General features: G+C 42.8%; 1 protein-coding gene across 6 annotated transcripts; it reads left to right on the forward strand.

The window, feature by feature from the left end:
• The first annotated feature begins 52726 nt into the window (after nucleotides 1–52726).
• On the forward strand, nucleotides 52727–121250 carry SNRK (SNF related kinase). Of its 6 annotated transcripts, XM_068981823.1 has the most exons (8): nucleotides 52733–52793; nucleotides 66334–66395; nucleotides 69962–70081; nucleotides 70177–70650; nucleotides 107303–107444; nucleotides 110986–111198; nucleotides 113934–114068; nucleotides 117514–121250. In XM_068981823.1, the coding sequence occupies exons 3-8, from the start codon at nucleotides 70009–70011 to the stop codon at nucleotides 118736–118738; spliced, it is 2262 nt and encodes a 753-aa protein (XP_068837924.1). In that variant the 5' UTR covers nucleotides 52733–52793; nucleotides 66334–66395; nucleotides 69962–70008; the 3' UTR covers nucleotides 118739–121250. The 6 variants fall into 6 exon arrangements, with proteins under 6 accessions (XP_068837921.1, XP_068837924.1, XP_068837925.1 ...); XM_068981820.1 differs by having other exon boundaries at nucleotides 52727–52793; nucleotides 69962–70650; XM_068981824.1 differs by lacking the exon at nucleotides 66334–66395 and having other exon boundaries at nucleotides 52735–52793.
• The last annotated feature ends 4106 nt before the right edge of the window (nucleotides 121251–125356 follow it).

Here is a 125356-nt window from a genome sequence, read left to right on the forward strand (position 1 = left end):
AAATCGGGAAAGGAGTATGTCAAGGCTGTATATTGTCACCCTGCTTATTTAACTTACATGCAGAGTACATCATGAGAAATACTGAACTAGATTTATTCCTTCTTCCTAGTATTTCCCCTTTGGTCACAGAGACGTTACTTTGCCGACTAAGGTCCGTCTAGTCAAGGCTATGGTTTTTCCAGTGGTCATGTATGGATGTGAGAGTTGGACTGTGAAGAAGGCTGAGCGCCGAAGAATTGATGCGTTTGAACTGTGGTGCTGGAGAAGACTCTTGAGGGTCCCTTGGACTGCAAGGAGATCCAACCAGTCCATTCTGAAGGAGATCAACCCTGGGATTTCTTTGGAAGGAATGATGCTGAAGCTGAAACTCCAGTACTTTGGCCACCTCATGCGAAGAGTTGACTCATTGGAAAAGACTCTGATGCTGGGAGAGATTGGGGGCAGGAGGAGAAGGGGACGACCGAGGATGAGATGGCTGGTGGTATCACTGACTTGATGGACGTGAGTCTGAGTGAACTCCGGGAGCTGGTGATGGACAGGGAGGCCTGGCGTGCTGCGATTCATGGGGTCGCAAAGAGTCAGACATGACTGAGCGACTGCACTGAACTGAACTGTAAGTTTATTTTTGAAATCTGTAATACGTTTATTTTTGATATCTCGTAAGTCTGTTTCTATTTTATAAATAAGTTTATTTGTGTAATTTAAAAAATTAGATTCCACCTGTAAGTGATATACTATGATGTTTGTCTTTGTCTGACTTAGTTCACCTAGTATGATCATCTCTAGGTCTGTCCATGTTGCCACAGATGGCATTATTTCACTCTTTTTATGGCTGAGTAATATTCCATCATATATATATGCACCACATCTTTATTCATCTGTTGATGGACTAGGTAGCTTCCATGTCTTGGCTATTATAAATAGTTGAAACTCTTAACTTTAAAAAAATCCACGTTTCTATATTCACAGATAAAAGCAACTGTGGACTTGTATAGTACTATAGTACTTAGTTATTGAAAAAAATCCACATATAAATGGATTCATGCAGTTCATACCATGTTGTTCAAGGGTCAACTGTATTTAGGTATAAACCTTAAAAATATATACAAGATCTCTATATGAGGAAAACGACAAAATTCTGATGAAAGAAATCAAAGAACTAAACAAATGGAGAGACATTACATATCCATGGATATGAAGACTCAGTATTGCCAAGATGTCAGTTTTTCCCACCTTGGTCTGTAGATTCACAGCAATCCCAATCAAAATTTCATCCAGCTAGTTATTTTGTGGATATCAACAAACTAATTCTAAAATTCAAACAGAGAGGCAAAAGATCCGGAATAACTAACACAATATTGAAGAACAGCAAAATCAGAGGAACTGTCAATACCTGACTCTAAGCCTTACTGTAAAGCTACAGTAGTCAAGATAGTGTAGTATTCACAGAAGAATAGACAAATAGACCAATAACAGCCCAGAAATAGACCCCCATAAATACAGTCAAGTGATCTTTGACCAAGGAGTTAAGGTAATAGAATGGAGGAATGATAGTCCTTTTAACAAACAGAACTGGAGCAACTGGACATCCACATGCAAAAAAATAAACCTAGACACAGAGCTTACACCCTTCACAAAAATTAACTTAAAATGGTTCACAGTCCTAAATATAAAAGGCAAAACTATAAAACTCTTGGAAAATAACATAAAAAATCTAAAATGACCAAGGGTATGGCAATGACTTTTTAGATAAAACACCAAAGACGTGATCTAGGAAATAAATAGTTAATAAGCTGGATTTCATTAAAATTGCAGCACTATGCTCTGCAAAAGACAGTGTCAAGAGAATGAGAACAAACCATGGGATAGGAGAAGATATCTGCCAAAGACGTGTCTGATGAAGGACCTCTATCCAAAAGAAACAGTTCTTAAGCTCAGCAATAAGAAAGCAAACATTTAAAAAATGATTTTTAAAATAAGCAAATGACCTGAATGAACATTCTATCCAAGAAGATGGCAAGTGAGCATATGAAAAGATGCTCAGCATCATATGTCATTAGGTAATTGCAAATTAAACCAACAATGAGATACCACTGCATACTATTCAGTTCAGTTCAGTTCATACTATTCAGTCGCGTCCGACTGTATTAGAATGGCCCAAACCCAGAACACTGACAATACCAAATGTTGTCAAGGATGTGGAGCCACAGGAACTCTCAGTTATTGTGGAGTTGCAAAATGATAATAGCCACTTTGGATGACAGCTCAGCGATTTCTTTCCAAACTAAACATATTCTTAGCATACAATCCAGCAGTCCTGCTCAGCAGTCATTTACTCAAGTCGATTGAAACCTTGTGTCCACACAAAAACCTGCACACGCATGTTTATAGTAGCTTTATTCATAATTGCGCAGATTTGGAAGTAACCAAATGGTTGCTAGGAAAATGAGTAAATAAACTGGCACATCCAAATAATGGAGTATGATTCACAGCTAAGAAGAATGAGCTCTCCAGCCATGAAAAGACAGAGAAGAAGCTTAAATGCTTATCACTAAATGATTAAGTCCATCTAAAAAGATCATATACCCATACGATTGCAGCTACATGACATCCTGGAAGAGGTAGAACCATGGAGACAATAAAAAGGTCAGTGGTTTCCAAGAGTTAGCGGATTAGGTGAAGAGGTTCCCTGGTAGACCTGATGGTAAAGAATCTGCCTGCAATGCAGGAGACCCAGGTTCAAGCCCTGGGTTGGGAAGATCCCCTGTAGAAAGGAATGGCAACCCACTCCAGTTTTCTTGCCTGGAGAATTCTGTGGAGAGACCATGGGGTTGCAAAGGGTTGGACACGACTGAGCGACTTATACGCACAGAGGATTTTTAGGGCAGTGGTATGATACTATCATGATGGGTACATGTCATTATACATTTGTCAAAACCTGTAGGATGTACAACACCAAGAGCAAACTCCATTATAAACTATGGACTTGGGGTGATGATGGGGTGTAGGTTCATCGCCTGTCACACAGGTACTGTCCTAGTTGGGGGCATTGGTCATGAGGAGGCCATGCATGTGTGGGGGCAGGCAGTCTATGGGAAATCATTGTATTTTCCTCTCAATTTTTCTGTAAATCTCAAGCTGCTCTACAAAATAGTCTTTTTTTAAAAATTGGATTATGGTTATATGGGAAATTGTTTCTGTAGTTTAAAGAAGTATTTAGAGATGAAATGTCATAACGTCTGTAATTTTTCTTTAAAAATACTTCAGAAGAAAATGAAACAAATGTGGGAAAATGTTAACAACTGTTAAAGCTGAAGGATGGCTATGTGGAGGCTATGATTCTCTGCTCCTATCTATATGTTTGAATTTTTTCATCACAGTCATTTCAAAAGCACTTCTACTCAGGAATCTATAAACGTGGTCAATCTCAAGCTCATCTGAGTCCCCTGAAATCTGGGCCTGTATGACTCAAGGTTGTCAACTGGTCAGATTGTTTCAATCACAGTAAAAGCCTGCGACAGAGCATACTGTAGAATTGGCCCTGGGTTGAAAAGATCCAGGGGAAAGGAGGGGGAAATGGCAACCCACTCCAGTATTCTTGCCTGGAGAATCCCCATGGACAAAGGAGCCTGGGAGGCTACAGTTCATGTCCATGGGGTTGCAGAGAGTCGGACATGGCTGAGAGACAGCCCCGAGTGTCTGTGTTCCCATGGGCTTAGCTCAGGCTCTTGCATCTGCGGCGGGCAGGACGAGGAGTGACTGACCGGCAGGCTTTTCCCAGTTCAGCTGGAGGGAGTTCAGTGCAGTACACATTTCATTATCTTACTTTGTTGCTTTTTGTGATTGTACAGACTGACTGAAAATAATTTTTTCACTAACCCTCCTAAGCATGACCCCGCTCATGTAATCAGAATATTATTTTAAAATGCACAAAAATATTTTTTTCTTGTAGTGACACCTCCCTCTTGAATGTAACAGGGAATTCTTTGCTTTTAGAGATCTTTCCTTTCATTCTATCCAGTTATATGGAGATCTTCCTTGTTCTTTCAGAAGGTTCTCAACCTAGCATCTTTTGTCTGGCTTCAGGAATCTCCACAGAACATGCCCATGGCCTCCTTGCCTTCTCAGCCCTCCCTGCCCAACCTTGTTCTGTACTTGCCCCTCAGACTATGAGACTCCAGCAACCCTGGATTGCACTGGGTGTTTCTTGCCCTTGCTGTGGGACCTCAAAGGAACCGAAATCCCAACTCTCATCCTCATCCCCTTGGCCAGATCTCTTGATTCCAAGTTCCCTCCTGCTGAGGCTTGAAGACTTGAAGAGAACCACAAAGTTGAGACAGGACAGTCTGTGGTCTTGGACAGCCCATGGAATCTTGGTGTCATCTCATAAAGAGATTAATAAAAGCCATTTTTTATCTGCCTCACAGGGCTGTTATGAGGATCAAAAGAAGGAAAGTCTACCCAAGTCTAAGCTTTATGTTAGAGCCCAGTACAAATGTTTCCTGTTACCTATTTCTATATAATTTGTTTTTTAATGTTACATAGTATCTTTAGTGACTCTCCCCATAGTCAATGTTGTTATTAATATCTGTTTACATCTGGAATCAAAAAGGTTTAATGCAATATTTTCTACCTGGAGAAGTTGTGAATAAGGAACGAGGGGGTCAGTGTCCTCAGCAACAGCCTGTGAAATGCCCCTGTAAAGAGGATGCCTGGGCCTACCCAGGTGTACATCTCTAAGACAGGTTTCTGCTCTGGTCACTGGCTACAGATCTGGCTCCTGTTTGTTTGGGAACCGCTGATGTTGAATTTTCACCAGTTTTGATTTTCCATCAACCTTCATTTCTTCCTCCCTCCCTCCCTGGCTTCACAAGCTTCTGTGCTATTCAGACCTTTGACACACAGGACTGCTGACATGCCTTTTGTACAGCAAGTTGTTGTGTTCTACTCTTAGAAGTAGACAGAATCAAATTTTTTTTTATATAAAATTTTTTGAAAATTTATTTTTCATATTCTTTTCCATGGTGGTTTATCCCAGGATATTGAATTGAGTTCCCTGTGCTATACAGTGGGACTTTGTTGTTTATCCATTCTGTGTATAACTGCATCTGCTAACCCCAGATCTCCATCCACCCCTCCCTCTCCCTCAACAACCACAAGTCTGGTCTCTGTACCTGTGACTCTGTTTCTGTTTCATAGAGAACTTGATTTGTGTCATAGTTTAGTTTCCACATGTAAGTGATATCATATGGCATTTGTTCTCTTTTTGATTTGTTTCACTTAGTATGATAGTCTCTGGGTCCATCCATGTTGCTGGAAATGGCATTATTTCATTCTTTATGATGGCTGAGTGGTAGTCCATTGTATCACCTTGTACCACGTCTTTATCCATTCATCTGTTGGTGGGCATTTAGGTGGTTTCCATATCATGGCTGTTGTAAATAGTGCTGCTGTGAACATAGGAGTTCATGTCTCTCTTTTTTTTTGAATATTTATGTGTTTGGCTGCGCTGGATCTTAATTTCGGCATGTGGGATCTTTAGTTGTGGCATACAAGTTCTTAGTTGCAGCATGGGGGATCTAGTTCCCTGATCAGGGGTTGAATCCAGGGCCCCTGGACTGGGAGCATGGAGTCTTAGCCACCGGACCACCAGCAAAGTCCTTGTATCTTATTTATTTATGGTTTTCTTTGGATATATGCCCAGGAATGGGATTGCTGGATCATATAGCAACTCTATCTTTAGTCTTTTGAGGAACCTCTATACTGTTTTCCATAGTGGTTGCATCAGTTTACGTTTCAACCAGCAATTGTTTAAGAGGGTTCCTGTTTTTCCACACACTCTCCAGCATTCGTTCTTTGTATAGTCCTGTTTTAGAGTTAAGCAGAGTGAGGTCTGGAGAGTTTGAAGGGACCCCCAAGGTCCTACCATTGGTAAATGACAGAATTCTTTCTCAGCCCACATGTATCCACATCTTATGCCGTTGCTGTGCATCCAGCAGGTTCTTAACCCAGCACCTTTTTTTTTTTTTTCTTAATTAAAAAAAAAATCTTTTTCAAAGTTTATTTTCAATTGGAGGAAAACTGCTTTACAGTGTTGTGTTGGTTTCTGCCATACAACATCACAAATCAGCTATAATTATACATATATCACCTCTCTCATGGGCCTCCCTCACCTCCCCAGCCCCACCCCTCTAGGTCATCACAGAGCGCCAGGCTGGGCTCCCTGTGTTACGTAGTGACTTCTCACCAGTTATCTGTTTTACACATGGTAGTATATACATGTTGATGCCACCTTCTCCGTTCATCCCACTCTCTCCTTCCCCACACTCTGTCCACTGTGTTTCTCTTTATCTGAGTCTCCATTCCTCCCTACAAAGAAGTTATCAATACATATCAGTTTTCTAATTCCATATATATATGTGTTAATATACGATAATTTGTTTTTCTCTTTCTCACTTACTTCACTCTGTATAACAGGCTCTAGGTTCATCCACCTCACTAGAACAGACTCAAACTTGTTCTTTTTTATGGCTGAGTAATATTCCATTGTGTATATGTATGACATCTTCTTTATTCATTCATCTGCTGATGGATATCTAGGTTGCTTCTGTGTCCTGGCTATGGTAAATAGTGCTGCTGTGAACATCGTCTTTTTCAGTTATGGCTTTCTCAGGGTATATGCCCAGTAGTGATATTGCTGGGACATATGGTAGTTTTTTTCCTCCATACTGTTCTCCATAGTGGCTATTATTAATTTGCATTCCCACCATCAGTGCAGGAGTGTTCCCTTTTCTCCACACCCTCTCCAGCATTTATTTTTGTAGTTCAGTTCAGTTGAATTGCTCAGTCATGTCCGACTCTTTGCTACCCCATGAATCGCAGCACACCAGGCCTCCCTGTTCATCACCATCTGCCGGAGTTCACCCAGACTCACGTCCATCAAGTCCGTGATGCCATCCAGCCATCTCATCCTCTGTCGTCCCCTTCTCCTCCTGCCCCCAAACCCTACCAGCATCAGAGTCTTCCAATGAGTCAGCTCTTCTCATGAGGTGGCCAGAGTACTGGAGCTTCAGCTTTAGCATCATTCCTTCCAAAGAAATCCCAGGGTTGATCTTCAGAATGGACTGGTTGGATCTCCTTGCAGTCCAAGGGACTCTCAAGAGTCTTTTCCAACACCACAGTTCAAAAGCATCAATTCTTCGGCGCTCAGCCTTCTTCACAGTCCAACTCTCACATCTATACATGACCACAGGAAAAACCATAGCCTTGACTAGATGGACCTTAGTCGGCAAAGTAATGTCTCTGCTTCTGAATATACTATCTAGGTTGGTCATAACTTTTCTTCCAAGGAGTAAGCATCTTTTAATTTCATGGCTGCAGTCACCATCTGCAGTGATTTTGGAGCCCCCCCAAAAAAAGTCTGACACTGTTTCCACTGTTTCCCCATCTATTTCCCATGAAGTGATGGGACTGGATGCCATGATCTTTGTTTTCTGAATGTTGAGCTTTAAGCCAACTTTTTCACTCTCCTCTTTCACTTTCATCAAGAGGCTTTTTAGTTCCTCTTCACTTTCTGCCATAAGGGTGGTGTCATCTGCATATCTGAGGTTATTGATATTTCTCCCAGCAATCTTGACTCCAGCTTGTGTTTCTTCCAGTCCAGCGTTTCTCATGATGTACTCTGCATATAAGTTAAATAAGCAGGCTGACAATATACGGCCTTGATGTATTCCTTTTCCTATTTGGAACCAGTCTGTTGTTCCATGTCCAGTTCTAACTCTTGCTTCCTGACCTGCATACAGATTTCTCAAGAGGCAGGTCGGGTGGTCTGGTATTCCCATCTCTTTCAGAATTTTCCACAGTTGATTGTGATCCACACAGTCAAAGGCTTTGGCATAGTCAATAAAGCAGAAGTAGATGTTTTTCTGGAACTCTCTTGCTTTTTCCATGATTCAGCGGATGTTGGCAATTTGATCTCTGGTGCCTCTGCCTTTTCTAAAACCAGCTTGAACATCAGGGAGTTCACGGTTCACGTATTGCTGAAGCCTCGCTTAGAGAATTTTGAACATTACTTTACTAGCATATGAGATGAGTGTTGTAGATTTTTTGATAATGGCCATCCTGACTGGTGTGATATAATACCTTGTTATAGTTTTGATTTGCATTTCTCTAACAAATAGTGATGCTAAGCATCTTTTCACGTGTTTATTGGCCATCTGAACTTCGCATCTTTTGTCTGATTTCAGGAGATCACCTACAAAAACTTATATATATGTACATTTTTCTAGATAGAGAGTCCACATTTGCCAAGGGGTCTTCAAGAGATGCAAGACTTAAAAATAAAGAACACGCTGCCCATTTTGCCTGGCATAGACCCAGTGTTCAACATTTGTGTGCTGGATTGAACTGAGGCCAAGTAGGGGGTGGGGAGGCAGGTCTCAGAGGGATAGCACTCTGTTTATCCTGAAGAGCACCCTGTGGGGAATGACCCCCCTGTTGTAACAGCTGCGGTCTCAGCTATGGTGACTCAGAGAACATACATAGAGGTTGGGGAGGAGGCCAGGAAAATTTCATGATGGCTAGATAGCCTGTGAACATTTCATACCATGAACAGTATGAAAAGGCAAAAAGATATGACACTGAAAGATGAACTCACCAGGTCGGTAGGTGTCCAATATGCTACTAGAGAAGAGTAGAGAATAGCTCAGGAAAGAATGAAGAGGCTGAGCCAAAGCAAAAACAACACCCAGTTGTAGATATGACTGGTGATGGAAGTAAAGTCTGATGCTTTAAAGAACAATATTGCATAGGAACCTGGAATGTTAGGTCCATGAATCAAGGTAAATTGGAAGTGGTCAAGCAGGAGATGGCAAGAGTGAACATTAACATTTTAGGAATCAGTGAACTAAAATGGACTGGAATGGGTGAATTTAATTTAGATGACCATTATATCTACTACTATGGGCAAGAATCCTGTAGAAGAAATGGAGTAGCCAAGTCAACAAAAGAGTTTGAAATGCAGTAGTACTTGGGTAAAATCTCAAAAATGACAGAATGATCTCTGTTTCCAAGGCAAACCTTTCCAGTATCAGTAATCTAAGTCTGTGCCCCAGCCACTAATGCTGAAGAAGCTGAAGTTGAACAGTTCTGTGAAGACCTACAAGGCCTTCTAGAACTAACACCAAAAAAAGATATCCTTTTCATCATAGGGGACTGGAATGCAAAAGTAGCAAGTCAGAAGATACCTAGAGTAACAGGCAAGTTTGGCCTTGGAGTGCAAAATGAAGCAGGGCAAAGGCCAACAGAGTTTTACCAAGAGAACACATTGGTCAGAGCAAGCACTCTCTTCCAGCAGCACAAGAGACAACTCTGCACGTGGACATCGCCAGATCGTCAATACCAAAACCAAATTGATTGCATTCTTTGCAGGCGAAGATGGAGAAGCTCTCTATAGTCAGCAGAAACAAGACCAGGAGCTGACTGTGGCTCAGATCATGAACTCCTTATTGGTAAATTCAGACTTATTGAAGAAAATAGGGGAAACTACCAGACCATTCAGGTATGACCTAAGTCAAATCCCTTAAGATTATCCAGTGGAAGTGACAAATAGATTCAAGGGATTAGATCCAATAGACAGAGTGTCTGAAGAACTATGGACGGAAGTCCGTAACATTGTACAGGAGGTTGTAATCAAAACCATCCCCAAGTAAAAGAAATGCCAAAAGGCAAAAGGCAAAATGGTTGTCCAAGGAGGGCTTTCAAATAGCTGAGAAAAGAAGAGAAACAAAAGGCAAAGGAGAAAAGGAAAGATACATCCATCTGAATGCAGAGTTCCAAAGAATAGCAAGGAGAGATAAGAAACCCTTCCTCAGTGATCAGTGCAAAGAAATAGAGGAAAACAGTAGACTGGGAAAAACTAGAAATCTCTTCAAGAAAATTAGAGATACCAGGGGAGCATTTCATGCAAAGATGGGCACAAAAAAAACAGAAATTGTATGGAGCTAACAGAAGCAGAAGATATTAAGAAGAGGTGGCAAGAATACACAGAAGAGCTATACAAAAAAGATCTTTAAGACTCAGATAACCATGATGGTGTGATCACTCACCTAGAGCCAGCGTCTTGGAGTGTGAGGTCAGGTGGGCCTTTGGAAGCATCACTACGAACAAACCTAGTGGAGGTGATGGAATTCTAGCTGAGCTATTTCAAATCCTAAAAGATGATGCTGTTAAATTGCTGCACTCAATAAACCAGCAATTTCAGAAAACTCAGCAGTGGCCCTAGGATGGAAAAGGTCAGTTTTCATTCCAATCCCAAAGAAGGGCAGTGCTAAAGATTATTCAAATTACTCCACAATTGCACTTATCTCACATACTAGCAAAGTAATGCTAAATTCTTCAAGCCAGGCTTCAACAGTATGTGAACTGAGAACTTTCATATGTTCAAGCTGGATTTATAAAAGGCAGAGGAACCAGAGATCAAATTGCCAACATTCACTGGATCATAGAAAAAGCAAGAGAGTTCAGAAAAACATCTCCTTCTGCTTCACTGACTATGCCAAAGCCTTTGAATGTGTAGATTACTACAAACTGTGGAAAATTCTTAAAGAGATGGGAACACCAGACCACCTTACCTGCCTCCTGAGAAATCTGTGTACAGGTCAAGAAGCAACAATTAGAACCAGACATGGAACAACAGACTGGTTCCAAATTGGGAAAGGAGTACATCAAGGCTGTATATTGTCACCTTACTTATTTAACTTTTATGCAGAATACATCATGTGAAATGCCAGGCTGGCTGAAGCACAAGCTGGAATCAAGATTTCTGGGAGAAATATCAATAACCTCAGATATGCAGATGACACCACCCTTATGGCAGAAAGCAAAGAGGAACTTAAGAGACTTTTGAAAGTGAAAGAGGAGAGTGAAAAAACTGGCTTAAAACTCAGCATTCAAAAAACTAATACCATGGCATCTGGTCCCATCACTTCATGGCAAATAGATGGGGAAACAGTGACAGACTTTATTTTTGGGGGCTCCAAAATCACTGCAGATGGTGACTGCAGCCTTGAAATTGAAAGACGCTTACTCCTTGGAAGAAAAGTTATGACCAACCTAGACAGCATATTAAAAAGCAGAGACATTGCTTTGCCAACAGAAGTCCATCTAGTCAAAGCTATGGTTTTTCCAGTAGTCATGTATGGATGTGAGAGTTGGACCATAAAGAAAGCTGAGCATAGAAGAATTGATGCTTTTGAACTGTGTTGGAGAAGACTCTTGAAAGTCCCTTGGACTGCAAGGAGATCCAACCAGTCCATCCTAAAGGAAATCAGTCCTGAATATTCATTGGAAGGACTGATGCTGAAGCTGAAACTGAAACTCCAATACTTTGGCCACCTGATGCAAAGAACTGACTCCTTAGAAAAGACCCAGATGCTAGGAAAAATTGAAGGCAGGAGGAGAAGGGGATGACAGAGGATGGGATGGCTGGATGGCATCACCAACTTGATGGACATGAGTTTGAGCAAGCTCTGGGATTTGATGATGGGACAGGGAAGCCTGGCGTGCTTCGGTCCATGGGGTTCCAAAGAGTCAGACATGACTCAGCGACTGAACTGAACTGAACTGAACTGAGATAGCCTGTAACCCAGGACCAACTCAGCTCACCTGGAGAAGGCTGATCCTTGATGAAGTCTATGGAGAGAGAAGTGTTGAAAGAGAAATGTCCTTCCCCTCTTCTAGACTTGTAGTGTGGTTGCCAGCTGAGGGGTTCCTGCATCTTCTCTGGGTGAACGGACCCTCTAGAACTTTCCTAGAAGGAAAGAAATGAAACCTTCTTGAGGAGACTGCCTTCATCAGCCAGCCCAAGGCTCATTACAGAGTGAGACAAAGTGGAGAGTTGAGCTTCCCAACCTTAAGCAGAGAAGGAAAATGAATAGGAGGCTCTGGCAAAGGAACTGCCACAAATGTGGAGATCAAGGAACATCACTGTCAAGCCAGTTGTCATCCTGGCAACTGGACCAACCTCCAGCACTCTCATTTGGCATCTTAAAGAACTGGACATGGATCACAGTTTGGCATCCATTCAGAGACATGAAGTAAAATGAGGACATTTTAATTTTAACAACAGAATATTACAGAACACATGCTATTAGAATGCATAAAATCTGACTAACATGGGCAGTAAGAAATAAGCATGAACATCCCCCCTGCCCCCTGCCCAAGTCAGGCCTCCATTATGGGATGTTTTTGGTCTTTTGTGTTTCACAGGATGTGTTTAGAGGAGAGATTTCCGTGGCCACTGAAACACAGAGAAACTCGGTGCCCAAAAAAAGAATGAGGGGAAATAAGAGCCTGCGTGTGTGTCCCGTGGTAAACAATGAGGCCGGAAGCATCCATCTGGAATGCATTCAAAAACACAACTGCCTGCTGAAATGCTGGGGGACCAGTGCTCTGAAAACAGAGCAAGCCCTTACGCAGACTTTGCTGGAGAGCAGTATAAAAGAGTCGGGGTGCGGGAGTGCGTTGAATGAGGAAAAGTTGGGAGCGAGAATCCTTAGCAGCCAAAGTGTGTGTGTGTGCGCGCATCAGGCAGAGAGAGAGTGGGGAGACAAGCTTTGGAAATGGCTCTGAGTTTAAAATTCCACCCACAACCCATCTCGGTTCCTTTCAGTGGAGTCCTGGCTCTAGACTCGGGTTATGGCAGTTTCTTGAAGGGACCCTGAATGTGAAAGCATAAGGAGAAATACAGGATACGTTTCAAGAGCTTTTAATGCTTCTTAACCAGGTTACAGTGAAGAGGAGAGGTTTGTGCAGCAAGCTGGCGTTATTTCAATTCACCTAGTGGAAGATTTTTGAAGCATTTATCATACAATTAGGGTCAAGAATGAATCTGGCATCATTTAAGGCGAATACCCCAAACACAAAAGTGATTCAGTTGGCATGATTTCTGGTCTTTAGAACAGCAAGTCTGGCAGCGATTAACCAGGCAGAGGGAAACAGCAGAGAGCCCACTGTGTGGCCATCCGCTGCACAGAGCAGGACAAGGAATTGTGGGAAGCCAGCAACAACCAGCATGTGGACCCACTGGAACACAGCACACTGTTGTGGGTAATGGCTGGTGCCTGCAACGTCTCAGGAAGTTTTATGAATGTTAATGTGACTCTGTGATGGAGAGTAAATGGTGCCTGTTCTGTAAACACGAGGTATGCCAGGAGCTGGGCCTCCTGGAGGAGGCTCACCCAGTGTCCTGGGGTGAATTGACTCTAGATTCTAATGCTGCAGAATGAAAAAAGAGAGAAAAACACAAAGGAAAGGAAAGAAGTACACTGACAATATCGTCAACACAGCTGATGAACAGAAATGATATTTGAAAGAAAACTTTGAGCTTCTTACAGATGCTTCCATTCAGAACCAAAAATTTGTTCAGAGCCTTAAAGCTGTCACGCTGTGGCAAGAAAGGGTGGCTATGAAGCCCCCTAGTCCCCAAATGTCAGGGCATTCTTCAACTATGAGCCTCCAGTGAGCCTGTCTCCCATTGTGTGGGAGTCTGGAGTTCAAGCATGGCAACATCTTGGCTTGCTGGTGGCTGCTATGAAGCCTGAGCCAAAAGATACATATGTTGGCAAGGCTTCCTTTTTTTTTTTTTTTTTTTAATGTCTATTTGTTTGCCTGTGCTGGGACTTAGTTGCAGCTTTCGAGATTTTGATCTTTGTTTCATCACCCAGGATCTTTAGTTGTGGCTTGTGAACTCTTAGTTGCAGCATGTGGGGTCTAGTTCCCTAACCAGGGATAGAACTCAGGCCCCCTGCATTGGGAGCATGGAGTCTTAGCCACTGGACCACCAGGGAGGTGCCCACATGTGGCATCCTTGTGATGGCTTTGCTTCAAAATTCTCCAAGCCAGGGCAGCAATACATGAACCATGAACTTCCTGATGTTCAAGCTGGTTTTAGAAAAGGCAGAGGAACCAGAGATCAAATTGCCACCCGCTGAATCATGGAAAAAGCAAGAGAGTTCCAGAAAAACATCTACTTCTGCTTTATTGACTATGCCAAAGCCTTTGACTGTGTGGATCACAATCAACTGTGGAAAATTCTGAAAGAGATGGGAATACCAGACCACCTAACCTGCCTCTTGAGAAATCTGTATATAGGTCAGGAAGCAACAGTTCGAACTGGACATGGAACAACAGACTGGTTCCAAATAGGAAAAGGAGTACGTCAAGGCTGTATATTGTCAGCCTGTTTATTTAACTTATATGCAGAGTACATCATGAGAAACGCTGGACTGGAAGAAACACAAGCTGGAATCAAGATTGCTGGGAGAAATATCAATAACCTCAGATATGCAGATGACACCACCCTTATGGCAGAAAGTGAAGAGGAACTAAAAAGCCTCTTGATGAAAGTGAAAGAGGAGAGTGAAAAAGCTGGCTTAAAGCTTAACATTCAGAAAACGAAGATCATGGCATCTGGTCCCATCACTTCATGGGAAATAGATGGGGAAACAGTGGAAACAGTGTCAGACTTTTTTGGGGGGGGCTCCAAAATCACTGCAGATGGTGACTGCAGCCATGAAATTAAAAGACGCTTACTCCTTGGAAGAAAAGTTATTATCAACCTAGACAGCATATTCAAAGCAGAGACATTACTTTGCCGACTAAGGTCTGTCTAGTCAAGGCTATGGTTTTTCCTGTGGTCATGTATGGATGTGAGAGTTGGACTATGAAGAAGGCTGAGTGCCGAAGAATTGATGCTTTTGAACTGTGGTGTTGGAAAAGACTCTTGAGAGTCCCTTGGACTGCAAGGAGATCCACCCAGTCCATTCTGAAGGAGATCAGCCCTGGGATTTCTTTGGAAGGAATGATGCTAAAGCTGAAACTCCAGTACTCTGACCACTCATGCAAAGAGTTGACTCATCGGAAAAGACTCTGATGCTAGGAGGGTTTAGGGGCAGGAGGAGAAGGGGATGACAGAGGATGAGATGGCTGGATGGCATCGCTGACTCGATGGACGTAAGTCTGAGTGAACTCCAGGAGTTGGTGATGGACAGGGAGGCCTGGCGTGCTGCGATTCATGGGGTCGCAAAGAGTCGGACACGACTGAGCGACTGAACTGAACTGAACTAGGCTATTCCCTGTAGATGCTTTGGGGTTAAGACTGGCAGACTTGTCTCCAGGCACATACCATGGGGACTATTAGAAAGCAAAGTACCAAAATCTGTTCTGGACAGCAGAGCACAAAGTGAGTGGATGGAAAAATGGAAACCTCACAGGCAAGAGGTGACATAACGTAAGAGGGACCCAAATGACACTGGTTTAAACAAGATGGAAGTTACTTCTCTCTCCTGTAACAACCTGGCCATAAGCTGACAAGGCTACTAGGATGGTTTATGATGGAGGAAAGACCCAGTTTCTTTCCATCTTGTTCTCTATTCTCCCTAGGGTGTTGGTCTCATCTAAATGGCTCCAAATGCCTCATTATCTCCATGTGCACATTCCAGCAGCAAAGAAGAAGGGGAGGGTACTCCTCTACCCAGCAAGGGATCGTTCTGGATGCTTTGCACATCTCGTTGGTCAGGAGGTAGTCATGTGACCACACCTAGCTGCAGGGGAGACTGGGAAATTTTTTTCTTCCCTGGGTGGCTGTGCACCCAGCTGAGCACTGTATTTCTATGGCAGCAGGAGAGAGGCAGTCTGCAGGAGCTGGATGTGATAGTTCAGTCTTAGAAGTCTCCCAACTCCACCCTCCTCCTCAGGTCACGCTTCTGTTCCTCTCTCTGACCCCCCACACCTCCTCTCTCTGTCCCACACAGCACTTCCAGACTTTGTCACAGCTTCTTTCCCCAGAGTCCATGGCCCCACTCAGAATTTTCTGCTTGTTCTCCTCTTTTCACAGCCTCTTCTGCCATCAGATCAGAGACATTTTAACACAAGGGAAGGAAAACTGCATTTTGGCTGTATCTCCTTGTATTATGTTGACCACATTCCACCATCATCTCCCTAATATAATGGGGGCTTCCTGTAAATAAGAAGTGCCTCTAACAAGTATGGTGCTATGGGTGCTCAAAAACACTAACTAAATTATCTCAAACACACTGTCAAGATTCACTCTGTTCTGGAGGGTAGTGACATGCATGTATACACGTGTAGGAGGATAGATATGCCAACGGATGACGATTGGATCATGACAGCAGGATTTCGACCCACATTAGAAACCCAGGTACCAGACCACAACCTCCAAAGCAAATGGCCCAGAACACAGTAGGACTTGGTCAACATATGCTTGCTTCCATATTTTTTTGCCACTCCCCCTTCCCACTGCCCCGACTCTTGCTTCCAATTCATTCCCAACCAGGGAAAGCCAGATATCATATATGCTTCCCTGGGACTTCCCTGGCGGTCCAGTGGTTAAGACTCGGTGCTTCTAATGCAGAGGGTGTGGGTTTGATCCCTGGTTAAGGGACCTAAGATCCTATGTGCTGTGCAGCACAGCCAAAAAATTAATAATAATTTTTAAAATAAATCTTAAAAAAATATACTCTCCTAACCAATAATGTAGGATGATCCACTTCTAGTTATTCACGTCCAGCACCTCCATGCTAGTAAACTCCAATCAGAGCATACCCGAAGCCTTCCCTTTTCTCACTTATGAAGCTTTTCTCACCATAAATGCAAATTAAACCAAGACAATTAGAGAATGAAGAACTCCTTCCCCACCCCCCGCCCCAATAAACCAGTTGTATGGGGAGGAAGAATTTCATTCAGTGTAGTTCTAGGAACAGAATGGAACTTCCCCCACTCAGCATTTTGGCTGAGTTTCTGACAAGTTTTAAGGCACTAAATATTCAAAGAAATCAAATATTAAAAATTAAACAGGTTTATATTTAGGATTAGAGTTGAGGCACTGCTCAAAGTCGAAGGATTCACAGTGCTATTTGTAACAGTAACACTGGGCTGCCCTTCCAGGTTCCGAAGTTGAATTTCAAACGTAAAGACTAAGCCCTTCAGTTTATACTCTGGTGGGGGTGAAGTCTGGCAGATTGTAACATGTATCGGTGACCTGACACCAAGCAGGGCATCGCTGGGGCTCCAAGCACCAAAAGTTCACAGGCATCACCAGGGCCATAAAGAGATGAAGGATGCCTGGGAAGATGGCTCCTCACAGGCAGTGGGCTCGAGAGTCAATTCGATGAAGTTAATCAGTTGCAAAGTAGAAGACAAGACATTAAATATCAATGCTGGGAGCAAACTAATTATATACAAGTCCTAGGTGCAGCATGGACTGCTCACCTGCCAGGCGTCAGTGAGCCCTTCTAGGCTTCCTTAATTCATCCTTGGGAGCTCTGGGTCTGTAAACTTTTCCTGTTTACATCCTCAGCCTTATTGTGGCACCAAATGTGGTATCAGTGTCACCCATCAGCCATCCCCTCCTGATGGACAGCATCTTGGTCAGCTGCCCACACCACCCCGACTCTGGACACCTTTTGACTCTTATCATAGAGGCCCTTTCCCTTCCTCTCCATCGGCCATAAAGGCTCACATTTCTCCCTTTCTTTCCCATTTCTCTCATCCTCTACTAGTCAGGCCTTTGTGTGGCTCAGCTGGGCTCTTACCCTAGCCCCTGTGGGCGGCTCTGTGCCCTGGCCTCTCTCCTCTCCTGTTTTTTTCTTTTAAAAAAAAAAATATTTATTCATTTGGCTGCACCAGTTCTCAGTTGCAGCATGTGGGATCTTCAGTCTTCACGACAGCATGTGACATGGAGTTCCCTGACCAGGGATGGAACCTGGGCCCCCTGCAATGGGAGCTCCGAGTCTTAGCCACTGGGCCACCAGGGAAGTCCCCTGAATAAATTACTAAAGAATAAACACCTAGATAATCACCAGCCAGTTCAACAGACAGGTCACAATGCTGTCTCCCCTCCTAGGAAGAATAACTGCTGGCACTAAATCTGAGTCTCACGGTTCAGTTTGCCTTTTTAAAAACTTTATGAAACGCAGTCCTGCAGCAGATGATCCCCAGCAGCCTGGCCCCCTCCTCATCGTTGGGTGCGCAAGATTCTACCATGTGGCCTGTTGCTACACATCTTTCCTCCTGACTCCTCCCACCTAGAATGTCTGTCCTCAACTGATCCAACCATCCTCTGTATCCACTCACCAAATTATCATCCATTCTTAGAATTTAATACAAAAGCCCCTTCCTCCTCAAAGAAACGCCCCCGCATAACCCCATAAACAGCTGTCGTTCCTGCCTGGAACTCCTCCGACAGTTTGACCTCCTCTTCAGCTCTTGCACCTATATTGCCTCACACCATGGTTTCTCGTGCTGCTGTTTCAACCTGCTGTAGAGGATGGCCCCCAAAACCAAACAGCTGGATCATTTTACTTTCAGGGGGACCCCATAGAATGCTTAGCATTCAGCCAGAAACATGGTAGGTGTCCAGTGAATTCAATCACCGGATGGATCTCCTAACCATACTCTGCATGCATGAAACAGAAGTATCATGGACTCGTCATTGGGCCGCAGCCTGGCAGTGCCTGGAAGCTGTCCTTATCGTGTGATTGTTTTGCCTGGTGCTGTAGATAAACGAGCTTCAGGAACTCAGCGTGAGGCTGCGGTTTTTTCTGGGAGCTGCTTTGAGGACTAGATCCACCCTTAAACTGTTTCCATTGTGTCTGCCTCTAGAGAAGTGACGTGAGAATATCATCTGGCTCTTTGAGCTTCCTTTTTATTTGGATTCAGAGTAAACAGTAGTTTCCTTTCTGGTTCTCCAGGATTAAACAAGTTGGTATATTCCTTCAGTTTGAAGGAAAACAGCAACATCTCTGACATTGCATTTGAGACATGGAAACGGGACATGATCTTGGTGCAACTTTGATGATCCATGGCAGAGAAAGGAGTGGGTGGGAAGCTTTAGAAAACCTGTCTGTTTGCTCTGGAAATGGGTGTGAACTGAACCCAGGGGAGAAGTAGAAGCTGAACAGGCGCCCAAACCCCCATTTGGTCCCTTGACAGTGGCCGTGAGGACCGGGTCTCTCTCCTGAGGCTGGAGCAAAGCCCTCCAGGGGCCCCGTTGCCTAGTAGGGACGCTCTGCTTGGGTCTTGGGTCCTATTATTTGCCCTCCATGGAGTCCAGAAGCCGGAAAAACACCTTTAAGCTAGTGGGAGGAGAAGGAACAACTTAATTCCCTCCAAAAGCTGAGCAACTGGCAGCAACATGGACGAACCTAGAGATGATCGTACTAAGTGAAGTGAGTCAGAGACAAATACAAATACCACAAAGAGAAATATTACGTAACACAGTCTGAAACAGTGATGCAAATGAACGGATTTACAAAACAGAAACAGACTCACTGACAGACAAACAAACGGTTGCCAAAGGGAACAGGAGGAGGCAGGCAGCAGTTAGGAGTTTGGGATTAAAATATACACACTACTATATATAAAATAATCGACACGGACCTACCATATAGCACAGGAAATGATACTCAATATCTTTTTTTTCTTTTAAATATTTATTTGGCTGTGCTGGGTCTTAGTTGTGGCTACAGGATTTTTAGCTGTGACATGGGAACTCTTAGTTGCAGCCTATGGGATCTTGGTTCCCTGAGCAGGGATCGAACCCCATCCCCCTGCATTGGAGGTGCACAGTCTTAGCCACTTGGACCACCAGGGAAGTCCCTGTACTCAAAATCTTATAATAACCTATAATGGAAAAGAATCTAAAATACATACATATTTAACTGAATCACTCTGCTGTACACCTGAAACTAACACAACACTGTAAAACAACTGTATTTCAATAAAAAAAAAAGTTTAAAAGCCAAGAGAAAGAAACAAAAACCCAGTTATTATGATCAAACTACTAACAGCAGTTACTGGTGGGAGATAGGCTTATGGTGGGGAATGGAAGAGGGTGAGTTTCTGTATTATATCTTTCTGAATTGCTTCAGTTACTTTATAGCAATGAAAATATGTGAAAAAGGAAACTCAGGAACACTATACAGGTATAACATTGGTTGCCTAGCGAGCATGAGGACACCCCCAGGCTCTCCCTCAGTCCTGTTCAGTGTCATATGCCCATCACAGGCAAGCACCCACTGCCTTCGCCCCACCAGTGACCTACCCCCTTGCTACATTTTCCCACCCACCCCTACCCTCTTTGCAAGAAACCGTTGGCTTGCCAGGCCTGAGAGAGAATGCTCTTCTACCGAAACCCACCCACAGCATATTCTCCTTCATCAGCTGAGGGACCAGCCTCAGTGGACTGTCCCATTTGATAGATGATCTCACAAAAAAGTGTTGGGTTGGTGCAAATGAAATTTCAGTTTCAGACTGTGAATTTTAAATCATTTTAACTAGGCTCACACACACCTTTATTAATCAAAATAGGAACTATTACAATTTTTGCCAGTGAGAAATAAGTTTATTCCTGTAATGTAAAAATCTATGCTTTGGGATTCGATGAACTTTTGGAAAGCATTTTCTGCATCCTACAGGTTAGGGAAGCTTTTTTCCTGCAGAAAGGTGTTGAGATGCTTGAAGAAGTGGTAGTTGGTTGGCAGGAGGTCAGGTGAATATAGTGGATGAAGCAAAACTTTGTAGCCCAATTGTTTCAACTTTTGAAGTGTTGGTTGTGTAAAGGCAGCCAGGTGTGGTCATGGAAGAGGAATTGGGCCCTTTCTGTTGACCAATGCCGGCTGCAGGCATTGCAGTTTTTGGTATATCTGATTAGTTTTCTGAGCATATGTCTCAAATATAATGGTTTCACTGGGGTTCAGAATGCTGTAGTGGATCAGACTGGCAGCGAACCACCAAACAGTGACCTTGACCTTTTTTTGGTGCAGCTTTGGCTTTGGGAAGTGCTTTGGAGTGTCATCTTGGTCCAGCCACTGAGCTGGTAGTTGCCTGTGGTTGTATACAATCCACTTCTCTGGAGAAGGAAATGGCAACCCACTCCAGTGTTCTTGCCTGGAGAATCCCAGGGACGAGGGAGCCTGGTGGGCTACCATCTATGGGGTCGCACAGAGTCAGGCACAACTGAAGCGACTTAGCAGCAGCAGCAACAGGGGACTAAACCACCACCACCAGGGGGATTCTCTATATGCTATCCTGAGGCTTAGTGTTACACATCAGATATTACTTGGTTATGAAAGAAGAGACGTCACCAATAAACTTGATCTTTTGAGGATTGTTCATCTTAGGGTAAAGACTGCTAACATCTTTGTAAGCAATTAACAATAGGAGTTGAGACAACCATACATTTTTTACCATTGAGGTTATTCTAGAAAGACATAGATCACAATGCATTTACTCACACATTCTGGGAATAGGAAGAGTAATAAAATTACCAATCTAGTTTTTGATCTCATATAGCCTATCATACATTGCCTATCCACTGATGCATTAACACCTTTCCACACCACATGTTGGTATTCACTATGTATGCAGTAAATCTATTCTGAAATCTTAATATTTGCCATGCACTGTGTTAATGTTTTGGAGATACAGTGAAGAAGAGATATCCCCAAACTTGGAGTGCTTTGAAATTCAGTGTGAGATTTCCTTATCAACTACTATAAAGGCAAATAATTGAGAACCAAAAACAAAAACAAAACAGAACTACCATCTTAGAAACTTGCCTAGTTTGGACTTTAGGGGAAAAATCCAGCATCTGCTTTTCCATGCACATCCCTAAATGTCAAATCTGTAATATGTTTCTGATGTCAGTACTTTCAGCAGAGGAAAATAAACATTTGTGTGTGAAAAAAAAAAAACAAAACGATCCACTTTTCATCAGACTTCATAATCCCATCAAGAAATGTTTCATTGTTGTTGTGCAGAATAAGAGAAGATGATACTTCAGACCAATGATTTTTTTGACTTGTGGTCAGCTCACAGGTACCCACTTACTGAACTTTTTCATCTTTCCAGTTTGCTTCAAATTCCAAATGACGGTAAAATGGTCAATATTGAGTCATTTGGCAACTTCTCATGTTGTAAGAGGATCAACTTCAATGATGCTCTCAGTTGGTTGTCAATTTCAGATGGCCGGCCACTGTGCTCCTCATCTTCAAGGCTCTCATCTCCTTTGCAAAACTTCTGACCTACCACTGCACTGTATGTTTATCAGGAGTTCCTGGGCCAAATCCGTTGTTGATGTTGTGAGTTGTCTCTGCTGCTTTACAACCCATTTTGACCTAAAATAAGAAGATTGTTCAAATTTGCTTTTTGTCTAATGTCATTTCCACAGTCTAAAATAAATATAAACAGCAGGTTTATCAGGGCTTCCTTGATAGCTCAGTTGGTAAAGAATCTGCCTGCAGCACGGGAGACCCCAGTTCGATTCCTGGATGGGGAAGATCCACTGGAGAAGGAATAGGCTACCCTCTCCAGTATTCTGGCCTGGAGAATTCCATGCACTGTATAGTCCATGGGGTGGCAAAGAGTCAGACACCACTGAGCAACTTTCACACACATATAACATAACTACATTTATTGAGAATGTATTCTAATATCAAACAGCAAAGTTCAACAATGCAAAAATCCGTTACTTTTGCACCAGCCTAATAGTAATGACTGGGCTAATGCCCACATTGCTTGCACGGTGGAACAGGTTTTAAGGGTTAATGCCTGCTTCACCATTTTTTTCTAATGGTCCCACTTCTCAGAATATGTTCCAAACAGAGTGGAGTGGATATTGCTGGTTCCTCACCCCAGGTCCCTCCACAATTCCAGAGCCCTGTCCTCACACCTGGAGGAGTTTCTGACCTCTTGCCCAGAGCTGACTTGCTGGATAAGTAATGCGCCCTTCTCCACCACCCAGGACAGCCCTGCAGCCCATGACTAACTGGAGTTCCTATGCCTCAACGGGGATCAGGGGTTGGGCTCTGTGATGCAGCGCGTGCTCCAGAGTGCCCCGTGGGATCAGGCAGACCCAAGTCTGGCAGAGACCCTGTCTTTGCTCAGCCTCTTCCCTGCCCCATCCTGTGCCCCTTGCTCCTGTTCGCAGGTCTGCCGTCAGGGAATCGTGGTCACCAGAATCCCACCTCAGGCTCTGCTTTGAGGAGACCTGATCTGAGCCAAAGGGATCCCCAAGGACAGTCTCTGCACGTACACTACATGGTGAGCCATCTGGGTCGCCCGTTGACATGTTTGCCCCAGTTGAGACACCCAGAGTTGGTGAGGTCACTTGTATGGAGTAGATTTTAAGGACAGAAGGGGCTAGGTTTAGGACCTCCCCCTCTACTGCTTCCTTGCTGTGTGGTCCTGCAGGCCTCCCTTCACCGCTCCAGGTTTCACTACGGCAGATTTCTCCACCTACCTGTGCTGGACATCCATCTGTGGCTTGAATACTCAGCATATGTTGCCCTTGGTTTAGTAAGACCTCTGATCTTTGTTTGAGGATCTGTCCTGTCTTCATTCTCCAGAAGTGGAGCCCTTTCTCAGTCCCCTACCTGACAATAATGATTGGTTAAAGGATAGGCACACATCCTAAGCCAGTCAGATCAGAGTGAACCAGAGCTGCGAGACCAATAGAAAGCAAACCATAATGACCCTCTTTTAGCACCTAGATCAAGCTTGACCTAAAGCCAGAGATACTCTTGGAGTTTTATTATGTGTGATTGCTAGTCATGTTGCCTGTTTCACCCCACAGGAAAACAGAAACAGATAAGACCTGCAGATGTTCTCAAATCACTACCTTGACTCTAGGGCTGGAGTTTGGTTGGTGATGTCTTTCAGGTGAGCGTGGTCCTCTGTAGCAGTCACCCCCTGGGCATGTTCAGCCTGTCTCAGACACACCCATGCTGGCCCACCATGAGGACACAGGCAGGCCTAGTTGGGCTGCAGGGGCGCTGGGCCCACAGGCGTGCATTGCCACCTCCATACCAACATCCCCTGACACTGTGACTGCTTCTCAAAGAGGCGTTTCTCCCCAGGACGTGCTGTGGACATCTGTGGTGCCACCTGGGAGGGAATGGGAGGGGCCAGGGTGGGAGTCTCATCGCAGAGGCCTCCAGGTGGGGGGTGTAGCTAGATCTCCTTGTGTGGGTTAGTAATAAAGGTGGTGGGCTTGGGGTGCTTGTGCCCACCCCTCCCCAAAGGAGCTCGTGGCCCCTACAGGATCAGTATCATCGTGGCAGTCATAGCTCTAAGCACCTGGCACTTCATTTGGTGGTGGCAGGTTCTTTAGGACTTTGGTTCACCTCAAGCTGTCAGTAGTGCCCAGCGCACAGGCACTGGGGGCTGGGCAGAATATGAGTAGCTCTGTGAGCTTGGCTTAACTTCCATGCCTTGATTTCCCAATCCATCAAGTACAGATAATAACAGCACTGGCTTTGTGAGTTGTGAGGATTAAATGAATTAATACCTCTGGGGCTTTAGGACAGGACCTGGCTTGTAGTGTGGGCTTGTGGATCATGTGGGAGAAGCATTTTTAATGAGCCTGTTTTTGAACTGACTGGCAAGGCCAGGCCCTGGACCAGGTCTTCTGATTACAGATCTGCCTGTGACTCAGCCTGGAACATGAGGGTGATATTCACATACTCGAGTGATGTTCAGGCAGGTGCATCCACGCCCTCGGAACACAGAAGCCTCCAGCCGAGTCTTGGTCAGGTGCCCTGTCTGAGTCAGTGGTACATGGGGGGCACATTAATTACAGTCACAGCGAGGCCATGTCCGCAGTCACATACTCACCTTGGCAGCCGCAAACAGCTGGGGACACCGAACAGAGCTCCCTGTGTGTGTCTGTCGGGTTCACAGACTGTTCTACCTTCTTAACATACCAGCTTTTGGCTGCTTTGATGTGAAAGGGATTTGGTTCACAGCTGACCTGGCTTTCATGGTGACAGAACTGTGGAGTCTCCCCCATCTGGTTGGTGTGAGTGAGTGAGGGTCTTGGGTGTGTGACTCCTAGATCGAGGGTCCTTGAGTCTTGTGGATACACCCTAGGATTACGTAACAAGCCCCGCAACCTACTGGACACTAAATGAGATCCATTTGCGCTGGGTCCACTGCCCCAGTTAGCCATTTGAGGGACTCTTGTCTCTGAAGTTGGGGTGGGAGGGCTGAGGTAAAACATTAGTCACCCTGAATAACTCCCCACTCAGCTCTGGATAAGAACGAGTTCCGGGCAGAAGGGCCACTTCCTCGGGTGTGAAGGCAGCCCTGTTAGGCTGTTGGAATGGTCTTCTGACTGATCTCACGTTTTCTGTCATGCTCCCATTTTTTCTTTTTTGGTTGGCTCCCTGCCTGGCATGCGAAATCTTAGTTCCCCAAGCAGGAATCGAACTGTTGCCTCCTGCAGTGGAAGCTCGGAGTCCTCACCCCTGGCCTGCCAGGGCAGTCTCACGTTATGCTCTCTTCTGATCCATCCCCAGGTGGCCACAGGGAGGGCTCCATGAAATACGACAATGGCGTTGACTTGCTTAAAGTTCCCGTGTGCTTCCCACAGCCCAGAGCAGTGCTGTTCAACAGAGTGTTCTGTGACGATGGCTGTGTTTTGTGTCTGTGCTGTCCAGTGTGGTAACCCCTAACCACATGTGGCAATTGAGCACTTGAAATGTGGGGAGTGTGTCTGAGGAAATAAATTCTTAATTGCATTTTATTTCAACCAATTGAAACTGAAATTGCCACACGTGGTTAGTGGCTACATATTAGACGTCGCGTCAGCCTGGAGAATGAAATCCAAAGCCTTAGGCGTGTCCCAGCGCTATCTGAGCAGCCTTCATTTTTTTTTTGCCAAAATTCATTCAAACTGGGGATTCCAGCAATAGCGAATGACTTACAGCTCCCTAAACCTTGTGCCCACTTCACACCTCCTAGCCTTGGCATCTGCTGTTCTCCCTGCCTGGAATGTTCTCATCTCCTGCCCAAACATGCCTTTAAACTGCTTGTCAGTCGCACACCCTCCTTCAAGATATCACTCCCATGTGACTCCTACCATCAAGCTTTACCAGCCACCCCTGCCTTCCCCACGCAGAACTAAGCACCCCTTCCTTTATGCATCTGGCAAAGACATGCTCCGAGGCCCTTCTAGCACGTACACTGCTGTCTTTCCTGATGGTGAGTAGACAGTCATATTCACCTCCGGGTCTCCAGTGCCTGGTACAGGGTTTGGCTTAGATCAAGCAGTCATTAGATAGTGGCTGAGGAAATAAAATTATTGTAGTAGACATAGGTCATAGTTCAGGGCATCTTGCATCCAACTTTCTATTCTAATGTACCCCAGTCACTTCTGGGGACTTGTCTTGAGAGTTGGAAATCAAACCAGAAGATTGTTTCTTCAGTTGAAGTATGGATGATTTACAATAATATTGCATTAGTTTCCGGTGTACAGCAAAGTGATTCAGTTAGTTATATATGCTGCTGCTGCCAAGTCGCTTCAGTTGTGTCCAACTCTGTGCGACCCCATAGACGGCAGCCCACCAAGTTCCCCCGTCCCTGGGACTCTCCAGGCAAGGACACTGGAGTGGGTTGCCATTTCCTTCTCCAATGCATGAAAGTGAAAAGTGAAAGTGAAGTTGCTCAGTCGTGTCCGACTCCCAGAGACCCCATGGGCTGCAGCCTACCAGGCTCCTCCATCCATGGGATTTTCTAGGCGAGAGTACTGGAGTGGGGTGCCACTGCCTTCTCTGTAGTTATATATATGTGTGTATATATATATATATATATATAAAATAATTTTTTTCAGATTATCTTCCATTATATATTGTTATAAGATATTGAACATTGTTCTCTGTATTATACAGTGAATCCTTGTTGCTTGTCTGTTTTCTAGTAGTGGTATGGATCTGTTAATCCCAAACTCCTAATTTATTCCTTCCTCACTGCCTTTCCCCTTTGGTAACCATAAATTTGTTTCTGTGTCTGTGAGTCTACTTTGTTTTGTAAATGGGTTCATTTGAATTATTTTTCAGATTCCACATGTAAGAAGTGATATCATATATTTGACTTTCTCTTATTTTATTTAGTATGATCATCTCTAGGTCCGTCCCTGTTGCTACAAGTGGCAAAATTTTGTTCTTTTTATGGCTAATATTCCGTTGTATATACGAATCACATCTTCTTTGTCCATTCATCTGTCTTCGAACACAAACTGCTTCCATAGCTTGGCTATTGTAAACAGTGTGACAGTGAAGATTGAGGTGTATGTGTCTCTTTGATTTGGAGTTTTCGTCTTTTCTGAATATAGGCCCAGGGGTGGATTGTTGGGTCATATGGAAAGTCTAGTTTTTTAAGAAGCCTCCACACTGTTTTCCATAGTGGCTGCACCAGTTTACATTTCAAAGGGGAAGGTCTTTTCACTGCCCAGGTCAGTCTTTCTAGGCACTAACAGAGAGCATGAGAAATAGTGAGGCCAGGGCAGGTAGAGGGCACACTCATCATAGCAGCAGCGCATGGGTCACACCCTTTGTGTTGTCCAGCCTGCTGGAGCTCCCAAGATTGATTCTTCAGTCTCCTGCCAAACTTGTGAGCCCCTGCTCGCCTCCCAAAAGTTTGCTGGGAGAACTGGCTGGCTCTTGGTCACTGGCTACCAAGAGACCCTCAGAAAAGGTCTCATGTAAAGAGACCCTTTACATGACTGCTGCAGTCATGTAAAGAAGCTTCCAGGTCTGCAGAGCCCTGCGGGAAGAGAGGGTATGTCCTTCTGTGATAGACTCAATGGGTGACAGGACTGAGCTGTCAAAATGCACGTAGCTGAGGCTGAAGCCAGAGCAGACCACCCCACCCCAGTGCAGCTGAGGAGGACCTGCCCAGCAGTGGACGGAGTGTAACTGACCGTGCTAGGAGCTTGGCACATGCCAGTGGGGCAGAGCACCGTCCACTCCAACCAGAGGGACGGGGATGTCTGGGCAGTGATAGGCTGGGTCACCCCATGGAGTGAGGGAGAAGAGACTCCAAGTGATGCTGAATGGTTCTGTTGATGGGGATAGGGAAACTGAGGGTCACCGGGGTTTTTCGGGGTGTTACTGGCAAGTCTTGTTAGGATCCCTTCAGTTACACTGTGAACTGAGAACTTCACTCATCCATTCCATAAAGTTTATGAAGGACATCTTCCTCTCCACAGCGGACCACGCGAGCACCTTTTCCCACCTTCCCACCTTTGCTCAAGCTGTGTCTTCTGCCTGGATTTATCTTTCTGCCTTCTCTGAACAGCTGCCCATCATTCACACCTAGTTTAAATGTTACTTCCCTATGAAAATCCTCCATGACATCAGCTGAGGTCTCGTGAACCCTGGTGCTTCACGTGACACCAGTGATCAGACTGACCATTGGGTAGCTATTGGTGGGGCCATTTGAAGAACAGCCTTTCTTCTTGCTCAGTGGCAGACTCCTGGAGGGCAGGAAGGCCATGTCCTGTTCACAGATGCGGCCTGAGCACTGCATGGCGCTGTGTCCAGCACTCAAGGAATATTTGCTGAATGAGAGGGGAGGTGAAGAGGAGGAAGGAGGGGAGGGAGGAAAGGAAGAAAGGCCTCTGGGTGCCCACAATAGGGTATTTGTCCTTCATTTGTGCCCTTAAAAAGGAAATAACACGTAGCCTCTCCAGACTATGCACTTGAGGCCAAGCAGGGTAAAGACTGTGTCCTCCATATAACCTCATGCCTGATCCTTTGTAGGGGGCACTCCCCAGGGTTCTGGACAAAAACAGCTCAGACTCCCTGCTGCTGTGTCCAAACGCTCATGTCCCCTCAGAATTCCAGTGTTGAACTCATAATGCCCAGTGTGATGATATTTGTAGGTGGCACCTTAGTGAGGTGATTAGGCAATGAGGGTGGAGCCCTCATGAGCGAGGGATCAGTGCCCTTAATCAGAGAGGATCAGGGAGCTCTCTAGCCCCTTCCTCTGTGTGATGATACAATCACAAGTCTGCCACCCGGAAGACAGCCCTCACCTGACCTCGCTGGCACCCTGATCTTGGTTATGGAGAGATTTCAAAATAGCCGCAGCCCCATGATGCATCACACCTTCACGTTTAGTCTGTTTGTGTCGGGGATGATTTCACACAAAGTCTGGAACTGATCACTATGTTTTGACATCAGAACTGCTGCGCCAGAGGTGTTAAAGCTCACTTCCTAGTGCAAGTACAACTAACATTGGCCGTACCTTCTACTCATTCTTCATGAGTTCATTCATTTGATCCTCACATCAACCACCCCTTTAAGCAGGTGTTATTATTCCAGAATACCAGTGCCAACCTGAGGCCTGGACGGTACTTGGATGGCAAGAAGGCAGCCCATCCAAGACTCAGAGTCAGTGTGTGTCGCTTCCCCTTTTGGCTGTTCAGGGGTGAGCAAGGGACACACAGACAGGATCTAAAGTCACTTAACCAGACTGTGGTGTGGCAGTTTCGTTGCTAAGTTGTGTCTGTGACATCCTACTGTATAGCACAGGGCACTGTATTCAACATCCTATAATAAGTGTATAGCATAGGGAACTATATTCAGTACCTTATAACTGAAAAGAATCTGCATCACTTAGCTGCACACTGGAAAATAACAACATTGTACATCAACTATTATTTTAAAAAAGAAGAAAAAGGAAAAAGCACAGAAACTTTTTGATTTTGGCCTCATGGAGGAGAATGATGTCCCCAGGCCTCAGCATTTCAGCCTGCATCCTGCAAAACTTCCCTGACATGGAACTCGGAGACATTGACCTCAGCACCTTCTCTGAGTGGAGCTGTCCCATGGTCCTCTAGGGTTATTATAATATATATTGAATTTTAAAACAGTCCCAATCTGTAGCCCATCAGGAGTGAAACTGCAGTCTTCCCCCCCCCCCCCAGCTTTTGACACTTTTTACAGAGAGAAAATGTGTGACTTTTCTTGATGAGCACACAGCCAAAGGTGTTTAGGAAAGGTCTGTCATTTTTTTTCTGGTGGCAAGACACCCTCAACTAAATTCATTAGCAGCTCTTCTGTTTGGGGTATTAAAATATTCTCTGACCTATATAAATTCCTTGTTATGTCCTCTACTAATACAAGAACATTAAGTGATGTTTGCTATGGCTTTCAGAGCAAAGAAGAAGCAAAGTGTAATCAAAAAAGGACTTGGAGGCTATTTCACTGCCAAAGACATCAAAATCCATGCTCTACCCATGCCTCTACTCCTCCTAAGAAAGTTTGTTTTGTTTTTTGTCTGTGCGGATCTAGTTCCCCAACCAGGGATTGAACCCGGCCCCTCTGCACTGCGAGTGTGGAGTCTTTACCACTGGCCCACCAGGAAAGTCCCAAGAAAGGTTTTTCATGTTTATAATTTTGTGAATAATAGATACTGCTTTTTAGACACAAGTCAGATTTTTAGTTCTACACGTGTATGTTGCTTAATTGTGTTCCTGTATTTTCCAAGCTTCTAGAAGCTATTAGAGGAACACCAGGACAGGTGTATGTCTGTGTCTTAGGAGCAGCTAAGTATAACAGGTCATATGGGTAAACACTGAGCTGATGGCCACCAGCTCCCGGAAATCAGTTCCCTTCTCAGTTTTCTTTTCCCAAATACATGTGACGCAGTATCCCCATTGATTCATTTGTGTGGCAGATATTTATTGAGCTCTTATTCTGAGCTGGATACCAGTGCGAGATCCCAGAGCTGCAGTGGGGAACAAAATACATGACTTGCCCTCACGGAATTGAAATACTGCTGGATATGAAAGCACTGCAGAAGCAGAAAGCAATATACATATCTACTTATGGACATGTTCTTTCTTCCTCTGTCTCTAAAACCAGTGCTCTTGCAGACTGCCCTGTGTATTGGCATTTACTCTCTGACACCTTGGCAGCAAAGGAATAGTAACCTCCTTGAAGGCAAGACACGGCTTATAGTTTTCACGTTCACAGTGCTTAGGATGATGGGGTTGTTGGCTCTGAGCCCCACACGTGCTTGCAGGCCCAAGAGTCCCCGGTTTCTTTCCTTTTCTAAATGGTGTTTCAGCTGGAGCAGGTTATTATGGGCACTGAAAATTCAATGACAGTGATAATGAGATTAGTTTTTCCTATCAGAACTAACACTGAGTGAATCTGTTGAAAGATTCCTTTGTAAAAATAAGTTATTTGAATATTCAGTCCTGCATGTATAGACGTTTGGGCATAGTACATTCCATGTTCAGTAAACCTCAGTTGGTTTAGTGTAGTGAGTTTTTCTACCTGGTTCATGACCACCATTGGTCCCTGAAATCTGAATTAGGCCCTTTTGGTTGATTTCACGTGAAGTTAGATATTATTCACCAAATGGTAAACAAAACAAAGCTGTTTTCAGTTTGTGTGCATTTGGGTACTTTCTGGTCTTTTTTGGGCTCTGAGTTCACATAAGTGCTCCATTATCTTGAGTGACGGAGACTTTACCATTTAGGAAGTATGGGGAGTGTCATGAATAACCCATATTGCGGATTATCACAGATTGAGATCTACTAAGTAACCAGGTCCAGGCACAGGGAGGGGCTGTGAGTACTGATCAGGGCCCAAGGTTTAGTCATCTTCCTGATGAGTCAGGTCCCCGTGTACTGTAAGGGGGAGCGGAAGCAGCGGAAAGAAGGGCTCAGCTCTTGCCGGCGGTTTTGTCCCTTTTACCACTATCCCACACCTCCTTTCTTCTCTATTCAAAGAGGGCAGAACAAAGGACTGGAAGAGGAGGAAGAGTAAAACCTTCACTGGTCATTTCAGAGGTGATGGCTCGAGAGAAAGAGAAGTGAAAGAGGAAGGTGAGGTGGGTACCTGCAAAACCCATTCCACTTCCGTCCAATTTTTCCATCACTTTCTGAGAGCTAGGTAATTCCTCCCTTTTCAGCTTTAAATTTAAGTTAAACCTTGAGGACAGAAGGTGTTTCTTGAACACCTTAACAACTCAAATGGTTTAAATTTAGAGTCTCAATTGCTGAACATTTGACTCTTGAAAGCCTTTATTCATGAAGCAAGTGTTTGTGGAGAGGTTACCATGTGCAAGGTGCTGGGGAAACAAAGGTGAAAAACAGTCTCCACCTTGGCAGAGCTTGTTAGCTACAGTGAAGGTCAGCAAAAACTGTAAAAGTGTGTTGGAAGAACCATGGCAGATGAGCTATGACTTGGTGTGGAAACACAAAGAAGGCCACCCACATGTACACAGTGCTACATTCAAAATGGATAACCAGCAAGGACCTATTGTATAGTACATGGAACTCTACTCAATGTTCTGTGCCAGCCTGGGTGGGTGGCGGTTTGGGGGAAGAATGGATACACACATATGTATGGCTGATTCCCTTCACTGTTCACCTGAAACTACCACAGTATTTTTTTTTTTTTTGGATGTTTTCTTAGATTTATTCAATTTTGGGGAATTTTGTACATAAGTAATTTAATGTACATGGTATCAATTTTTAAAATTCTGGCTTCCAATTGTTTATTACCAGCATATAAAAATATGATAGATTTTTTCATGTTGACCTTATATCATGCAACCTTGCTGAACTCAATAATAAGTATTTTTGTTTTGTTTTTTGTAGATTCTTTGCAGGTTTTTTTTTTTTTTTTTTTTGGTCATGTTGCCTGTGAATAGGGATATTTTTAGTTCTTCCTTTATTTATTTATTTATTTTTGCAGAATTATTTAATGAAATTGCCCTTTAACATAATACTATCAATCTGCATTGAGGTATATCATCAAGAGTCCTATGAAACTAGTTACTTATTGTACTTTACTGCCGGAATGCTTTTGCGGACATTATTCTCTATATTCTCCAATTTTTTTTTTTTTTTACTTTACAATATTGTATTGGTTTTACCATACATCAACATGAATCCGCCACGGGTATACACGTGTTCCCCATCCTGAACCCCCCTCCCACCTCCCTCCCTGTACCATCCCTCTGGGTTATCCCAGTGCACCAGCCCCAACCATCCTGTATCCTGCATCGAACCTGGACTGGCGATTCGTTTCTTATATGATATTATACATGTTTCAATGCCATTCTCCCAATCCATCCCACCCTCTCCCTTTCCCACAGAGTCCAAAAGACTGTCCTATACATCTGTGTCTCTTTTGCTGTCTCGCATACAGGGTTATCATTACCATCTTTCTAAATTCCATATATGTGTGAGTATACTGTATTGGTGTTTTTCTTTCTGGCTTACTTCACTCTGTATAATCGGCTCCAGTTTCATCCACCTCATTAGAACTGATTCAAATGTATTCTTTTTAATGGCTGAGTAATACTTCATTATGTATATGTACCACAGCTTTCTTATCCATTCATCTGCTGATGGACATCTAGGTTGGTTCCATGTCCTGGCTATTATAAACAGTGCTGCGATGAACATTGGGGTCCACGTGTCTCTTTCAATTCTGGTTTCCTTGGTGTGTATGCCAAGCAGTGGGACTGCTGGGTCATAAGGCAGTTCTATTTTCAGTTTTTTAAGGAATCTCCACACTGTTGTCCATAGTGGCTGTACTAGTTTGCATTCCCACCAACTGTGTAAGAGGGTTCCCTTTTCTCCATGCCCTCTCCAGCATTTATTGCTTGTAGACTTTTGGATTGCAGCCATTCTGACTGGTGTGAAATGGTACCTCATTGTACCACAGCATTGTTAATCAGCTATACCCCAGTACAAAATAAAAAGTTTAAAATTTGAAAAGAAATCCCAGGTAGCTACAAAAAAATAGTCAATAAATATATATTAATATATAATATATTCATATTAATATATTTATAATGTATTATAAATATTAATATATTTATAATATAAATTATAGCATTAATATTTAACATATTAATAAGAGTTAACATATACATATATACACACACATATATATGTATATAATATATACATATGTATATACATATATGTATTTCATGCATATATATTATACATTATAGTATATTATGTGTGTATATTATATATATTATATACATATACATATATGTATTTTATATATATATATATATATATGAAGTCTGCCCAATCTAGTTTGGGGTTAGGGGTGGGGTCAGAGGTTGTGACATTGAAGCAAGCAACAAGGCTGAGAAACAGATGTCTGGGTGGCTTTCCATCATTGTGGTTTGTACTCTGGGGAGTATCAGAGAAACAAAAGGACTTTCCTGGAATTGAGCTGCGTAAGTTGCTTGTATATTTTTGAAATTAGTTGTTTGTCAGTTGCTTCATTTGCTATTATTTTCTCCCATTCAGAAGGCTGTCTTTTCACCTTGCTTATAGTTTCCTTTGTTGTGCAGAAGCTTTTAATTTTAATTAGATCCCATTTGTTTATTTTTGCTTTTATTTCCAGTATTCTGGGAGGTGGATCATAGAGGATTCTGCTGTGATTTATGTCGGAGAGTGTTTTGCCTATGTACTCCTTTAGGAGTTTTATAGGTTCTGGTCTCACATTTAGATCTTTAATCCATTTTGAGTTTATTTTTGTGTATGGTGTTAGAAAGTGATCTAGTTTGATGCTTTTACAAGTGGTTGACCAGTTTTCCCAGCACCACTTGTTAAAGAGATTGTCTTTACTCCATTGTATATTCTTGCCTCCTTTGTTGAAGATAAGGTGTCCAGAGGTGTGTGGATTTATCTCTGGGCTTAGTTCCATTGATCTATATTTCTGTCTTTGTGCCAGTACCATACTGTCTTGATGACTGTGGCTTTGTAGTAGAGCCTGAAGTCAGGCAGGTTGATTCCTCCAGTTCCATTCTTCTTTCTCAAGATGGCTTTGGCTATTTGAGGTTTTTTGTATTTCCATACAAATTGTGAAATTATTTGTTCTAGCTCTGTGAAAAATACCGCTGGTAGCTTGATAGGGATTGCATTGAATCTGTAGATTGCTTTGCGTAGTATACTCATTTTCACTATATTGATTCTTCCAATCCAAATATACAAGCAACTTATGCAGCTCAATTCCAGAAAAATAAACGACCCAATCAAAAAATGGGCCAAAGAACTAAGTAGACATTTCTCCAAAGAAGACATACGGATGGCTAACAAACATATGAAAAGATGCTCAACATCACTCATTATTAGAGAAATGCAAATCAAGACCACAATGAGGTACCATTTCACACCAGTCAGAATGGCTGTGATCCAAAAGTCTACAAGCAATAAATGCTGGAGAGTGCCAGGAGCCAGCGTGAGGAATCCCGCCCATGACAAGGTCATGAGGAAGGAAGCCTGACAAAACACAGGGATGTGATTAGGCTTCAGGGGTTCCCCCTGGAATTTCCTGAGCATGTACCCCAAAAACCAAAAAATCTGCTGGCTTTCGTACTCTGCTCTTCTGATATTCTCTGAAAAAAGTCAAATCAGGGCTTTAGTCTTCTGCATTTGAAAGGGATGTTTCAGTTAACCCCTCGGATAGCTCTCTAGCTTGCCTAACAGGTTCCCCCGGAACTCTTACAGCTTGTGAATTGCTTACAGCCCCCAACTGCGAGAGGCACAAAGCTTTAAAGCATCTTAAAGATACAGAGCCTTTTCTAAAGAGCTAAAAATCCTATTGGTGACGGGTTTTCACTGTTGACTCAATGATTGCCACCAGGCCTCCATATTCTTTATCTTTTAGGCACCTGGGAGGATGTTAATCAATGTAATAGGGATGTAGAAAAAGATATATAGTAGTTTTGATGTTAGCAACAGTAGACTTTTGAGTTAATTACTTTTCTTTTGTTATAAATCAGTGTACTCCTTTTGCTTGTTATAAATTGCTGTATCTTTGCTATGTAAGAATGTACCTTTATTTAGTGCTTTCTGAGAGTGGCACCAGACTTTGGGAAGATCAGCACAAATAAGTCTTCTAGTTAACAAACCCTTATCAGAAAAAAGGCTGTAAAATATTAATGGCCCTTTTTGGCCAGAAGATGATGTAAATCACCTAAGACTTGTGTATACAATTAGGTATGCAGAGAGAAAAGCCTGGTTTTGATCAGAGTCTGGACTGCTAACACTGCGTAACTTTGTGTTACCCATTGATCTCCATGTATTATCAAAAGTATAAAAAGCCTTCTGAACAGTAAAGGATGGACCAGTTTCTCGGACTAGTCTCTTGGCCTAGTTTCTTGGGAATCTGGCTCCCCCCGTGTCTCTCTCTCTCTTTTTCTCCCTCTCCCTCCCTCTCCTCTTTATTCTAATTTCAGGCTGAATTCCAATCTGGAGCGGGGCGGCTCACCAAGTCTACTTACATGTCCTGGCTTTTAAGACCTGTGTGAAAGGGAGCCTAAGGCAGGGCACCCTTCGATAGTCAAGTGGGCGCTGGTGGCCCAACGTAGATGGTGCAAGCTCCTTGTCTGGAACTTTATTGGCCTTCCCCGTAATCCAAGTTATTCAGCCTTCTTTCTCCACTTAATTTTCCTACTACACTATTTCTTCCTAATCGAATCTTATATCAATAAATAAATAAGTTTTCCTTGCCAACGCCATCCCTGCTTTGAATTCCCTGATCCACCGGGGCTGGACCCCGGCAGGAGAGGGCATGGAGAAAAGGGAACCCTCTTACACAGTTGGTGGGAATGCAAACTAGTACAGCCACTATGGACAACAGTGTGGAGATTCCTTAAAAAATTGCAAATAGAACTACCTTATGACCCAGCAATCCCACTGCTGGGCATACACACCAAGGAAACCAGAATTGAAAGAGACACGTGGACCCCAATGTTCATCGCAGCACTGTTTATAATAGCCAGGACATGGAAACGACCTAGATGTCCATCAGCAGATGAATGGATAAGAAAGCTGTGGTACACATACACAATGGAGTATTACTCAGCCATTAAAAAGAATACATTTGAATCAGTTCTAATGAGGTGGATGAAACTGGAGCCGATTATACAGAGTGAAGTAAGCCAGAAAGAAAAACACCAATACAGTATACTAACACATATATATGGAATTTAGAAAGATGGTAATGATAACCCTGTATGTGAGACAGCAAAAGAGACACAGATGTATAGAACGGACTTTTGGACTCTGAGGGAGAGGGAGAGGGTGGGATGGATTGGGAGAATGGCATTGAAACATGTATAATATCATATAAGAAACGAATCGCCAGTCTGTGTTTGATACAGGATACAGGATGCTTGGGGCTAGTGCACAGGGATGATCCAGAGAGATGATATGGGGTGGGAGGTGGGAGGGGGGTTCAGGATTGGGAACTCATGTACACCCGTGGTGGATTCATGTCAATGTATGGCAAAACCAATACAGTATTGTAAAGTAAAATAAAGTAAAAATAAAAATTAAAAAATAAAGGACTTTCCTGAAGATGGGCCAGGTGGACTCCCTGAGTGTGAACCTCTTGCTGAAGACTTAACTCAGAGTGGTGAGCAAGGCTCAGAGAAAACTGTGGTCATTTCCAGTTAGGAGTAGATTGCCATGCATGCCACAATATAGCCCCATGACACTGGGGCCCAAACTCAAGAAACACTGAAGCTATTTCCTGGTTCCCCTTTCTTGACTCAGCAAATTAAGAGCTGAGTCAACCAAAGGAGAACTGAAGGAAAGAGTTCCTAGCTCTGAAAGCATGAGTGCTGAGGATTTCATGAATGGTGGTGGTGGTGGTGATGATGAGAAACAATACCTTGTTGTCTGTGTTATAAAATTACTTATAATCCCTTCTGCCTATGACAGATTTGGGTAATGTCTTCTGGAAAGATGCAGAAGTGTCACAGCCGAGCACATGATGAATTTGTTGTGAGAAGGGGTTTGGGGAACATTGGAAATGGCACATTGGACACTGGTAGAGGGAGGCTCCGCTCATAATGAGGATGACTTCTAGAATCAGCCATGACATTCAGAAGTAGCCTTGGGTTAGGAATGAGAAGATGTAAGTTCTCAGGAATGGTTCTGATTCTGAGACGTTGTAGTCCTAGCCTAGAAACTGCAACCCTTGGTGCGTCAGACTCCACAGGTATAAAACATAGCAGATTGGATTGTGTTCATACAGTCCCAAAATATTTATTGAGCACCTCCTCACACACATGCACTGTGTGTTAATATCAGCCTACTATAGAGAGAGTAATGGGAATTGATTCTTGGTCCTTGACTGAGAGTGGGAGGGAGAGAGGACAGCTCACAGACTGATGAAAAAGAATGAAGGAGTTATTAGACATCGGTGACAAAAGCAAAGTGCTTTTGGGAACATGTGAGGAGAGAGGGTAAACAGCCTTGGGAACCCCACAGGTGGATGAGGACACAGGTGTTGGGAGGACTAGCATCTCTTAAGTGCCCCCAGAAACACTGTGCTTTCAAGTACAGACACATGACATTGCTTTATATTCCAGTTTTGGGATTGTAGCATTTGTTTTAGCTTGTATGAAAATAACATCATGAAGGAAAGAACCAGAATTCAGGGACTTTGACAGGATTTTCTTTTTTTAAATTGATTTCTCATTTCTGTTGCTGTTGGCATCTAGAATTCAGGAAAATCCAAAAAGTAATTAGTTCAAAAAAAAACTTTATACAAAATGTTCAACCATATCTAAGTGGAGGAAAAATTACAATGAACCCCTTTGGGGAATCACCTGATTCTGTTTCCTCTCTACTCTCCACTCAGCTCTACCACACACAATATTTGTTTGGCTGTTGCTGGAATATTTTTAAAGCAAACTCCAGGCATTATTACATTTCATCCATAAATATTTCAGTAGGTATTCTATCAGAGAAGAGCTTTTTAAAAATATATAACCACAATGCCATTATCATGGGAAGTAATATTCATAATGTACCATATTTTCCTAATTAACTCATATTTTTACAGTTGTTTTACTAAGCTGTAAAAATCCCCATTTTCTTTTAAGACCATTCCCTTGAGGGGGAAGAGAAATGAGTCATTTGTCTACTGGAATAGCCTACATTCTGGACTTGGTTGGTGGTTTCCTCCTGGTGTCATTTAACTTGTGCTTCTGTTTCCTGTAAACTGGATTAGAGTTGGTATTTTTGTTGTTGTTGTTTTTTCTAGAAAACTTCACAGAAGATGCTGTGTACTTTCTGGCATATTACATCACAAGCCTGATTGTCCCATTTTTAGAGATGTGAAAATTGATGAATTTGGGCTCAGGTATTATCAGCATGGTCCATCCAAAATTCCCTGTCACCCTTTTATCTCATTTTATTCATTCATTCATTCATTCAGCTGCTCCAGGTCTTCGTTGCAGCATGTGGCATCTTTTGGTTGTGGCACGCAGTATCCTTAGTTGTGGCATGTGGGAACGAATTCCCTAACCAGGGATCAAACCCAGGCCCCCTGCACTGGGAGCAAAAAGTCTTAGCCATTGGGCCACCAGGGGAAGTCCCTACTTAAGTTATTGATGGTTGTTGCCTAGATTCTTTATTTCAACACATATTCCAAAGCCATGGTTTTCTAATTCTGTCCTTCTTTCTGTCTCTGTCAGCTGGAATTCTTCTCTTGTCACCTCTTCAGGCCTCCCAGGTGGTGCTAGTGGTGAGGATCCTGCCTGCCAATGCAGGAGACCTAAGAGACATGGGTTTGATCCCTAGGACGGGAAGATCCCCTAGAGGAGGAAATGGCAACCCACTCCAGTATTCTTGCCTGGGAAATACCATGGACAGAGGAGCCCGGCTGGTTACAGTCCATAGGGTTGCAGAGTTGGACACGACTGAGCATCTGAGCAGCAACTGAGCAATAGCATGTCTTTGGTTTCCTTGAAATTCAGTTCAAATAAGGAAGGCAGGATACAGGCTTGGTTATTTCCCTTTCTTTATTTTTAATGTATTTTAATCCACTGTAATCAGTTTTTTGCTGCTTACATTGTCCCCTCCTTGGCCAGTGAAAGCGCTTTCAAGTTGGCTTCTATGTGTTTTAACTTGACCCTAGTGGGAATGACCCTATTTGCTTTGAGAGCAAGCATCCAAAGCTACTTTACCAGGTAGTAACTTGGGACGTCTTCTCTGGCCTGTTTATGACAAGTAATGATTTATAAGAGTTGTATCAGTTAGAAATGCTTTCCCTGCTGTAAGCAAGCATAAAGAACAGAATTTTCATACAAAAAGTCTGGAGCAGGCAGCTGTTAGCATTTGTTCAGCAGCTCATGAGGTCCAGAGCCAGCATCGTTGATTCTCTTGGCCTCCCCTTCATGGTTGCAAGATGGCAGCTCCTGTTCCGGGCATCACGCCCACTGTCAGGGCAGGAAGAAAGGGGAAGGCCAGAGCCAGCTGCAGCTGTCCTTTTGTATCAGAAAAGCAATAGCTTTCCCCATAACACCCCCACCTCCAGCTGAATTCCACCCAGATCTTACTGGCCAGACTGGATCATATGGCCATCTCTCCTCGCAAGGGAGGCTGGGAAGTGAGCAAGTCACTTTGCTGGTCTCAGCAGTCAAGGCTGTCAAGGGACTGGGGTTTGGAAGTGAATCTAGGGCTTCTATTTCCGGAAGAATGGTTTAAAGTCCTGAACCAACTTTCCCTATTCTGCTTTTACTTTTTAAATTTTTATATGAAGTCTAACTCTCTTTGATTTGAAAGTGGGGTGAGATAGCTGAAAAGAACTGTGAGCTGGAAATGAGGAAAGCTTTATTTGCAAGACCACCGTAAAGAAATGAGTGTTAGCCGTTTTGGCGTCCATGATGGTTTGGCTTGGCTCTGTCCAGTTGTCAGATGCCAACTCCAGGGCTGGGGTTCCTGCTGCCAAGTATCGTGTCTACTCCCATGTGTGAGGAGACAGATCAGTTTCACCTTCATGAAGAGATACTGCATTTGAACTGTAGTGATTCCATATGATGCCCAGGATATTTTTTGGCCAGAGTTTCACCAGAGGCCACCCAACCTTCATACTCTTTTGGCAAAAGACATCACTTTGCCAACAAAGGTCCGTATAGTCAAAGGTATGGTTTTTCCAGTAGTCATGTATGGATGTGAGAGTTGGACCATAAAGAAGGCTGAGCGCTGAAGAACTGATGCTTTCAAATTGTGGTGCTGGAGAAAACTCTTGAGAGTCCCTTGGACAGGAAGATCAAACTAGTCAATCCTAAAGGAAATCAACCCTGACTATTCGCTGGAAGGGGTGATGCTGAAGCTCTAATTCTTTGCCACCTGATGTGAAGAGCACTCATTGGAAAGGACCCTGATGCTGGGAAGGATTGAGGGCAAAAGGGGAAGGGGGCAGCAGAAGTTGAGATGCTGGATAGCATCGCTGACTCAATGGAGATGAATTTGAGAAAACTCGAGGAGGTAGTGGAGGACGGAGGACCCTGGTATGCTGCAGTCCATGGGGTCACAAAGAGCTGGACATGACCTAGCAACTGAACGACAAAGTGCTGACCTTCAGCTAGCACTCTGTGATGAGGTGGGAACACTGAGCTTACTCTCACTGACTGATACAGATCTGCTCCCTGGAGCCTCAGAGTCCTGCTGCCTTGGTCATCCTGCCTCCTCTCTGAGCAGCTCACCTGGCCTGCCGATGGCCTCCTTACTCTGGAGAGTGAGGCCCGAAGACCCCTCTCTGGCCAACACTGTGGCCGTCCATTCTGTGTCCAAACATTTGTGGGTCTGATTTTTCAAATATTTTTCTTTTCTCCCCTGGGAAGGAATACTTGGTATACTCACTGGTCATTTCCCCTGACTGTTCATGGTTGAAGGGCAGATGAGTAATTAATGAGAACCAGCTCAAGGAGGAGCGGTGGGTTAATTTCCTCACCGATAGTCTTGGTTTCCTCAAGGCTAATTAATAAGTCTCTTGTTAGATTTCATTTATTTATTTCAGCCATGCCGCATGGCTTGTGGGATCTTAGTTCCCTGACCAGGGATGGATCCTGGGCCTTTGGCAGGAAAGGTGTGGAATCCTAACCACTGGACCGCCCAGCAATTCCTTGTATGAATCTATTTAGATGAAGCTGAAAAGGAGGAAACACTATGTTTCAAGAATGGATATTCTTTGGAAAACACTGATGGGGAAGGGGGACAAGACGGCTTCGGAGGTGCTGGTGTTGTTCTTTTCTATGATCTGGGCGTTGAAACTGTTGGTCACTTAACCAGTATTCATCCTTTTCTCCTACTGGAGCCCTGACATCCTTGTTGGGTCTGCGGTGACATGTGACAAGATGAAAACATTTCCTGACCTGTTTTGGAACTAGGACTGTTCACATGACATACTTTTGGCCAATGCAGTGTAAGTGAAGGTTGATGGGACTTCAGGAAATCTCTTTCAGGTGGACAGGCTCTGTGGGTCCATGCATTTGACCTCTCCAAAGTGCACTGAGGTTATGGCGCCCTCGGCCTTATGTCTATTCAGTGGTGCCAGATAGCCATTCATGTGCTCTTCTGGCAGATTCCCCTGCATGTTGCCTGTTTTGGGGTTTGATTCACTCCTTCAACAGATAATTACTGAACACATACTACAAGCTGGGCATGTGCTGATCAGGATGGCTACCGATTCAGATGTCCCAGGGCCAGGCATGCAATTGGAGATGTAGGCCTAGGGTGAAGGGTGAGGGCTGACAGACTGGAGGACCCAGACCTGGGCCAGCAAGGAGGATGGGGAGAGTCACTGCTCTGCTCTTGCTGATCGTTTGACATGTGAGAAATTCAAATCTCAAATTGCAGAGTCTTCCCATTTTTTCAAGAGAAACCAGAAATCTTGATTTATTTTGATGTTTTCAAAATTAACTCTGCCATGAGGCAGGTCTTCTATAGCAGAGGAAAACTGGATGAAGTTGGTGTATTAGTTTTCTATTGGTATGTAACAAATTACCAGAAACTTCGCAGCTTAGAACTCAAGATTTGTGTCAGTCAGAAGTCCAGGTAGACTCGACTGCGTTCTTGCCTTAGTGTCTCACAGGCTCAAATGAAGGTGTCAGCTGGACAAGGTTCTAATCTATAGGCTCTGGGAATATATCCACTTCCAAGTTCACTGAGGCCAAAGACATGACAATGTACCACGTGAGTGTAAACACAGAAATCAAATCCAGTAACAAAAAATGACCCAGTGAGATTTATCTTGGGAATTTGTTCAGTCGCTCAGTTGTGTCTGACTCTTTGCGATCCCATGGACTGTAGTACGCCAGGCTTCCCTGACCTTTACCATCTGTCAGAGCTTGCTCAAACTCATGTCCATTGAGTTAGTGATGCCATCCAACCATCTCATCCTCTGTCATCCCCTTCTCCTCCTGCCTTCAATCTTTTCCAGCATCAGGGACTTCTCTAATGAGTCAGCTCTTTGCATCAGCTGGCCAAAGTATTGGGAGTTTCAGCTGGAGCAAAAGTCCTTCCAATGAATATTCAGGACTGATTTCCTTTAGGTTGACTGGTTTGAACTCCTTGCCGACCAGGGGACTCTCAAAAGTCTTCTGAAATATCACAGTTCAAAAGCATCAATTCTTTGGCGCTCAGCTTTCTTCACAGTCCAACTCTCACATTCATACATGACCACTGGAAAAACCATAGCTTTGACTAGATGGACCTTTGCTGGCAAAGTAATGTCTGTGCTTTTTAATATGCTGTCTAGGTTGGTCATAGCTTTTCTTCCAAGGAGCAAACATCTTTTAACCAGGTAGCATTAGCATCTGGAAAATTAAGGCAATATGTCATATTAATATAATAAAGGACAGAACATACTTGGTCATGTTAATATATGCAGAAAAAACAGTTGTCAGAATTCAACACTTATTCATGATAAAACTCTCAAACTTCAAATATAAGGGAATTTCTTCAGACAGGTAAAAAAGAGTCTAAGAAAAAACCTACAGCAAACATCAGACTTAATAGCGATAAGACTAAAGGTGTCTTCCATAGGTGTAAGAAGAAAGCAAGGATGTCTATTCTCAATACTTCTGTTTAATAGCATACTGGATGTTCTAGCCCATCAAGAAGATAAGGAAAATAGATGAAAGGTATCCAGGTTGAAGATGAAGAAATATTACATGAAACTGTGTTTGTTTGCATTTGATTTGATCCGGTATCTGGAAAATCCTAGTGAATCTTAAAAACCAATTAAAACTAATAAATGAGAATGTCAGAGGATACAAAAACCAGTATTTCTACATAGTGATAATGGACAATCTAAGAATGAAATGAAGAACAGTGCCATTTACAATATAGCACACTTAAAGGAATAAAATACTTAACAGAAATATAACAAAAGATGTATGAGAGCTAAAGATTGTAAAACACTGCTCACTAAACTTTAAAAGACCTAAATGAGATATATACCATTTTCATGAATTGAAAGAGTCACTACTGTTAAAATGGCAGCTCTCCCCAAACTGAATTTATATGCAATTCAAATCAAAGTTGAAAACCAGTTTTTTGGTGGTGGAAATTGACAAGCTGACCGTAAGATTTATATGGAAATGCCATACATCAGAATAGCAAAACAATTTTGAAAATCAACAACACAGTTGGGGTACTGTTTTACTCATTTTCAAAACTTATTATAAAATAATAGTTGCCAAGACTGTGTTACAATGGTGTAATGATAGATATATATCAGTGGAAATCAATAGAAAGTCTAGAAAATCCTTATGTTTGTGGTAAATTGATTTTCAACAAAAGTGCCAAGGGAATTCAACTAGGAAAAGATATTCTTTTTAACAAATGACTTGGGGACAATTGGCTATCCATATGCAAAAAGATAAATTCAAAAATTTATATCATGTGTAAAAATTAATTCAAAATCAATTACAGATTAAATGTTAAATTGAAAACTATAAAACCTGAAAAAAAAAACCCACAGGAAAAAAATCTTAGTGACTTTGATTTCTTTGATATGATACCAAAAACAATTCATAAAAGAAAAATTTTCTAAATTGTAATTCATTGAAATAAAAAATCTTGGCACTTCCAAAGATATCATTTAGAAGAAGAAAACACACGCCACAGCCTGGGAGAAAATATTTGCAAATTATATATCTTGTTAAGGACCTGTATCTGAAATAGATAAAAAATTCTTATAACTCAATAAGCCAAGTGACCCAGTTAAAAATTGGCAACAGTTTTGAATGGATACTTCACCAAAGAAGATATTTGTGTGGCTAAAAATAATGTTAAAAGATGATCAACATCACTAGTCATTAGGGAAATGCAAATCAAAATCATAGGAGATACCACTATACATTTATTAGAATAAAGATCATCTGAAAGTCTAATGATGCCAAGTGTTGGTACAGATGAGGAGAAAGAAGAACCCTCATACATTGCTGCTGGGAATGTAAAATGTGGTACAGTCACTTCAGAAAACAATTTGTTAGTTCCTTATAATGTTAAACGTAACAGTTACAACGTGACTCAACAATTTCATCTTGCAGTACCCTAGAAAAATGACAGCATATCCCCGTTAAGAGTTTATGTAAATATTCACAACATCATCCATAATAGCAAAAATCTGAAAATAAATGAAATGTTCATCACCTGGTAAATGGATAAAGAAGATCTAGTGTATATAATAGAATACTATTCAGCAGTAAAAAAAAAAAAAAAGGAACTAACTGTTTGTATAGCTACAACATAGATAAATGTTATGCTCAGTGAAAGAAGCCAGACACAAAAGGCTGAGATTTCATTTAAGTGACTCTGTAGAAAAGGCAAATCTGTAAGGATGGAAAACAAGTCATTGGTGGCCAAGAGATGGAAACTGGATTGTGACTGACTGCACATGGAGAGAGAAAGCTTTTGGGAAGTGATGGAAATATTGGGGTGAGAGAGTCTATTCCTAGGTAGGTTGATAAGAAGTCCAGGGTCCCCAAGGAGGAGAAAGGGGTCCAGAGCCCTAGAGAAGGAGAAAGGGGTCTGGGGCATCAAGGGGAAGGGGACATTTTTTTTTTCTACATTGCTTTGTCTTAGTCAATATAACAGTGTGTCTTGCTCAAAGACATGTTCCTCCTTAACAAGAACCTTCTGACTCATCTTGTTATGTTGAGGTATATTGTGGGAGTGTGTCTGGTAAGACCTTTCTATTGTTAGTTCTAATCTTGTAAATTTAAGGTGTATGTTGTGGGAGTGGGTCTGGTAAAAGTATATAAGGCCTCACTAAGACTAGTGAGTGGGGGCACTCTCTGTCCCCCTACTGATGTCTATGTCAGAAGCTTTGTTTGTCCCCTTTTATACTCTAATATAACTCTGCTATATAAAAGCTCTTGAGTGATCAAGTCTGGTCCCTGGTCCGGAAGCTACATCTTCTTCGGAGATCATGAATCTGATGTCGTTCACCGTAAGCTATCAGGGGCAGATCAGGTGATACTTTCATAACTTTTTAAATTTACTGAAAACCATTGAATTACCTGGAGGAGGAAATGGCAACCCACTCCAGTATTCTTGCCTGAAGAATCCCATGGACAAAGGAGTCTGCTGGGCTATCCTCTACGGGATTGCAACAATTTGGATACAACTGAGCAACTGTAAAGCTCAAAATTCTCCAAGTCAGGTTTCAATAGTATGTGAACCGTGAACTTCCAGATGTTTGTTCAAGCTGACAAAGGCAGAGGAACCAGAGATCAAATTGCCAACATCCACTGGATCATCAAAAAAGCAAGAGAATTCCAGAAAAACATATACTTCTGCTTTATTGACTATGCCAGAGCCTTTGACTGTGTGGATCACAGCAAACTATGGAAAATTCTTCAAGAGATGGGAATCCCAGACCACCTGACCTGCCTCCTGAGAAATCTGTATGCAGGTCAAGAAGCAACAGTTAGAACTGAACATGGAACAACAGACTGGTTCCAAATTGGGAAAGGAGTACATCAAGGCTATATATTGTCACCCTGCTTATTTAACTTATATGCAGAGTACATCCTGAGAAACACTGGGCTGGCTGAAGCACAAGCTGGAATCAAGATTTCTGGGAGAAATATCGATAACCTCAGATATGCAGGTGACACCACCTTTATGGCAGAAGGCAAAGAAAAACTCTTGATGAAAATGAGAGGAGAGTGAAAAAGTTGGCTTAAACCTTAACATTCAGAAAACGAAGATCGTGGCATCCGGTCCCATCACTTCATGGCAAATAGATGGGGAAATAATAAACAGTGACAGATTTTATTTCCTTGGGCTCCAAAATCACGGCAGATGGTGATTGCAGCCATGAAGTTAAAAGATGCATGCTCCTTGGAAGAAAAGTTATGACCAACCTAGACAGCGTATTAAAAAGCAGAAACATTACTTTGCCAACAAAGGTCCATCTAGTCAAAGCTATGGTTTTTCCAGTAGTCATGTATGGATGTGAGAGTTGGACCATAAAGAGAGTTGAGTGCCAAAGAATTGATACTTTTGAACTGTGGTGTTGAAGAACACTCTTGAGAGTCCCTTGTACTGCAAGGAGATCCAACCAGTCCATTCTAAAGGAAATCAGTCCTGAATATTCACTGGAAGGACTAATGCTGAAGCTGAAACTCCAATACTTTGGCCACGTGATGCGAAGAACTGACTCATTGGAAAAGACCCTGATGCAGGGAAAGATTGAAGGTGGTAGAAGGGGATGACAGAGGATGAGATGGTTGGATGGCATCACCAACGCAATGGACATGAGATTGAGGAGGCTCCAGGAGTTGGTGATGGACAGGGAAGCCTGGTGTGCTGCAGTCCATGGGGTCACAAAGAGTTGGACATAACTGAGCAACTGAACTGAACTGAGCAACTGAGCACACAAACACACACATTGAATAACCATGTATTAATGGTGAAGTTTATGGTATGCAGATCATACTAGAGTAAAACTATTTAAAAAATTAAATCTTCCAATTTTAAAATGTTTTGGGGAATTCCTCAGTGGTCCAGTAGTTAAGACTTTGTGGTTTCACTGCTAATGGCCTGGGTTCAATTCTTGGTTGGGGAACCAAGATCCCACAAGCCACAAGATATAGCCCCCCACACAAAAAAACAAAAACAATGTTCTGAAAAAAAAAAATGCCCTAAGTTTAAGCCCTTGGGCTGCCTACTTGCCACATTAGTGCTAAGCTGCATGAATAGAAATTTGAATAAAATAAAATCCTTGTCCTCCAGGAGTTTAAGATCCAAAGGGAGAAAATGGAACGGTTAATAGTTATGAAACCTATAATAAATGTTCCTGTGCAAGGAGGTATGGGTTCAGAGAAGGCCTGGCTCTGACTGGACAGGATTGGGGGTGCCACAGATGAGCCTGGACACTTGAGGTTTTGAAAGGTAAGTAGGAATTCAGGAGATTGCCAGGTATAGGGAGTGGAGAAAATGGGTGGGTGACATTTCTAGGTAGAAGGAACAGAATAGGCAAAGGCTTGGAGGTATGAAAAAGAAATTCCCTTTTGAAAACTGGGAAGGTCGCAGATACAGTTTACTTGGAGATAAAGAGTAGGAAAGGAAGGCAGGGGCCAGAACATGAAGGGTTTGGCAGGCAGTGTTAAAAGTCTTTGGACAAAAGATTAAGCATTAAGAATTTATTTGTTGAAGGAATATGGGCATCCTTCCTGTGGCCTGAATTAAACTGTATCTTGGCAACATCATATTGCACTAATTAAAAAAAAATCCACTAATATACTACTAACCATGTGCCAGCACTATTTTAATACTTCCCTGGTGGCTCAGACAGTAAAAGAATCTGCCTGCAATGCAGGAGACCTGGGTTTGATCCCTGGGTTGGGAAGATCCTCTAGTATTCTTGCTTGGAGAATTTCATGGAGAGAGGAAACTGGCGGGCTACAGTCTATGGTATCTCAAAGAGTTGGACATGACTTGGCAACTAATATACATAAACCCCCTTCAGTTCAGTTCAGTTGCTCAGTCATGTACGACTCTTTGCGACCCCATGAATCGCAGCACGCCAGGCCTCCCTGCCCATCATCATCTCCCGGAGTTCACTCAGACTCACGTCCATCGAGTCAGTGATGCCATCCAGCCATCTCATCCTCGGTCGTCCCCTTTTCCTCCTGCCCCCAATCCCTCCCAGCATCAGAGTCTTTTCTAATGAGTCAACTCTTCGCATGAGGTGGCCAAAGTACTGGAGTTTCAGCTTTAGTATCATTCCTTCCAAAGAACACCCAGTGCTGATCTCCTTTAGGATGGACTGGTTGGATCTCCTTGCAGTCCAAGGGACTCTCAAGAGTCTTCTCCAACACCACAGTTCAAAAGCATCAATTCTTTGGCGCTCAGCTTTCTTCACAGTCCAACTCTCACATCCATACATGACCACTGGAAAAACCATAGCCTTGACTAGATGGACCTTTGTTGGCGAAGTAATGTCTCTGCTTTTGAATATGCTGTCTAGGTTGGTCATAACTTTTCTTCCCATCTATAGTGGTTCTCAGACTCACCTGTGTCAGATTCACTTGGAAGTCTTCTTAAAACAGAGAAACCACCAAGTTTCTAATTTAGGAGGTCTGGAGTAGAGCTGGAAAATTTGCATTTCAGTCTAGTTCCCAGGAGAAGCTGCTGCTGCTGGTCCAGGAGGCACACTTGGAGAACAGCTGCCTTACACACACCTTATAAGAAAGGTATCATTATCACCACCATCTTTTCCCATTTTATAGAGGAAACAGATGGAAAGTTAAGCAGTCTGCCCACAGGGTATATAAGTCTTAGAGGTGGGGCAGGTGCTCAGTGCCAGGCAGTGTCTGCCGTGTTTCCCAGTTCACAGGTTGCAAAGAAGCAGAGTTAAGGGCTGGCATTTTCAGTCCTTCCTTGCAACTGTTAAGAATATATTACACATGTGCATACACACACACACACACACACATGCACACACATGCACAGGCCTTAACAAACATCTGAGCTAAAAGAATTAGGGATGCTAATGGATGCCAAGTGGGTAGTGAGGGAAACTCTTTGAGAAACTCTTCAGGCCATTCCAGTGAAGTATTAATTTTGGTCCTACTGGAATGAAGCCAGGATTCAGACATGTACAAGTATCAATGTATAAAATGACTAATTAAATACGCAAAAGGAAATCATAAAATTAAATGTCACAACTCAAAACTGAGCCATACGTGAATCCTCAGTCTCTGTTTTCAGTATATTTGAAATGCCTCTATATTATGAAAATTAACAATATCTAGAAATGGTATAACCTTGTTATACATGCTGCTTTAGGGGGGTAGTCCCAAGATGAAAATGGCAGTTCTTTCATCAATTGGCTTGCTTTTCACATCTTAACCTAATTTGTAGCATCTCCCTGGTTGCCTTCCAATAAACAGCAACTTCCCTAAATCAGTGGCATTATGTTATTTTGGAGATCTGAATCACGGAGAGTGTAATCCAAGCCCGCATGCTCCATCTTGTCATTTGTGTGGAGTGCTGTACATCTAATTAAAGCTTCTTACAGGTCCATAAAAAGACCTAACATTAAAAAAGGAGTCTGGGTTCGAGAAAACCCCAGGGCAGACTGAAGAAGGGGGTTCTCATTAACAATGAACACATTTGCTTAAATTCAAAGTTAAGTAATCATATATTAATTTATACTTGAATATTTAAAAATATTGCCTAAGCATAATCAGCTCATGCTACCACATTGATGGTGTGGAACTGAAAATGGGTCATGTTCTTGCCAGCAGCACTCCAGCTTCCCAAGAAACACCGGAGATGAATAAATGATTCACCACATGGCCAGGACTGCAGCCCTTTCTCTGGAAGAGAATTCAAGCCCACTTTATTTAAACAAAGGTATTATTCTTTTTTATTCATTGTTTTTCTATTCCTGTGTTCCATTTTCTGTATAGAATTTATTCAAAACCTGAGTTCCATATTTTTCAAGGGCTTATCTATTAAGACGTTGTTTTGTGATGACTGTTCTATTTCAGGGGCTACACACCTGGTGGTGGAGGTCTTCAACCACTGGAATTCCCTGGGGAGACCATTAGAATGGTATTTTTTCCCCTTTACTTGGCTATGGGGTTCCCTGAATAGTGATACCTCCCTAAGGAGAAAAGTGCAAGGCCTCGCCACTGTTTTCCAGCAACAAAGGAATGAATTCCACAAGCTCCTGCTGAACATACTGCTAGAGTTAGAATGTGTGTCAAAGTGAGATGATTCTTTGAAGGTCTTTGTAAGCCAGTGTTATCCCAGAGTTGGGGCCTCGACTCAGCCCTGAGGGGCAGAGACCGATAGCCCAAGGCTTTTCCCAGCCAGTGACATCACCCCATGCCAGAGTGTTAGGGTAACTTGGAGTCCTCTTTAACCGCCCCCCCCCCCACTTTAAAAAAATATATTATAATAAGCCTTTATTAGGTACCTTTTATAGCAAGACTGTTCTAATTATTTTATTTTTGCTTTTTTTTAAAACAAAAGAATTGGAGTATAGTTGCTTTACAGTGTTGTGTTTCTGCTATACAGCAAAGTTAATCAGCTATATTTATACATATATTCCCTCTTTTTGGATTTCCTTCACATTTACGTCATCACAGAGCAGTGTCCGTTCCACTCTGTGTAACCCCATGGACTGTAGCCCTCCAAGCTCCTCTGTCCATGGGATTCTCCAGGCAAGGGTACTGGAGTGGGTTGCCATTCCCTTCTCCCTTCCTGACCCAGGAATCGAACCTGCGTCTCTTCCTGGACTGCATCTCCTGCGTTGGCAGGTGGGTTCTTTAGCACTAGTGCCACCTAGGAAGCCCCCCTTAACTTCCGTTATTACCCTGAGTGTTTGTACCTCCCAACAATCCACTCTTGCTTTCCAGTCATCTTCAGACATGCAAAGTAGATGCCCAGGAGACAGTCTGAAAAAAACAGGCTTCTGACGTTTGCAGCTCAGCAGAGACAATTGCTCAAGCCATCTAGATTTCTTTTTTCCCTCCAGTCGATCTAATCACATTTGGAGCATCTAAGCAACGCACCCCCTCCCCTGCCTTCCACGCGGCAGTTTGTGCCCTTTTTTGCTAGAGGTCCTCTCTTGGGGGAGGGGTGGAGGGCTGGGAGAATCCAAAATGGAAAAGCAAGTTGGAGAATCTGGCATCTGGCGTGTCACTTATTTCCAGAAAGCAAGGACAGCTGATCTCCATGGCGCGCCAGGCTTCCAAGGATGGTAGATGGGAGCGCCTGCCCCTCTCTCTCACCCTCCCAAACTCTCCACTCTGGCCATCGCTAAGCTCCATTTGGGAGCCTCCTGCCTGGTGACCATGGCGCTGAACCATCCGGGGCACGGTTCATGCCTGGCATGTTCTGAGTCCCTGACTTGACATGCTTTAATACTTCTCACGACCTTTCGCCTTTTCACGCTTTTCCAGAGGAGGCAGGCTGGCCAGGCAAGGGTCTCCTGCTGACTTTTAAAGCCAGCGCTGTGTTCAGATGCTGGGCTTTTCTCTTTTTTAAAAATAGCACAAAATCAACACAATTCCTTCTAATTGGGTTCCCAGAGAGAAGAAACTGTAGAGGAAAAAAAAATATGTACGTGTATTCGTGAACGTATATTTTTTTCCCGCTCTTTGTTTAAACCTGTGCCGGGGATGTGGGTGAACCTTTAGAAGGGTGAAGTGCCTGGTGCCCTCAGACCCCCGCCCCAAGACGCAGAGTCCCGTGAGGACCCTGTCCTTTCCCTCCGATTTCCGCCACGGCTCGGCTACTTTTCTGGGCCATTGTCCCGTGTCCCTAGTGCTTCCTCCTTCATCAGCTTGGTCTTGCTCGGGCGCCTCGCCCGCTTCCTACCGCCAGCCGCAGCCCAGACTCGCTGGGGTCGAGGCGCTGCCAGGATGCCCTGCAGCAGCTCGCGCGCCGAAGCCCGCAGGTGCGCCCCGCCCGGCCCTCGCCGCGGCCCCTCCCCGGCGCCTGCGTCACAATGACGCGCGTCCCGCGCAGGCGCATCTCGGTCCTCCACCCCCTCCCCGCGGCCGGCTGCCCGCTTGGTATTATGATTAGTGCTGGGTGCGGGGATTCGGCGGCCGGGAGGGAGTTGTCGGCGCCTCGGCCGCTGCGGACGGAAGCCCGCCTGCTTGCTGAGGTAGGGGCGAGCGCGCAGTGCACCCGGGAGCGGCGGCCGTGGGCGGGGGACGGGCTGGCCGCCGCCGCCGAGTGGCCTCAGCGGTTGCCGGGCTGGGCGGCGGGGCTGGGGCGCCCGCCGCAGGCGGAAAGTAAGTTGCGCGCTCCGCGCTCCCCGCGTCGCGGGCCGGGGAGGACGCGGGCCCCGGGCTGCGGCGGCCCAGACTCCGCGCGGCGGCGGTGCGGCCTGATGGCCTGGCGGCAGGCAGCGGGCGGCGGCGGGGCCCGCACGGGAGCGGGCATTGCGGCGGCCGGCCACGGGCGCCCCGAGGCCCTGCCCTTGCGGCCGCGGCGGGATTGCGGCACCTCGGGAGGCGCCCGCATCCCCGCGCCCCGCCCCGGAGCGGGCCGAGTGCGGCGCCCGCGGATCCCCGCGCCCAGGTTCTCTCGTACGGTGTTTTATTCACTAAAGGTGTTTTCCTTTTTCAAAAGAATCTGGAGATCTGGCGCAGCAAGGGGATTTCTTGCTAAAACTGCAGCCGTACAATAGAATGGGGATATTGTCTGTAGAGAAAGGGCATCGGGGTAAGGAAGGAGGAGCAGTGCCGTTCCCGAGGGACAGCTAGAATTTTTCAGATTGAAAAACCTCCGTTCTTTTCCATAGTCATCGCCTGTTGATTCCTTTCTGGACCGTTTTACAAAACCCTTCCTTCCGTTTGCTTGGACTTGGGATCCAGGAAAGTGACAGCCTTTTATCCTGAGTAGGGCTCCTGGAGCTGTGCTGTTCTTAACACTTGGGTCAGGTAAAATTCTGTAGCTGTATAGTGAGTTCGGTTCAAGTCCAGTATTTGGAGGGGGTGAGGGGGGATTTAGCAGTAGGGTTCTTAAGCTTCTGGACGTCTAAGGGTATAGGATTTTTCACACTATCTAGTTACTTCCCCTGTTTCATTTAATTGAGTACATTGTCACAATCTTAGGAGCAGGTGGTAAAGCTGACTTAATGCGTTTCACGTTTTATGGTGAGAGGTGAAGCGTGGCTAGCCGGTAATGGAACTGCAAATGTTTCGCGTCTTGATCAGATTCCACCTGATTCCTATCAAACACCAGATGCCTCAGTTTGGGTTCCGTGTGTGGGGTTGAGGCGCTAGTCCCAAATCAGTCTAATTTATCAGAATGTGTATCAGTGTACTTTAAAGCCTGAGGTTGTCAAGGCTTATGTAATCAGTTTGTTAATTTATAATCTTGTTACATTGCTCTCCAGATTTATAAAATCATTCCCTTAAGGAAATCTGTCCTCAACGTCTGCTTAAATATTTTTCTTGGAATTGGATTCCTGAAGAGGAATGTACTGTACTAATGGTGATTAAAGCAAACTAATTAGACAAGTTTCTTAAAAAAAAAATCACGTTGGTTCTTTTATTCGACCAATTGTTTCTAATAGGAAAACAGATGACATTCCCATTCTACAGAACTAAAAATGAGAGAAATGACATTGCCAAGGTCACTTATTGAGGCAAGTCACTTACTGAAGCAGTATACTAATTGAAAGTCAGGTGCATTGAGTTAACTTTTCTCGTTTCTCCATCTTTAAGGTTTTCCTGGCAGGGAACTTTGCCACCTTTCTATTTTTTTTTTTTAAGTTGCATTTTTAAAAATCGTTTTCTTTAGTATAGAAAAGTTACTTTCTCTGTATTTTTTTTTCTCTCTGCTCTTCTGAGTAAGTTTTTCTGTATTATTGCAGTAAGATCCATTTGTAGAAAACATACAAGGACTGAGAAGTTACATAATTTTTATTTCTAGAACAGAAGTATACATTGGGCCGTTAAGGTTCAGATGTAATCCCATAGTCCTAAAATGAAGGCTTTTGAATGTCCGTATTAAAATTGAAGGGCTTTCAGATATTTTTACTGGTTGCAGGAAATATTGTGTTAAACTTTACTATGGGTGTTTCATATAGAAAGTAAAACTAAATAGAAGAAAAAAAAAACTTTTGGAAGCTATTAAGCAGCCCAGGTTTTAAGCATTGGTATAAATAAGGCTTGGTTGGTTCTCTGAAGCAGGTTTTCTGAGCCTAAGAATTCATTTCACTGCCCACTCCAGTGTTCTTGCCTGGAGAATCCCAGGGACGGGGGAGCCTGGTGGGCTGCCGTCTATGGGGTCGCACAGAGTCGGACACGACTGAAACGACTTAGCAGCAGCCCAGGAAAAAGGTGCACTTTCCACATCAGAATTTTAGGAATTAAAAACATAGATGAGGAACTCTAAAGAATTGATTTTACTGTATGCCAGCTGTTGGCTTAACCACCAAAATTTAGAGTTTCTTTATAGCCAAGATGCTGTTAAGAGAAAACTAACTATTCAGAATATAGATACTTCCCAGTGTGTATGTGTATATGCAAGTCTATTCTTAGAGCAATTTAGGTGGAAGAATTGAGTGGTTTGTAGCAGTTTTGAAGGTAAACTAAACTTACGATCATTTGTTCATGAAGCCTTTGTCTACTTTGGGTGCCCTGGGTTAGAGGGTGGCAATAGAAAAGTGAATAAAAATGAGTTCCTGTCTTTCAGGCTGTTGTGAATTATATTTACACTGAGGTAAACGATGACAGTAGTATCAAACGCCGTGATGAGGTATAGGGAAAACCCCTGGGCAATTTGACTGGGGAATGCCTCACAGAAGGCGATGGTTGAACCAGTCTTGGACAGGTAGAGTTCCCGGGCAGAGAAAAGGGGAAAGGGCTCCAAGGGTTTAGGGAGGTTGAAAAGACAAGGTCAGATGGTGGAGGAAGAATTTAGATCCAAGTGGGTGAAAGGAAGCTGAGGAGGTAGAGACAGTGCAGCTGTTTTTGTTTTTTTAAGGCTGTGGAAAGGAAGGGGGCAAAGAAGGGCAGTAGGTTTGGGGTTGAAGGGGAGGACATGTTTGGGTATTTTGTTTTAGTTTGGGAAGGGCCAATATAAAACCTCTCAGAGTTAATGACCTCATGAGTGAGCGCTGGAAATGTGTTGTCTGGTCTGGATAATCTGGAGCTGCGTTATTCTCACTGCAGATCATTTCCTCGTCTTGTTTTCCTGTATATCTGCTTTGGGTTGAGGCCTTCCATCCCGTGGGAAACCATTTCTTGCTGGTGGAAGGGGAGGAACCTGACTAAAGAGGATTCCTGCTCTGCCTTCCCTGAATGTTTATTTCTCTGCGGTTACTTCCAGAGCCTTCTGAGATTCTCCTTTGGCACCTCCAGCGTTTGGCCTCCACTCAGGTAGGCTCTTTCCTGACCACGCAGGCCTCTCTCCCTCTCCTTACTGGTTGTGTCCTCTTCCCCAGACTGCTGCCCTGTGACTGCAGCAGTTGCTTCAGAGTTGGAGGGCACTGGCTGCCCATGCACCATGTTGCTTTCAGTTCTGGAGTGTCTCCAGGCTCAGAGCAAGATTGGTGGGAGGGGTGTCTGTGTGAATGTCCAAACATGCAACCCCTCAACTACACGTGGGCCTGAAATGTGATGGAAGTTATGAAATCAGTGCTCCAGAAATGTAGGTTACAGGACATGTAACTGGTCAAATCATAGCCTCACTGGCCTCAGTTTCTCAGTTACTGTCATGCAGTTACCTGTCTCATACCCAGAAGACTGTCAGCTCCTTGGAGGCAGAGATGCCTCTTCTTTGATTGCTGTATCCCCAGACCAGTGTTAGGCCTCATACGTAGTCAGTGTACCCAAGAAATGTCCTGGTGAAGAAATGTGGAAAATCTGAACTGTAGTTTGCTGCCCCTTAATGGATACCATACTCGTTGTATCCAAATGGGTTGGATAGAAATTGCTTCCCATTCATAGAATCCGAGAGCTAGAGGCAGATCTTCCGCTCTAGAACAGCAAGCGGTAGATGCTCAGGAAATGTTTGTTGCCGTCCTGTATTCCTGGTGAGTCAGTGCCCCACCTGCTAGCATTCTCCACTAGAGTCATTCCAGATTCCCATCCTTGCTTTGCCCCCTGGGCATTGAGGTTGTGAATTCTACTTCCTAAGCGCGTCTCCTCCGTTACATCCTCCTCATCACTGCCCAGATTCAGGCTGCCCTCACTTTTAGGTCTTGAATCATTTTTCTGGAGACACTTTTCACTAGTCTCCTCGCCTGTGTTCAGGCTCTAGTCTTGCCTTTCCAGTCTGATCTTCACTTTGCTGCCAGAGTGGTTTGTTCAGCTGTCATCTCTGATTGCCATTCCCCTGCTCAGGATTCTTCCTTGGCTTCTTAGTGCCAGCTTTCATTTGTTCATTTAATAAAGTGTATCTATATATTTCAGGCAGATGCTATACTCGGCGGGCCCAGGGATGCAGAGCTGAATAAAGCAGACATGTGTCTTAGGCAGGCTGAATTTATCGTGTACTCTAGTGGGGGTTACAGATTATTAATCACATAATCACAGAAATAATTCTGTAGCCGCTGCTGTGACACAGGCCGTGATGGAAGCGGGCATAGTGCTGTGAGAGGGCATAGGAGCTGGTGTGCAGGGGCATCGGAGGGCAGGGGGAGGCAGTGGTCTGGATGGTGGGCTTTGTGCTGGCCTTGAGGCATGGCTGGCCAGATGTGAGCAGCGTCCGCTCCTGTGCATGGGACACAGGACCTTCGGGAGTCCGGTCCTTCCCTGCCTGTCTCTCCCCTTGTCTCAACCTGTGCTCTCTGTGTGTTACTGGCCCAGTCCCACTAAGGCCACTTTTCCACTTCAGCCAATTTCAGTTCTTAGCTTAAACAAAATAATTTCTCTGAGGTGCCGCCTGTGAACTCCCAAAGGCAGATTGAGGGGAAAGAACACCTCTTCCAGCCTTCCTGTCCCCGTGAGAGGTGTAAACAGTGTAGGGCAGTGGCCTTCCTATTATATCCAGTACAGGCCTTGAGGGGGTGGTGTTTTGGGCCAGAGAAGGGTGAGGATAAGGATGTCAGAGTAAGATGGGGAACTAAGTATACAACTCCTCTCAGATGTCAAACTCTCTGAAAGGGAAGCCAGTTGGTGAAAAGCTGGGGAAAAAAAATCTGGGGTGATTTTAATCCCACTGACACATTGCTAATGTGTACTGTCGCCTTTTGCCTTCGTAATTATCCCAGGTGGTGCTTATCTTTGTGTTATAGACAAAGACATGCCTGTTGACAGAAGTGGGGTATCTGCTTGGGTTCCAAGTGCTATGGTACTCGTTTATGCTATGATGCTGCTCCTCATATTTGCTGAGTAAATGAATTTTGATAATTTTTAATGTGCACCTCTGTGGTTTAGACAACGAGAAAATTTGGCTCTGTGTCACTTTGAAATGTGACGCTTAGGTTGCTGTCCCAGCTCTTCTCTGATGGTCCCACCCCTTCTATGTACAGACTTATCTCTTAGGTCATTATATTGTCTTCATATTGCATAGGTAGGGGAAATGTTTAAAATAGTATATCTCAGTGGGTTTAATATTTAGACACATTGGTTCTTTTGTATTAAGGAGAGTATATTTTAGGTAATGTAGGTTTCACTCAGACAGTATAATGTATGTAGCTAAAGTTCATTTTAGATCTAGGACACTATACTAACAAATATTCATTGGATAAATTATGAAGCCTAGAGTGTGCTTATTTATGGGTCTCTTAAATAGTCCAAATATTGCACAGTAACTTTTTTAATAGTGGACAAGAGTTAAGTGATTGAATTTAAAAGTTCGGCTTTTGCGTTCTATCTCATTTTCTGCAGGTTAAACAATTCTCTCTTTATTGGTATAAAGTATTCGGAGTACTATGGAAGACATGTAGAATTACAACACTCAATCTAGTGTTTCAAGACATGATCTGATCCTTTGTTCTCCTCTTTTATGAGTATTTGCTAATCCTCTTGTGAAGGAAAATGCTTTGTTAGAAACAAATGGAGGGAATGTAATTTGCAAAGTACATTATAATTGCAGTTTGGATAAGGATAAATTTTTTAAAGCAGAAAATAGAACCTTCTTAAACTGTGCTTAAATGATTTGCTTGGTGTTGACTGTTCTGTGCCATTGGGGAGAAATCTTGCCATAACAAAATTGTATACAAACTGTAAAGAGGGAAGTTTTTTCCAAGGGGCCATTGCATTTTTAGATGACCAGTAATTCTCAGTCTGTCTTTTGAATGGTTATTTGCTTGTTGTTTCCTTTCTCAAAGTGTAGTTTCTAAACATTTCAAAAGGTTTTTAGTGGAACTGTTTGTTACTAATGTTTATTAGGTGAGTCCTTGGTGTCACTCTTGTTAGTTGGTGGCTGGATCAGGTAACTTGCACGGTGTGTCAGAGTTGGAGGAAAAACAGAATTGTCAGAATAGATTTATTTTAGTGCTGTTGTTTTCCTGGGAATTAGAAAGGCCCAGATCAAAGTGGGGAGGGCATTGTGTTATTGCAAGAAAAAATACAGGGCTCAGGAGTCAGCTCAGGCGGCCCTTAACTGGACGTAGGACTGTGGCATAGAAAGACTTTATCCTGCTTGGGCTTCCTTTCTGTTCTGTAACATGGGTGTGATACTTCTATCACATTCCTGATGGTAAGGAATAAACTATAGAACAGATGTAAAGAATTCAGTGCATGCGTAGATTCCCAGTAGTTAAATTGTTTATTTTTTTTAAATTGTTTACTCTTTGAAACCTGCATTAAAACAAAAGTAAACTTCTCAAATGGGCAGTTGTGGCAGTGAAAGATATTTTTGAAACTTGAAATGAGACGATGAAAAGAAATGTCAACTGTGGTTTTGCTATAAGACTCATTTCTATATAAACCTGTAACCTGTTTAGTTATAAGTTAGTAGGTTTTGAGGAAAGTAGTATGGGTAATAATGAGAGAATCCAGTAAGTCAAAACAAAAATCGATATTCTATGGAATCTTAAGGTGAACAGTGAACTTTTATAATTGGTTTAAATTTATTCTTCTGTTGCTTTCATGTTAAAAACCTAGAGTTTTCCTTTCTTTTGAGGCCTCGCATCAGCTCTGTGATGTGAAGCCGCTTCTGTGCATTTTTACCTCTTTGATGACACTTGAATTAATCTAAAGTACAGGTGGAAGGGACTGTGGTGAATTTAGTCTAGCAAGTTTCCCATTGATGTTGAGAGACTGAGAGTTCATCATAGTTCCCTGAATGTTGAAGTGCTAGGTAGTCTTCAGGATCAGCCGTCCTAACCCTATTATATTTATAATCTCACTTCTGCCCACCGGCCTGACTTCACCCACCCCACCATGTGTACTCTGCTGTCGATTTCTCCTGTTTCCAGAAGGGGTGTCCCACTGCTCCTGGTGAGGGCTAAGGCCTGGTCTGTGTGCTGCCCCATCCTTGGGGGTCCTGCCTTTAGTATCCTTTGCTCTTCCCTTTGACATAACTTGCCCAGGTTTTCTTAGGCACCAAGTTGTATCCAACTCTTTGCGACCCCATGGACTGCAGCACGCCAGGCTTCCCTGTCCATCACTGCCTCCCTCAGTTTGCTCAAACTCATGTCTGTTGAGATGGTGATGCCATCCAACCATCTCATATAATTAATTATCTTTTTATGTGTAGGTAACTTATTTGTAAGATCCTAAAGGACTGGAGGACTGTATTGTCCTCCACAGTTTATCTCCCATAATTAGGGCTGAAATATTTGCTAATAAAAACTAGACTCAGTGTTCCTTTCATAGCCTGAAGGAATTGCATACTTTGTCCCTCAAAGGAGGCAGAATATTTCATTGAGTATGTCTGTTTATTAAGATTATATAAATATATATATTTCAGGGAAATTGGTTTATTTCATTGGTTGTCAATTGAAAAGAAAATTGAATGAATAATTATGTACAGAAGTTCAAAATTTTAGTAACCTCCACCTTTCCTAGATTATAAAGGCAGCACATATTCACTGCTAAAAATTTGAAAAGAACAGAAAAGTATAAAGAGAAAAAAAATCTGTAATTTAACCCTTTTTATAAAGTGTGTATGCAGGCAGATTATATGTTTTAAAAAAATTGGGGATCCCGTGCCATGAAATTGAGTGTGTGAATTTTTTTACTTCACATTTTATTGTGAAAATTTCCCATGAGACTGAATAGATTCAAAATACAGCAGCAGAGTGTTGTGTTAGGTGTACCATTTTCTTATTGTAGACTTTTTGGTTATTTCTGATCTTTTTTTTTTTTTTTTTATATATAAATGTTCCTGAACATTGTGACTAAATATTTGTCTATTTCTTTAAGACATACATCTATTAGTAAGATTATTAAATCAAGGATATTAATTATTTTAAGGCTTTTAATACCGGTATTGCCAAATTGCTTTTCAGAAAAGTAATCTGTGGTGCCAGCAGTATGAGGAAATTCCCAAATGCTTCTGCCTTTTAAGTCAAAATCAGTGAAACATTAGGTGCTGATATTTTTGTTCGTGGATTATTATTATTTTTTCTTTTCTCACATTCTTTTTTGAGCACTTTTTCATGACCATCCTTGTCACAGCATCAGCAGGGGGTATAAAAAAGATGATATGGAGTTAAAATGAATTTTGACAGTATTAATAAAAGCTCTGGAAGAGAGATTTAGATTAAATTTTTAAATGCTCCATAGATTCCACCTTACATTCTATTTTCCTGGCAAAGGAGCAGTTGTGGGTTGGCTTTATTTATTTTGGAGTAATTTCTGGACGCTAACTTGTGCTTAAATCATTATTTATTATGTGGGCACTTTATACCAGGGCTGTCACCATACTAATTTTTAAAGACTCATTTACCCTCAGGTAGAAATGGTGACATGCCTAGCATTTTTCATCACTTTAACGAGAGGCAGTTCTGTTGAAGAATTTGAACTTATTACCTGTGCTGCTGGTCAAGGTTTTGTGGCTTGGATGTTAACCCTTTTCTCTCTACAAATGCGAAGTGCTACTTTCCATCAGTTAATAGATTGTCTGACTCCTCCTTTCATTCAAATCCCTGGAATATAGCTTGTTAAATTTAGGGATCTCCCTGTGGTTCAGACGGTAAAGCGTCTGCCTGCAGCGCGGGAGACCTGGGTTCGATCCCTGGGTTGGGAAGATCCGCTGGAGAAGGAAATGGCAACCCTCTCCAGTAATCTTGCCTGGAAAATTCCATGGACTGAGGAGCCTGGTAGGCTACAGTCCATGGGGTCGCAAAGAGTCGGACACGACTGAGCAACTTCACTTTCACTTTCACAACTTCACTTTCAAATTTAGGGAAAATAAAGGATTCTTAAACAAGCACTTTAAGGGATAGATCTGCATTGGCAACCCAGTCTCTGCCTTGAGAGACTAGAGCAGACTTTTCAGCCTGGCATTCCTGGTTACCTCCAGTGGCCCTGAGTCCATTAAAATTGACTGCCTGGAAGAAAACTTTGAGGACATACTTTAGTAAACAGTTACTTTACCTTCCCTTGGCAAATGCTTTATTAGACATTTGGAGGTACGTTTTTGCCAGTTGGGCCATTTCTCATAATAAATGATTGACTGAAACCTTCTAATTTGCAGCTTCTGTCTTGATTCCATCCAGGGGCTACAGGCTGATTCTGATACCCACATAGTAATATTCACCCAGTCCAGTGAAGAACTCTAGATTCTTCCATAACTTGGGACCTGTTGACTTGTTTGTGATGGTTGCTTCTTCTTTTTTCTTTTTTTGGCCATGCTGTGAGACACGTGGGTTCTTAGTTCCCCGGGCAGAGATTGAACCCAGGCCCCCTGCGTCGGAAGTGCCAGATCCTAACCGCTGGATAACCCTGGTTGCTTCATCCTTGCCTAATAGCCTGTGTTAATAATGCCCAGGAGGAGTTCCAGTCCAAAAATGTGGAGTACTGTCTACTTTGGATGAAAAGGACAGCAGTGGTGACTGCCACTGGGATCACGCTTGTTTTTGTTTGCCTTGGAGGTGACTGATACTCCTGGAGGACTGAGTCTACTGCCTTCTTTTCGGCCTGTACTGTTTTTGTTCTAGGTATCTGAGATTTTAGCAGTGAGATCAGGGCGGCAGTTTTCCTGAGACGTACGTTAGTTCCTCTACTTCAGTTTACTTTTCTCTAAACGTAGGTTTAGTCTGACATTTCCCATGAGTAAGAGTTACAGTTTTCATATTTTTGCTGTTTGTGAAAGATACCAGATAATTTCCATGTATAAGAAGCTTAAATACAGTTTTAGCATGGTTGTATAAAAACCCATCTCTTAGCTGTCTATATTGGAGGGAGAGCCCTGGCACAGATCATTTTTTGAGGCATGTAAATTGTTTGGAAGGTTTTTCTGTGTTTGAATGCTAGTGGTCTGGTTTAACAGGGGAAATTTATAATATCCCAAAGTGTAGAGAGGCTGTGGGGTAGCCTGCTTTTTGCATGTGGCCTTTTTTTGTGTGGCCTGCTTTCCCATGCCGTGGCTTGCTTGATAATGATGACCCACACGGAACCACCTTTGTTGAGCGTGCTGTGTAAGTTGGAGACCTTAGTTTGGTATACAGACCACACTCCAATGGTAAAGATGTCAGGGAAAAGCTAAAAGTGAGTTTTGACAAGAATAACAGGGTGCATTCCAAATTGACGGTAGGTTTAACAGAGGCTGGTTTTACAACTGTTTTCAGCAGCTTGCAAAATGTGTGTAGGGCCACCCACACTTCCTTCCTCTTCTCCAGCCACACCCGCACACTTCAGTTGCTTCTGCTCTCTTTAGTAAACTGGGAGAGCGTCAGTGTATTCTTGCAACACATACCAGTACTTGTTTCTCAAACATGAATTTCCATATTATAAACACCTGTCCAGCCGCATCATATCCATGTATGAGCATATGCTATCATAAGTAAGAAGACCGCTTTAGAATGGTCTAATTTGGTGCTTTTGCTGTTTTAAAAGATGTCATAATAGTTAACGTAGTCATTAAAAATGGTGATTTAGAAGAGCATAGTGCATGGAAAATGTTCATCCTGTAGTGGAGGAAAAAGTCCTGTGACTTCATATACAATATCTTAGCTTTGTACAGAAGCCCAGGTGTAAAGAATATAAACTTAAGCCTGAAGAGAGGCTATCCTTGATGAGATTATAGATGTTTTTTGTTTGTTTTTCATCTATGGTGCTTCTCTCTATTTTCCAGATTTTCTAAAGTGAACTTGTTTTGTGGAAATACTTAGAGAATGGTTGCAACTTCCTCCCATCCCCATGTGTATATGTGTGTGTGTGTGTGTTACCCCATTTTGTGTCTGGCATGTAGTATACATAGAAAATAATTTGGGAGCCTGTGTCCAAAATGTTAACAGAGGTTATCACAGAGGGTAGAATAATGGATGATTTTTTTTTAAAAAACTTCCCCCTTTTATTTTTGCCACTATATATGTTCTGATTGTATTTTTTCTTACACTGCATAGATGTTTCTTTCATAACTGAGACAAAAATACTGAAAGAAAAGTAATTGGTCAGTTGAAAAAAGCAGAATATAAAGAATATAAAGAAGATATAGTTATGTATAGAATGATCACGCCTAGGTTTTGGGGGAGGATGCATGCACGTTTGAGTATGGTTGAGTCCCTTCACTGTTCACCTGAAATTGTCACAATATTGTTAATTGTCTGTATTCCCAATGCAGAATAAAAAGTTTAAAGAAAAAAGCAAATAGTCAGATTTTGCGGGATGCTGTATTGAAAAATCATCAGACTTTGATACCCAACTAGAGATTAATTTCTCTGCCAGTCTGCAGTATCCATTTCCAGTTGAATACATCCTGGGAAACCAAGCAGTCCGTGACTCTCTGCAACCCTGTGGACTGCAGCCCGCCAGGCTCCCCTGTCCATGGGATTCTCCAGGCAAGAATACTGGAGTGGGCTGCCATTTCCTTCTCCAGGGCATCTTCCCACCCAGGAATGAAACCTGGGTCTCCTGCACTGCAGGCAGATTCTTTACCTTCTGAGTCACAGGGAAGTTTCTAAAAACAGAAGAGAGATGATAGCTCAGTAAATTCAGTCTCTTGAGGTAGAGTGGAAGACTGAAAGAATTTCTACCTGGGTGGAGGAGATTACTATCATCATGACCATGGTAGTGGTGGTGGCAGCTAGTATTTACTGACTGCTCCCTCTGTGCCAGGCTTTATTTTAAACACTACCTTTACTAACTGATGTAATTCACCACGATCTGTGCCATGCTCTTGCTACTGATGTTTTCTAATGAGGAGACTGACCATACAGAGAGGTCAGGTTTTTCTTAGATCCAGTGGCTAGTGGCTGTTAAGCTGGCATTCAGATCCAGTCATTAGCCTTAACAGAACCAGTCCTCAGCCAGGCTGGACCATCACACTGCCTTGCCAGACTGTGGATGAAACTGTCTGTTGGAGAGAGGCGTGGGTAATGGGAGGAGCTATTGTATCTCACTTGGAGCTGAAGGAGCAGGTTGGCATCCCAGAGTTCACCTTTCTTTAGACGTGGGCCTGTGCCCATGACTTTGCTTGGCCCTGTCTGTGTGAGCAACTGTCTCCGTTGCTCTTCATCCCCTCATTCCCAGCAGTAAACTTGTTTTCACAGCCATCTTTCCTTCTTCCTCCTTTCATCTTTGCTACTTCCCCCAACCTCTTCATGTGCTCTTTTCCCAGAGCTCATACGAGCTTGAGCTTAATGATTACCTGGACTCACCTGTAGTATGTTGTGTAAAGTGCCTTGGCCTAGTTTGAATGTTTAGAACTTGAAATTATTGATACGATGTTCCAGTGTTGAGGAAAGGCCTGCAAGGTTGCCTTAGTTCCCTCCCTGTGCCCTGAACTTAGGTATCAGTGGCCCTGTCACATGCCCTCTGTTCATGGAGTTTCTGTTTTACTATCAGATGGAAAGCCTCTAGTGCAGAGCCGTTGTGTGTCCCCCAGTGCTAGTGTTGATTTTTGCTGGCCTTCTGGAGGACGGAGTGCTGGAGAGGTGCCCTCCTCGGCTATTGGAGTGGTTATTTCATGAGCCAGAGAGGCTCCTGCAGGCATGTTGAGCTTTGAAGCCTGGCTGAGCAGCTTGGAGCTGCAGGCTGCTGCTTGTGGGGCAGGTGCCTACCTTGCTGGCTGCTGGTGAAGATTCACTGCGTTGAGGATTCGTGCTCATTTCCCAGGAGGCATTTCAAAAACAGTGACTTTACTCTTCATTATTATAATTCCCTCCTTCTCCAAGTGGAATAATCCTTTTACTCTGTCTGCCTGGACCAATCTGTGTATCTGTTCACTGTGAAATCAGTTCAGTTCAGTCGCTTAGTTGCGTCCGATTCTTTGCGATCCCATGGACTGCAGCACGCCAGGCCTCCCTGTCCATCACCAAGTGTCACAGTTTATTCAGACTCATGTCCATTGAGTCGGTGATGCCATCCAACCACCCCATTCTCTGTTGTCCGCTCTCCTCCTGCCTTCAGTCCTTCCCATCATCTTTTCACTGTGAAATACCTGTTGCCTAAAGATTCCTTGAACGGGCTGTAGTTGACAGAGGGGAGAGAAATAATGGAAGACTGGGTCACTGAAAACAAATTCTCCATTTTTATTTGTCTGTCTGGGTCCATCCTGAGGGTTTATATTTTAACTTTCAGCAAAAGTTAAAACAAATAGAACTAAACTAATATCTTTGTATTTTCTTTTAGGAAAAAGAAGAGACTAACAAAACACAGTAATAACAAGGATTACTGCACATGCAGTTTGCAGGGTATGTCTTGGAGTTGGTACACAGTCGCCTTTACTTTACATAAGCCACATCTTAACATTCTATATTGGTGTTCAGAATGATTTTCAGGCATTGTAAGATCCTCAGATATCAAAAAATGATTCAGTTACTTCCTGTGTTAAGTTGCTCAGTTGTGTCTGACTCTTTGGGACCACATGGACTGTAGCCCGCCAGGCTCCACTGTCCGTGGGGATTCTCCAGGCAAGAATACTGGAGTGGGTTTTCCTCCATTTCCTTCTCAGGGGGTCTTCCCTACCCAGGGATCGAACCCGGGTCTCCTGTGTTGCAGGAAGTTTCTTTACCGTCCGAGCCACCGGGGAAGCCTAATTATTTCCTATACTAACTCAAAATACACTTGATAGTATGATTAAACAGTATTTTAAAAGGTGTTCAATAACAAGGATATTTTTCCTCTCAACTTTCAGTTATTTCTAACTTCCTGTTTTTTAGGTTTATAATTGTAGTTTGATAGACACTGAAAGTCACTCAGTCATTTCTGACTCTTTGCAACCCCATGGATAGTCCATGGAATTCTCTAGGCCAGAATGCTAGAGTGGGTAGCCTTTCCCTTCTCCAGGGGATCTTCCTAACCCTGCAGGAGACCTGGGTTCGATCCCTGGATTGGGAAGATCCCTTGGAGAAGGGATAGGCTACCCACTCCCGTATTCTGGCCTAGAGAATTCCACGGACTGTATAGTTCCTGGGGTCGCAAAGAGTTGGACATGACTGAGCCACTTTCATTTCACTTCACTTTGAGGCAATGAAAAAGGGATATATATGTGTATCCAGAAAAGTACCCAAAAAGTGAATTCTTTGATAGTGAAAGTATTAGTCATTTTCCTACAGGGTAGCTTGTCATTAAGAAGATACCCTATGAGATTTTCCCCCATGAACTTGCTAGTAGATTAAAAATTATTTCATTGTGCCCTTTTGCTAACCCGGTTTTGGAAAGAGAAATGACAATGTGAATAGCGATTATCTGTGGGTGTCTGAGACCCTAAAAAAAGATCCCGCCCATATCTGTATATTCCTTTGTAATACATAAATCTTTAAAAAATAATTAAAATGTAAACCAACTGAAATTTGTTTATAAAGCCTTGATTTCTGTGCCACTTTCCAGGAATACATCTAAAGTCATAGATGAAAAAGTAAATATTATGTAACTTGGGGGCAGCCTGAAGAGGTTTTTTCTGAAAGCTGTAGTTGCATTTGTAAGCTTGTGCAATAGAAACATAAACTCAGGTAGAATTTGAAGAGTTATTACCACCCTTATGATTAATCAAAGCTAAAGATTTAAAGATAGTTTTCTGCCTCCTGGAGTTAGCTTAGAGTTTTTGTTTTTGAAGATTAAATATGCTTAAATTAACTTTCTTTTGGGGAACTACTGTCCAAATAAAGCAAGCTTTTTCCTCTTGGATTTTCCTGTTATCAATAAAATGAGCAGCTCAGATGACAAGGATAATACACAGTACAGAAGAAATTTGCCTTTTCTTCAAAGAGAAAGCCGTATAAGCTGTATCTTAACAGCGCAGGTTTCTCATTTTTAAAAGTCTCAATAGAAATAGGATTTTGTTTCTGAAGTTAATTTACAGAAACAGTGTAGAACGGTGGTTAAAAGCACAGACTTTGGTGAATCTCAGCTCTTTAACACACTGGCCTTATAGCCTAGGCCAAGTTACTCACTGGTTTTGTCCCTCAAAATGAAACTAATAATCCTATCTCTGGGGGCAATTTTCAATTAAGTGAAGCACTCAGAATTACTCTGAGGGTAATTTACAATTACAGAGAAGTTTGAGGTGGCCCCAGATATGTGATTCAGATCATTTTAGCCTGCATGGGAGAATGACTGTGAGAATTTTTTTTTTAACTTTCACGATATTGTTACCCTAAATATAATATTGTTTAGAATGGTCATATGTTTATAAGAGGTCTGCGCTTTGAAATAAGAATTCGGTTTGAACCTTCAGCACTTAACTGAAACACAGTGCTTTCTTGGCCATAAAATGGGAATAATACTGACTTCTTAGGGTTGCTAAGGTCCAGTGACACAGTCTAATCTGATTCAGGTTTTGCACTGAATATATATAGTGGGTTTTCAGTAAATGTTAACTGTTAGCTTTTCTTCTGTTCTTTTAAGCAAAAATGAGATTTAAAGGTATTTAATGCTAGTGCTTTAAAAAAAACACAACTTTTATGTACATACAGTTTAGGTTTTTGGGATATTTTCATCTAAGTAGGGTAACTGCTCTAAGTACTGTTAATAAAAAGTTACTGAAAATGTGAAACTGCATATGAGAGCACTAGAAAAGGCTTCACTGCACGGATTAATGTGCACTAATAGGAAAGATCTAGTCTTAGGAGATGGCTGTATTTTTCTTGGGATTTTGTATTCTATTTAACTTTTGTAAAAAAAAAAATTAATAGTGGGAGTTTAGTCTGTGAGATTTAAAATGATGTCTTAATTTGTATAATAAACACTTAAAATTTTTTCTAAGTCAGGGTCATTTATAAGAACCTATTTCTGTATTTTAAGGTTTATACTGTAAAGGTTAAGAACTTTAAACTCGCATATAAAATGAGGTTTTTAAAGCCAAATAATCTTTAACATGCACATAGTTTAAACACATGCTTATGTGTTCTTGAAATGTATGCACATCGTGGTAGGTTTTGTTTGAGAGTTGGAAAACCATAAGAGAAACAAGAATAACGTATAAGCACAAAGAATAAGTACCCGTCAGTCAGCAAATATTAAAACATCTAATGTGTACCAGATACTGTTCTAGGTACTAGTGATGCAAGAGCAGACAATTTACTTGTAAATATTTTGAAAAAAGTTGCATTTCAAAATTTGAAAAAATGTTGATTACTTGTTCTATATAAAACACTGTTCTTGGCGTTAGCAGAGGGTAGAAATAAAACATGGACCCATAGAGTCCTCAAGGACCTTGAGGTCTCAGGGTAAAGATGGTGTGTACTGAAGCCTGTAAGATTAAGACCACGTGGGATGGAGGTGTTTCAGGTGCTTTGGAGATACAGGAGAGGGAGGTAGATGAAAATACTCCAGAAGACTAAACTAGACTCTTCCGGGAGAGTTAGAAGTCTTTACTGAAGGGATTTTATATTAAATAGTGCTCATTTTGGAAGAGCAGGAAGAAGTTGTTGGTTTCTGTCCAAGTGTATATTTGTTGTGTTTTCCCCTTTTAGTCAGTCCCAGACTTCTTTTTTAAGATGCTAATTGAAATTACTTTTGGAAAATATTCTTCTTTAAACACTTTTTAAAAGCATATCAAACTTGCCAGTTTTCTTGTGACATCACCCAAAAATTGTTTCAACAGAGTAACTTTGTATCAGTTTGCAAAATGGCATTTAAATGATCAAGCTTTATAATGTAAACCCTAAATCTGTAAATAGGTAATTATAAATGCCCCTGACTCATTTTATGTCTCAATATATGTATTTCAAGCTTCTTATAAAACAAAATTTTCAAAAAGTGAAGCTATAAAAGGATAAGTCACAGAAAACTTAATTTTATTTCTCTTATTTTGTAGATGTCCATGACGATATTGAAAATGAATTCCTTATTTTCACCAGATATATGAGAAGATCCATTTTAAACAGTCTAAATATTTTTTCTCACGTTGGCCCAGCATGGCAGGATTCAAGCGAGGGTATGATGGGAAGATTGCTGGATTATATGATCTGGATAAAACCTTGGGTCGAGGTCATTTTGCAGTGGTTAAACTTGCCAGGCATGTCTTTACAGGTGAAAAAGTGGCAGTAAAAGTTATTGACAAGACAAAATTGGACACACTAGCCACTGGCCATCTTTTCCAAGAGGTGAGATGCATGAAGCTAGTGCAGCACCCCAACATCGTGCGCCTCTATGAAGTGATTGACACCCAGACCAAGCTCTACCTTATCCTGGAACTTGGGGACGGAGGAGACATGTTCGACTACATAATGAAGCATGAGGAGGGACTTAGTGAAGACTTGGCCAAGAAGTACTTTGCTCAGATAGTTCACGCCATATCTTATTGCCATAAACTCCATGTGGTTCACAGAGACCTAAAACCCGAGAATGTGGTCTTCTTTGAAAAACAAGGTCTTGTAAAGCTGACAGACTTTGGTTTCAGCAACAAATTTCAACCAGGGAAGAAGCTCACCACAAGCTGTGGATCTCTTGCGTATTCTGCCCCAGAAATTCTGCTTGGTGACGAGTATGATGCACCCGCAGTAGGTGGGTACCTTTCAGTATTTGCGGTCTTGAATTCTACTGGCTGAAGTGTAGTTGGTCAAACCGGTTGTTGTTTATATGAAAATAATTTCTAAGAGAATTTCTGTTAAATGGATCTTAGTAAACAGGTTGGGTTTCATGACTTCGGTGTTTCCCTAAAGCTGTCTGAGTTTATTTTACCTTATAGATAGCTAATGTCTAAAGTATATTTGTTAGCACAAAAGAAAAAGAGTAAGTTACCTTTTAAGATAACCTCTCATTGGCCTGTTTTGTTTGTATTTTTAGGGTCTGAGTGCTTTTCCTGTCTTTTTTAGATACTTCTAGTTATTTCCTTCCTGTGAATACATTTCAACAGTCATGAGACCCATATTAGAAAGGTACTGTGAATATTACAGTGTATAGCGTGAGGAATTCTGGCATTGGGATCATTTCTTGTGACCTTGAACAGTGTACTTGACCTCTCTGCTTCATTCATCATCCAAAGAATAGAATTAGATCAGATACGGGTATTGAATGTTATCTTGTTTACTTTTCACAGTGACCCCTGTGGTGGTTACTGTCTATCTTCCTGTATAAGATAGAAAGTTGGTAACAGAGTGCTTGCTGTGTGGTAAAGTAGTGGTAGCTCTTGGCATTCCGCCGGCCTGCTCCCTTCACTCTAACACTTCCTCACGCTCTTACTTGTCATGAGTTTCTCCGTTGTGACAGAAGTGTTTATTGCTTTTCAGCTTGTGTCAGTTTTGTCCCCTTGGAATCATATTTGTTGTGAAGGTCATTTAGAAATTTATTTTCAGTTTTTAAGGATTTATTAATCTGAAGATGTGGTCAGCTTTTAAAATTTTAGGTTTAATCTTAGAAAAATATTCCTAATATTACATGCATATGATATCAAACTTCATAGATAATGAGCCTTTCATTTGCATTCTGATCGTTTAAAATACAGGTTATAGAAGGTTAAAGGTAAGCACTGAAGAGTGCTGATCTTATGCTGAATACTCTGTACACCAAGGCACTGTTTTTCATGTTAGACTATGTGGTTTCTACCCACTACAGATAACCAGGCTTCACTGAAGTCTTTCATTAGAATATTTGAGGCAGACATCTTTTGATTAGTGGAGACTAATCTGAAAATGGAGGCAAGAATATGCAGATGAGGAAATATCAATGTGTCAACGTGAAAAGGATATTTAGCCTCACTAATAATCAAGGAAAGGCAAATTAAAACTGCAGTAAGACCCTGTTTCTTACTTTTCATATTGAGCAAAGCTGCTGCTGCTGCTGCTGCTGCTAAGTCACTTCAGTCGTGTCCGACTCTGTGCGACCGCATAGACGGCAGCCCACCAAGCTCCCCCGTCCCTGGGATTCTCCAGGCAAGAGCACTGGAGTGGGTTGCCATTTCCTTCTCCAATGCAGGAAAGTGAAACGTGAAAGTGAAGTTGCTCAGTCGTGTCCGACTCTTAGCTACCTCATGGACTGCAGCCTACCAGGCTCCTCCGTCCATGGGATTTTCCAGGCAAGAGTACTGGAGTGGGGTGCCATTGCCTTCTCCGTTGAGCAAAGCTAAAGGCAGACAAAACCAAGTGTGGATAAGACTATACAACGAGAAGAACTCTTGTACTTTGTAGACGGCAGTTTGTCAATAGCTAGTAAAGTTAAGTAGGCATGCTGAGACCCAGTGGCTCTGCTTCCTGTGTGTACACCGTAGAGAAGCTCTCATATATGCTGGAGATTTTCAAAAAATGTTGTTAGCAGTATTGACTGTTCATCAGCAGGAGAATAAATTGTTCATTATTCATACGGCGAAACTATAGCTTAGTGAAATTTAATGAATTATGTCAACATGGCTGGAGTTTCACAAACTTGTTTAAGTGACAGAATGAATAAAGAGAACATACAGTATTAGGACATTTATACAAAAGTTTAAAACATACAAAGCAGTATGAAACATTGTTTAGGGCTGCAGTACACGCAGTGAAGTATGAAGAACGGGAGAGACCAAGGTAGTTAACTTCTGAGGTGCAGGCCTGTCTGCAGGGTTTCAGCTGCACGGGTGATGCTTTGGGCAGTGAATGCACAGGTGTTCATTGTGATGTTTTTTTCCCCTCCTCTTAAATACTGCATCATGGAACTTTACATAAGTTTTTAAAAACGAAAAGAAAATTGTCTGAAAAGATAATCACCAGTCTGATAAATGGTTAACTTATGTTGGTAAAGTGGAATTGAGTAGAGTTCATTTTCATTATTTGTATTTATTTCCATGCATTTTGTGTAATTGTGTGGTTGAAATTACTATAGAATTGCTTTGAAAAACAAATGGAAAGTCACATTTCTGTTAATGTAATATTAGTTTATTATGCCAAAATCAATCACTGATTTTTCACAGATATTTAGCAAAATTAGTTGGGGATAAAGATTAGAATCTATCACTTAATTATCAGATATTGTTAAGTAAAACAACTTTGGTTCAATTTTATAATTTTTTTGAGAGTACACTGATCCTCAGCATTGAAAATTCAGAAATTGTATTATATTCAAAGATTCAAATTTGATTTTATTTAACTGTACTTTTTTTCTTCTGTATCATTACTTTTTCTTTCACTTTTTGTTCTTTCTAGGACCTTTGAATTTCCCTTCTGATTTCTTTTTTAGTGTCTTGAAAGCTTTTTTCCTTTATTATCCTGATTTCTAATGAATACATCTAAGACTGCGTTGTCTTCTCCCACAGTCTGTGGTAGCATCCCAGGAATTTCACTCTGCAGTCATTGTTATTCATCGCTAAACTTTACTGCTTTGTTTCTTGTTGAGATTTTTTGTTTTTTAGAAATTCAAAATGGATACATTTATTTTTCCTTTTAGCTATTTGGTTTTCACTTCTAATTTTAGTATATTACAGTCAAATATGCCTGATTGGTTTCTGCTTTGGGAACTATTTTTAGATTTTCCGTGTGGTTTAGTACATAGTAATTTTTGGTTACGCTTCCCTGTGTTTAAAAATATTTGTATGTTTGGTACATATAGAGTTTTTATACATAATTAAGATTGTTAATTATGTATTTTGTTCCATGTTTTTATTCTTATCTGTTATTTTTTGAGAGAATTATGCCAGTCCCCTACTCAAATCTGTCAATTTTGTATTTTAATCAGTTTTTGCTTGTACATGTTATTTTCATGCTGTGTAGGTATATAAAAGTCTATACAATTTATTTTACACGATGGATTATCACTTTTAGCGATATGAAACTGTGCTTATTTGCTTATTGCTTTAAATCCCATTTGTCATTTTGTTTCAGGTTTATCTTAAACAATATGTGGCTTTATTAGGTGTCCATCATAATTCAGAAGACTTTTAATAGGTGAATTTAGTCCATTCACATTTGTTTTTTACTGGAATATTTGGACTTATTTGTACTATTTGGTGTTTTTCATCTGCCTTATTATTTTGTTATCACCTTTTGTCGTGTTTTGCTGGAGTATTGAAGTTCTCTTTGCTCCTCCTCTAGTGGTTTGCAAGATGTGCAGTCTGTTTCTCTGTATTAGTGTCTACTTGTAATGTCTAGAGTTAATATTTGTATCATTCCCTCTACCATACAGAAAACTATAGTTTGCTTTCACTTTCCTTTATTTGCTTTTATTTATTTTATAAAAAATTTTTAATTTTGAACTTAATTTTACTAATTTTTTGGTTTACCACTGATGTGTCTCCTTTCTATCTTAGATTACTTTTGTTTTGTTTTTAATTCTTTAGAGAAGATTTGTGAAAAGTTTTCCAAGTCTTTGTCTGAAAGTATCATCACATTTGAATGGTACTTTGACTGGGTATAGAAGGACATAGTGAGAATCGTTTTCTTTCCAACTTTAGAGATACTCTCCTGTCATCTTTTGCGTCAGATGCTGCGGGGGCAGAGTCTCACGTGAGGTTACTTTTGTTTTCGTTGTTGGGCTGTGCTTTTCGTGTGATCTGTGGTGCATAGTTTCGCTTCTGGAAATGCTGTACTCAGTGGTTTTCTTGGGTGTTCTGCTTGGTGCACTTGGTTCTTGTCTCCTGTTGCTCATGTGTGCTTGGTGCTTGGGGATTGTTAGTTGTGTGCTTAACTTCTTTATGTTTTTTTGGAGATTCTCTAGTAGTCTGCAGATACAATGTCTGAGTAACCTCCAGTTGATGTGGGGGCGGAGCAGAGGGTGGCCTGGTATCTGGCCTTAGTATTTGACAGACTGTCAGTACACCTCTGCGTCTGTGCCCACAGCCAGTACCCCACTGCCTGTGTGCCCACAGCCAGTACCCCACCTGGAACAAATACCTGCCTGTTCATGCTCAGTGAGTTACAGAGTGAGAGAACTGGATTCATTCTTTTTTGAATTTTCTTTTGTGGATTCATTCTTGTAGTGATTGTCTTAAGTTCAAGTCTTTCCTGTTTCCAGACTGTCTTCTGGAAAGGACCAGCACAGATGCTTCTGTCAGCTGGCTCCTCTTTTAGTCTGATCCCGTGTGCCGTCTTCCTGTGCTGTCATGTCTAGAGACTTGTGGGGAGGAAGAGAGCTGGATCATACTCAGGGAGCTGTTGATTGCAGTTGCCTCTGTTGGGTTTCCAGAATGTGAACTAAGTTGACTTTGCTGAATTAGAAGGGAAAAGGAAAAAAACGGGATTATTCAGTCAAGAATACTGGAGTGAGCTGACATTTCCTCCTCCAGGGGATCTTCCCGACCCAGGGATCGAACCTGCTTCTCCTGCATTGGCAGGGGGGTTCTTTACCACTGAGCCACCAGGAGATGACTTTACTCTGCTTTAAAAAGCAAAACTATACTTATAGGTTTCTTCAAATATAGAAACTCTAAAATGAAAAAACTGTTTCTTAGATCATGCACAGAACTTTTCAGATGTAAAACCCTAACATTGTTTATATCTTTCTACTTCACTACATTTTTTCAGTTTAGTTTCAAGTTAAAATGAACTAGATTTGATATCGAAAACTTTATCATCTCACTTGAGATTCAGAGGCTTCCAGGGAAGTTACAGTTTTGGAACTGAAAACCCCTATATTAGATGCTTCCTAGTTTATAGACAAACAGTTTCAAGGATGAAATATTAGGTCTCTTCATTAGCTTATTATTTGCTAAATTAACATGCAGGAGAAATCATTGAAAGCTAAATTATGTAAAACGTGGCACCATGTTAATACAGTGCAAAGGTTTGGACGTAGAAGTCAGTGTGTATAAGCTTTTTGGGATGTAAACAAAATCTGAATACACTGTCCACAATTTGCAGTTCAGTATTTAATAGAGATTATTCATGTATGGAGTTACAGGAAGTGTCCTCATGCATGTGAGTATGCAGAAAACTAGAGGTCTTTTTATAAATCTATGTTTTGTCCCACATTAATATATTACTCTCAGTAAACTAGGAATAGAGGGGAACATTCTCAACTTGATAAAGAACATCTTCAAAAATCTACAGCTAACATACTTAATGATGAATGACTGAATGCTTTCGTCTTTATGCTTTCCAAGTTTGGAAACAAGAAAAGGATGTTCACTCACCACACTTATTGGGTGCAGTACTAAAAGGCATACAGAGTGGAAAGGAAGAAATAAAACTACCTCAGTCTGCAGATGACATGATTTTCTGCCTTGAAAATCTCGAGATGTATATTTACAGAAAAATTCCTAGGAACGATAAGTGAATTCAGCAGGATCACAGGATACGAGATCAACACACAAAAACCAATTGCATTTCTCTATATTAAGAAACATCTGGAGCCTGAAATTAATATATTTACAGTCCTATGAAAGAAAATTTATGTATCTAAGAAAACACATATAACAAAATAATTTATGCTGAAAAATGCAAAATGCTAATGAAGGAAATTTAAAAAGTCTTAAATGAATGGAGAGATGAATCATATTCATGAATTGGAAAACCAGGTAGTACAGATGTCACTTCTTCCCAATGGATCCATACGTTTAATCCAGTTCCTGCCACAAGCCCTGCAGGGTTTTTGACGACATAGACAACATTATTCTAAAACTTGTGTGGAAAGGCCACGGACCCAAAATAGCTAAAACAGTTATGAGAAAGAAGAGCTGGAGAGGAGTCGCTATTACACCACTCTGGAAAATAGTTTGGCAGTTTCTTATAAAACTAAATATATACTTCCCATACAGCTCTGCAGTTGCACTCTGGGAGTTTATTTTCACATGAAAATCTATATGTGGTTGTTCATAGGAACTTTATTTGTGATAGCCCCAAACTGGAAACAGGCCACAGGTCCTTCAGTGGGTGAAATTGTGGTGCATCCTTGCCCTGAAATGCTATGCAGCAATAAAAAGGAACAAGCGATTCATTTAACAGCCTGAATGGATCTTAAGAAAATTACACTGAGTGAAAAAATGCCAATCTCAGAAACTTACATACCGCATAATTCCCATTTATATAACTGTTGAACTAAAATGATGGAGATCAGACCTGCAGTTGCCACAGGCTGGAGACGATGGTGAGTATGTAGTTATACAGGGATGGCCTGAAGGAGTCTTGGGTGATGGAGCACGTCTGCATCTGATGTCATTAAATGAATCTATACCTGGGATGGAATTGCATGGACGCTACACACAGATGAGTGGATGTAATGCAGGGAAACCCGAATGAGCTCTGTGGAGTACACCAGTCAGTGTCCTAGTTGTGGAGGTGTGCTAGAGTTAAGTAAGCTGTTGCCGCGGGGAAAATTGGATGAAGAGTACATGGGACCTCTCTGTGCTTTTTTTTTTGTGGGGGGGAGCAACTCTTGTGAATCTATAATTATTTCAAAATAAAAAGTTAAAAAATACTTACTATTCTTTGCCTAAAGTGAAAGTGAAGTCGCTGAGTCGTGTCCAACTCTTTGCAACCCCATGGACGGAGGACCCTGGTAGGCTACAGTCCATGGGGTTTTCTAGGCAAGAATACTGGAGTGGGGTGCCATTTCCTTCTCTTAGGGGAATCTTCCCAACCCAGGGATCGAACCCAGGTCTCCTGCATTGCAGGCAGACGTTTACCACCTGAGCCATCAGGGAAGGCAAGTATTTCAATGTAGATGTTCCTGAGCTGTTGTGTAGGGGTTGTTTTTACTTTATTTTTAATGATAATGCCTTATTTTGGTCTGTGAGTGAAAGTCGCCACGGCAGAAACACACTGCATTTTTTCATTGCTACCAAATTATTTTTATATTGTATTTTTAAAAATAAAACCAATTGTAAAACCAGATAATCAGCCAAAAATTACCCTGTATCCATGGAGGCCAGAGCATTTAACCTTCACAGTGTTGAAAATAACGTACTCGCATTTATTTTGGAGAACTGGTTCTTAGGTTTTTCTGACTCCGTAATGCCTTAACATCTGATGAAGTCTATGGACACATCTTAGAATTGTGTTCTTTTTCATTATTCTTTTCTTTGTCCTGACTTACTGCATATGAAGAACATCTCAAAATCCAGTGTGAATTTAGAAATGACTGTCTGGTCTCCCTGAAAAGAATTACCTTTTATTGTCAAAAAGTAGATCAGTAAAACATAAATTAAGACATTCTTGACTGTTAATTTATATGCTAATTATATCTTGTGTAATATTTGGGAAATCTTGGCATATTTAAGCCCAGAGCTGTAGTTAAGCTGAGGCCACGTATAATGTGCTTACAGCAGTCGTTCCTCAGTCTGTTCTAGTCCTGTGAGAAAATATCTCTGCATGCTCTTAACCATGAAAGAGTCTGTCAGAGGGCTTAGGGAATGGGAGCACCTAAAGACCTGTGATTCTAGCATTGTATGTATAAGACATTTAAATATTCTCTCTGACATTTTTTAAAGGATTTCTCCTTCCTATACAGATAGTGCAGCCTAACCTAAACTTTGTGACAGAACTTTGGAATAATCCAGAAAGATGTGAACAGATGAGAGATTTTTTCATAGGTTTCCATCAGTCTGCCACTATAACTTCTACCGTGAATTCCTTGCTTTTATTTCAGACTGGTTACAGAAAAGCTGTTTGTGTACTCACTAAATGCCCTTGCCAGGCTGCACCACATCTGTGTACAGTTTCATTTTTCTCAGTTGTCACTTATTAGAGACAGATGCCTTTGTAATGTTTCAGTATTTTTCGACTTGAACCTTTTCTTCCCAGTCAGAATCTGGCTAAATTTTATATTACTTATTCTTATCCTGTTTGTCATTTGGACATAGGGTCTTGATGAGTGTAGGTTGGAAGACTTCAGGCGTGTGTCAGAGTTTTAGGGAAGATTTATGCCTCTTCTGTGTGTAGGTAAGGAGGTTTGGTCCTTTTTAAAGTAGCACCTTGTTTTACTCTAAAAAGGAGACGTAGAACCTACTTGTGTGAGTGTGCCCAGCATGAGCTGCACTGAACTCGGGGGCTCAGGCCTAGTCACGCGGATAGCATCTGCCGAGAAGTGAAAGACACATCTGTAGAAATGTGGCACACGCCTTCCACAACCCACTGTGACACACAGGGTCACATGCTCTGAAAGGTACTTTTTCAAAGTATAGTGCCATCACTTGTCATATAAAACCAAAAGAAAAAATGAAAATCCTTCCCTAAACTTTCTGAAGTTTCACATGCCTAGGAGAAATGAAAATAATTTCAGAAATCACAATTAAAAATTGATCTGGCATGAGCCCTTTGACTGTGTGGATCATAATAAACTGTGGAAAATTCTGAAAGAGAGGGAATACCAGACCACCTGACCTGCCTCTTGAGAAACCTGTATGCAGGTCAGGAAGCAACAGTTAGAACTGGACATGGAACAACAGACTGGTTCCAAATAGGAAAAAGGAGTACATCAAGGCTGTATATTGTCACCCTGCTTATTTAACTTCTGTGCAGAGTACATCATGAGAAACGCTGGACTGGAAGAAACACAACCTGGAATCAAGATTGCCGGGAGAAATATCAATAACCTCAGATATCCAGATGACAGCACCCTTATGGCAGAAAGTGAAGAAGAACTAAAATGCCTCTTGATGAAAGTGAAAGAGGAGAGTGAAAAAGTTGGCTTAAAGCTCAACATTCAGAAAACGAAGATCATGGCATCCAGTCCCATCACTTCATGGGAAATAGATGGGGAAACAGTGGAAACCGTGTCAGACTTTATCTTTTTGGGCTCCAAAATCACTGCAGATGGTGATTGCAGCCATGAAATTAAAAGACGCTTACTCCTTGGAAGGAAAGTTATGACCAACCTAGATAGCATATTGAAAAGCAGAGACATTACTTTGCCAACAAAGGTCCGTCTAGTCAAGGCTATGGTTTTTCCTGTGGTCATGTATGGATGTGAGAGTTGGACTGTGAAGAAGGCTAAGGGCCGAAGAATTGATGCTTTTGAACTGTGGTGTTGGAGAAGACTCTTGAGAGTCCCTTGGACTGCAAGGAAATCCAATGAGTCCATTCTGAAGGAGATCAGCACTGGGATTTCTTTGGAAGGAATAATGCTAAAGCTGAGACTCCAGTGCTTTGGCCAGCTCATGCGAAGAGTTGACTCACTGGAAAAGACTTGATGCTGGGAGGGATTGGGGGCAGGAGGAGAAGGGGACGACCGAGGATGAGATGGCTGGATGGCATCACAGACTCGATGGACGTGAGTCTGAGTGAACTCCGGGAGTTGGTGATGGACAGGGAGGCCTGGCGTGGTTCGATTCATGGGGTCGCAGAGTCGGACACGACTGAGCGACTGAACTGAACTGAGCCCTTTGTAAGTAAAAGCACTTGATTTGTTCTTAAAAGCACTTATTAGTTCTGTCTTCATAGTGCTTTGGCTTTAAAGGTGAATGTTTTTTAATTTGAGGAGGAAGCAATGCCTTGAGTAAAATCTTTTGGGTTTTATAAATAAACTTATTGAATTTAATGTCTATAAGGAAGATTCTTGAGCAGGAAGTGTCAGGTGTGGTATAGTCTTATGGGTACCCTGTAGATGGGGTTTTTTAGGCTATCTCCACTGTTGATTTCTTAATGAAAGGTTTGAGAAACATGATAGAAATGATTTGCATGGTTTTGATGTTTTCCTTATTGCCTTTTGAGCCGTGGTTCTTACTGTGTAATAAGGTCAGATCAAATGAAACAGATGACTCTGTTTTGAAAAGTATAACTTACTGTCAAGTGGTATGGTGAGATTTAAACCGGTGGTTCTTAACTCGTCACTCACCAGTTTCACTGGGGGAGATTTAAAAAAGAGAAAGAAAAAAAAAACCTTGCCTGGGCAACCCTGCTAGAGATTCTGATTCTGATAGTCATTGGGTGAGGGACCCCCCGCACCAGAAGCTTCATGAGATTCCGATAAGCATCCAGCCTTGCCTACCACTGATTCGAATCCATAGAATCAAATGTTTTCAGCCACTAGTGAAAAAACAGATTCCCAGTATTGTTCTTTAGAGAATCAGTAAGGAAAAAAAAATTTTTTTAACATTTAGGTTCAAAAGTGAGACTGTGGATTCATTTTGATGTTGATAATGGAGCTTAATTTCTCCCCTCCACCTCCCGCCCCCCATTTTTAGGCACACTGTGCTCATTCAGTGAAAACCAATTTCAGGTCCCTTTGAAAAGTTTTCTGATGCTTCTCCACTGCCTGGAACTTGAAGCTAAACACTCATCAGGGTCCCCTTGTCCTGAGGAACCCAGAGACTGTCCTGCCTGCTTCCTTTCCACAGCGGTCAGAAGGTTGCTTCACTGCATCGCTCAGAATCAGTTTCTTCGTGCAGAAGACGTGCGGTACCTTTGCGATTTTCTCAGGGCTCTGCCGACTGTTAACTAGACGGGTTTCATTTTGTTTTAGGTGGATCTTAGTGCACCTCTTACTCCCTGTAAAATCCTGTAGAAAGACAAAGGTGTGCAGAGCCGGTAATTGCAGGTCCTGTTCGAATGAAAACCAGAAGTTTGTTCACCTACGTTTTTGTGTGTGTCTGTTGTCCGAGGAGGTCAGGTTCGGGCTGGGGTGTGTGTCCCTCTCTGAGGAAGCGGGGGAGAGAAGGGATTCCAGCAGCAGCTCTCCTTTCCCCGTGCTGCTGCCCTTCTCGGGCCCTGACAGTTCCGGGGAGAGGCGGCTGCTGGGGCTGGGGCGAGGGCCCAAGAGCCGGGGTTGTCCGCAGCTCTAGGGAGAGCTAGCTGTAGGGAGGGGCTCTCTTGGGTCTGCAGCCTGAGGCTGCTGTCTCGGGCACCCAACGCCCAGGAGGGACACAGTGCTGCTCCAGTGCCTTTGAAAACAGGAATCTGTTACGTCACTCCTCCGCTTGGAGCATGTTAAAGGCTTGCCATTTCACTTAGTCAAAACTGACATCCTCACCGTGGCTGGCCTGGCCTTTGAGGTTGGTTCCCCCATTTCTTTCCTGACTTTCCCTTCCAGTTTTCCCTGTCATTGCTCAGCCGCCTGGCCCGCCAGTCACCCGCCTCCTGCTCCAGGCCTGCTCTCAGGCCTCTCCTTCCCACTGCTCCGCTCTCACTCACTGCCCTCTGTGCCCTGGGGGTCGGAGTAGTTCCTGCCCTAGGGTTGTTGTAGCGATTAGGTGAATGGAGACCCCGGGAGTCAGCCTTCAGCCATCAGCTGTAAGTGTCTCTGCACAGCCACCTCTGGAGAGAAACCTGACGCCTTGCATTTCTGTGGCGCTGCAGTGGCCTCCTTTTCCTACCTGGGGTGCTCTCTCCTCTGGGAATGTGTCCTGGCGGAATTTCTGAAATGCTGACTGCCTGGGGAAACTGGGAGGAAGGGCAGGCCTGTGTGCATGTGCTTTCTCGCTCTTGTTTGTAGCTGTGAGTAACTTTCAGAATGTTAGGTGTGTGTTGAGGGAGTAGGTTGACTTCTGAAGAAGGGTGTGTGTGTGTTAGGTTAGGTTTTTTTTTTTTTCAAAGAAAACACTGAAGGTCCTGGTATTTACTTGATAACTGCTTAGTTTCTTGCAACTTCAGAAGAGTCGTTCAAAATATCCAAAACACTAACACATGTGAAAACTGAAGCCACTTGTCTTCACCACTTATCTTCACTTCAGGTGTGACATAGGAACCTTTGGGGTGTTGGAAATGTCAGACTTGGTTGTTTTTTAAGCCTTTTATTTGTGGAGAGAAATATGCACCTGTTAAAGACTAGTTTGCAGAACAAAGAATCAGAATAATCTCAGTGACACAGGAAATTCGGAATCCTTTCAGTCAGAATGCACATTGTTGGACAGACTCAGAGCTCCAGATGCCCCCCAGAGTGACTGTGTTTAAGAACTGTGCGGGATGTGTGTGTGCTTCTCCCAGGGCTCTGGGCTCCACCCCTCTCCTGCGTGTCTCCTGAGGCGGGCCTGGCGGGACTCATCAGTGACAGGCCCCCACTTTCTGGGGAAACCCTGCCCAGCGGGTCCTGGAGCTGTTGTGACTCCCAGGGCGGCCGTTGGGACAGGCTTTTACTGTCACCTTAACACACAGCTGACTACCTCCTTTCAAGGGCTGTGACTTCTTTCAGTCAGATCTGCATGGTAGCATTGGCTTTGGTAGAGAAAGGTGGCTCACTCGTGGCACAGGGCGCCTGGAGCTAGGCCAGGTTCATCAGCAGAGACTCCTGTGGAGCTGATGCTTCGATACAGCCATGATGCCAATTTGTGTCCTTCACCAGTTTTCATTTCTTAGTCCCACCATTCTGTGTATCCCATTTTCTGTATAATCTGCTGTGTGTCTGGAAGTCATTGGTATATCTTAAGTGTTTTAATTGATTTATTAGCCTAACGGTGATTTAGTTAAAATTAAACCCAGTATAAGGCACTGCCTAATTTAATATTTTAGAACTTTTAATTCAGAATTATTAATGTTATTTTAAAATATTTATTTATCTGGCTGCATCAGGTCTTAGTTGTGGCATGTGGGATCTTAGTTCCCCAACCAGGGATCAAACCTGCCTCTGCTGCATTGGAAAGCAGATTCTCAGCTGCTGGACCACCAGGAAAGTCCCCTAATTCAGAATTCTTTTAAACCCTGAAACCCAAGGAAAAATTGTGGGTCCCCAGCATTTGTGGCAACATCTGATGAGTAGGAAAATAAGACTGTGAAGTTAGATCCTCCTCACAAATACACCCCCAGTCCCCCTGGTGCCTGGGGTGCAGCCGGGCACAGAGTAGGCACTCTGGTTTGTTGGATAAAAACAAAGCCTTTTAAATGGCTTTAAAAAAAAAAGGTGATGAGATGCAGAGGACATGCGTCCTGTTGGCCTTTTCCCTTTGGAATTGGGTGGCATGATGCCAAGCATAATCACTCCAGATGGCGAGCTTGTCCTGCGTGCTCAGTAGTGAGGTCGTGGAGAGAGGAAACTGTTTCCATCTTGTCTATGTTCCATCCTCATCTCCTGGTAAACACAACGAGCTCTTCCTGTTTGTTGAATAAACATTGCAGAGATGAAGGAGTGAAAATTTACTGTCTTCTAAACTTCTTTACAAAGTTGAGTTGTGGCTGCCCTCCCTGACTCTTCCTGATCTCTTTGGTCCCATCATACCTCCTTTTTCTCGCCTTCTGTTTGGATATTTAATGAGGCCTAGACTCACCACGAGTCTGATGAGAGCTGTGGTGCTTCTTTAGGAGAAATGCGGAAGTGCAGTTTCCGAGGTGTTTTATGAACCATCATGAAGCCCTTTTTAAAATCTGACCTTGGAGCCGCATAAAAAGCGGGCCCACAACATTTTGAGAGAAAGGATGAGCACAAGCATGACTGCAGTAAACCTTGGGGCTTAAAATACAGGTGCAGAATCGTGGCCTTGGTTTTTGTGCGTAACTCTTAAAAAGAGTTCTCATTTTCCTCATTGAGTTTTCAGTTTCCTAGCTATGACTTGGGAAGATGGTAATGGAAAATTGGAGGTAAAGTTTTAGAAAGGGCTACTTCCAAAAGGAACGTCATGTCATTTGAGGGAGCACGGTTGTATTTTTAAAAGCTAAAATAGATTTAATTTGTTGGTTATTGGGTATGTTTGATATGATTTTTTTTTTAAGATTTTTTTGATGTGGACCATTTTCAAAGTCTTTATTGGATTTGTTACAATAATGCTTCTGTTTTATGATTTGGTTTTTTGGCCCTGAGTCACGTGGGATCTTAGTTCGCTGGCAGGGATTAAACCTGCACCCCCTGCATTGGAAGGCAAACTCTTAACCACTGGACTGCCAGGGAAGTCCCTTGATTTAAAAAAAAGCCAAACAAAAAACCCACATACTCATTTTTGTGTTGTAGCAGGTTTTGTGTATTAACTCTACACCGACATTTGGAGGTTCTTGTTACAGTGTAAGAGAACATGGATCGGGAGCTCCAGTAGATGCAGGGAAGCCCCTCAGATGGTGGGACCCCGTGTTCCAGGGTGTGGAGTCCAGTTTTGTACTCAGTGGTCGTTTCTAGAGGGCAGAAACTGATTCAACAAATCCTTAAAAGACTAATGTATAGAGATACCAGTTGATTGATACATCAGACATTAAATATCAGTTCACTGTAAGCTTACATTCGGGCATCACAGTAGTTGTATTTTCTTAACCTTACCTGTTTTTCAGAGTTTTATAAAGGATATTATACCTAAGGTACTCTTATAGTGCATTAAAAGTTGATTGGGCTTAATCTTTTCAGGAACTTTTGTGATCCATTGAAACTCTGGAGGTCAGATGATTCTTGTTTGAGTTGCTGCCTCAGCTCTAGAAGGGGCTCTTTCCCATCTGGAATTTTAGTTCACCTATTCCTCTTGTTTCCAAGGCTTCAGAAACATGATTCGGCAAGTTATCATTTTGTTTCTAGTTGTTAGAGCAGGGCCAGCGGTCTGCTGTAGCCCATTCTTCTCTCCCTGGAAGTAGAAGATTCCCAGAGGTTTAGATTAGTCCGAATTTTTTCCTCAATCATGAGTTTGTGGGTGGGGCACAGTGCCATCTGTCCCTCGGACAGTTGTATTATCAAGTTGTCAGTAAACAGCTTGATAAATTCTGGGATTTACCATCTAGCTTCAGTAGTGAAATCATCAGTCAGCAGAGGCAAGACTAGAAAAGGGCTTGTGTTTTGTGATCTCCTAGCCTTTGCCTCTCTGAGCTGCTCCCTGGAGTAAAGGGAGCAGCTTTTCCTGTGGTGAGGAGGCTTTCTCAAGTTGTGTTGTTTTAGGTAGGATAAGTGAACTTCAGAATCCTTAGCCATCTGTGTCTCATACCAGTTAGGGAACTACTTACTGATCACTTTCTTTAGATGCATCTTGAGTTGTCCCAAACACAAGAGAGCACCAGAAAGCAAGCAGATAAAGGCTGGTGGGATGTTGACATGGGCCGTCCTCGGCCAGGTGTAAAGCTCATGTATTTTGTTTACAGTTATCATTTTCAGAGTCTTACTCATATCCTTATTTATTAGTTAATTTTACATAAAATTTTAGCAAGATCAGTAAATTTGTTTTTCTAACCTTCAGCTCACAGGTAACACAGGGACTTCCCAGAGGCCAGCACACTGATAGCAACAAGAGTTGAGGGAAGAATCATGAAATTGTAATCAGCAACTCTTACTTTTGTCCCTTGTTTGTTGTCTAGAGTCCAGGCTTTTATCTGGGCTGGGGGGCACTTTGGAGGTAGAGTGAGAGACGTGGAAGCATTCTAGAATGGGAATCCTAGATGGAGGATAAGGTGGAGCATCTTTATAAGCCAGATGTTTGTTATTTTCTCTGTAAATGAATGAGCAGAGATGAACTGTGGCAAGACCCGGGACACAAAGGGCAGCAGAGCCGTGTCTCCTGGAAATTCATGACCAACCTGTAAGGTCTTACTACATTTCACTGCCTAGCACAGTGCCTGGCGTATACTTGCTAAACACTCACATCAGTTTCTGCTTGTGGCCCTTTAGTGTAAGGACTGATGCTGGTGATTTAAGTGATGCAGAAAAAAAGAAGAGGCCCTAATGATTTAAAATTCTTCCATTATCAGAAGGCATCCTAGGAAGAATTATTAGTAAGTTGTACCAGAGTAATTAAATATTTTGAGAAGGAGGGATGATAGATCCCTGCCTGTGTCGTATGTCACGGTAAATTCCAGGTGAATTCAGGATTTGTATATGAAGAATTAAGCTCCTCTAGAGTTGGATATTCGTAAGATCTTGGCATTTCTAAACAGGAATCATAAGAAATTGGTGATAGATATGATTACTTTATGGGTATGGTGCATACATGTTTAAAGTTATAATGGGGAAAAACAGGGGAAATAATTTGTAATATAGATAACTATTCTTACTATAGAATGCGCTCTTAAGAAATCATTGAGAAAACTCTCAAGACAAATGCAAAGAGTTGCTTTACAAGTCATAAGAATAGCCAGTGAAGAAGGAAAAGGTTAACCTTAAAGTAGTTAGCATATCTGGTACTTAGGGTAAAGGTACAATCATCCAGACTATGTGGGGACTCCTCTGGTGGTCCAGTGGTTAAGACTTCACCTTCCAGTGAAGGGGGTGCAGGTTTGATCCCTGGTCAAGGAGCGAAGAGCCCAGAACCCCAAAACAGAAACAGTATTGTAACAAATTTAATAAAGACTTAAAAATAAAAGACTATATGGTATTTTAAAAAAAGGATTATGTGAGCCAGTGGAATTGAATAAAGAATCTGTAAATGAACACACACATATTGTTTGATACTTTCCAATAGAACGAACATACAACCCAGCAAGCCCAGTCATAGGTGTTTACCCAAGGCAAATGAAAAAAAAATTTTTTTTTGGCAAATGAAAATTTAAGTTTGCACAAGTACCTGTACACACGTGTTTTTAGTGACTTTATTCATAACTATCTCAAGCTTAAATAAGCTGTGGAACACCTGTGCAAAGGGATACCACTCAGCAGGAAGAAATGATGAATTATTGGCACGTGCAGCAACATGGACAGATCTCAGATGCATCAGTGAAGGAAGCCAGCCTGCAGACAGTACACACTGCATGAGTCCGTTTATAGGCAAGACTTTCGGGACATAAGACAGACCCACTGTTGCCAGGGGCTGGGCTGGGAGGAGGAGTCGTCTGCAGGGTGGCACCGGGAACTCTCCAGAGTGATGCTCGAGATCTCTGTGTGCCTGCTGTGATGGCGGCTCCGTGACTGCTTCTGTTAGAACTTGCAGAGGTGCACACTAACAGTGGTGAACTCCAGTGTGTGTCAGTTTTAATTGGAGAAATTGGGGGAAATAACCGGGACAGTGCAAATTAAAACAACTCTGGAACATCGTTAGCCTCTCTATTAATAATAGGCTGATATGAAAGATTGTGGTATTGGGATGTGGAGGCCTGCCTCAGGCTGCCAATGAAATCTGTCATTAAACACATACCTCAAAATCTGAAGAAAGTAAATGTTAACTTTTAAAAACAGGAAATATGTGGTTTTATTTGGGAGAGCTTCTTAGGTAAAGCTTTAACATGAAGGAATCTAACAGTTATAATTCTCTGTAGGACCAACCAGATTGTACGTTTATTGTAATCCCTAGAAAGATATATTGATTTTCTTTAAACGTAGGAAAATATCCTGTGTATCGTCACTGAGTTGTGTCCGACTCTCTGCGACCCCATGGGCTGTAGCCCACCAGGGTCCTCTATCATGGGATTTCCCAGGCAAGAATACTGGAGCGGGTTGCCATTGCCTTCTTCAGGGGATTTTTCTGACCCAGGGATTGAACCCCGGTCTTCTGCACTGCAGCAGATTCTTTACTGGCCAGGCCACGAGGGAATTAATTCCATGCATTTTAAAACCACATGGCTAGTTTAGGCTTTATGCATAGAGAACTAACCAAAACGCACATTTCAAGAACTCATATTTTGAATTTTTGAACCTTTTTTTATATAGAGCAAGTACACTATGTTAAAGTTTTATTTCTTTTTATCCTCAAATGAGGATGTTAAAATCTCTTGACATGTTTAACATTTTAGGGAGTATAGAGAAATGCTGTGTTCCGTTAAAGGACACGCCTCATTTGACTTTGTGCCTCCGCACCCAAAAAGCTGGCTTTGCTGCATTTTCAAAGAGAATCGCAAGAGTCAGCATATGCAGGTGATTTTTATTAACTGGTGTTTTAATGGCTTATATATTTGTCTCATGTTAGAACACCTCAGTCTTACGCAAAAGGCTCAGTGTTTTTAAAATCAGTTTAAGAAAACATGAAAATGTTCCACTAGTTATTAAACTAAAGCATCAAGTTAGTGGAGACTTCACATTTATTCTTTAGTCTGCATAGTTGATATTGTCTGAGATGACATTTTTAGGTTTGGTACTGAACTTGAACATTTTTTACTTTCTAGATCAGAGTCAGATTGTGACATCACTTCGCATTTGTCATAATCCTGTAAAATCACTTCTTAAAATGAAATCCGAGTCCCCGAAGTGTCTGTGATGTGGCGGTGTTCCTGGGCACACTCTCTCCTTGAAGAGTACCCACGCTGACGTTTGTAGTAGAAGCATGTCCTCTTAGGCATGTTGCCACCCTCTTGACCTTTGTTATAGAAGAAGAAAATATTTCTCATATGAACCTTTTAAACTTTGTGGCTAGTATTGAAATTGGACAAAAGTTAGAGATTTTTCTCATAAACTTGTAAAAGGAAGTATTTAGGTTTCACAGGCTTTTTGTTCTAAGATCTAATTTTGGAAAGGTATGAGTTTGTAACTGTTGCTTTTCCAGAGTATATAGAAACCAAGGTTTCGAGGGAGGAAATTTCTAGGACGCTGGAGTATCCACACTGACTCTGGGAGCGTATGCGAGCTGGATGACTGGTGGGTCTGGCTTCAGGTCACCTTCCCCTTGAGAACTCGCAGGTTTTTCCGGAAGCAGGGAAATGGAGCTGGAAGGAGAGCCAGCCAGCAGCACTCTGACCCCTTCCCAGGCCTCATGAGGCCCGAGCCTGCTTCCTGTAGCACCAAGACACCACCAGGAAGACAGGTTACCCAGAGCGTCTCTGGACTACAGCTTCGCCCTTTCGCCTTTCATCACATTCTGTAAGACTCTCAGGGGTGTTTGTGAAACTTCAGTGGGTTTAATATTTGAGTTTTCTTAATCCTTGAAGGAAATTATTTGTGCTGAAAATTAAAAGTAATATAATTCCCATTATTGCTATTCATGCAGTGGGGAGGTTGGTCTGTGAGGCTCTTAAGGGAACCCTGCAGAACCCAATGTCCCCACACCACAGGTTCACTGTGAGCCAGTGGCTCAGTGAATAGAGAAAGCGTCCTAGACATTTTTAAATTACCTTTTACATTCCTGTATAGAGGTTTCTGCTTGTTCATTTAAAATATGTACACATCAGAATAGTCTGTTAAGCACAGCTGATTGAGATTTACTTTTAAAAACAAGTAATAAAGGAATGGTGGTCTAAGGTAATTCAGATAATACAGAATTATATTTAAGAAAAAGTGTAAAAACCCCTTTGCTTTCTCCTGCCGGTTCCACTGGGGCCTCCCAGTTTGCTCAGTAGTAAAGAATCCTCCTGCAGATGCAGGAGATGCTGGAGATGTGGGTCTCCTGGATTGGGAAGAGCCTTTGGAGGAAGAAATGGCAACCCACTCCAGTATTCTTGCTGGGAGATCCCGTGGACAGAGGAGCCTGGTGGGCTACACTCTAGGGGCTCGCAGTGAGTCGGACACAACTGGGAGACTGAGCCCGCACACACGCTGGCCCCACTGCTGTGTCCAGAGGCGACCGTTCATGACCCTTGCAGACTCTGCAGTGATACGTGTAGCACTGTTTGCCCAGACATCCTCTCAGAAAGTACCAGATAGGTAGTGGTGTGCACATTTTGAAGAAGAGAAAACGAAGATGTAAAGAAGCTGGGTCACTTGGCTAAGAATACATAGCTAATTCAATGGCTAAGGTAGAATTTGGACCTAGGTCTCTGATGCTGTAGCCCAGGCATGCTCTTTTCCTTAGGCTACCCTGAAAGGAATCACACAACTATTGTGTTCTAGCCTGGCTTATCTTCCCTTCCTCATCTGTGAAGTCACTTCCCAACTGGTATCAAAATTAGACTTGTAAAGTGACTTAGGAGAGAATGCTGAGTTGGAAGAGGGTCTGCTGCTTGTCTGGTTTGGATCTGGATGAACGTGTGTAGTGGTACAGTGTGTGCTTCAACACCTTTGACTTCTTGAACTTTTCCCTGTTTTCTCTTGACTTGAAAAAACAAGTTTGCATAAGGCCTTAAACAGCTGACGCTGCATCTTGTCCTCATTGACCCTCGCCCCGCCCCCTCCCGGCCCCACTCACCCGGAGCCTGCCTTAGTCTCCTTGCCCTCTCACTAGCCACTCACTGCCCCTGTACCACAGACTTCTGCTGCAGCTGCCTTCTGGGGGCCCATCCAAACAGTATTTGTAGAAGTCCTGCTGTGTCTTTCGTTTCTCATTGACTCCATTCAGCAGACTTGCATTGAGCAGACACCGCCTGGGTGCAGGGGACGAACTCTGCACTAAGGAGCGCTAGCAGCGGAAGACAGCCTGGGTAGTTACAGCTCGCTGTGTGATGCTGGAATCACCAGGTGGCCCGTGTCGCCGGGCTGGAGGGCAGTGAGTGTCAGCGGTAGGAGCCTTTGCTTCTAAGTACATGTTGGAACCGCAGTATATGCCTCACGTGGAGGTCTTCCCTGGTGGCTCACATGGTTAAGAATCCACCTGCAATGCAGGAAACCTGCGTTCAGTTCCTGGGTTGGGAAGATCTCCTGGAGAAGGGAACGGCTCCCCACTTGAGTATGCTTGCCTGGAGAATTCCATGGACAGAGGATCCTGGCGGGCCACAGTCCATGGGGTCGCAAAGAGCCGGACAGGACTGAGCGACTCACACTGGAAGTCAGAGGACCCACCAAGTGTAGAGTCTGGGATGTCTCCAGAGTTTTGACTGGGTAGACGGAGCTGCTGTTGTCCAGATTAGAATACAAATGAGGACAAATAGGTTTGCGTGAAAGGTGATAAGCTTGGTTTGGGCAGCGTTGGTTTTTGAAGTCCCCAGGGAACATTTAGGTGGATTCAGGTCTGGGAAAGAAGTTTTTTCAAGTAGATGTGAGATGATGACATTCATTCTCACTCTTTCAAGAAAAGAAATGATTCTTTGTTAATCACTCTTTTCAAGAAAATAAATGATTCTTTGTTAAATAATAAAATTTCACAGGACTTCCCTAGTGGTCCTGTGGCTAAGACTGCACTCCCAATGCAGGGGCCTGGGTTCGAATCCTGGTCAGGGAACTGGATCCCACATGCCACAACTAAGACCTGCTGCAGCCAAGTCAATATCTAAAAATAATAATAAAACGTGGCTTCCAGCTAGAGTGTTGATAAAATCAGGAGTAACAGAGCTATCACAAAGCATAGACTCATCCACCTTCTGCTTTCCTCTTCCACCTCACTCCTCAAGGTGTTAGTTCAAATTACCTGACAGTTTTCTACTTTTAGAATGGCCTCTAGTTATGTCCCTTAGATCCAGCCACTGATCTTGTTCAGAACAAGAAAAAAATCCTTAAAAAATAGAGCTCTTGGTGATTTTGAGTGCAGATGAGTAGCTCTTATTGTGTAGATAGGAATTCACATCAGTGGACTATAGGGATTAGGCTTCTGCATCTCATACAAGAAACAGAGGCCCTCGATTTTGTTATAGAACTCGTGGGACCTGCACGCTTCTGTGACAGTACTTGCTATTCTGAGAAAGCACTCCCTTTAACATCAGTATTGGGTCATGTGTCAGTTGCTAGTGACCGGAGTTGGAACTGCAAAGTGATTGCATAAATCCTGCCAGTTGTAAGTGGTGTTATGAAAGGTGCGGGTCCCTACCTCATCTGTAGTGGTTTTAGAACGTCCTATTCTTGTCCCACGTTTCATGAGTCATGACTCATGGCTACTGATAAAAGAAAGCCAGAGGGAAAACATAGAGGGTTCTCCCTAAAGCCTTCCTTCTGGTCATCCCATTTTTATTACTGTCTAATCCCTGTTCATTTTTCTGCTGTCTAGATAATTCACTTCAAAAGTGATTTTTCAGAAAACCTTGCAGTAGTTGTGGCATTTCCCCTTCTACACCCTTTGGCAGTTACTTCTTCTCAATGTAGTCACCCTGTAATCGTTGTGTGTTCCTTTCGTTCTGTCTTAGCCTGCCTGAGTCCAGCCCTAGAAACAGCATCATTCAGTTGTATTGGGATGAACTGACCTACTGAGTGTTAGCAGATGGGACTTCAGTGCTCGTTTTTGTCGTCTGGTTTCCAGCTACCTTGAGAGCCAGTAAGGGCACCAGTAGTTTCCACCCTTTGTACTTGTTTTTTTTTTTTTAAATTTTTAATTTTTGTGTATTTATGTGTTTGTCTGCACTGGGTCTTAGCTGTACCCCATGAGATCTGTGATCTTCACTGTGGCATGCGAACTCTCAGTTGGTGGTGTGTGACCTAGTTCCTTGACCTAGGGATCAAGCCCAGGCCACTTGTATTGGGAGTGCAGTCCTAGCCACTGGACCGCCAGGGAAGCCCCTCCCATACTTTACACTAAAAAAGACTTCATTGTCTTTCCATCCCTTCCCCTTCCATGAGTTGAAAGATTTTTTTTTTTTTAACCACAGGAACTGTATTTGTGAAGAGATACTTTCTTTTTCTATTATTAACCAAGGGTCTATAGTTGGGTATGAAATAAAAACATATGTTTCGGATAGTAGTATCAAAATTAAGGTTGATTTTTGAGAGAATTGTTATTTGTGTCCCTGTGGACCTTTAATAGGAATAGACAGTTCTGTTAACCTTGTTTCTTTTTTAATGAAAATAAAGTCTGTGTTCTATACTCTCTTACTTTCCCTACTTATCTCACTCCCTCAGTTGCAGACTTGGTGAATTCCTTTTGGTCCTGGGATCTCAAGCTGTGACTGTGATCTATACCTTGGGAGTTTGTAGTTTTATTAGCAATTTTTTTTTTAATGGGAAAGGTAATTTAAAATATCCACTAAAATGAATTTTTATTAAGCCAAGTACCATTTCCCTTCTCCATTTTGGGTTTAATAATCATTCTTGATTCCATTTTAAATCCTGTTTCACCAGATGTCTTGTTCTGGGGCTCTAACCGCTGAGTTACCACCCTTCTTTTAAACCTGAGTTGCTAAAAGACCTTCCCTGTCCTCGGCCCCTCCCACCTCTGTTAGTTGCTCTTTGGTGTGCGAGCTTTGTGCCTTGCACTTGAATCTGCTTTCTTTTTCTGTTACCTGCTGTCTGTTCCTCACAGTGAATTAGGAGCCCTGAAGAGTAAGGGTGTCCCTCATTGATTTCTGTCCTCACTGTGACCGGACAGCCGGCACAGGCGCACTAGAGTGGGGTGGCGGCTGCCTCCTTGGGAGTGCTTTCTGTGTGCTGGGTCTGTCCTGAATGTTTACCGTGGATTCGATTCTAATCTTTTTAATGCCCACCACAGCTTTAAGAGGAAGTAACGATTCCCGTTTTAAAGATGGGTGACGTATTTTTCAGTAACTTGGTTTAAGTCCTTCATTTAGTGACTGTTTTTATCTCTTTCCTTTGGCTGTTGGGATGGAAAAGTTAATGATTCAGAGACAAAAAGGAGAGAAGAGAAATAAAGATTCTGGGGGAAAAAAGTAAATGGAATAAATGGTCCCTTGAATGATGTCTCCGTGAGAAAGTCATGTGCCCTTTCCAAAACTTGACCCCTCGGTTACTCTGCTGCTCTTCTCCGGCTTCAATGCTTCAGATGTCACGTAGCTTTGGAAACTACTTGCCCTAGAATTGCATCGCTGAGTTTCTCAAGTTGAAAGCATTTCCATGTTCAGCAATTATTTGAGCCTGAACTGGAAACAGAACAGTGTATGATTGACATTATCTTTCTTCTTTACTCTTCTAGACATGCCTCGCTTCATAACAAGCCGCGTGCGCTAGCTTGCTCCGGCAAATAGCCGTGAAGAGAGCATTTTCAAATAGTTACAGCTGTTGAGGTTGCTATTTAACAGAAAAATAAGGTTTTTTAAACAAATTAAAATGGGGGGTAATTATTAGTTGATATTTATGTTATTTGTTATATTTTTAAATCTTTGGTTTCGTATAATTGTACTGTCAGATGTCATCTCCAGTTTAGCATAGAGAACAAGTAAAAAGCCAAACTAGTTTAGCCAGAGTATGAGCTGGCCGGAGAAACGGTACAGCCAAACGTACTTTATAAAAAAGTTTGTTCTTTTTTTTTTTGTACAATTTATATGGAAAGATATGAATTTGTTATATCTTATATCTGTTAATGGTTAGATTTGGTTACGGTAGTAGCATTAGACATTGTCAGTATTTTAAAGACAGAAGAAAGTTTTTGACTATCCTGATATTTATGTTTATGTATTTTATTGGAGTGTAAATGCTTCACAACGTTGTTAGTTTCTGCCGTTGAGCGAAGCGAGCCATCTTCTGTACACATATGTCCCCTCCCTCGTGAGCCCCTTCCCACCCCCCTTGCACCCCAGCCCTCTGGGCCGTCGCAGGGCGCCAGGCTGAGCTCCCTGAGCTTTGCAGCAGGCCCCCGCTGGCTGGCTGCTTCACGCGTGGTGGTGGTTTCATGTCCCAGTCTCCCAGTTCGTCCCGCCCTCCCCTTCCCCGCTGTGTCCGCATGCCATTCTCTGGGTCTGGGATTCTGTTCCTGCCCTGGAACTAGGTTCATCAGTACTGTTTTTCTAGATTACACAAACGTGTTAATAGACAGTGTTTGGTTTTCTCTTTTTAACTTACTTCATTCTATGCGACAGGCTCTAGGTCCATCCACATCCCTAAACATGACCCAGTTCTGTTCCTTTTTATGGTTGAGTAATATTCCAGTGCATGTGTGTACCACATCTTCTTTACCCATTCATTTGTCGATGGACATCTGGGTTGTTTCCATGTCTTGGCTGTTGTAAATGGTGCTGCAGTTATGGTTTTATGCCCAGGAGTGGGATTGCTTGGTCATATGGGAGTTTTATTTTTAGTTTTTTAAGAAACCTCCATTCTACTGAAGGAGATCAGCCCTGGGATTTCTTTGGAGGGATTGATGCTGAAGCTGAAACTCCAGTACTTTGGCCACTTCATGCGAAGAGTTGACTCACTGGAAGAGACTCTGATGCTGGGAGGGATTGGGGGCAGGAGGAAAAGGGGACGACAGAGGATGAGATGGCTGGATGGCATCACCGACTCGATGGACATGAGTCTGAGTGAACTCCAGGAGATGGTGATGGACAGGGAGGCCTGGCGTGCTGCGATTCATGGGGTCGCAAAGAGTCTGACACGACTGAGCAACTGAGCTGAACTGATACTGTTCTCCATATATACTGTTCTCCCTTGTATCAATTAGTGCAAGACTGTTGCTTTTCCTCCACCCCCTCTCCAGCACTGTTTGTAGATTTAAAAAAATACTTCTGTGTCTTCATGGCTGTGCGAGGGCTTTCTCTAGTTAGAGGCAGTGGGAATTTCCTCTGTTGCGGTGTGGGGCTGCTTGTGGTGGCTTCTCCTGCTGCAGAGCACACGCTCTGGAGCACGGGCTCAGTAGCTGTGATGCACAGCTTCATTGCCCTGTGGCACATGGGATCTTCCCAGACCAGGGATCGCATCTGTGTCCCCTGCATTGGCAGGCAGATTCTTGATCCCTGGCCCACCAGGGAAGTCCCTGTGTGTAGAGTTTTTGATGGTGGCCATTCTGACTAGTGTGAGGTGATACTTCTCTGTAGTTTGTGTTGACATTTCTATAGTAATTAGTGATGTTGGGCATTGTTTCATGTGCCTCTTGGCCATCTGTGTGTCTTCTTTGGAGGAATGTCTGTTTACCACTTCTGCCCATTTTTGATTGGGTTCTTTATTGTTTTAAAAATTTTTTTTGCTATTGAGCTGCATGAACTGTTTGTATATTTTGGAGATAAATTGTTGCTTCATTTGCAAACATTTTCTCCCATTCTGAGGGTTGTCTTTTCATCTAGTTTATAGTTTCCTTTGCTGTGCCCAAGAGTTTAATTAGGTCCCATTTGTTGATTTTTATTTTTATTTTCATTATTCTAGGTGGTGGGTCAGAAAGGGTCTTGCTGTGATTTATGTCGGAAACTATTCTGCCTATATTTTCCTCTAAGAGTTTTATAGTGTCTGGTTTTACATTTATGTCTTTTACCCATTTTGAGTTTATTTTTGTGTATGGTGTGTGGGAGTGTTCTGATTTCATTTTTTTACATGTAGCTGTCCACTTTTCTCCATTGTATGTTTTTGCCTCCCTTGTCTTAGGTTAATTGACCATAGGTTTATTTCTGGACTTTCTGTCCTGTATCATTGATCTGTATTTCTGTTTTTCCATCAATACCATACTGACTTGATTACTGTAGCTTTTATAGTACAGTCTGAAATTGGGGAGCTGGATTCCTCTAGCTCTGTTTTTTCTTTCTAAAGATTCCTTTGGCTATTTGGGGTCTTTTGTGTTTCCATATAAATTGTAGAATTTTTTGTTCTAATTCTGTGCAAAGGTGCCATTGATAATTTGATAGGGATTGCACTGACTCTGTAAATTATTTTGGGTAGTATAGTCATTTTCACAATATTGATTTTTTGCATCCAAGAACATGGTATATATATCCATCTGTTTGTATCATCTTTGATTTCTTTCATGAGTGTTTTATAGTTTTCTGAGTATAGGTCTTTTGCCTCCTTAGGTAAGTTTATTCTTAGGTATTTTATTCTTTTTGTTGTGATGGTAAATGGGATTGTCTCCTTAATTTCTCTTTCTGTTCTTTCATTGTTAGTGTGTAGAAATGCAAGAGATTTCTGCGCGTTAATTTTGTTTCCTGCAACTTTACCAGATTCGCCGTTTAGCTCTAGTAGTTTTCTGGCATTTTCTTTAGAATTTTCAATGTATAGTGTCATTTCATCTGCAGTGACAGTTTTACCTTTTCTTATTTGGATTCCTTTTATTGCTTTTTATTTTCTGATAGCTGTGGCTAGGACTTCCAAAACTGTGTTGAGTAATAGTGGTGAGAGTGGACATCCTTGTCTTGCTCCTGATTTTAGAGGAAATGCTTTCGTTTTTCACCACTGAGAACATTTACTCTGGATTTGCTGTCTATGGGCTTTATTATGTTGAGGTAGATTCCCTCTCTGCCTTTTTTCTGGAGAGTTTCTGTTTTTTTTTTAAAATCATAAATAGGTATTGAATTTTGTCAAAAGTTTTTTTTGCATCTATTGAGATCATCTAATTTTTATTGTTTAATTTGTTAATATGGTGTATCACATTGATTGATTTGCATATATCGAAGAATCTTTGCTTCCCTGGGATAAATCCCACTTGATTGTGCTGTATGATTCTTTTATTGTACTGTTAGATTTTTGTTGAGGATTTTTTTGTCCATGTTCATCAAGAATATTGGTCTGTAATTTCCTTTTTTTGTGATATCTGTGTCTGTTTTGATATTACAGGATGGTGGCTTTGTAGAATGAGTTTGGAAGTGTTCCTCCCTCTGCAATTTTTGGAAAGAGTTTGAGAAAGATGGGTGTTAGCTCTTCTGTAAATGTTTGATAGAGTTCGCCTGTGAAACCATTTGGTCGTGGACTTTTGTATGTTGGAAAACTTTTGATTATAGTTTCAAATTCATTGCTTGTGATTGACCTGTTTATATTTTCTAGTTCTTCCCAGTTCAGTATTAGAAAGTTGTACCTTTCTGAGAATTTGTCCATTTCTTCAAGGTTGTCCATTTTATTGGCATATAGTTGCTTGTGGTAGTCTCATGACTGTATTTCTGCCATGTCAGTTCTAATTTCTCCTTTTTCATTTCTAATTTTATTGGTTTGAGTCCTTTCCTTTTTTTTTTTTTTTTTGGTGATTCTGGCTAAAGGTTTATCAGTTTTAAATTCTGAGAGAGATGGGAATACCAGATCATCTGACCTGCCTCTTGAGAAATCTATATGCAGGTCAGGAAGCAACAGTTAGAACTGGACATGGAACAACAGACTGGTTCCAAATAGGTAAAGGAGTACGTCAAGGCTGTATATTGTCACCCTGCTTATTTAAGTTCTATGTGGAGTACATCATGAGAAACGCTGGACTGGAAGAAACACAAGCTGGAATCAAGATTGCCGGGAGAAATATCAGTAACCTCAGATATGCAGATGACACCACCCTTATGGCAGAAAGTGAAGAGGAACTAAAAAAGCCTCTTGTTGAAAGTGAAAGAGGAGAGTGAAAAAGTTGGCTTAAAGTTCAACAATCAGAAAACGAAGATCATGGCATCTGGTCCCATCACTTCATGGGAAATAGATGGGGAAACAGTGGAAACAGTGTCAGACTTTATTTTTTGGGGCTCTAAAATCACTGCAGATGGTGACTGCAGCCATGAAATTAAGACGCTTACTCCTTGGAAGGAAAGTTATGACCAACCTAGATAGCATATTCAAAAGCAGAAACATTACTTTGTCAACAAAGGTCCGTCTAGTCAAGGCTATGGTTTTTCCTGTGGTCATGTATGGATGTGAGAGTTCAACTATGAAGAAGGCTGAGCACTGAAGAATTGATGCTTTTGAACTGTGGTGTTGGAGAAGACTCTTGAGAGTCCCTTGGACTGCAAGGAGATCAACCAGTCCATTCTGAAGGAGATGAGCCCTGGGATTTCTTTGGAAGGAATGATGCTAAAGCTGAAACTCCAGTACTTTGGCCACGTCATGCGAAGAGTTGACTCATTGGAAAAGACTCTGATGCTGGGAGGGATTGGGGGCAGGAGGAAAAGGGGACGACAGAGGATGAGATGGCTGGATGGCATCACCGACTCGATGGACATGAGTCTGAGTGAACTCCGGGAGTTGGTGATGGACAGGGAGGCCTGGCGTGCTGCGATTCATGGGGTCGCAAAGAGTCGGATATGACTGAGCGACTGAACTGAACTGAACTTATGATCTCAAAGAACCAACTTTTAGTTTTACTGATATTTGCTATTGTTTTCTTTATTTCTGTTTCATTTTTTCTACTCTGATCTTTATGATTTCTTTCCTTTGCTAGCTGGGTTTTGTTTTTCTTTCTCTGGTTGCTTTAGGTGTCAGATCAGATTGTTTATTTGAGGTTTCTCTTGTCTCTCGAGTTGCTGTGAACGTCCTCTTTCTGCTTTTGCAGTGTCACGTCGGTTCTGGGTCATCATTTGGGTCATGTTTTCATTGTCATTTGCTTGTATTTTTAATTTTTTTTTAATTCCTGCAGTGATCTCTGGTTATTCAGCAGCACACTGTTTAGCTCCATATGTTTTTGGTTTTTACGGGGTTTTTTTTTTTTTTTTTTCTGTTTTCTAATCTCATAGCATTGTCTTCAGAAAAGATGCTTGATGTGATTTCAATTGTCTTAAATTTTTCAAGGCTTGATTTGTGATTCAAGATATGACCTGTTCTGGAGGATGTTCCGTGTGCACTTGAGCAGGAAGTGTATTCTGCCCTTTCAAGTGGAATGTCCTATAAATATCAATTAAATCTGTCTGGTCTATTATGTCATTTAAGGTTGTGTTTCCTTATCTTCTGTCTGCATTATCTGTCCATTGGTGTAAGTGGGGTGTTGAAATCCCCCTCCACTATTATTGTGAAGTCTATTTTATCTAAGGGCATTACTACTCCAGCTTTGTTTTGATTCCCATTCGCATGAAACGTCTTTTTCTGTCCCCTCATTTTCAGTCTGTATACGTCTCTGGTTCTGAAGTAAGTCTCTTGTAGATGTACACATATATGGGTATTGTTTTTGTATCCATTCAGCCAGTCTGTGTTTTTTGATTGGAGCATTTAATCCATTTATAGTCAAGGTAATTATCGGTATGTATGTGCCTGTTACCATTTTAAAAATGGTTCTGGCTTGTTTTCGTGGGTTTTTTCTTCTCTTCTGTTTCTGCCTGGATCAGTTCCTTTAGCATTTGTTGTAAAGCTGGTTTGGTGGCACTGAAGTCTCTTAGCTTTTGCTTGTCTGTAAAGCTTTTGATTTCTCTCTGCCACTCTCTCTGGCTTGCATAATTTCTGCTGAAAATCAGCTGATAACCTTATGGGGATTTTTTTGTATGTCATTTGTTGCTTTTCCCTTTCTGTGTTTAATACTTTTTCTTTGAATTTAATTTTTGTTAGTTTGAATTAGTTTAATTTTTGTTAGTTTGTTAGTTGTGTCATCTTGGTGTGTGTCTCGTTGGGTTTACCCTGCATGGCAGAAGTCCCTAGCCCTGGGGCTTGCCTGCAGCCTGTTAGTAACCCACATGCATGTGCTGAGCTTCATCTGCGCCCCCATTGCTCACATGACCGCCGGGACCACCTCCTCCCCCACAGTCCGTGGAAAAATTAACCTTCAGTGAAACTGGGCCTGGTGCCAAAAGGGCTCGAAACCCCTGCTTGCATGGGACTCTGTGCTTTGTGAACTTGGGTGGCTGTCTCTTTTCTCATGTTAGGGAAGGTTTCATCTGTGACCTTTTCAAATATTTTCTCAGACTATTTCTCTTCCTCGGGGGCCCCTGCCATTTGAATGGTGGTTCATTTAATGTTGTCCCAGAGGTCTCTGAGGCTGTCCTTTTTAGGACAGTCTTATTTTTTATGAATTCTGCTCCTCAGCAGTTATTTCGACATTCTGTCTTCCAGCTCACTTACTGTTCTGCTTCAGTTATTCTGCTGTTGATTTCTTTTAATGTGTTTTTCATTTTTGTTATTGTGTTGTTTATCACTGTTTATTTGTTCTTTTGTTCTTGTAGGTCCTTGTTACACATTTCTTATATTTTCTCCATCTGTGTCTCCATTCTGTTTCTGAAATTTTGGATCATTGCTGCTATCATTTCTGTTAATTCTTTCCGGGTAGCTTGCCTGTCTCCTCTTCCTTTATTTGGTCTTATAGGCGTTTATGTTGCTCTTTCACCGGCGACACATTTTCTTGTCTTCTCACTGTTTTGATGGGCGAAGCTGTGTTCCTGTCTTAGTGTTGTTTGGGTTGAGGCACTCGGCACTGGAGTTGGCAGGCGGTTGGGTAGAGCCAGGTTGGGCTGTGGAGGCAGGGCCTTGCTGAGGGTGGGGCCTAGGCTCAGGACCCTAGTGCAGGGGAATAGGTCCTTGTGGGGGAGGTGCAGGGGACAGAGCTTAGGGTCTATGTAGCTGGCAGGGAGAGGTTTGGCCCAGGACCCCAGCAGCCTTGGCAGAACCCAAGCAGGTGTGGAAAATGCTGGCTGGCTCCCCTCTAATTCCCTAGCCCCCTGAAGGTCTTCCCCCATCCTTGCTGATCTTACAGTGAGTGGACACCCTGAACGTGGGAAGCCTGCCCCTCCCCCAGCTGCCCCTTAGGGCCTCCCGCCCATCTCACCTCTACTTTCCCTCCCACTCTCCCTGCCTCCCATTATCCCCAGGATCCGCAAGGCTAGAGAGGGCCTTGGAGGACCCAGCAGGCCCTCTGGGGCCTGAGTGGGCAGCAGAAGCACTGGCCTCGTCCCCTTCTGGTCCTCCAGCCCCCTGAGATCCCTCTTCTTTCCTGATGTCCTCACCATGAGTGAGCCCCTTCAAGCCTGGGAACCTGTCCCCTGCCTCAGCCGTCCCTCAGTGTTGCTGGTCCCACCACCTCCGTTTCTCCTCCCCCCCCAACCCCCTGGACTCCACCTGGTCATGAAGGGGTTCCTCCTGTCCACTTAGGTGTCCAGGTCCTGCATCAGTGCCTGTAGTGCCCTGGTTGTGAGGAGACACAAACTCTGCGTCCTCCTACGTGCCTCCTTGACTCCGCCTCAATGTTTATGCACTTTTATTGTGAGCAGTTTAAAACCGCCTCCTCCTTTGGGGAGGACACAGCCAAGTATACATTGTAAACAAAAATGTGAGTTTCCATCCTTGCGTAGTGAACATCAGTGGAAGGGTTACTTTACAGTTAATTTCTAGATTATGACCATTGTGCACCATGAAGGACACGTGCATTGAAGGGAGAATAATTGTAATTACCACTTGTTCACAGTGGCTTGAAAGTTGGGGCAGGTGACCAGAAATAGCAGGTTCATGTTGTACAAATCTGGTTTAAGTTAAACATCAGCTGTATAATTTTCTTTAAAAATTGTAATAAGGTATTCCTAGAGCTGAGGTGATAAATTCTTCTCACTGAGTATTTTAGAAACAGGTGCAAGTAGCCACCATTTCTGATTGTTGGCTCTGAGTGGAGATGGCCCTTTGGGTTCCAGAATGAAGATAAAGAAATGTGGGTCAGCGAGTGGGGTGGAATCCTAAGCTGCCTGCTGTCCTGGGGTAGTAAAATAATTCATGCACCCAACAAGCAATGCCAGGTGGCCTCCTGGGGACACTGCAGAGCCAAAGTTTTGGACTGAGGGATCCTCAGATCCCTTTCATTCTCATTTTTATAATGGTTTAATTTTAGTAGATTTCCCCATCTCCTTCAATAATTTCTACTGGGAAAATTAATAAAATTTATTGTACATATAGAAAAATCACAGTGTGTGTAACTTCTGGGTTTCTGCATTTATTGCCCTTTTTGTTCAGCTTGGACCAAGGAAAAGATTTTATTAACAAGTTTTAATTCCCATGGAACCTACATAATTTTGAGTGTCTAACCTTAAGTAAAAACCGCAGTTGAATGTTAACAGACGTGGTGCCCAAGGCCGCGTGCCTCGTTGCTTGCTGTCTCCTGAGCTTTGCGTGGTCTAGAAAGCTTCTAGGAGTGGTGCTGTGCTGCTTGAACGTTGATATTATCATGTCTGCACTTTTAGGTTTTGGATTAAATGAATGACTTCTGACGTCCTTCTTAAATGGAGTCATTCTTCTTTCATCTGAAAGAAACATCATTTTCCATCTCAGTAATGGCTTCATTTTTTTATTTAGTGGCAAGAAGTAGTGGGTTATTTGTTATTATAGGAGTTAGTGTAATGCTGGAGTTTTGAAGGTCCTGATTATCAGCTGGTCCAGCTTTAAAGCTAGTACAGGCGCCTGTGCAGGAGATTCGGCAGATGATTACTCAGCCTTTCCTGAAATACTTAGAGTGGTAAGAAACTTACTGACTTTTCCAGTCTTCCCATGGCAGCATCTGCTATTGAAGTCAGGTGAGCCCTCCCGGTTGCTTATACCTTCAATCCCAGTTCTTTCCTCTGAAGTAATACATAACCGGCCTTTCTCCTCATTGACATCCCAGCCCAGGAACGTTTTTCTCCTCATGAGCTGTAATTTTCTTGTCTGTTACATGATTTGGTTACCTCACCAGGATTGAGGTTTAAGAACAACCTGGACAATTGTGACCTTAGGCAAAACCCTTTTCATGTTTCAGAGTATTAATATCTTAGTTTTATCTCTGGTGTATAATGTAATGGGAAAAATGGCAGTGTGTCTCCATAGATTTGGGAATCCTGATAGGTACTTTAAATTTCTATTCTTGTCACTAAGAAATGATTGAACATTTATTGACTGTTCGCTGTGTGCCTGACACTTGGATCTTAAGTGAATATAAAAACAGAGTAAGACAGATAACCTTCTCTGCCTGATTGGGGCTTAACTTCTCTTCCCTAGATCTTTTTACTTTGAGTTATAAATGGCTTTTTAAAATTTCTATTTTCTTTAAAATTTTTTTATATTTATTGGAATAAAGTTGATTGACCATGTTGTGCTAGTGATTTAGTTATACATATCAATTCTTTTTTCAGATTCCTTTCCTATATAGGTTATTACAGAGTATTGAGTAGAATTCCTTGTGCTGTATAATAGATCCTTATTGATTATCTCTTATATGTGTGTGTGTGTATTTGTGTGTATACATTAAGCCCAATCTCCTAATTTTTCCCTTATAAAGTGATATTATATGAAGCTTATCTTTGTCTGTCTGACTTATTTACTGTGATGATGTCCAGGTCTATTCAAGTCACTGCAAGTGGCATTATTTCTTTTTTATGACTAAGTAATAGTCAATTGTAACATATATGCACCGCATCTTCTTTATTGATCTAGCAGTGGATATTTAGGTTGTTTCTGTCTCTTGGCTATTGTAAATAGTTTGCAAAAACAAACAAAAAAAACATGGGATTGCATGTATCTTTTAAAAGTACGGTTTTCTCCAGATTTATGCCCAGGAGTGGGATTGCTGGAACATTTGGTGTCTCTGTTTTTAGTTTTTCAAAGAACCTCAGTACTATTCTCCATAGTGACTGTTATCAGTTTACATTCCCCTAACAATGTAGGAAGGCTCCCTTTTCTTCACACCCTCTCCAACATTTATTGTTTGTAGACTTTCTGATGATGGCCATTCTGACTGATGTGAGGTGATACTTTTAATGAGTTTTGATTTGCATTTCTCTAATAATTAGTGATGTTGAGCATCTTTTCATGTGTTTTTTGGACATCTGTGTGTCTTCTTGAGAGAAATCTGTTTAGATCTTCTGTCCATTTTTTATTGCTTTTGTTTTTTTTAATATATTGAATTGCATGAGCTGTTTGTATATTTTGGAAGTTAATCTTTGTTGGTCAGATCATTTGCAGATGTTTTCTCCCATGCTGTGGATTGTCTTTTTTTTTTTTATGGTTTCCTTTAAGTTTAATTAGATCCCACCCCCCTTTTTTTTTTCATTACTCTAGGAGGTGGATCCAAAAAGATTTTCCTGCAATTTATGCCAAAGAGTGTTCTTATATTTTCTTCTAAGACTTTTATAGTATTCAGTCTTACATTAAGATCTTTTATCCATTTTGAGTGTATTTTTGTGTATGGCGTTAGAGAGTGTTCTGATTTCATTCTTTAGGCATAGCTGTCCAGTTTTCCCAGCACCGCTAATTGAAGAGACTGTCTTTCCCCCATTATGTGTTCTTGCCTTCTTTGCCATAGATTAATTGACTTAGGTACATGGGTTTATTTCTGGACTTTCAATCCTGCTGATCTGTAAGCCTGTCTTTGTGCCAGGTACCATATGGTTTTGATTATTGTGTTTTTATAGTATTGTCTGAAGTCAGAAAGCTCGATTCCTCCAGCTCTGTTTTTCTTTCTCATGACTGCTGTGGTTTTTCGGGATCCTTTGTGTTTCCACATAAATTTTAAGATTTTTTTGTTCTAGATCTGAAAAAATGCCATAGGTAATTCTGTAGGGATTGCATTCAGTCATTGGATAGTATAGTCATTTTGACAATATTGTTCTTCTAATCCAAGAACATGGCATATGTTTCCATCTGCTTGTGTCATCTTTGATTTCTTTCATCGTTTTATAGTTTTCAGATTGTAGATCTTTTGTTTCCTTATGTAGGTTTATTCCTAGGTGTTACTCTTTTTGATGCAATGGTGAATGAGATTGTTGCCTTAATTTCTCTTTCTGATCTTCTGTTAGTGTATAGAAATTCAGGAGGTGTCTGTGTATTCGTTTTGTGTCCTGCAGGTTTGCTGAGTTCATTGATGAGCTCTAGTAGTATTCTCGCAGCATATTTAGGATTCTCTGTGTGTGATACCGTCTCAGCTGCAAGCAGTGACAGTTTAACCTTGTTTCCAGCTTGTATCCTCTTTCTTTTTCTTCTCTGATTCTTCCGGCTAGGTCTTCCAAACCTGTGCTGAATAAAAGCGGCAAGAGTAGACATCCTTGTCTTGGTCTCGATCTTAGAGGAAATGCTTTCAGCTTTTCACTGTTGAGAATGATGTTATCTGTGTGTTTGTCATACATGGCCTTTGTTATGTTGAGGTAGGTTCCCTCTGTGCCCACTCTCTGGAGAGTTTTTATCATAAATGAGTGTTGGATTTTGTCAGGAGCTTTTCCTTGCATCTATTGAGATGATCATCTGGTTTTTATTCTTCAGTTTGTTAATGTGGTATATTACACAGATTGATTTGTGAATATTGAAAAATCCTTGCATCCCTGGGATAAATCCTACTTGATCATTGTTGAATTCAGTTTGCTAGTATTTCGTTGAGAATTTTTGTATCTGTGTTTATCAGTGATACTGGCCCATAATTTTCTTTTCTGTGATATCTTTTTCTGGTTTTGGTATCAAGGTGATCTTGGCCTCTTAGAATGAGTTTGGGAGTTTTCCTTTCTCAGGAATATTTTGAAATATTTTCTGAAGGATAGATGTTAACGCTTCTCTAAATGCTTGCTATAATTCACCTGTGAAGCCATCTGTTCCTGGACCTGTGTTTGGGAGCTTTTGGTTTTTTTAAATCACAGTTTCAATTTCATTATTTGTTGTTGGTCTGTACCTTGCTTCTGTTTTTTCCTGGTTCAGTCTTGGAAGATGGTACCTTTCTAAGGATTTGTCCAGTTTGTTTAGGCTGTGTCTTTTATTGGCAGACACCTGCTTATAGTAGTCTTTGTGATCCTTTGTATTTTATGGTGTCTGTTATAACTTTTCCTTTTTCATTTCTAATTTTATTGATTTGAGCCTTTTTCATTTTTTCCTTTTCTGGGTAAAGGTTCATCAATTTTCTTTATCTTTTCAAAGAACCAGGTTTTCGTTTTATTGATCTTTGCTATTTTCTTCATCCCTGTTTCATTTATTTCTGACCTGATCTTTATGATTTCTTTCCTTCTACATTCTTCGTTTGTTTTCTGAAGTAAGATTGTCTTGCTCTGAACTTCCTCCTTTGAACTGCTGTTGCTGTGTCCCGTAGGTTTTGGATCGTTGTTTTCATTTTCACTTGTTTCTAGGTATTTTGCCTGTTCAAAATAAAATAAACCTGACAGTCTCCTTTTATTCCTCTGATTGTTTTTAGTTTTCTTATTGATGTAATATCTAACAGCGTGTCTCTGATTTGCAGATATATGGAGTTTGGGAGTGATCCTTTTCATGTTGGTATGTGGGCAGCCACCCTTTCAAGAGGCCAATGACAGCGAGACATTGACCATGATTATGGATTGCAAATACACGGTGCCCGCCCACGTGTCCAAAGAGTGTAAAGAGTAAGTAAGACTGATAAAAAGTACATGCGTATCTTCGTTCATTTCGACTTTTGAACTCAGTGTTTCTACTCTTGGTAAGGGTGTTTTGGGAGTTAACCCAGAATATGATCTGAAATTTAACGTTGGAGAACATAATGTATTAGTCTGTGTTTCAAATAAGCTAGTTTTCAAGAAACCCATTATATGCCTCCTCAGCCTCCAGGAGTGGTGGGTTACTTTCACTTGAAGAATTGCAGTAAGAACTACTTTCTGTTTTTGCTCCTGGAATTATTTAAAGCTCCAGAGAAGAGTTAGGGGATTTGCTTTCCTGAAATAGACTATCAACACGCCATTTTTGGGTTTACAGAGCGTGTCTCATAATTTTATTCATGTGCCCCTCCCCGCAGTTGACTAAGAGCTCTGTTTGGTTCATGTGACTATAGGATGGGTACATGCAAGCTGATTATTTGGAATTTAAAGTACTATATATAGCACTGTGATGTATATAGTGATTAATTCATAATGAAATAAAAGAACAGTTGGAAGTTCAGTATTTCGTTGATTTTAAGGTTTTAATTTCTCCCATCATTTGATATGAAGGAAATCTGATAGTCTGAGGAATCTTCTCTACAAGTGGATCCCTATCTTAGGCCATAGTTAAGAACTTAGGGATTCAAATACTAGTTTCTCAGTTTACTAATGATGTGAGAATGGTGGAACGTACCTTACAGGGTTATTGTGGAAATGAAATGAATTAATGTATATAAAGCTGTAGCTCAGTCTTAGCACGTAAGTAGCACTCAGAATGAATATTGGTGGTGATTGTCATCGTCATCATCCTTATGCCCTGACTGTTACTGTTCTTCACCCCAGGAAGCAGGCTGCCGTCTGTGGGTGTACGGTGTGTGTGTGTGTTAGATGTTTGTATTTAAGGAGTGTCTTCATAGCCCCTTCTGAAAATAAACAGAGTAAGTTATTTTTATGTTGACATATATCATTCAGAAGAACGGATAAAATGTATATGTGATAAAGTGAGCACCTTTGTTACCCAGTAGCCAGCTCAAGAAAAGAAACAGTTCCAATATTCTAGAAGCCACTTCTTGGCATCTCTTTCTCAGAGGGATTATCTTTAATTAATTGTAGGACCATTCAGTTTCTCCTTTTTCCTGTGTCAGTTTTGCTAAGTTTTGTTTTTTAAGGAACTTATCCATTTTATCTAAATTATTAAACTTCTTGGCCTCAAGTATTTGTAACATCCTCTCATTATATTTTTAAAGCCTATAGACTAGTGGGTTTGCTGTCCTTTTTTTCCTTCTAGTATTGACTTTTTTGCCTTCTTCTATTTTTGCTTTCTCTGTTTCTGTCTTGATCAGGCCTGCCTGAGGTTTGTTCATTTTAATGTTGCTAAGAGCTGTCTTGTGTTTTCCTTGATTTACTGTTGTATTTTTTTTGCTCGTTTGTTTTATGCTACTGATGTCCTTTTGTCTCTTATTTCCTGCTACCTACTTAATGGGTTAGTTCTTTTTTCCATTTTCTTATGTTTAATATTCCATAAATTTTTCTTTTCTAATGTAGTAGTTAAGCACCATTTTACCTGCATCCCACTAGTTTTGATTTATAGTCCTTTTGTTATTCAGTTCTGATTGTTGTCTAGTTTCCATGTGTTTTATCTAACCCATTACTTTTAGAAGGGTATTTTAAATTTCCAAATGTGTAAGAGTTTTACTAATCAGCTTTTTGTTATTCATTTCTAACTTGACTGCATTGTGATCCAAGGCTATAGTCTGTATGGTACTAATTTTTATTAAATTGGTAAGGCTTGCTTTTGGATTAGCATGGAGTCAATTTTTGTAAATAATCCTTTTATTCTGGAAAAGAGTGTACACTTTATAATTGTTGGGGTCAGACTTCTTTATAAATCCTTAAGACTAAGCTTGTTAATTATGCTGTTCAAAATTATTTAAATCCTTTCCTAGTTATGTCACTGCTTAATCTACCAGTTGATGAGATACTCTTCCACTGTGTAGAAAGGTATTGTAGGCAAATACAAATATTTATAACCCCCATTAATACAACATGGTCAGCTTATGTTTTTGTACTTGGCAGTCTGTCAGTTTTTGATTTTGGTGTTTTGGGGGGAATATTATTAAATCCAGACAAGTTGAAAACTGTTGTGTCTTCCTGGTGAGTTGAACCTTTGTGTCACTGTCCGTCTCTGATGATGCTTTGGGCCTTAGAGTCAGTCTGTGTCATCTAGTTGTAGCTGATCACACCAGCCCTCTTTTGGTTAGCAGCCATGTGCTATATAGTTTTCTGTTCTGTAAATCTTTTATTGTCTTGTTTTTAGGTAAATATTTTTTTAGCAACTAGGAGCTAGAATTTCGATTAATACCATCTAACCATTTGAACATTCTGTCTTTTAATTGGAGAGTTCATTTGATTTATTATTATTGTACTCACTGATAGGTGTAGATGTATTCAAAGTCTGCATTCTTAATTTGCCATCCAGTCTTTAATTTCTTGCAGTGGAACTTTGGTTCCATTGCCTTTTTTTTTTTTTTTTTTTTGATTGGGAGGTCAGGTTTCTTGTAACTTCTTTTAAGTTATAGTCCCTACACAAAGAATTTGTATTTGCTTTCCTCCTAGTTACCCAGGGGCATTTCCACCCTGAAACCTCTTAAAAGTAACCTTTTCACTGTGTGTACCACACAGATTTAGTGTCATTAATTTGGACCACAAACCTGTGTGAGGACCAGCTTGTACCTAGAAGTTCTTAGAAGAAACTTCCCTGTCCCTCCTCCACAGCAGTGTCGAGGCAGGCAGGTTTCCATCTTGACATCTTAGCAGGAGATGTGTTTCTCACTTCTCATTCCTCCTCACCCTGAAGCTGGGTCCCAGTTCTTTGCTAGGTTCTAGTTGTACTTCTCACCTTCAGGAGGCTCTGCACAGTCATTACATTCTGCGTATATTCTGTTTTGAGTTACTCAGTGCATAAGCAGGAGAAACCAGAACAAGGTCAGCTTTGTCATCTGCTCCTAGGAGTCTTACTTTTCCTCTGTTTTTACCTGCTGAGTAGTTCGTCCATCTCTCCATCCTTCTATCTTTTCCTCCCTTCCTTCATCCTTCCTTCCTTCTTGCCAACACAGCGCCCTTAAACAGAACGTATGTCTAAAGGTACATGACACTTGGGTCGCTTTGATCAGGATGGCCGTTCATTCTTCTGGAGCCAAGTTAGCTCAGCGCTCTGCTCTGTGTGCTGCTGGTTGTTGTGTGGGGTTCTGGCACCACTGCCCAGGTAACTCGGGCAGATGTTGAGCCTCGTGTTAATTCTAGATGATAGGAAGCTGCATTTGTGTGTTTGGCTTGTCACTCTGTCTGGTGGTTACGATTTTTTATTCTGTGAATCTGATGGCACCAAATTTCCTTCATTCCCATCAGCCCTGGTGAACCTAATGAAATCGATGGTATAAGTTTAGGAAACAACTTTGAAAAATATAGTAGCTCACCATTACTCATCCCTGCCAGGACTTTGCTTTAACAATGGACTTACCTTCCTTTCCAGCCTGATCACACGAATGCTTCAGAGAGATCCCAAGAGGAGGGCCTCTTTAGAAGAGATTGAAAACCATCCTTGGCTTCAGGGAGTGGACCCTTCCCCGGCCACGAAGTACAACATCCCGCTCGTGTCGTATAAAAACCTGTCGGAAGAGGAGCACAACAGCATCATCCAGCGCATGGTGCTTGGGGACATAGCGGACCGCGACGCCATCGTCGAGTACGTCGGCGTTTGCCCGCCCAGGGCCGAGGGCTGGGGCTCCCGGGCTGGGCCCTTTTTTGAAAAATAAGATTGTCTTAAAGTTTTGTTACTTTGCTAATTTTTGGCTGTCCTGGGTCTTCGTTGCTGCGTGGCTTTTCTCTGGCTGCGGAAAGCCAGGGCTGCTCTCTAGATGAGGTGCATGGGCTTCGCAGAGTGGCGGCTTCTCTTGTTGTGAGCGCGGGCTCCAGGACTGCAGCGCTCAGAGGTCGCTGGCTGAGCCTGGTTCCCGGGCTGAGAGCACAGGCCCAGGAGCGGTGCTGCATGCCTTGCTCCGAGGCACGTGGGGCTTCTGGGTCAGGAAGGAGCGTGGTTCTCACGCGTCGGCAGGCAGATTCTTTACCTCTGAGCCGCCAGGGAAGTCTGTGGCTCGCTCTCACGTGTCCGGGCCTGGGGACGTGGTATAATGGCTGGAGTTCCCAGTGGGCAGGGCTTACGTCACTCACCTCTGGAGCTCCTGGCCCTGCGCCTGGCTCATAGGTTTTGTTGTCTTTTGCTTTTATTTTTGTGCTAGTGAATGAGCAGACCATCGCTAGTGGCGTCAGTGGGTCCTGTGGCCGCTCTCCTTTCTCACAGAGGCAAATTGGGGTAGACTGTTTTGTATTCTGGTGGCTCCACTGTCCATTGCTGGGTCCTCCTAACTCCCAGGTCTCCCTCTGGTCCCCACAGGGAAGCAGGGGCAGCACCCCAAGTTCTTGAAATCAGGAGTTGGCCTGTCTGTAGTCACACATTTTCATAAGTAAGGGTGTAGGGGCCCACAGCCAAGCCCGTCTGTGTGCACGTTACCAGAGTCATCGTGAGAAGGACCATACAACGTAACAAAACTTGGAAGATTTTACTGTCTGGCTTTTCAGAGCCTTTGCTATAGTAACCTGGAGCCCATGAGATGCACACGTTATATTTTTTAAAAACCAAAGCCAGTTTTTTATAACCTATAAAGTTTGAAATCAAGGATAATATAAAGATACAATTGCTTTAACAATGATTCATTTCTCTAAGAGGTCCTGTCTAAAAATATGAAGTGTTTTACCAAGTCAAAAGTCATTTAACTTATTGGGTGAGACAGTTGAGGATGATAGAACGAGGATATACTCTGTGGGGCTCCCCTCGAGGGGGCCACTCTGCCCTGGCTGAGTGTCCTGACCCGGGTGTCTGATCGCTGGGAAGAGGTGGCTGCAGGCTGGACGTACCACTGCAGTGGGGCGGGCTGCCCGGCTCAGCTCCCCAGGTCTGGTCCATGAGAAGGGTGGTGTCTTTATAAAGGACATGCATCTCTAGGGTATACTGGAGAGAAGAATTTATAAGAATAAACTCCGGCTCATAGTTTTGGTTTAAGTACAAATATCTGCAGGTTTCTGAGTGTGTTTCGAGTTTTCACAGATTGACCTGCAGCTACTGAAATGACCTAAACAAATGGAGAAGAGCAGGACACTTGCTCTTTTTGCCAAGGATACTCACCATAGGAATGTGTAGAGAATGATTTTCACTTTTGAGTGGATAAGAGGCTATTTGCATCTCCTTGAATTGGCTTGAGTCTTAAATAAATACATGCAGTGGAGTCCTGTAGAACTGTTTAATTTAGGTAAATTCAATTATAAATCCAAAAAGAGGGACAGTTTGAAGCCTCAGGTCTTCCCAGCTGTTCTCAGGCTAGTCTTGCCTGCTGCCCACATTATGAACAGCTCCTCACTGCAGGGTGCTTCCTGAATTCAAAGACACATCTGTCAGTCCCCTTAAGACAAGCCCACAGCTTTATGTGGTGCCCCGTTGAGGAAACTCTCTGAGAAGCCATTCTGGCCCAGATCTCCGCTCGATGTCTGGCGTCAGCACCTCTCGCCGTGGCCCTGGCTGCCCCCAGGGCTGTGGCCCCGCCGTCTGTTTCATGAGGAGCAGCCGCTGTAGTGTGTCCTTCCCGAGTGTTCCTTGTGTAAGTTCACTGGCTACATACACAGGGTCCCGAAGAGCAGCATTGTGTTTCCGGGCCTTGTGGGTCCTCGGTCGCGCACCCCTCCAGGGTCTGTCCATGGCAGGCTGGCTGCGGGGGGCGAGGGCGCTGGCTGCCAGTGGGCATGTGCCCAGCAGTGCCGGCCACACTGAGGACTCAGAGAGCACTACTTTTGAGGTGGATGTACACATTTTATTTTATTCATAAATTTTATTCAAAGAAGAGGCTAATAACATGCTGTCAATAGATTAGTAATGCATTAGGGTCTGGAAATACCAGTAAATACATAGTGTAAAAGGAAAAGTTTTTTCTAATTTTTCTGATTGATACCCATGTTTGAGTGCACATTCATATAACTCATTTCATAATTCTGTTGGAAGCAAGTAAGCCACTTTAATGAAAATAAACAGCGCACATTAAAGTTTTAGATAATGGGTACATTCTTGGGAACTTCATTATATTTTCTTAAGCATCTAAACCTGACAACCAGCTCAGTTGCCATTAGTGTTTTGGGTTTTTCCTACTAACTGAACATTTTTATGCAGTTGTTTCTTAGAATTTTAAGAATGATCTACTACCAGGTTTTGTTTTTTTTCTCTCCTTTTTGTGGGGTTACCCCCCCCCCATAATTTTAAAGAATTCCAGGTCATTGGATTCCATTTGCTTTTACTTAAAAAGCAAAAACTCAGTTGTGTTGTGCAAAATCAGACCTGCTAATGTGGCTTCTCTTCTCTCTCCCTTCCTTCCTCAGGGCCCTGGAAACCAACAGGTACAACCACATCACAGCCACTTATTTCTTGCTTGCTGAAAGGATCCTGAGGGAAAAGCAAGAGAAAGAAATACAAACCAGATCTGCAAGCCCTAGCAATATCAAGGCCCAGTTTAGGTGAGAAAAAAATCTTCACTGATTTTAGTAAGTTACCGTTTTGAAATAGCCACCTTTTCCTCAACGTTTCCTAACTCTGTGGGGCGAGAGGATGGAGAGCGGTGACAGCCTGGCTGAGAGGCCCCGTGTGGGCTCTCCTCGGGAGGGAGGGGCCGGGGTCCTTGGTCCCCCGGCCACCCTCCTCTCCTGGGCTCCTTGGGGACATGGGCTGTAGCTGCTGGCCTGGCTGCAGAAGCGGCCTCAAGCTAGGGTGTCTGTCACTATTTCTGTTAAACTCTTCCAGATCTGGCATGTAGAGGTGTGTCATTTTCTTTGAAGTTTTATTACGGGAACAAGGCTGGGTTTTCCCTCAGTATCTGGAATAATTTTAGCAAACCTCCAGGGCCTGTCTGTGGCATGATGTTATCTCAGGATTGCAGGAATGTGACAGGTCAGCTAGTTGATGTATTAGCTGCCTCACCTTGGGAGATCACCTAACCTCTGATGCGGCTTCCTCATCTGTGAAATGGGTGGGGTAACGCTCTTTACTCCTTGGGGGTGTCGTTGGGATAAGCGAATTACTCTCTGTGCGAGGTGGTCTGAACCGGGCTCCGTGTGTCCGCTGTCGCCGTTGTGGGCGTCCCCGCCGCGCCATCTTCGGCAGAGCAGTGGCCGCGCGCATCTCCGCTGTTTCCCTTCCCTTCCTTCCCCAGCTTTCTCCTGCTCCTCCTCTCCCGCTACCTTCCTAGTCTTCTTTTTCTTCTGCCATATTAGCTTTCCATTTAATATCAAAACTTGGGAAGGGTTACAAAAGGGTTACTTTTGTCATCATTATGAAAATTTATTTAGAATTTATCTTTGTTCAGATAAAATAATGGAATTATAGTGGAATTAATAGTGATTCAAAAACAGAAGGATGCTCTTGATTCTTAGTAATTCTCTACTTGTACACCTAACTATATATGAACATATGTGTGTGACTATGTAATAATAAATTACTGTTTTAAAGAAGAGTACCATTGGATTTTAAATTACTTGCAGTCAGCTTGCAACGGGTAGGTTGTTGCTTGGGGTGGCGCGACAGAGAAGAGACGAGGAAACATTCCTGGGTGACTGAAGACTAAATATTTGAAAGTTTAGTTTAACTGGAAGATGAATTCGGTAGCTTCATTTATATCCCGGATGTTTTCTTGCATAATGAAAACCAGGCACTCTGTCTGGTGTCAGCTTGGGAAAGGACTGGGCACCAGGGAAGGTGGGGACCCTTGCACATGGGACAAGCCAGGAGAAGGTCAGTGAGTGGTTAGGGTCAACCTAGCCCTGACCCCAGCCCTCCTATGTAAAGAGCAGAGTCACCTCAGGCCTGGCTGCCTGGCCTGGAGCCACCCCAGTGTTTGGGAGAAGGGAACATTTGGAATTGAACTATTTTATTTTCAATGGGACAGATCAGAACGCCATCTAAAGTGGATCAGACAGGTAAATGAATTAAATTGGCTTTACCTTATCATAGAAATTACACAGCCAACAGTAGCTATAAAAAAGTATCAGCACCTTCCTTGCAGACTTCTTTTACCCCCCTGGGGATTACGGAGTGGAGATGCTGTGGGGGCCTGTCCTCCTCCTGGGTCCCTGGCCCATTGGCATGTGGTAGATGTCTGCTGACTTGCCTTGTCTTCATTGTCAAAATCCCGGACCCTAACTCAGTTCCATTGCTGGGTGCGCCTTGGGGTCAGGTTGACCTGGATGCAGAAACATGGCCTGAGACAGGAGGCTGGTGTTAAGCAGCTGAGTTAGCTGTGGGTCCCTGGGTCCAGCCAGGGAAAGCCTGCCAGGAGGGTCCAGGCTGGAAACACGGGCCCTCTGTCTGCACAAGAGCCATGAGAGGTCCTCCAGGAGCTGACCCTGTCCGTGTGAACTATGCCATCAGTGCAGCTCGTTTACGATTCTTGTTAGCAAGCTTTCTTGTCTCTTGTTAAGATAAGCTGTGATTTTCTCACAGTGTCATGTTTATTTAGTCTAGCACAGCATTGGACCCAGATATGTTCTTAGTAGATGTGAGCTATTTAACCATCGGATAACTCATGTAAATAAGAACCATTGGCTCAGAAGTGGTGGTGGAGTGGCCGGTACAGCTGCAGGGCTTTCCCTCTTGTTTCTGGGTGGGTTCTGTTGTGGGGGGAGGAGAGAATCCCCTCCAGTCTTTGCCCCGCCCCCCTCGAGTGGCCTGGCTGTGGCGCTGGGGGGTCTGACGTGCCTCCCACCACAGGCCTACCCCAGTGTTTGCCAGGGTGACAGTTTGAGTGGTTGCTCTTTGAGGAATATATCCTGAAAGGAATGTTGGGTGCCATTTCCCAGGGCCCAAGGCTCACCTGGAGTTGGCACAGTTGTGTCGTGAGGACAGAGGACTTGTCCAGAGACGCTGCTTGACTTCAAAAACATTGAACACTCAGCTTCTGTAAACTACCGAGCCGTGAGCAGCAAACAGGCCCCCTCCATCCTTGAGAGAGAGGAGGAAGCTCTGAGTTGGGGAAGAGAGGTCGGCAGGAACTCCTGTGGGTTTTTTAAAGCTGCAGATTGGACTGGGTTTTATGTTGGGATAACACGGTTGGTGGGACGTGCAAGCGTCTGTCTGGCTGTGGCTGTCAGTGTCTCCGGTGCCTCCTGCTCTCCTGGGCAGAGAGGGCAGTGGAGAGTTCCAGGTGTTTATTCAAAAGAGGCTGGAGACCTCACTTTCAAAAGCTGTCCTTGGGCTACCAAGCAGTGTTGTTACTACTTGGGTGACTCTGGATTGGGAGTAAAATCAAAGTTCAAATAACAGTAGATTTTGCTGTGCAGAACTCCTGTGTGGTCATTAAAATATATATATATATAGATAGAGAAGGAGAAGACAGACAGAGAAGGAGCCTATGGGGCACATAATTTAACTGGTGAAGGGATTTATATGTGCCAGTATCCACTGACTTTTCTCATCAGTAGTTTAAATCTGTTAAACTTTTTATTTTTTTACACACCAACTTTTCACACCACCCTGTAAAATCTGGAGGACTAGAAATTGCAGGTGAATTTATTAGCAGTAATATACCTACAAAGATGGTGATCTAAGACCAGAAGGAGCCAAACCTGTGTTCAGGTTTGACTCTGGCGATAACTCCCTTGTATTTCTAAAAAGGCTTGTGGTATAGACCGTATATATAGAAGAGGCGTTTGCGCCCTTTCTGACAGCTGTGCTGAAGCTTTCATTCGGTCACTAAGCCAGAAGCCGAGCCCCGTGTGAGTACATGTACCCTCTAGTGTCTTTCTGATGCTTTCAGGGTGCTGAGTGGGTTTGCAGGGCTGCTGTTTCTTTTTGTGGCTTTCGTTTTCTTTATGTCTGTGGCTTTCCTCCCAGTGTTTTATATATAAGGTCCTTGCGTCAAGTCTACTTGTTATTACATAGCTTTTCCTTTTTTTTCAACCTGTTACATAGGCAGTCCTGGCCAACCAAAATCGACGTGCCCCAGGACCTTGAGGATGACCTCACGGCCACTCCTTTGTCCCACGCGACTGTCCCTCAGTCTCCTGCCCGGGCTGCCGACAGCGTCCTCAACGGGCACAGGGGCAAAGGCCTGTGTGACTCGGCCAAGAAGGAGGACCTCCCCGAGCTGGCCGGGCCCGCGCTGTCCTCGGGGCCACCGGCCGGCCTGAAGCCGGCGGCCAGTGGGCGGAAGTGCCTGTTCCGGGTGGAGGAGGATGAGGAGGAGGACGAAGAGGACAAGAAGCCCATGTCCCTCTCGACCCAGGTGGTGCTGCGCCGCAAGCCGTCCGTGACCAACCGGCTGACGTCCCGCAAGAGCGCGCCGGTGCTCAACCAGATCTTCGAGGAGGGGGAGTCGGACGACGAGTTCGACATGGACGAGAACCTGCCGCCCAAGCTGAGCCGCCTCAAGATGAACATCGCCTCCCCGGGCACGGTGCACAAGCGCTACCACCGCCGGAAAAGTCAGGGCCGCGGCTCCAGCTGCAGCAGCTCGGAGACCAGTGACGACGACTCGGAGAGCCGCCGGCGGCTGGACAAGGACAGCGGCTTCACGTACTCCTGGCACCGCCGGGACAGCAGCGAGGGGCCCCCGGGCAGCGAGGGCGACGGTGGCGGCCAGAGCAAGCCGAGCCGCGGTGGCGGGGGCGCGGACAAAGCCAGCCCCAGCGAGCACAGCGCCGGCGGCGGCGGGCCTGCGGGCGGCTCGGGCGGCGCCCCGGGTGGCACGTCGGGCAGTGCGCGCCGCTGCGCCGGGCCCGGCTCGTCCACGTCCACGCAGCTGGCCGCGCGCGGCGCCGGGGAGCTGGTGGAGAGCCTCAAACTCATGGGCCTCTGCCTCGGCTCGCAGCTGCACGGCAGCGCCAAGTACATTCTTGACCCGCAGAGTGGCCTGTCCTTCTCCAGCGTGAAGGTGCAGGAGAAGTCCGCCTGGAAGATGTGCATCGGCTCCGCCGGTGGCGCGGCGCCCGCCCCGGCCGGGGGCGGCATGAAGTTCTTCTCCGACCACGTGGTGGACACCACCGCGGAGCTGGACCGGATAAAGAGCAGGAACCTGAAAAACAACGTGCTCCAGCTACCTCTGTGCGAAAAGACCATCTCTGTGAACATCCAGCGGAACCCCAAGGAGGGGCTGCTGTGCGCCTCCAGCCAGGCCAGCTGCTGCCATGTCATCTGAGCTCGGCGCGCCTCCTGCTCAGAGCGGCCAAGACCGGCTCACTCCACTGGTCCCCTTTCGGTTTCCTCTCTCAAAGCGGGCAGTTATTTATTACTTTCTCGTTTGTGCGCCTGACGACGTGACAAATGCATGGTCTTTGTGCATGCTGCTAGACACTGCTTTTCTTTTCCAGCCGAAAAGTCGCGTGTCATTTTTACATTTATAATCTTAATGTGGATGATCAGGACTAAATTAAAATGTATATTTGGAACCTAATATCTATGGAGCACTTAGAAATTTGATGTTCTGCACTTGAGAAAATGCTTTTCCTTGTGAAAAATCTAAATTCCCGCCCTGACCTTCAGTGACATGGAAACTCCGTGCTCTGAGGCATACTCTGGTGTCTGAGACAGAACCAAAGCAATAACCTTGTGATGCCGATAGGCCTGGAGCCCGCGAGCGTGGGGTGCCCAGCCTCCAGGGCACCTGTGCAGAGCAGAGTGCAGCAAGCGTCTGCACCGAAAACCATAAAACCATGATTTCAGCATAACCCACACCTGTTTGTCTTAAGCTATAGTGTGAAAAGTTTGGGCTCTTAAAATTTAACTGAAAAAGATGTTCTTGTTTTGTACTAGGTGAGAAAGTACATAGATTTATAAGGCAGCTTCCTCCGTAGTGGTCAGTCACAAGCAGACAATCTCATTTTGTAATGTGATAAAGTGAACTGAAGATGTCTTAACTCGACTTCTAGAGTGTGCGTCTAACAGAACAAAAGGATGCTTGGTGTAAATTCTCTTGCGGAGGGCGTACCCCAGGCTTCCTGGACAACCATGTAGGTAGAAGGAACGCTGGGCCCTAAGTAACATGGAAGCAAAGGTGTTGGCAAAGTCAAAACCCCATTAAAAAAAAATCGGGTATTTGATTTTTAGGACTTTGATAATTAGGTTGTCTGTTGGTAACTTCCATTCTTTTATGTCCTTTAGCTCACCTATGGGAATTGGCTGATTAGAAAGATTAAAAAGGTTAAATACACAGCCAACAAAAATGCACAAAGCCTGCTTTGTTTTTTGTTTTTGTTTTTTGCTGGAAGTGTTTTTTACCTTACCTTCCTGCCAAAACAATAATCAAAGAACTCTTGCTTTAAAACTACTCCTGTACAAGACTACTCTTGACCAGATAATCATCTTCTGTGGCTTTGATCTTGTAGGACACAGTCTCATTTTGGGAAGGGGCCAGATGCTACTTTTTCTTGCTGTGCCCAGAGGGTCTTAAAAGCAATGCTTAGTGACATTGGTTATAGCATGTGGCCGGTCCCTCTGGCTTTCTCACGCTCCCCAGCGTCCCGTCCTATCTGAGTGACGGCCGTCTGGTCTGTAGTGGGCAGAGCAGCGAAGGACCACATTCCAATGGTCACGGTTTCTCCGCGTGTACACCGACTCTGCTACTTTAGGATTCATGTATTTTACTCAGAACTCTGAATCTCACAGTATGCTTACTAACCTAAGTAAAGATGATACTCAAAATACCTATTTTACTTTCTAGACCTAGACTAGATAACGTTTTAAGCTACAGCTCTCGTTCATTGTGATATTTATAATTGAAAGCTATGAGAATAGATGTGTGGGTGAAGCCATAGAACATATTTGCTTGAAATTTATTGAGCAGGGATCTTACAAAGGGCCAGAAATAAGATGTGTGGTTCACATAGCTAGTGAGCGTAACATCTGTATTAAATGTCGGAGAGAAGTTTATAAAGGGCATTGGCAATAAACTCTTTGTTGCAGCTGTTTTCCAAGTAATGTAAATACTTTTTCCTGTGATTATGTATAGCCTTGGAATGGCACCTTTTAACTAACCCATATGTGTTTGGTTTTCGATCGTTTTTTATATTCAGATGTATATATGGTGCTCACTTTTAGGATCAGCAGTGTTGACCATTTATGCTGCATAGCTGTATCATAGCCTTATTAGTCGTGTGTGGTTGGTTGGCCCTCTGGGTAGACAGATGGCAGTCTGAGTGGCGTCTTACTCCTTGTCCATCAGTGAATGACTGTGCCTGTGTTGTATGTCATAGTATGTCGTCACATAAAAGGGAGGGAGCAAATAACCATTATGTTAAGATAATATTGGACCAAACGACTTACTTGCTCTAAAGTTTCTTGTACCCCTTAACCTGTCTTCAGAAGTTGCAGAGTTACAGTAGTGTGTAAATTAAATATTGTGGAAAAACAATTAGTCTTGTATTTTTCTGTATGTGTGTGTGTGTATATATATATATACATTATATATATATATAAAAAATTATGTACTTCTGGCAATTCTATCTGTATTTAAAGTTGTGACAATCTTGACACCGATTTTAAGAATAGCTGTGAGACTGAATCAAATTAAAGCTGTCCCTTCCAAGTTAGAATCGATGTGTGTTAAGAGGGTACAGAATTGTCAGCTGATTTTGGCTGGTTGCTTCCACTGCTGGTTGGTTTTCCGCATTGTATAAACATTGACAGGTATGTGATACATGGGAAAAAAAAAAGTCCAGACAATAAAGTGGCATATTGGTGTTCAGCAATATAAACTGTCCCACGTTCTGTTTCTTCTCATGAGCGCAGCCATGTGTAGCCCTGGCCTGGGTTAGACCGACGCTCTACGTGCTGTGTGCGCACCGGCTTTGCCAGATGTGCCTGGAAAAAATGCAGTTGCGCCTGTTTTCACTTTAAACTCGTGACCACAAGTCTCAGGTGGGTGTCAGGACCGTCTGCTATTAAACTGTATTTCCCCAATTATCTGCCTTCCTCACTCAGCCAGTCACCATCCTCCTGATAAGTAAACCAAAGCAATTTCAGTGCCCCACGCCCCCGTCTCTCTTCTGCCTTGCCGGGTATTCGTGCGCCCTGTTCTGTCCACCTGGCCTGCCCTTCTGGTGTGATTCCGAGGCAGCCCCGCCTCTTGCCCGTGCAGACGGCACAGGCGTCCGGGAGACAGGCCTGAGCACCTTGCCATTCTTCTTCGCCTTGCATCATCAATCTTTGCTTTTCCATTGGCTCGTTCCTAACGGCACACAAAACAAACACGATTTTATCCCCCTCCTCTAAGTGTTTCTGTTCTCCCTCTAGCTGTTGTCCTTTTCTCCCTCCATTTCTTCTCTCTGAGCCCTTCCAGCCAGGCAGCGCTGCTCTCACCCCACCAAAACTGCTCTGCTCAAGGTCAGCAGGGGTCTCCCTGCGCTAAACCTAACAGTCAAATTTTAGAAGCAGCTTTGAAATCTAATCCACATGCCACATAATCCACCTATTTACATTGTACAGTTCAGTAGGTTTTAGTAAATTCGCAGAGTTGGGCAACCATAAACCCAAAAAGAAACCTTGCACCCTTCAGCACATTCTCCCTTTATCCTCAACTCCCAGCCCAGCCTCAGCCAGACAGACCCTGATCAGTGGTGAGTTCCAGTCCCACGTTAGCGTTTAATGAGCACTCGTCCTTGCAAACTTTGCATTGCTCAGGATCCGACTTCTCCCTTGCTGCTCTTCAGTCCGCTAGCTCCACAGTCTCCCGGCTGCTAAACCTGGAGTACCACAGGATTCAATTCTGGATCTTTTCTATATCTACACAGTCTCTTAATGATCCCATTCAGTCTTTGTGCTGACAGAAAGCCCGAAATACATTTATCCCACATCTCTCACAGGAACGCCAGATTCCAACTACCCATTTGATTTCTCTCCTTGGATGCGTCTGATAAGCACCTCATTTGTACAAGTTCTGAACGCCTTCCTAATCCCCCTCAAATCTTCACCCTCCTAATGCTTCCCATCTCACAAAAGACAATTTTGAACCTTCATTTGTTCTGCACAAGTCAAATGTCTTGGTGTCAACACTCACGGTCTGATCTCAGCATCTAATCCATCAGCACATCTTACTCATCCAAATGTTGACACCTCACTGCCACCACTCTAACATTCTGGTCCATGACGCCATCATTACTTGCCTCTTAGAGTTTTGCCAATTTTGTCCTTGTCTCTCTTCTCCGTTCAGCATTGTGAGTGATCCTTCTAAAAGCTAAATCATGGCATGTTTTAAAAGGTGTTTAATTCCCAAATATTTGAGGATTTTCCATATAAAGTTCCTGTCACTAATTTCTAGTTTAATTCTGTTTTAGTCAGAAGTTGTCCTTTGTGTACCTTTTTTACATTTACTGAAGTTTGTTTTATGGCCCCGCTAATGGCCTGTCTTACGTGAGGTGGACACGTAATGGTGAATGCTTACATGAGAGCTTGAGAAGTCCTGCTGTTGGCACAGTGTCCTGTATGTTCTGTGCATGTCAGTAATCAAGTTGGTTGATAATGGTATTCACGTCTTCTGTATCCTTACTGATTTTCTGCCCCATGTAAATTACTGAGTCAGGAGTGTTGACATCCCACTGCAGTGGTGGATTTGCCCATTTCTCCTTGTAATTCTACCAGTTTCAGGTTACAAATTTTGAAGCTCTGTTGTTAGATTGAAGATTGCTGTCTTCTTGATGAATTGATCCCTTTCATCATTAGAAAGTGTTCCTCTTTATCCCTAGTGAATAATTCTTTATCCTGGAGTCTGCTTTGTGTGATAATGATAGAGCCATTCTCTTTTTTTTTTTTTAACTTATGGGAGTATATTTTACTTTTAACTCTATCTGTATCTTTATATTTAAAATGAGAATTTGGGGGGTTTTGGGCAGTCTTTTTATAGAAAGCATGTAGTTGGGTCTTGCTTTTTTGTCCAGTCTGCAAGTCTTTGCCTTTGATTTAGAGTAGAGGTCCCCAAACCCTGGGCCACAGATGGGTACCAGTCTGTGGTCCTTTAGGAAAAAGGCCACACGGCAGGTGAGTGACGAGCAAGCAAGTGCGTTTGCTGTATTTATAGCCGCTCCCCATCGCTCACGTTGCCTCCTGAGCTCTGCCTCTTGTCAGATCAGTGGTGGCCTTAGATTCTCGTAGAAGTGTGAACTCTGCTGTGGACTGCACACTCACAGGATCTGTGTTGCATGCTCCTTACGAGAATCATCATCAAACCATCCCTCTCAGCCCCCTCGCCAGTCTTTGGAAAAATTGTCTTCCACGAAACTGGTCCCTGGTGCCAAAAAGGTTGGGGCCCCCCGATTTATTCAGACCGGTTAGCTTAAGTACTCTTGCCTGGAGGATCCCAGGGACGGGGAGCCTGGTGGGCTGCAGTCCATGGGGTTGCTAAGAATCAGACACGACTGAAGCGACTCAGCAGCAGCAGCAGCTTTAGTGTAATAGCATGAAAGTGAAGTCGCTCGGTCGTGTCCGACTCTTCGCGACCCCATGGACTGTAGCCCACCAGGCTCCTCCGTTCATGGGATTTTCCAGGCAAGAGGACTGGAGTGGGCTGCCATTTCCATAGTTGAGTGTAAATCTATCTTCTTTCTAATTGCTTTCTACTTGTCTCATCTGTTCTTTGTTTTTCTCTTATTTACTGTCTTTTGGTTTAACTAGCACTTTTTATTGGCTAATTGGCTGTATGCCTTAGTTTTTTTAGTGGTTGCTGTAGGAGTGGGGGTGTGTGTGCGTCTGTTTTTTTTTTTTAAGGTAGACTGAGTTTTTACAAATGGAATCTGCCTTACAATAATGCTCCTTATAGAACATGTTACAGCTCTACACTTCCATTTTTTTCCTCTTTTGTTGTCATTTTATTTTTATATTTGTACACATGAGCTTGTTTTAGGCAGTTTCCTTTTTAAGAGATGAAACGGGGAAAGTCTTATTACCAAAATCTTTGTTGTTTCCATCACTTTTCATTTTCTTGTAAAAATCTGCTTTTGGTATTTTCCTTCTGCCTGTAGAACTTTAAATTTTTAATATTACAGGTCTGCTGATAGCTTTTGTTTGTCTGAAAACGTATTTTTACTTCACTTGTGAAGGATATTTTCATGGGTATAGAGTTCTAGCTTTTTTATTGCAGCGCTAATCACTGTGAATTTCACTTTGTTGAGTGCTGGATTTTGTACTCATGTAAAAGGTGCTGGGTTTCATTCTGGCATGGGGTTATCTGGAGTTGTTCTGGTTTGGGTCTTGCTTTTCAAGTGTTAGGACAGATCCAGAGGGGTCTTTTAGGACTGACTTGCCTGCGACGGAGGCAGTGCCCTTCTAAGCAGTCCACTGAGGTTCTTCCCAGCCTGCCCGGGGAGCGTGAGCTCAGCCCAGCTTCTGAGCAGTCCACTGAGGTTCTTCCCACCCTGCCCGGGGAGCATGAGCTCAGCCCAGCTTCTAAGCAGTCCACTGAGGCTCTTCCCAGCCTGCCTGGGGAGCGTGAGCTCGGCCCAGCTTTGTGCCAGTTCTCAGTGCCGGTCAGTCTCCAGCTTCAGGTAACTTTCTACCTGAAAATTGTATTGATTGGCACTCAAGCATAGGCCACAGACTCTGGTGCTCACTCACTCCTTGTGCAGTAGGATACATCACACTTCAGGCCCCTTCTGCCCTCCAGCATGGATTGGGTCCCTCAGAATTGTGGGCCTGGCGAGGGATAGTTGAGAAGGGGATGGTGCGATATGGTCTTTCTGGAGCTAATAGAAGCCAGGCACATAGTGACTGCTGGGGAGTCACTTGTACTCTGGACATCTCTCTCCCAGCAGAGTGCTAAAGGTTGGCA

Source organism: Capricornis sumatraensis, chromosome 10, assembly GCF_032405125.1.
Source record: "Capricornis sumatraensis isolate serow.1 chromosome 10, serow.2, whole genome shotgun sequence".
Lineage (NCBI taxonomy): Eukaryota > Metazoa > Chordata > Mammalia > Artiodactyla > Bovidae > Capricornis > Capricornis sumatraensis.

What these genes read in the sequence shown, in the direction of transcription:
- SNRK (XM_068981820.1), top strand. Translation starts at nt 70,062, where the DNA reads ATGGCAGGATTCAAGCGAGGGTATGATGGGAAGATTGCTGGATTATAT. An exon ending in GTGTCCAAAGAGTGTAAAGA is followed by an intron (nt 107,445 to 110,985) that starts GTAAGTAAGACT and finishes CTTCCTTTCCAG; the next exon opens with CCTGATCACACGAATGCTTC. An exon ending in AATATCAAGGCCCAGTTTAG is followed by an intron (nt 114,069 to 117,513) that starts GTGAGAAAAAAA and finishes CCTGTTACATAG; the next exon opens with GCAGTCCTGGCCAACCAAAA.